The sequence below is a fragment of the Peromyscus eremicus genome, chromosome X, assembly GCF_949786415.1.
Source record: "Peromyscus eremicus chromosome X, PerEre_H2_v1, whole genome shotgun sequence".
Classification (NCBI taxonomy): Eukaryota; Metazoa; Chordata; class Mammalia; order Rodentia; family Cricetidae; genus Peromyscus; species Peromyscus eremicus.
Genome location: NC_081439.1, coordinates 88617545 through 88761723, shown reverse-complemented (window position 1 = coordinate 88761723; position 144179 = coordinate 88617545). Strand labels below are relative to the sequence as shown.

At 43.4% G+C, this 144179-nt stretch overlaps 1 protein-coding gene and 1 pseudogene across 5 annotated transcripts; one reads left to right on the top strand and one right to left on the bottom strand.

Annotated features, from left to right (window-relative positions):
• Window positions 1-36964: 36964 nt before the first annotated feature.
• On the bottom strand, window positions 36965-37483 carry LOC131900135 (histone H3.3A-like; annotated as a pseudogene).
• Window positions 37484-54281: 16798 nt separating this feature from the next.
• Tsc22d3 (TSC22 domain family member 3) lies at window positions 54282-117339 on the top strand. Of its 5 annotated transcripts, none has more exons than XM_059250184.1 (4): window positions 54282-54410; window positions 56198-56617; window positions 114606-114657; window positions 115741-117339. In XM_059250184.1, exons 2-4 carry the CDS (start codon window positions 56304-56306, stop codon window positions 115969-115971), a joined length of 597 nt encoding a protein of 198 aa, XP_059106167.1. In that variant the 5' UTR covers window positions 54282-54410; window positions 56198-56303; the 3' UTR covers window positions 115972-117339. The 5 variants fall into 5 exon arrangements, with proteins under 5 accessions (XP_059106167.1, XP_059106169.1, XP_059106168.1 ...); XM_059250186.1 differs by lacking the exon at window positions 54282-54410 and adding an exon at window positions 55393-55471; XM_059250185.1 differs by lacking the exon at window positions 54282-54410 and adding an exon at window positions 55723-55839.
• Window positions 117340-144179: the final 26840 nt, after the last annotated feature.

Below are 144179 nucleotides of genomic sequence, written 5' to 3'. Positions count from 1 at the left end.
GTCTGCAGATCCAGTTTCAGGACAGCCAGGCTTAGGCAGTGAAGGAAACCATGGGTATCAGAAAGCTGATGAAGATGCAACTGAACAAGGGGGCCATGTTCCAACCCCAGTAAGCAGTAGAATTTGGCAGCTTCAGCCACATGGTCCTGGTTATAAGAATAGAAGAAAGGGGTTATGGAATATTCCTCTGTGACTAAGAAAAGCTGCTGAGGCCAGGCATATGTCAGGGGTGTCCCTGAATGTAGGCCTAGAGAGGCCATTGTGTGAAGCTGTGAAAGTGAAGCTTGGATTGCCTTGGAGACCCCAAGATGTTAAAGATGCAAGAGCCATGGGATGCCTGCTGATGAAAGCTGCTAACAGAGAGTGGAACCAGCCAAAGAGAAAGAACTTTATTACAGTCAACAAAGCTGAAAGTGGTTGGAGATCTGAAGAGCATTTTGACATCAGACATAGAGATGCCGAGTTTGAAGTTTGCCCAGCTGGTTTTCAGTCTTGCTTTGGTCCAGTATTTCCTCATTGTGTTCCCTTACCTACATTTTATAATGGTAATGTATATCCTGTGCCATTGTATGTTGGAAATATGTGATTTTTTTTATTTTCATTTTATAGGGGATTACAGTTAAGAGATTACATGAATCTCAGAAGAGACTTTGAACTTTGGACTTTTAAATATTGTTGAGACTGTGATAGACTATGAGGACTTTTGAAGTTGGACTAAATGCACTTTGCATTATGATATTGTTACAAGCTTATGGGAGCCAGGGAATAGAATGTGGTAGTTTGAAAGTAATTGCTTCCATAAGCTCATAGGGAGTGGCACTATTATGAGGTGCAGCTTTGTTGGAGTAGGTAGTGTCTTGTTGAAGAAAGTGTGTCACTGTGGAGGCTGACTTTGAGGTCTCATACATGCTCAAGTCTCACTCAGTGTCTCAGTTCACTTCCTGTTGCTTTCAGATCAAGATGTAGGAATCTCAGCTACTTCTCCAGCACCACGTTTGCCTGCACACCACCATGTCCCACCATGATGACAATGGACTAAACCTCTGAACTATAAGCCACTCCAATTAAATGTTTTCCTTTAGAAGAGCTGTCCTGGTTATGGTGTCTCTTCACAGCAATAGAAATCCTAACAAAGACCATTTCCTATTGCTAAATAACCATATTGTGGCTGAAAACAACACAAACTTATTACCTTATACTTTTGAGGATGAGGCATCTAAAGTTAGTCTTTCCAAGCTAAAGTTAAGGTCTCAAAATGTCTGATTCCTTCTGGAGGCTCTAAGAAGGAATACATTTCTTTTTTTTTTTTAAAGATTTATTTATTTATTATGTATACAGTATTCTGCCTACATGTGTCCCAGAAGAAGGCACCAGATCTCATTATAGGTGGTTGTGAGCCACCATGTGGTTGCTGGGAATTGAACTCAGGACCTTTGGAAGAGCAGTCAGTGCTCTTAACCTCTGAGCCATCTCTCCAGCCCCGGAATACATTTCTTTATCCTTTTCAGTGTCTAGAGATCCTCTACATTCCTTGGTTCATGGATTCTTCCTCTATCTTAAAACCAGTAGCAGTATCAGCACTTCACTATCACTATATTTAAGATCACATTCTCTTCTATATCTGCTCTGCTGCCCCATTCTCAGAATGACCCTTGTTAGTACATTAAGTCCACTAAATAAGCCAGGATAATCTTTCTGTCTCAAGATCTTTAATTACACCTGTAAAGTCTATTCTTTCATGTAAAACAATGTATTAAAAAATTCCAGTGTTGTGAACACAGCCATCTTTGAATGGTGTTATTTTGTTTACTGCGCTAAGGAAGTGGAGACTTTCAAAAAGGGGGAGACTCAATAGAGTCCAACACAGAAGTCAAAGGAAATCAGGATCAAAGTGGCCTTTGGAATTAGCAGATATTAAAAAAAATTGTTATCTCAGCAAGAATTGTTAGGACTATAACTACAGAATAGTAAATTAAAAGACAAATATAATATGTCATGTGTAATGGAATTCTAATCTTTCACCACTATATGAACCAATATAGAACAGAGAAATAACAAAATGAATCCTATGATGCTTAATTGGAATTCAAAGATTAGTACAAAGCAATTGTTTTTAATATAGATATAGATCAATATAGATAATACAATTTAGATATACAGAAATATATGTGCATTAATGTTTACACACCTCTACCAATATGAATGCAAACACATACATATGTAGACACACACACACATATATATATGTATAAATACAATCTATTTTGTAGCTCATTCCACCAAAAGATATTACAAACAAATAAGAACAGTAGGTATCTTAGCTTCTAAACCTGGAAATCAGAAAATCAGAACAGAACAAATCTGAACAGAAATCAGAAAATTAAAAAGAAACCATTGAGGGCGGAAATAGAGAGAGAAATAACAGGGTACAGTGATCTGCTCAGAGAAATGGGAAAAATGGGGAAGGGCTCTAATTAGGGAAGAAGGAAGGAGATAAATACAAAAAAAATGATATGGGAGGATAAAATAATAGTAATAATGAATTAAAAGTCATAAAGAATCATACTTTTAACTTTCTATCTAAAAACAACTGTAAGTTAGTGTATAAATATATACATGTAGTTTAAATGAAATTTTCCCATCTAGGTTGATGTTACTTTCTCCAAGAGCTAAAGATCATCTCACAAAAACCTTAAAACCAGGCATGAGAAGTACTTTTTTGAGTTTTTGGTTAGGGTAGTCTAAGAGACTCCCAAAACACTAGGCTAGTGCAATTGACTTTGGTTGCTCCTTAAAGGTAGAAGTTAAGTCTCAATTGCTGAATAAACTATGTGTTTTGGACACAGGGTACTGAGGACCCTCAAGCTGTAGTATATCTGAAAGCCTCCTCACTAAGTACTAGCTTTCATGGTACAAGAAGTTGTCATGCAAGCTTCCAAAAGAAGAGAAGCAACCAATAGTCATACCTAGCAATGATACCTATGAACCACAACAATGACTAGCATGGCACAATAATCCTAAGGATGCACCAGTGGCACACATACCTTGGCAGTAACCAATTGGACTTAAGACCCACTCAACAAGAGGGAAATCATGCCTGGTAATGGAAACCTAGACAACTACCCAAAGCTAGTGAAGTCATGGATCTTGGAGGAGAACCTATGGCCACCACTTTACTAAGCCAAAATAATCCCTAACTACATTCTAAATATTTGTCCTTATATACACAGGTAAGTGGAGTCCTTACTCCTCAAGGAAACTTCCCAGAGACCATTACGAAAACCACAACCAATCGAAATGCAGAGTTGTGGGGCCCAGTCCCTACTGACACAATGCAACTCTCTTACCTAAGGCTCAGAGAGCATTGCAGACAAGGGACTGGAGAATTGTAGGCGCCACAGGAACAAGAGGTTTGCCATGAGACTTCATCTCCTAGGAATATCAGAAGATACACTCATGAAGTCTCACCAACATAGCTGCCTAAATATCACCTGATATGATACTTAGCAATACTTCATGCTAATGTGGATGGGGAAAATCTCATAAGACCTCAACTCTACACAAAGATGATAGGCAATTAAGGAATTCTGAAGATATAGTCTTCCCCAGGGAAGAAAAGTGCTTCAATTGGTTATTCAATACCAAATGGTCATACAGACTGAGAAGATTGTATTTATATATTTAGGAATGTGTGTGTGTATGTGTGCATATGCATGTAAAAACAACAATTAAAGAAAAAGGGGCTGTAGTGGTTTGAATAAGAATGGCTCCCATATGCTCCCATATTTGAATGCTTAGTCATCAGGGAGTAGCACTACTTAGAGGGATTAGGAGGTGTGGCCTTGTTGGAGTAGGTGTGGCCTTATTGAAGGAAGTCTATCACAGTGGGTGGGCTTTGAGGTTACAGAAGCCCAGGCCAGGCCCAGTGGCTCTTGTCTTCCTACAGCCTTCACATTCAGATATAGAACTCAGCTATCATTTCTGTCTACCTGCCACCATGCTCCCTGCCATGAGGATAATGGGCTAAACCTCCGAAACTATAAGCAAGCCCCCAATTAAATGCTTTCTTTTTATAAGAGTCTCCATGGTCATGGTGTCTCTTCACAGCAATAGAACACTGACTAAGACAGAAGCCATAAATTTAAAAGAAAGCAGGGTGGTACATGAGAGGGTTTGGAGGGAGAAAAAGGAAGGGGAAATACTGGAATTATATTATAATCTCGAAAAGGAAAAAAATACGCATCTAATTCTTGGGCTCTAAAGGCCACTCAACACTAAAAAGAACATGACTGGTTCTGAGACCAGGGTTGCACCATAATAATTGAATCAAAACAACACTGAACAATCTCAGCAGCTGGCATTTATAAATTTACACACACACACACACACACACACACACACACACACACACACACACCTAACAATTCTTATTTCAAATAAAAGACCATGAATTTGAGGAGTGGGAGGGACACTGGAAGAACTGAAGGAGATGGGAATAATGTAAATAGAATGCTCATGAATAAACTTCTCAAAAAGTCAATAAAATTTAAAACATAATTCAATTACAGAATAATCACCACTGAATGCTAAAACTGGTGGATGAAAGTCTGAGGAGTAATGAGATATTTGTATCTTCTCAAAGTATCTTAAGCAAGTGGTCAAACTTAATATGGCCATTAAAGGAACAAATACTCATCACATGCCTACCAAGGGCACAGCACTTCTATGATATTCCTTTTTAACGTGCATAAAGTTAATGTAATAATGAATAATGAGGAGAATTCCTGTACACGCTGTAGTGATTTGAATAGGTATGGCCCATGTATCTGAATGCTTGGTCAGGGAATGTCACTATTAGAAGGTATGGCTTTTTTGGAGTAGGTGTGGCCTTGTTGGAGGAAGTGTGCCACTATGGAGGTGGGCTTTGAAGTCTCATATATGCTGGATCCATGCTCAGTGAGACAGACTAACTCCTGTTGCCTGCTGGATCAAGATGTAGAACTCTCAGTTCTTTCTCTGGCACCATGTCTGTCTGCATGCCATCATGCCCCCTGCCATGGTGATAATGGATTAAACCTCTGAAACTGTAAGCCAGCCCCAATTTAATGCTTTCCTTTAAAAGTTGTAGACATGGTGTCTCTTCACAGCAATAGACATCCTAATTAAGACACAAACATCCTAAGGGATGTTCTACAAAATGGCTGGACTGTACTCTTCTGAGTTGTCAATGTCATGAAACATATCCAGATTAAAAAACACATGAAAATTGAATACAGCTCAACTAAGATTTTCTTCTTCTTTTAGGGACATTATTGGGACAAGAAATGGAGTAAAATCTGAATTAGACATGTACATTAGCTAATTATTGTTAGTTTCCTGATTTTGAGTAGCTACACCTGGGTTGCTTAAGAAAGCATCATTTATCTTAAATATGTTGGTAATAGGATTCAAGAGTCAGTGGTATTGTTTCAGCAATGCACTATAAGAGCAGAAGAGAAGAGGTGTGTATGACTGGGTAGCTGTGTGTACACTTGTAGAGAGGGAGGGAGAGAGGAGGAGGGAGAGAGAAGGAGCAAGGGAGTTAGAATTATGGTAAATATGGTACATATTTACATTTGAAAAATCTAGGGGAGGGTAAATGAGTTTTTTCCTTCTACTCAGTGCAACTTGCCCATAAATCTGAAATTACATCAAAATAATTAGGTAAAATAAATTATTATGAAGTGAAGAAGTGAAGAGAGCAACTCATTTTCAACCAATCTTATTTTCTAACTTCATCAAGTTTGACTAAAGGGACATTCTGTGGTCGTATTGGTGGCAGCTGCTGCTTTTGTACTGATGAGAGTGATTCTTGCCTGTTTATAGTCTCTAGGAAAACATGAAATGGCGATAGTGTAACAATGAGGGAGAGATCAGGCAATATTGACATCAGGAACATTGATAAGGCATAGCCTTGGGTAGGAGAATGGACAGATTCCCTGCTCATGAAAGCTTAGAAGTGTGCCTATGCAGGCAAATATGTAGAATGTTGGTAGGAGAGCCTTCCCTCCCACTAGGGCAGGCATCCTTATCCTGTGGGTTGAGACCCCTTTGGGGGTCACACAACCCTTTCACAGGGTCATATAAGGCCATCTGCATATCAGAACTTTACATTACAAGTCATAACAGCAGCAAAATTATAGTTATGAAGTAGCAATGCAAATAATTGTATGGTTGGGGGTCATCACAACATGAGGAATTGTATTAAGGGGTCACAGCATTAGGAGGGTTGAGAAGCTCTGCACTATAGTATTTATGGAGTCTTAGCAAGTGTATCTAAGAAGTGTAAGGAGAGTAGTGATAAAGTGCCCTATTTGGAAAGTGGTTTTACAATCAAAATAGCTGTTCTGAGGAATGGGAGAGGGAAAAAAGAGTAAATGCTGAATTATCTAGCATTGTTTAGGATACAGCTTAGGCTCAAGGGAGTTAAAATCCAATTATAAAAAAATGACTCGTGTAGACGAATTTCTAAATAGTCTTATTAAAATAAAAAACATGGAGCCAAATTAAGGGGTGGAAGCCTTAGATCAGGGAAATAGTGAGAGCCACCAGCCAACCTTATCTCACCAACTCTGCAGCTTCAAGTTACTTCCAGTCTATCCACGCCTTCATTGCCTTGCTATTCTGCCCTTTCATTGGCTATCTTAGCGCAGCTACCTCACTTTCTCTTCCTACACAGCTCTGTCACCATCTGTCTGTCTGTACAGACCTCCAGTCTTTATGGTTGGTACTGGGATTAAAGGCATGTGTCACCACTCTTGACTCTCTTCCCTAGTGTGGCCTTGAACACACAGAGATCCTGCCTGCTAAGAGATTAAAGGTGTGTGCTGCCTGACTTCTTGTTTACTTAAAATGGTTGGCCTTTTCCCCCTGATCTCCAGGCAAGCTTTATTTATTAACATACAAAAAAAAAATCACATTTCAGCACAAATAAAATATCACCACAGACTTGAAACTGGTTGTATGGTCAACAATCAGGAGGTGTGAGAGAACCTAGAGTTCAAGGTCATCTACAATAGTGAGTTCAAGGCCAGCCTGGGCCGCATGGCATGTTTGCAAAAGAGTAAACACATTTGTTGACTCACTCTATATAATGGTTTTACCTCCTACTCCACAAAGTTTGTACTTCAGTATTCACGTGGGTGAAACACAAGATTTCCAGTCCCTTTACCTGTTTGTCTCCCATGATCTTTATCTTAACTCTAATAACTCAGCCACTTACTTCCATGCTAATACTCCGGACCTGACCATCATAAAAATTATAGCACTTCTGCCATTTTTATTTGAAATACCCAATCCTCTACCATCCATCACTGACAACCCACATTCCCTCACATCCTCATAGCCTCTATAAGATCTCAAATCTACTATTTATTGCCACTCTAAATATTCGTCGGCCTGCCTCCTGACTTCATTCCTTAGCCAGTCCTGTATGAATGTTTCATCCTTACAAATACATTCAACTTCCTTGGCCATTTACTCCTCAGCCCACTGACAAAACCCTAACCCCAAATGCACACTACCATTTGCTTTCTTGGAGTCTGACCTAAGCTACTGAAGAGTGCAGGAGAATATCACACAACTGATCTGACAGGCAGGTCTTGCTTCAGAATTATGAAATTAGACCTCACAAAGTAACTCAGTCCCTCTCCTGTACTTTGAATCACATCCTATTAGTCTCAAAGTATCTCTTCCTTTATAACTTTTCTCTTTTTCTTTTATAACATCAATCTGTTCCTCTCCCTTGGACCATTTCCATCAGATTTCATTCATGCCCCAATACTCCTTAACAACTAAATAATCTTCACTGACCATATATCCAACTCCAATCTTTCATACTATTCATCTAGTCCACTTTATCATCAATTTCTCATATATGGAGTTGTCTACATCTGCTTTCTCCATTTCCCGCCTTTGTACTCAATTCCCAGTTCATTATAATCAGACCTCCCCACCAAAATAGCTGTTGTCATCAATAACCTGGACGTTACCAAATCTAATGGGTACTCATATGTCCTCATTTTACTCATCTTGTCAGCAGATTCAGCACTGCTGAACACTCCTTCCATTTTGAAATACACATTGCTGTTGCCTTTTGGACTCTGTAGTTTCATGGTTCTTTTCTTAACTATTCAGCTATTCCTCCTCCTCGGACATCTGATCTTCCTTTAACCTTCAAAAGCACTGGTATTCTGAAGCAATCTGTCCTATCCACTATTCTCTTTTCATTCTATATTCTTTTGGTTGGTGAATTTATCCACTACTGTGGAGCTTATTTGCAGCGGTCCAAAAAGACAGCTCACATGAATTGCTGGTCACTCTCACCCTACCTGTCTTCAGATTCGACTCCTTCACCAGTTTCACCTCAAAAGTCTCACCTTTGCAGATACATTCAATTCCCTTATCCATTTCCTCCTTTCTGGTGTCATACCTAAGAAACCACTGCCTGGTCCAAACTCTTCAAAAGTTATACTTACGTTTTCTTCCAATAATTGCAGACTCTTTGCTCTTAAATTTGTGATTTTGATTCATTTCAGACTGATTTTTGTCAGTGGTGTTAAGTGAGGGTCTAGTTCCATTCTTTTGATTCTTTTGCATGAATATATCCAGCTGTACATCATTTGTTTAAAAGTCTTTTCTCAGTCAGATGTGATGATGCATACTTCTTCTAGTTCCAGGTACTTCAAAGACTGAGGCAGAAGGATCGCTTTCACTCAGATGTTCCAGGCAAGGTTGGGCAAGGTGACAACATCCTGTCTCAAAAACAAAATAAAATTTTCTTAATTGGATGGTCTTGTCAAAACCTTGTCAAAAGTCAGTTATCAGGGACTAGAGAGATGGTTTATTAGTTAAGAGAACAAGTTTATCTTCAAGAGGACCCAGAGTTGATTCCCAGCACCTACATGGTGGCTGGAAATGATTGATAACTCCAGTCCCAGAGGATCTGGTATCTTCTTCTGGCCTCCACAGACACTAGACACACAAGTGGTACAGACATACATGCAGGTAAAACACCCGCACATACTAGAAACCCCATCCAACTACTGAGGGATCTGGATGCAGAGATCCATGGCTAGGCCCCAGGTGGATCTCTGGGAGTCCAATTAGCGAGAATGAGGAGGGTTTATATGAGCGAGAATTGTTGAGACCAAGGTTGGATAAAGCACAGGGACAAATAGCCAAACGAATGGAAACACATGAACTATGAACCAATGGCTGAGGGGTCCCCAACTGGATCAGGCCCTCTGAGTGGGTGAGACAGTTGATTGGCCTGATCTGTTTGGGAGGCACCCAGGCAGTGGCACTGGGTCCTGTGCTCATTGCATGAGTCGGCTGTTTGAAACCTGGGGCCTATGCAGGGTCGCTTGGCTCGGCCTGGGAGGAGGGGACTGGACCTACCTGGACTGAGTCTACCAGGTTGATCTCAGCCAGCGGGGGGAGGCTTTGCCCTGGAGAAGGTGGGAATGGGGGGTGGGCTGGGGGGAAGGTGAGGGGGGGCAGGAGGGGGGAGAACAAGGGAATCCGTGGCTGATATGTAGAACTGAATTGTATTGCAAAATAAAAATAAAAAAATTAAAAAAAAATTAATAAAATATATTAAAAAAAACACCCGCACATATAAAATAGAAATATAAATAACAAATAAACAAACAAAAAACACTATGGGCCATTCTCTTCACTACTTTTCTGCTGTTAATTACCTGAGGGCTTTGTTCCATCATTTTCCTCATTCTAGGGCCCAACTTAGTGGTATAACCACTCTCCGGCAACATTATATATGATATATACATACATACATACACACATTATATATATATTTATATATACATATATATGATGGCAACAGAGGGCAAAAAAGTAGCAAACCATGTGACAGCTCTTCACATTCCCATCTCTAAATGACACTGTTGCTAAAATTTCAGTCCTCGAGCCATGTTGCCAAAACCAACTTCTGAGAGGGTGGAGAAATATCTGTAGGAAGAGGCCTTGAATACAGGTAGTATTCTTCAAACCTCTCATGAAAATCTTAAATGAAAGTCCCCCACCGTTGTTCCCACAATCCTACCTGTTCTTATGCTTCTGTCTAGACTGGTTACTCTCATACAGCGCTTCTTAACTTTGCACTATTGATCTTTGGGCCAGATGATTCTTTCTTGTGAGGGGCTGCTCTGTACACCATAGGGTGTTTTACAGCACTCTCAGCCTCATACCTATACCAATTGTACACAGTCATTACGTTTTTGCACAACCGCATACACAGACACACACTCATACTCCAAATTACAATGCCCAAAATGTCTCCAGTCATTACCAATTGCTCCTGGGAAGCTAATACAGAGGCAAAGCTGGTTGACAATTAGTGCCTTTCTTTAGGTAATAGTTGTCATACAGGTATTTTTTATTAGTATAGTCTTGGCTATTATTGACAGTTTTATCCTATACCTGTTTCATTTATTTTCACTTTCTGTGATGGTCTTTCAAGGGAAATTTCCAATCTAGAGATTTGTGTCCTATTTGGAGTAAATTTATATTATATTATTTATATCTATAATTTCTTCCTCTACCTTTTCTCTGTTGTACGTATGATCTCTGTTAGATAGTGGGCATCTTGGATTAAATCTCTAATTTCCATGGACATGACTTGTGTAAATTAGCTACAATTTTCCTCTGGCTGGTGATCAGTTTAGGAACACAGGCACAAGACAATCAGAGTTTGTAATCTTGTGATGACAGTTACTCATAAGTTCAAGATGGGCAATAACTAATGAGGATCCCAGAGAGACTGAAATAAAATTTGCCTTATTCTTGGAGGAGAGACATGTAATGGGAGCAAGCATATATATAGTGATTACAGCAAGCTGGGCATGGTGGTACACACTTTAAATCCCAGCACTCTGGAGAGGCAAGCAGATCTCTGTGAGTTTGAGGCCAGCCTGGTCTACAGAGTGAATTCCGGGACAGTCAGAACTACATACATAGTGAGACCCTGTCTCAAAAAAGCAAAACAAACAAAAAGTATTTGCTACAAATAACTTTCTTATAAACAAGAAAAACGAGGCCTAGAATGACTGGGGTACTTTAGATGGAAACAAGAGGGACCAAAAATCTTGTGTCCTTTTTGAAATTATCTAGCTGATGAATTAAAAAATCCTGTCGCACACAGTATGTCTGGATGTGCGTTATGTTAGCTAATACATTATACTCCATTGTTGTTGTTGTTGCTATTTAAAATATTTTTATCATTCATAAACTTCATTATAAAAAGTGATAACTAAAAACACACACAGTGAAATTAACTAGCCCCAACCATCTGTAGATCTCAGTGAACTATACAGCTAGATGGCTATTTAGAATGGAAGCTGTGTAGTTTCACATTGGATTTTACACTTTCACTGTGAAATATATTTCTTACACACTTATCCACCACCGGCCCCCAAAAAAATCCATGACAGAGTTAGAACTAGGAAAACAAGTAGCTTTATATCAGCTTTCATATGTAAAAATGCACATTTGGGTACCATGTCACATGTAGGAAAGAGAGTAAAAAGGCGAAATGTTAGGGGATAAGGAAGGACTGAATGCAGGTAATGGGCATGAGTTATGAAAGATAATATACTTCATTATTTAAAGTTGCATGTGGCAGGATTTTCTGTTGTCATTAGCACCCTGATAGTAAACTTTCTACATTTCACCTTTAATTTTACCCTTCTGTTTTGTTTCATTTTTGAGACAGCGTTTCATGTAGCCCCAGGTAGCCTTGAACTCACTGTATAGTCAAAGACAACCTTCAACTCCTGCTGCTTCTGTTTCCCATGTGCTGAGATCGCAGTTGTATTACAGTTGTGCATTAATATGTCTGAAAAATTTTATTCTTACATAAAGGAATTAAATCAATCCTTCATGAATTCAAGCATATGTATTCAGGGTTCATGATCTTTCAACAGGAAAGTTGGATAAAATTACTTTCTTAGTGCTAACTCCAACTTGTGACCTGAAGTCATTGTCTCTGATCAATATCACTCTTTGCTGAATCAGGGAAAAAAGGAATATCCGTCTGAACTTTTAAGAATTATTATTGTGTGCACGTGGGCTTGTGTGTGCCACAACATTCATATGGCAGTGAGAGGGCAATTCTGTGTAGTTGGTTCTCTCTTTCCACCTTTACTTGTGTGCCAGATATCAGACCCAGGTCATCAGGCTTTCGAGGGAAGGCCTTTACCCACTGAACCCTCTCGCCAGCCTCAAACATACCTTTTAAAAGAATGATTACTGTGTACTAGTACTTAGTGTTAAAGCACAATTTCATTTCATTTTTAACAGCTCTGTGCTTATTGCAATAGACTAAAAAGAGAGAGAGAAACCAACCCTGAAGGCTGGGAAGGTAAAATACTTAAGATCATCAACTAGTAAGTGGCAGACTTGGTATTCCAACCACAAGAATTTATTTTAAAGTTGGTACCCTTAAATTGGGGACATTATCCTATCATTCCCTTTCCTTTACTCAGGTTGCTAGAAGTAAACTTCTGAAATTCTTTTTTCCCAGAGAATCAAGCAACGCTGGCTACTTCAGAGTGGAACTCTCTCTTTCCTGCAAGTAAATGTCTCAAGTATGTTCTTATTGATAAAATTATTAAGGCCACTCCACGTAGTTAAAAGGAGATTTATTTAATGGCGTAACTTAAAAATTAAGGGATAGATGGGTCGCAGGGTCTGGGGAAGGTGTCAGTCCAGCGGTGTTCTCTGGAGCTCTGCTCGGTCCACCTCCACCGTTCAGGATCCCGGAACAGAGAGAACGCTGGCCCATCCAGATCTCGGGTCTCCAGGCGCCTCCCTTGGCCCCGCCTTGTAGGCGTGACAGTTGCCGAAGCCTCAATGGGGGTTGGAACTTCCAGATCAAAGCTGGAATGGCTACCCACTACATGTTCTCCTTTCTGGCTTGGCTTCTAGGATCTCTGAGACTCCACATCTCCTGCCATCCAGCCATACTTATCCTCTCTTTTGGGGAGAAAGAGTACCATCTGTCAGGATTTTCTGGCCAATTTAGAGTATTCTACATTCACCAATGGAGTTTACTAATTTTTTTTTCAGTATCTCCCTCCAGCACTTCTTTAAAACAGTAAAATGATTTTTAAGTTACAGAATTAAAGGATTTTTTCACAAGGTGTTTCTAGATGGGTTATTTGGGGGGTATCTCTCAAACTCTCCCTCTAGTGGCTTCCTGCAAAATTGTACCTAAGTGTGTCTTCCTAGGTTCAGAAAATCCTTTGACAAGGTCTTGTGAAGGATAATTTTGGATAAGTTAAGGAACTTTCTCACTGTGTGGCTAGAAGACTCCTCTAGCAGTTCTCACAATGTACTCTTCAAACTCATGCTGAGTACATCAATGGAATAAAGGATAAAAACCACATGATCATCTCAACAGACTCAGAAAAAGCATTTGAAAAAATTCAATACCCCTTTTCCTGATGAAAACCTCTCAGCAAACTATAAATAGAACAGAACTTTTTCACCATGATTAAGGGCATCTCTGAAAGTCCCACACGTACTATCATCAATAGTGAAGATTGAAAACTTTGCTCTGAGATCAGGGACAAGATGTTGTATACAACATTGTACTGGAGGTTCCAATCAGGGCAGTTGGCAAGTTAGTGAAATAAAAAGAATTCAGATTGGAAAATAATAAATGCAATTGTCTCTGTTCACAAGTGCCATGAACGTGTGTGTGTGTATGTGTGTGTGTGTGTGTGTGTGTGTGTGTGTGTCCCTAAGGAGTCCACAAAAAGGACTATGAGGATTAATAAGTTAGCAAAACTGCAGAATAAAAGGTCAATACCCATAGTTGTATATTTAAACACTAATGCTAAAATAATTCAAGATAAAGTTAAGGAAGCAACTATGAGGGGGCTTTAAATGGGGAAAGGGGGAGGAGGGTAACACAAAAGGAGGGGAAGAGAGGTGAGATAAATAACACTAATGATGCTTGAAAAAGACATGGGGCATCATCATTTTATATTTACCTGAAATTACATTTAAGTATATATGTATATATTACACTTATATATATTTAAATGAAGTTGTGTCGTTTGGGGTGATATATACTTCCCCAAGAGCCATAAACCACCTAATAAAAACTCCAGTACCAGGCATGAAAAAATGTTTTTATGAGTTGTTCGGAGGAGACCAAGAGAATGCCAAAGCAATATAGACTATTGCTATTGTCCGTGGTTGTCTTCTAGAAGTTGAAGGTAAGTCTCTATTGCTGAAGATATCACACACTTTGGACATAGAACTTCAGAGATTTGACCCCAAAAACATCCTCCCTGAGTACTAACTTTATGGTACCAGAAGGTGATAGGCAAGCTGTTAAAAGAGGAAAGCAACCGGCAGTCCTAGCCAACCGGGATGCAGTTGTGTGACAAGACGTTTTCTAGGGAGATGCCACACTTATGTCTACTCAGATATAAAGTCCACAATGGACCAAAGTACTTATAGCACCAAAGTTCAACTTGATGAACAAATGAGTTTTATTGGGTCACTTACAGGAGCAGAAACGACTCAAAGACAGCTGTATCACCACAGCCTTCCTCAACTGAGTGACAGTTCACCAAGGCTAGGAACTTGGAATGCACTGCACAGCTCAACAAGATGGAGAATGTCCTTTCCAAGTGACTCAGTTGGTCTAAACCTCTTCCAGGAAGCTCTGCTGGTTTCCGTCTTTTTGCAACTTGCCTGTACTGGAATGACACAGCAACTTGGCCTGTTTACTCTTAAGAAGAAGGAGCCTAGTGAATCTGTTCAATTTCAGGGACTTTCTGAATCTATTTTTTAGTTGTTTATCCTCCTGCCTAAAATGCTTTCCTGCAGGATGGAATGATTCAGTATTAGAGGAAACTGTTACACAACTATGAACCACAACTATAACCAGTACAGCAAGATATACCTAAAGGTGCAATAGTGGCATTTGTATCTTGGTGGTAACCAACAGCTGATTGATTGGACTCGAGGCCTTCTTGCAGGAGGAAAATCATGCCAGCTACTATAAACCTAACCAACAACATATTGCTAGTCATGGATGAGAACCTACCACTGCCACATTCCTAAACCAGTATACTTCCTAATCACATTCTAAATGCTTATCTTTGTATATACAGGTAAGTGTAGCTCTCCTCCTTTATCAAATAAGTGTGTTTTTGCAGTAGATGGAGATCATCACAGAAAACCACAACTGGTCAAATGCAGAGAACAACTGACATGGGGTATCTGGTCCTAACTGCTAACATCTACAACACAACTCCAATACACAAGGCTCAGGAAACATGGGAGAGGCAAAGGACAGATTGTAAGAGTCAGAGGACCAGAAAGTCTTGCTGTGAGATTTTACCATCTAGCTATGATGGGGAAACTATAACCATGAACTCTCCACAGTATGCCTGCCCAAAGAAAATCTGAAAAATTCCAATACCAAATGACATCCCAATGTAGATGAGGAAAATCTCATGTGGCTCCACACCTAGATGAAGAGCTACAAGAATTAACAATATCTGAGAGAAAGAGAATTAGTTTTCCCCAGAGATGAGGTACCTGATTTGTTACTCAGTACTAAGTGGTCAGCTCTAGAAGCATATACATTCAGGCAATACTGAATGGATTCAGCAAATTGTATCTATGTGTTTATTCACTTATGTGTATATGTTTTTATGTATATGTTTTAACAATGGTTAAAAGAGAGAGGGGATAGAGAGAGAACCGTGAATTTGAGAGGGAACAGGAAGGGAGGAGGACATGGGAAAGGGAAGAGGAAGAAGGATAAAATGATATAATTATGTTTTAACAAAATTAATTTTGTTAAAGAAAGCAACTTTGTTCACAATAACATCATGGCTATCCAAAACCAAATCATTAGCCTTAAAACTTAAGCAGCATTACACAGACTCAGTGGGCTGTATTTATATATTTACTCATATAAATGTAACAATAATAATTGAAGAAAAAGGCCACAAAGTTTGAGAAGGAAGCATTGAAAGGGTTGGTAGGAGAGGTGAAATTATGTAATTATATTTTAATTAAATAAAAAACTCAATACTTAATTTAAAATGTTGAGGACAGTATCATTCACATTGAACTATAGGTTTGAAGAAATTCCTATAAGAATTCAAATTTGTTTTTTTTAAAGAAGAAATTGACAAAATGATCTTAAAACTTACGTGAAAATGCAATGGAATCACCAAAAAAAATTTGAAAAGAAAATGTTGGAGGTTTCACACTTCCACATTACAAATGAGATATAATTAACAACCCAGAAGTAACTTTCATATTTGTAGACAACTGATCTTTTAATTGATTTTTAAATTGCACTTATTCATTTTATTTTATGGATCTTTCCAGCCCCAGCCTAGAGTATTGTTAAGCAACTGGTGTTTTGAAGATTGTGACAGAGACCATGAAACAACAGAAAACAAAATGTTTCAACCATACTGAGAGAATGAAGAGTACAGAAGTGCAAACAGGAACATTATGTAAGCAAATTCTTCCTTTATGAAGGGACAAAGTCAATAGCAATATTTCAAATTAAAATAAACAGTCATGTTATTTAGAGGTAAGATATAAACTCCCTACAACTAAAAATGATTTGAAATTAAATTATTGTGTGGGGGCAGGCATAGGATAGGAAGGTGTGAGGCCAAAGGATTTCTTCATTCATCATAATCTCTTCTGGACATTTTATGATCCAAATCAGTGTTTTCATGTTCCTTTGATGACTACTGAAAATTTCCATTTATTCAACTTTATTTTACACAAGCTCTTAAAAAGAGATCATTTCGGTTCCCAGGAATACAGGCATAGAACCCAAATGAAGGCTTCCTAAAAGGAAGTTGTGCTTTGGAAGACAAATCTTACATACCTAATTCATTCCTGAAGAACATTTCACTTTGATCCCCTAATGTTCTAACTGGTAATCTGGCAACTGGCTTCAAAATTAAGATGACAACAAAGGAATTTTATTTTTGTTGATTGTTTAATAGCTTTTCAGAAAGAAAAGGACATCAAAAGGATTTCTGCTCGGTAAGGAATGCAATTTACAGTTGTTGAAGGATGGACTATTGGCAGACCCAGCATTGCTATGTAATAGACTTTTTAAGAAGGGTGTGCTGCAGGAAGATTTCTCTGGTGGATTCCTTTCCTACTGTGGTTGCAAACTTGATTGCAAAGCATCCTCTACCAGTGCCAAAATCGTTGTGAAAGTCTTTTACCTCTCCTCTCGATTGGCACTAGATGTGCTGTCTACCTTCCCTAACACTTAAATTCCAATCTGTGCTGATGGCATGGCTGTCTAGGCAGGTCTCAATAAGGAACTGCATGACATTTTCTGCACTTTCTGCATGGTATTGTGTGAAACAGAAAAGATCTAGTGTTTTTTTCTAATTATTATTCTATCTAATCCATAAATACATTCTTTTTGTTTTTCATAATCATTATTATTTTATTTTTCTTTTTGAGACAGGACAACACTATGTAGCCCAAGTTGTCTTGGGACTCACTAAGCCCAAACAGGCCTCCAATTTATATTGCTACTGTCCTAACTTTTTGAGTACTAGAATTGCAAACATGGGCCACTGTGCCCAGGTACTCATAACTACACTCTTGCTATCTCAAATCTATTAAAGAGATCATATAAAGGGTAAGCTTGCTCATACACCATGTAGAGATTTCTTTCAGTATATTTTCATGCTCATTGTTCTCTCCATGAAAGAACTCACAACACACAATCCTCAAGTCACTGGATGTGATGTGGAATAGGGTATCAAGCAGACATCTTCTCTAGGTCTGGTTTGGAAACATGACCACGGAAACCTTCAATTAAGTTTAAAATACAGAAAGAAGCTACAGGAAGGGGGAAAGTACACACTTGGGGATATTTTAGAGATTTGTGTCCAGCTGCAAGGACAACCTCAGTTGTTCTAAGCAAAAAACATGATCATAACACCTGACCTTTAAAGTCTTTCCAGGAAAAAAACAAGCCTCATTGTTTAATTTTGGTTGACTCCGATTTTATTTCCTAACTATTCCACAGAGGACACTTTTTTCCCCTGTGGTTAGGATGGAACCCAAGGCCTCGCACATGTTTGGCAAATGCTTTACCACTGATCCTCATCTCCGGCCAAAGAACACTTTTGTAATAGTGTACACTTAGGAAAATATGGCATAAAACTGTTGAATGTATCAAATGCTCTCAGAGAGTGAGCCCTATCACTGATCAAGAGTGGGTATCAGGGCCTTCACGATGGCTCAGTGCATAAAGGCATCTTCCTCTAAGCCAGATGACTATAGATAAAACTGACTTCTGAAAGTTGTCCTCTGACGTCCACATCCTGACACACATGTGCCTCACACATATGTGCACATGCACACAGAAATAAATCAATAAAAATATAATTAAAAATTGAAAGAGTAGGTTATCAGATAAATCACATATATGATCAGTATGAATGTACAAATACTTTGGGGACATACTCTAGTCATTTACAGTTCACATCTATAATATGAAGATCAATATATTGTGTTGTTAGGTTACACAAAGAGTTCCTATATATGCTGTTCCTTTCTTTTTCCTATTTTGTAGTGATTCCCGAATTCTTGTATAAAAGAAATGCCTGTTGAACTCGATTGAAATGCAGATTCATGCAACCTACTTTTAAGATATTCTCAGTAGATTTACAGTTCGAAGTCTCAAATATGGGGATCAATATATTATATTGTTAAATCACACAAAGGATCCCTATGTACTAGATATAAAGTGTTCAAGCAGCTCTGTAAAAATGAGAACTCTCTGGTATTATAAATTTGACCTGAATTAAGATAAGATTTTATTAGCAATAATTCTACTTGTCATCTTAGACTTTAGAGACAGTTTCGTCTAATTACTTTAATATTCAAAGTCTATTTTAGAAAACTTCATAGAGAATTTTAAATAATTCTCCTTCTCTAAATTTTCTAACAGGAGTGAAAGCCACTAAAATGATTTATTTGGAGTTGGTGGCACATGCCTATAATCTCAGCACATGGGAAGCAGAGACAGTAGGAGTGCAAGTTCAAGGCCAGCCTGAATTATATACTCAAACTGTATCTCAAGGAAACAAAGATTCAATGTTGTTAGCCATGCTTTTCAGAAAAGGCATTATCTCCTTTCCCTCTCTTGTTTTCAGTGACCCTAATAAATATCAAGACTAGGGCAAGGGCTTAAAAAATAAGTAAAAACTGCACATGCAAGGGGTAAGCTAGGCCTGCCTAAAAATCATCCAGTGAGGGAGTCTTGGGACCATGAGTTAACATTTCACTCAAGCTGGAGAATATACAGATAATATGTAGAGGGTTCATAAGTTTATTTTCAAAAAGTGGATGCCATGTTTTTATGCGTGACATGATAGTATTTCCTTGAATTGTATTTAAAAGAATGGAAGATTCATATTCTTGAGCTGTATCTGAAGATTGTATTTATTATGATTTTTATATTTTGTGTAGGTTTTAGTAAATTATAAGATGTCAAAAGAAAAAATCTGCAATGAAAGAAATACATAGAGAACTAAATATAAGTGTGGATTGTTGCAACACACCTTTAAGAAACTCTGACTGTAGATGTGGAGAGGGACACGAGAACTGATGCTGTAATGTGCACCTCTCCTTGATCCAGCTGCAAGTGGTGCAAGAAACACAGTTTGAGAAACGTGGCTGAGGAGTGGCACTCCCTTAACAAATACTAAATAAACACTCCATTTTCTAGGAGTTTATGATAGACAATATGAGTACAATAATTAAAAGACTCAGTGAATGGAAATATTTTAGCAGTCATCTCAGGTACCTACATGATATGACTTGCACACACAGTAGACATACAATAAATATCTGTTGAATGAACAAATGAATAGATGAATGAATGAGTTCCCAGATGAGGTCAGAAAAGAAAAACATAATATAGCATTATTAATACTATTTTAGAGGTATTTATGAAAGAAAAGAGAAAGAAGGTAGCATTTGTTTCGGATATACTTTGTGGCAGGCACTGTGTCAACTTTCTACTGCCAGGAGCAGAAGCAGTTAACTCAGCTTAGGGACAACAGAGAATGTGTCTAAAAGAAAAGCTGCATCCATTGATTCTCAGAGAACCAAGAATGTATGTAAGGAGTCAGAGGGACTGGCTATTAGCCCTTAGAGGGATGTAGGAATTTGGAAAATTAGCCAGGCAGAGGAAATATATCAAAACACAGAGACATAGCATAGAAATGCAATCATAGAAAACTGGAGTGAAAGCCTGAAGGTCCCAGGTGTTTTAGTTACCCACTATAAGAAAGCACTTAATTTAGGGGCTCACAATTTCAGAGCACAGTAGAGTCCATGACCATCATGACAGAGAGTATGGCAGCAGGCCGGCACACATGGTGCTGGAGCAGCAGCTGAGACAACATTGAAGGAAGAGAGAGAGAGAGAGAGAGAGAGAGAGAGAGAGAGTTAACTGGAAGTGATGTGGGCCTTTGAAACTTTAAAGCCTACCCTCAGTGGCACACTTCCTCCAACAAAGCCACACTTCTTAATCCCTCCCAAGTAGTTCTACCAACTGGGCACAAAGCATTCAAACACATAAACCTGGGGGTGGGGGAATTCTCATTTAAACAACCACACCAAGTGTCAACAACAGCATAATTTATATATTTAATTTAAATTTAATTTAATTAATTTAAATGTGATGTATAATTTAAATGTGATGCCCTGCCTTTTTAGATGCCATTTGGTAAAGCAGTAGAAGTCCACTGGACAAGGATATATATATATATATATATATATATATATATATATATATATATATATATATATATGTGTGTGTGTGTGTGTGTGTGTGTGTATGACAGGTTATTAATGATGTCTGAAAATATGGCACTGGAAATTTATTGCTTTCAGTCACTGATAAATGGCCCTGTGAAAACACAAATATTCCTTTTAGATTTTATGTCCTTTTGCTATTCCTGGATTAGCAAATCAGATCATGTGATAGTTATAGATTTCATTTCACCCAGACACTGGACATGGTTTCCAATAGTTTCCTTGAAGATGAGATGGTAAAAATATAAGTCGGATGCTTAAGCTGTTTGTCAAGATAATCCTGTAACTAGTTGAATAACTATAGTCAAAGAAGTGAAAGAATAATTTGGTCAGACTGGAAAGGAAGTTCTAATAGAAAACCAAAAGCCTCTTCAATCATCTTCTTTGGCTAAGTGATAATTTTGGATCACTATAATAAGAGCTTTGAAGATGCTTAGAGAAGTCCAAAGATGGAATGCCTACCTTGAGAAGTAATGAGCACTGCACACCACGGGATTCAAGCCAACCATAGAGAGCCTATTGTCTTGTAGCCAAATAGTAGGCGTGGCCCTTTCAATTAGTGTGGCATTTCAAATCAAGCATAAACTTGCATAAAAAAAAAATCGCAGCTCAAGGATAAACATGATGAAGCATGCCTGAAATCCTTGTCCTAAGGAGGCTGAAGAAGGAGGATTGCTAGGAATCTAAGGACACCCTGGGCTACATAGCAAGTACTAGACCATCCTACCACAAACAAGCAAACACAAGAGACTTAGGTCACATTTCAGTTTCACTATTTACTGAAAATAGGACTCTGAGCAGGGTGTGTAACTAAAATAGTGATAGTTTCCTCACCTATAAGGGAGGGATCAAAATACTTAGCCTGCAGCAAATACTTTAATAACCTTATATAAAAACACAAAACACAAGGCTTGGAACATTGTTGGGATTTAGTAAACGGGACATCTTGTACCAATTACTTTTGTTCAGTGACTCAGAGGACATGCAAATACATCTCAAATCTACCTAGGACATAAAGATGGGAGAGACCTTGAATTGAATTGATCAATCTTAGATTACCTCTCCCCCATATTTAAAGGCCCAAGAAATGGATTATTAGGTAAAGGTGCTTGCCACCAAGTCTGGTGATCTGAGTTTGAACCCCAGGCCCCAAATGGTGGAGAAAACCAACTCCTAAAAGTTGTTCTCTGACTTCCACATGCACACTGTAGTACCTACCATCACCACCCAAAATAAGCAAATAAAATGTATTAGATTATGCCATGCATAATCTGACAACATGATGAATAATACTTAACAAGAATACGTGTAGAGAATCATTTTTAGAAGCAACATATAGTTAAAGGACAGAGTATAGGCGAACTGACAGGATCACAGGCTTGCTTACAAGCTCTGTTTAGAAAGAATGTGTTTGTTTCCACTAATTTCTTCATTTGTACAATAAATATTTGTCAAACATTCTACTAGATCCTAGGGAAGCCATACAAAGTAATATGCTTGGGATGGAGAGATGGTTATGTGGCTAAGAGCACCTACTGTTCTCCCAAAGGGCCCAGGTTTGATTACCTGTACCCATGTGGCAGCCCACATTACCTTCTGTTACTCGAGTCCAGGATCTGATGCCCTCTTCTGGCCTCCGTAGGCACTGCATGCATACAGTGTACAGACACTCATGCAGGAAAAACATCCATATACATAAAAACAAAATTTTGAAAATTGAAAGCAATAGTATTTTCCCCTTTCTTCAAGGAGCTCACAATCTGGGACAATAATACAGTGTGATTATTCTAATTATAGATGCATGTGGAGGTTTAGAGGAAAAACACTGAAGGGAGTACAAAAGTATAGCATGGAAGGTTAAAGGGGCAACGACTTTCTTTTTTATTTTTTGTTTTTTTTTTCATCTAACTCGTTTATTCGTCTGCCACTATGATTCTTTTTGGTTCTCTTGGGGACAGTCTATATCTCTCCAAAAACAGCAACAACCTTCATGTTTACAATACAACACAAGAATTACAAGATCCCCACCAGAAGCTTCCTGGTTAACTTCATTTGCAACCCAAAGGGGGAGTGAATAAAGGTGGAGTTAGATAGGAGCTGGAATAAATCAGAAAAGGAATTTATGTGCTAGAAATATATTCTCATCTGTGGTGAGGTGAAAACATTACTAGTCTATCATAAATGTGCTCAAACTACAAACTTACAGGTGATAGGGTAAATAAATCCATAGGTCACAAAAATAAAACTGCCTCTATCTTCCTATGCTGCCAGTTTTCTGACAGGGCTGGGGAGGGCTACTGACAGCCAGTCAATCTGCATTGCAGCTTGAAGCACCTGGTGAGAAGAAAACTTTTTGCTCTGGGGCAATGAGAAGAGGGGAGAAATCTGAACTTGATTTGTACAAGAAGCAAAGCTATGCACTTAGGAGCCAGGCACTTGGCCTAGGAGCCAGGTTGTCTCTGAAAGCATGTTTTACCTTAGTTCAGGGGCCTTGGATGCTTTATTTGGAGCTGGCCCTATCTTTGGATGTAGCTAAAGGGGATGTTTGCAAAAGGCAGATACCCAATTCAAATGCTAAAAATGGAACAGGGAGTCCAGAGGCAGAAGGCCCTGCCTATGTGACCTTATCCAAGTACTTTGAGTGTATATGCCTGAGGAGGTTCACACACACCGTTCTTGGGGAATTATGAGCACAAGAAATTCATAGCAAGAAACAGCTGAATATTACAAAGCTGAATAACACCAATTATTCCATGATAAATGGCTTTCTCTTGAAGGACTCCTTGGTCAATCAAGGTATAGCTTATTATATACAGCTGGACTTGACAATTAACCCAAAAATTTTCTTTTCAGGATCCCCTAAAGATGTCTTCGCCCCTAGAAAGCAGGAAGTAATTTTTAAGAAAACGAAACCCACATTCCCAAAGTGTGGAATGGGAGGTTTTAGTTGTTTAATGAGTTATGGATATTGTCATTGTTTATGATGGTTGATTACAAGTTGTTAATTGTTAATGGTCAAGAAAAAAGCTGAACAAGGAGATTAGATTCAGAGTTTTTGTTTGAAAAAAAAAGAAAAAGAAAAAAGAGAATATAGATATGAGGTAGATCATTGAATCTACTCTGAGAAAAAGATAAAGAAATAATAGGATAAGTGGGTAGATCACTGAATCTACTCTAAAAAGAAAAAGAGGAAAATATAAAAATGACAAAAAGTAGATTATTGAATCTATTATGAAAAGAAAAAAGAGAGACTATGGATATGATAAGATAAAAAGGGAGATTATTGAATCTACTTTTAAAAAGGAACTACTTGTTTTACATAGGATACATAAAGAAATTTTTTTGTCTGAGTTTATCAAATGTTACTAGACTGGACATTGTTATATATTAATGGAGTTTTTCATCTGAATCTGTCAAATGTTAATGGACTAGACACTGTTAATATAATTCTTGACTGTATTTATTATATATACTTATTGGATACAGTTTTTCTTGTATTAGTTATAAGCTTTTTTTGATTTTAGACAAAAAAAGGGGGAATGTGGTGGTATTGTGTTCCCCAAAATATTATGCACTCTAATAAACTTATCTGGGGTCAGAGAACAGAACAGCCACAACATTAAACATAGAGGTTAGGCAATGGTAGCACACATGCCTTTAATCCTAGCATTCTAGAGGCAGAGATCCATCTGGATCTCTGTGAGTTCAAGGCCACACTGGAAACAGCCAAGCATGGTCACTCACACTATTAATCCCAGGAAGTGATGGCATAAAGCAGAAAGGCATATAAGGCGTGAGGACCAGGAACTAGACTGGTTAAGCTTTTAGGCTTTTGAGCAGCACAGTTCAGCTGAGATCCATTTGGATGAGAACTGAGAGGCATCCAGTCTGAGGAAACAGGATCAGCTGAGGAAATGGCAAGGTGAGGTAGCTGTGGCTTGTTCTGCTTCTCTGACCTTCCAGCATTCACCCCAATAACTGGCATTAGGTTTGTTTTTATTAATAAGATCTTTTAAGATTTGTGCTACAATGGTCATGTGGTTTCTGTCCTTTAAACTGTTCATGCGGTAGATTAAGTTTATTGACTTACATATGTTATACTACTCTTACATCTGTGAGATGAACCCAACTTGATCATGGTATATAATCTTTGTGATGTGTTCTTGAATTTGATTTGCAGATAGTTAATTGAGAATTCTTGTATCTATGTTCATAAGGGATACTGATCTATAATTTTCTCTTTTTTGTTGAGTCTTTGTGTGATTTTTTTATCAGTGTAATAGTGGCTTCATTTAAAGAATTTGGAAATGTTCCTTCTGTTTATATATTGCAGAATAATTTTAAGCTAATTGGCACTAGTTCTTATTTTTAAGGTCAGGTATAATTCTGCACTTAATCAGTCTAGTTAAGGGCTTTTTTAATTGAGAGAGTTTTGATTACTGTTTCTATTTCACTAGTGGTTATGGGTCTGCTTAAGTTGTTTATTTAATCTATATTTAACATTAGTAGGTCATATATATCAAGAAATTTATCCATAATTTTAGATTTTCCAGTTTCATGGAATACAGATTTTTGAAGCATGTCCATATGATTCTCTGAATTTCCTCAGTGTCTGTTATAATGTCTCTCCTTTCATCTCTAATTTTATTTATTTATGAAATTGTCTTGTTGTGGAATATTAGTTAAAGATATATTACATTCTTTTATGCTGTGGAATATTTGTTAATTAATGATAAAAAGATATGTTGCATTTTTTTATGTTGCATTTGTTTAACTCTGTGAAGCTGTGTTACTTTGCTTGTATAAAACACCTGATTGGTCTAATAAAGAGCTGAATGACCAATAGCAAGGTAGAAGAGAGAAACAGGTGGGGTGCTGTGGATATCGCTCTGTATAAATAAACACTGATTGACCAATAGCCAGACAGGAAGTATAGGCAGAACTAACAGAGAGGAGAATTGAGGAAACAGGAAGGGAAGGGGAGTTTGGCCTGGAGCCGGCGCCAGGACAAGGAAGATGTAAGGTACCGATAAGCCACAAGCCATGTGGCAAAGTATAGATTAATAAAAATGGGCTAAATATAAGAGTAAGAGCTAGGCCTGAGCTAATGGCCAAGCAGTTTAAATAATGTAAGAGTCTATGCGTTTATTTTATAAGTGGGCTCCGGGACTGGTGGGACTTGGCCGGAGCTGGAGAGAAATTCTCCAGCTACAAATGGTGCCCAACGTGGGGCAAGAGTTTCCACCTAAAACCTGAGTATAAAGATTCTAAAACATAACTAAAATCAGTTCCTAGTTGTCTCTTTCAAGTTAGCGGCAGCCTGCGTGTTTGAGCTACTATCTACTATGGTGGGTTCCTGGCGTGCATGCTTGACCTGCAGTATGGCGGGAATGAGGCCTCTGCAAGTGGCACATTAAGCTGCGTGGTGGATTTAGCCTTCACTAGTACAAAACAAAAAGAGGTTTCTGGGCTACACACTGCTTTGATAGAAACATAGACCCACTATTTCTGAGAGTTGATGGCTCCCAGAGCTGGTGGAAAATGTACCACCGCCATGTTGGGAAGCTAAAGTGAGTGGAGCCAGCAGCCACAGCTCCGTTTCAGTCTTAGAATGCTGCAGTTTAAAACAATAGGTTCACAATAAGACTGATTCAGATGAAATAGTTTACAATGTATGTAAAAATGTACGTGGCTTGAAAAAAATATATACAGTTATATAAACAAATAGTTTTTAAAAATAAAGTCTTTAAAGAGACAGTAAAATAAAAAAAATAAGCCACATAAAGACAGCTATCACACAGAGAATCTGGATTATGTTCTCTTTGATATTAGTAACTGAAGAAAAACATTTGATGGTAAAAGCTGTTCAGTTATGCCAAAATGTAAATTTTAAAGGTACCTTGACTTCAAAATTTGGATGTAAGGATATGTTGCTTTGGAAAGGAGGCTCTCCTTTTGTTTCCACAAAAAGCCAGAGACTATGGATTTGTTCCAGATTAAAAGATACATCACGTTTGACCAGCCAAGACCACCTAAAAGGTCTCTGATGACACCATGGCCCAAATGATCCAACATCCAGAACCATTTCAAGGCGACTGGATCAGACGATACACCCTCATGGACTACTCCATGATCCTAAAATTTTCTTTGTGTCCCCATAAGATACAGCGCCCCCTCCAGCAGGAAGTAGTAAAAAACTCTATGCCCAAATTCCCAAATATACCAAGCTGGCTTTGGAGATAAAATGGGCTCACTCCCTCTCTAAACCCAGGCATATTACTAAAATAAAAGGTTAAGAGATTCTTATATCCAAAATCAGAAGAACCCTCTAGTGTGGGACAGAGAAAAACCAATATTTTTATTTAAAACAGGTTGATTATAAATACAATCTCTTTCTAAAGAAGAAAAGGGGATATGATATAGATATGATAAGATAAAAGGGTAAATTGCTAAACCTATTTTTAAAGAGTAACAACTTGTTTAAAATGTTTTACATTGGTATAGATTTTAGTTTATTGATACAAGTTTAAACTTAATTTCGTTATACTGTATATATATTTCTATTCTTGTTTAAGGTATTATGTTTACGTAACTCATTTAGATTAGAATGGATAATTAAATAGATTAATAATTAGTCATCTATGATAATCATACTTATGGCCATGTTAGTTAAGTCTTCTAGGTATATGTAGATATATTTCAGATAGATAAGTAATCTTCAAATACTTCAAAGACCTACAAAATATGACATTTAAAATATTTTTAAAAATTTAGACTTTATGGACAGTGAGACATGTCTGCTCCTGGCAGCACCGGATTTACTTCAGAGAGGAGAATGAGCATCGAAGACACTCCATATGGAGTTTATCTTTACCTTGGCAAAGATAGCCATTTGGGCAAGAAACTGTTCTTGCCTGGACTGCTTGATTGACTGGACATACAGGAACCATGGAAGGATGACCACTGAACTTTGCTTGACAAGATGGTCCTTCAGGTTCCTGCTTCGCAGAGGAGACTGCCAGGCATTCTATAGAACACTTAAAGGAATGACCGAGAGACTCTAGCCCCGTAGGCTAAAGAAGGGTGCCCCAACTTTACAAAGGAACATGAGGTGACTGTCCAGACTGTCAGCTGTCTCTGTCTACCCTGCAAGACTCCCGAAAGTTGTTTGCATCCTTCTCCCATTTCTCAGGTAATATTATATCCTTCTGAGGTCTTTGATGTAGCTGAAGCTAGACAGTTACAATTTTCATTAGTTATGATAAAAGATAAGTTAGATATAAAACCTTAAACTCACAAATATAAGATAGATAGGATATCTTCTTTAATATTGTAACTGTAATTCATTCTTGCTCGATAATTGTTTTGTTATTTGTAATTTCACTGTTAAAATTAAAACCTTCATTTTTGAAAAAGAAGAAAAGGGGAAGTGCTGTGGATATCACTCTGTATAAATAAACACTGATTGACCAATAGCCAGACAGGAAGTATAGGCAGAACTAACAGAGAGGAGAATTGAGGAAACAGGAAGGGAAGGGGAGTTTGGCCTGGAGCTGGCGCCAGGACAAGGAAGATGTAAGATACTGATAAGCCACAAGCCACATGGCAAAGTATAGATTAATAAAAATGGGCTAAATATAAGAGTAAGAGCTAGACAATGATAGGCCTGAGCTAATGGCCAAGCAGTTTAAATAATGTAAGTGTCTGTGTGTTTATTTTATAAGTGGGCTCCGGGACTGGTGGGACTTGGCGGGAGCTGGAGAGAAATTCTCCAGTTACAGTGGGGCTGCCAGAAAAGAGAATAAATAGGAGAGAAGAAGGGAAGGAGCCAGAAAAGGAGAGAGGACATCAGGGGCCAGCCACACAGCCACACAACCAGCTACAGAGTAAGAAGTAAAGAAATGTATGCAGAATATAGAAAGGTAAAAGCACAGATGAAAAAGGTAGACAGGGATAATTTAAGTTAAGAAAAGTTGGCTAGAAATAAGCCAAGCTAAGGCCAGGCATTCATAAGTAAGAATAAGTCTTCGTGTATTTATTTGTGAGCTGAGTGGTGGGTCCCCCAAAGAGCAAAGAGTAAAAAGGAAAAAAAAAATTACATTTTCTTCTATGACTTTGTGTAAAAATATTTTCTATGCCCTTAACCTGGATTTATTCTTCTTTTTCTCTAACTACTCATATGTTTGGTCTTTTCATAGTATCCCAAGTTTCCTAGATGTTTTGTTCCTGCTAAGTCTAGGGGTATCACATGGAGACTGGGAGGAAGGGCTAGGGTGGAGGCACCATATCTAAGAGTACAGTAGGGAGACCAGAATGGAGGAGGATAAAGAGTATGACCTTATTCTTTTTAAAAGTTGTATTTATTTTTAAATAACTTAAATTTATAGTACAAAAATGCACAAAAGGATAAGCAAAGTAATTCTTCCACTTATTCCTGTGTCCTACCCACTCAGTTCTCTACAGAAGAAAATCAGTTAATAGTTTCTTGTGACATACTCAGGATCCAATCTTGAAAATAGAATAAGGGTTTGACTGGAAGACAAGAAATTATCTTAGACAGAAAGAAGAGTGTGTGCAGAGGTGAAGAGACATGATGGTGTGTTCAAGGTGACATTACTTGGACAAAGAAGATAAAAAAAATGGTAAGGAACAAGATTGGAAAGCAAGGTCAGGTTGTAAAGGGTATTGTGGGGCATGTGAAGCATCTTGGACTCTAGTAGTGGGAAGCCATGGTAAGGCTTTAATTAGAAGTGGTGGGACTTCATTTACATTAGAGACAATCCATTCATGGAACCAATGTGGTTAAGAGAGTAAGTGAAGAAAAGGGAAAACAGTTATTTAAATAATTCAGAAAAGACATGATGGGGAACCAGTTCAGTTAATGATATAGCACCACAAACAATAGGTGTATCCGATACTTAGCAGATAGACTTAATAGGTCATGGTGACTGACTGAAGGAATTATGATGACTCTAAAGTTTCAGGGCTGGACAACTGTGAAGATAGACTTGAGTCACCAAATTGGTGGCAGTGAAATGGATAAGAAGGATGAGTAGAGAAGCAGGAGGTATGGGTTTGTGTATGGAAGATTAAGTTAAGACACACTGTTTTGTCTATAGGTATCTGTGAGATATATTGTGATCTACATGGTATCAGTTGAGTATGTACAGTTTGAAGCTCAAAGAGAAAGGTCTGATGATACAGGTAGGGATTTTAGCTCAATAAAGCAATCGGAGTAGATGAGGTGGGTGATTAATTAGAATGATATAAATTGAGAAAGATCGGCCTTTAAGAGATGCAAAGGAAGAGTCCACAAAGTAACATGAGAGGAATGAGGAGAATCGGGAAAGAAATATCACCATAAAACTAAAGGAGTAGGCAGTTCCAAGAGAGGCATAAAACTAGAAGTAGGGTAAGAGTGAACAATTACAGTCCATGTAGCAAAGAGACTTTAATTTGTTCACTGGGTTTGGCAAAGAGGAAGCCATTAATCTTTCTTTTAACAGAAGCAGTAATGGTGTTATTCTGTGAACAGAGAAGCAAGGTTGGAAACTGAGGTAGTTTTGGTTTGGTTTTGTTTGGTTTTTGAAAGCAGGATTTCTCTGTGTAACAGTCCTGTCTGTCCCGGAACATGCTTTATAGACAAACTGGCCTCAAACTCACAGAAATTCACCTGCTTCTGCCTCCCAAATGCTAGGATTAAAGCAGTGCACCACCACTGCCCAGCTAGGAACTGAGTTTTTAAAGGAGGTAAGGAAATGGAGCAAGCTTCTGCACTTAAGAAAAGCATCCATGGTGTTTGGGATTTAGCTCAGTGGTAGAGCGCTTGCCTAGCAAGTGCAAGGCCCTGGGTTCGGTCCTCAGCTCTGAAACTAGACATCAAAATACTGAACAATCCAATTAAAAAATGGGCTACAGAGCTAAACAGAGAATTCTCAAAAGAAGAATATCAAATGGCTGAAAGACGTTTAAGGAAATGCTCAACATCCTCAGTCATCAGAGAAATGCAAATAAAAATGACTCTGAGATACCATCTTACACCTGTCAGAATGGCTAGGATCAAAAACATTAATGACAGTCTATGTTGAAGAGGATGCGGAGCAAGGTGAACACTCCACTGTTGGTGGGAGTGCAAACTTGTACAACCACTGTGGAAATCAGTATATCAGTTTCTCAGAAAATTGATACTCGATCTACCTCAAGACCCAGCCATACCACTCTTGGGCATATACCCAAAGAATGCTCAATCATACCACAAAGATACATGCTCAACTATGTTCATAACATCATTATTCATAATAGCCAAAACCTGGAAACAACCTAGATGCCTGTCAACTGAAGAATGGATTAAGAAAATGTTGTACATATACACAATGGAGTACTACTCAGCAGAGAAAAAAATGACATCATGAAATTTACAGGCAAAAGGATGGAACTAGAAAATATCATCCTGAGTGAGGTAACCCAGACTCAGAAGGGCAAACATGGTATGTACTCACTCATAAGTGGATACTAGATATAAAGCAAAGGATAACCAGACTGCAACTCACTACTCCAGGGAGGCTACCTAGCAGGGGGACCCTAGGATGACTCTGGCTTATAATAAGTTTTAGTTTTACCCAATCACTGTGCAAGCTTTAGTGAAACATTTCACTATTAGGATAAGAATCTGTACTGTATCAAGCTGATGAAAGAAAATGCTGGCCGTACTTTCAGGAGGGGAGGCTAAAATCTTTTTAGATTATGGATTAGCCTATAGAAAAATGTCTGGCATAAATCAAACAGTGAAGGGGAAGATGAAAAGGAATCACACACAACTTAAGTAAAACCTAGCTCTCTGAACAGATAAAGATAGGTTTCTTCTGTATCCAAGAATCTAATCAGTATTTATATGTATAATTCAGTTATTACTTGGCTTAAATGGCCTTATTGGGAAATGTTATCATTTTTACTATTTTCTACAGAGAAAATATTTTACTGTTTAAAACAACCCTGGACTTTTGAATTATAACCTAGTTTTATGTTCAAGAAAGAAAGAAAGAAAGGAAGAAAGAAAGAAAGAGAGAAAGAAAAGCATCCATTTGTAGGAGCCAGAGGGGTTAAGGACGCCACAAGTAAACTCACAGAATCAACTAACCTGGGCTCACAGAGACTGAACCGACAACCTGGGAGCTTACATGGGACTGACCTAGGCCCGCTGCACACATGTGACAGTTGTGTAGCTTGGTCTTCATGTGGGACTCCTAACAGTAGATGCAGGGGCTGTCTCTGACCCTTTTGCCAGCTTTTGGGACCCTTTCCCTCCCACTGGGTTGCCTCATCTAGTCTTAATACAAGGGGAGGTGCCTAGGCTTGCTGCAACTTGAAATGCCATGTTTGGTTGATATGCATGGGTGGCCCTTTTCTGAAGAGAAACCAAGGAGGGGTGGATTAGAAGAAAGAGAGGGGAGGTGGGGGGCGGACTGGGAAGAGATGAAGGAAGGGAAATTGTGGTCAGGAAAAAAAAATAAGAAAATATTTCTCAAAAAAAATTATATAAAAAAAAGAAAATCATCCATGACAATGGAAGAAAAAATTCAAGGTAAGTGCCACTTGGCATTATAGTTGGAGGAAAGCTGTGTTTCTTTCTTTTTAAGGGAGTGAAAGTTAAGCATATTTAGGGGACCAATGATATGACTCAACTGGTAAAGGCGCTTGCTGCCAGGCCTGATAACCTGAGTTTTATCCCTGGTAACCACATAATAGAAGGAGAGAACCAACTTCTACCAAGCATGTGTGTGGGTACACACATACACACAAACACACACACACACATACACACAATAAATCAATCAACAAATGTATATATATATATATATATATATATATATATATATATATATATATATATATATATGTTATAAAAATCTTAATTGAGTCAGATGTGTGGTGGATCACAGGAAAAAAAGAAAGTTGAACATATCTAAATGATAATGGGAAGAGTCCAGTAAAAGGAGTAGTTGCAGGAGATCAGATGCCCTCTTTTGGCCTAATTGGGTACTGCATCCCCACAGTACACAGATGCACGTGCAGGCAAAATGTCCATGCACACAAAATAAAAACAAATCAGTACTCAAGATCCCTGGATATATTCTTTTTTAAAAAAGAAAGAAAACATTTTCCATGGAATTGAGAGGCCATGGGCTCCAAAGCACTTAGGTGGGTGGATTACATTTGAACTAGAGAATTCAGGGCTTTTCTTTTTTTTTTTTTTTTCAAGATAAAGGGTTTTTCAGGAAAATAGAAGACTTGGAGATGAAATTGTATGACAGTGTGAGGAGAAAACATGAAAATCAACATTCTCATCTGATTACCTAGATGTTCATAATATAATAAGAGGTGCTGTATTCTGCTTAGAATAAAGTAAATTATGAAAATAAGCTGGGGAATTGAAGTGGGTGTGAAAATAATTGAAAGGATGAAGGTTAACTCTGTATAGTAACCATAATTGGTATATAAAGGAAAGTTATAAGTGAGAGAAGAAGTAGAGAGTAGATAACAGTAGAAAGGATCAGAAAAGAAAGACCATACTGTCTCCTGGCCTTGTGAGATAAGAAAGAGCCTCTAAACATTGATCATTTGGGGAGGTTGGTTTCTTGGTAGATGTTAGGAATCTGACTAAAGTTGGTGCCCAATGAATATGAAGTGACTCACTCTTATTTAAGCTCCTGTGATCATAAAACTGTATCTGAAGATCACAGGCAGTGACAGTTCCAATGTACCCAGCATTGGATAAAACACAGAGAGCACCGCATGCGTTCCTGAAGGCTTTATTTTACAGTGGGATATTTACAGCACATGGTGTATCCAGAAAACAGCCAACAAATCCCTAAGGAGTGATAGAGCACTTGCTTAGCGTGTGAAAGGCTCTGGGTTTGATCAGAAGTACTGCAGAAATATAGAGACAGAGAGATGATGGGGGTGGGGGGAGGGCTAGAGGGAGCCAAGAACTGACATAGGAAGTGAATATGCCTGGTTACAGGGGGATGCGACAGCTATTGTGGGACACTTGAAGAGCTATTCCTGTTCCATATGGTAGAAGTAAGATTGCTACATAAAAGTTAGAGGAAGATTGCAAGTCGTTTTTCTAACAGTGATGAAATGTGAACTTGCCTCATTTTTTTTTTTAGTAAACACAAAATAAACAGCTACCTTCCAAGAATGTTAGAAAGGCTACCCTCCAAGACTAACCTCCCAAAATGTTAAAGATAAAAGAGAAATGTTGTTAAGGGCCACAGACCATCAAGTGGATTTGTAGACATTTATGAAGGATTCTTTCCTCCCTACAGTGTATAGCTTGGCTGGAGTAGAAGGGCCTTTCTCTGACTCATGCTATTGGGGAAGAGTTAGTCATAGCCTCTAAAAATAGAAGGGAACTTGAAGAACAGTTCAAAAACGATCACATTCAAAATCCTAAAGGGAGGAAGGTGGCAAGAAAAACCAAATAACCTTCCAGGAAACAAATTTTACTGGGCTTCTGGAATTGCTGAGAGGGCTTTGCAAAGAATCTTTCCAGTGACTGCCTTCAACTAATACTTGGTATTGTTTCAACTATGTGAAATGAATACGGATTTGAACTCTTTAAAAGGGTATGCTGTTTCCTGCTGCAGATGAAGGCAGTGGCTCTGAGAAAGGAAATTTGAAAGAGCTTTACCTTTATAAGACTGCTGGGGGGAAGGGCTAAAGGATGCTGTGAGCAGCTGTTGAGGCCTGAAACCCTGTGGCCAGCAATCTAGCTTGTGCTAAGAAAAACCAATGCCCAATTGAGATGACTTGGAGCTCACGATGGGAGAATATGCTTATATATATTTAACACCTGTATTTAAATGAACAGTTAAACATAAGCTGAAACAGACTGGCCGATCCAAAGCAGAGACAATGGCCTTGAGCAGCTTGCAGAAGAGAATAAGTGACTATAGTGTAGAAGGTTATTTCAAGAAACTTAGTAAGAAACAGACATTAATGGATGTTTGTCATTTGTACTATATGGCCTTGCTCTTCAAAGTGTTGTCCTTGGACCCAGAGACACAGCATCAGCAGAGAGTTTGTTAGAAAGGCAAGATCTCAGGCTCCTTCCCAGACCTGCTGAACAGTTATCTGCCTTTTCATAAACACCAGGATATTTGCATGCACAGCACTGTTTGAGAAGTACTGTTGTAGGGATCTTCTTTGTTAATGCATTTGAAAACATAGATCACTATAGGCTTTTCTTCATAATGTTGTGAAGATGAAATGGGGGAATTCTATAGGCTGCCTACTAAGTACAATGCCTGGCATGCAGTAGGTGCTCGCTGTATGGTAGTCATTATTGTTAAAAAAAAAAACCACCAGTTTTGAAGCAAAATTCGAAATGGAAAAGAACTAGGCTAAGGTCCTATTCAGCCTGTCAGAATCCTTGTCTTTCTGGACATCTTTGGGAGCTTTGTCTGCCTGCCTCCTTGACCACAATGCCAGAGTTGAGCTAAAGTATTTTTTGTTCCATTGGGTTGTCTTCTGAGTTTCGTGGAATTACCAAGATTTCCTACTTTTTCATTGCAAATGGCCCATGTTTCTAGTGTGTTGGAGCTTTAAAAAATTCTTCTGTGGGCTGGCCTGGAAATGTAATTCCATTTATCACATTTTTTCCTTCTATGGAAAAATGCATGTCACCTTCCAAACAATTGATTTCAGAATGAACTTGGAGAACTTAGCCTGCCTATAGGGTAGAGGCTGCCCGTAGGTTAATGGATAAAGTGGCCACAAAGGATTATATAAACCAAATCTAGAATGTCAGAGATGCCTGTGAGGTAAATAAGAAATACTAAAAGGAGGGCTAAAGAGACCTCTCAATTGGTAAAGTGCTTGCTATGCAAGCATGAGGATCTGTGTTTGATATCCAGCCTCTATATAATAGCCAGATGGACTAACAGGTGCTTATAATCACAGCACTGGGAAGACAGAGATAGGCAGATCTTTGGGGCCGGCCAGACTAGCCTAATCTGTGACTCTTGGGTCCCAGTTACCCTCTCTCAAAAATCAAGGTGGACTTTCATCTCTCTCTCTCTCTCTCTCTCTCTCTCTCTCTCTCTCTCTCTCTCTCTCTCTCTCTCTCTCTCTCTCCATCCCTCCCCTGATCTCTCATGATCCCTCCTGTTCCCATCACCACTTGCCCCCAGCCCACCTGCAAAAATCTATTCTATTTCTCCTTCCCAGGGAGATCCAAGCATCCCCACTTGAGCCCTCCTTGTTACTTAGCTTCTTTCGGTCTATGGATTGTGGCATGATTGTCCTTTACTTCACAGCTAATATCCACTTATAAGTGAGTACATACCATGTTTGTCTTTCTAGATCTAGGTTACCTCACTCAGGATGATTTTTTTTCTAGTTCCTTCCATTTGCCTTCAAATTTCCTGGTGTCCTTTTTTTTTTTTTTTAAACAGCTGAGTAATACTCCATTGTGTAAATGTATCACATTTTCTTCATCAAGTCTTTGGTCGAGGGACATCTAGGTTGTTTCCAGTTTCTGGCTATTATGAATAAAGCTGCTATGAACATAGTTGAGCAATTGTTGTGGTAAGATGGAAATTCCTTTGAGTATATGCCCAAAAGTGTTATAGATGGGTCTTGAGGTAGATCAATTCCCAATTTTAAATGACAGTCAAGGAGCCTGAATAGGTCTCTGCTAGGTCCTCTACATATATTTTATGGTTGTGTAGCTTGGTGTTCTTATGGGACTCCTAACAATAGGAGTTGGGCTATCTCTAATTCTTTTTTTTTTCAAGTCATAACCAGTTTTATTGCAAAAGGACCCTGTACACATTTATCAATTCTAGTACCTTAATAGCTACCCAACAAGTCATTAACATACAGAAATATGCATCATGAGAAGCAAGTAGTATCACCCATCCCTTCTGCATATTAGCAACTTGTCACTCCTGAGCCACAGTGCTCATATCACTGAGGTCTGTGAACAGCCACTCTTCCCATTCATCCTGAGTGAAAGATGGAATGACTTAAGTACAAATGCAACATACTATAAACAACTTCTTACAAAAAAGTCACAAATTAAACCAAAGTACTTTACAGAATTTACTACAAAATGCCATAAAAACCGCCTCAACTTAAGCTCTCTCCCCCGTATCCGGCGAGCCAACTGGATGTCTTTGGGCATGATGGTGACTCTCTTGGGGTGGATGGCACACAGATTGGTAGCTTCAAACAACCCCACCAGGTACGCTTCTTTGGCCTCCTGAAGGGCACCAATAGCTGCACTTTGAAACCTCAAGTAGGTTTTGAAATCATAGGCGATCTCCCTCACCAACCTCTGGAAAGGCAGCTTCCGGATGAGAAGCTAGGTCGATTTCTGGTAATGACGAATCTCTTAGAGTCACAGTCCCGGGCCTGTAGCGATAAGGTTTCTTCACCCTGCCAGTAGAGGGCACGCTTTTCCTGGCTGCCTTGATGGCCAGCTGTTTACGGTGGTGGTGGTGGTGGCAGCGGGGGAGCTTTCCCCATGGGTGGACTTCCGAGCGGTTGGCTTGGTTCGGGCCATTTTCTCTCACCCAAAGCCGAGGTCTGAGGCCCTTGCTGGGACCGCCATGCCGCTGTTAGTGCTCAAACGGAAGCCGCAATCGCTGAACAGAACGGAAGATCTTCCTCCAACGAACGACCGAACCGCTCTGTCCCTGTCTCTAATTATTTTGCCTGCTCTTAGGCTCCTTCTCCTCCTACTGGGCTGTCTCACCCAGCCTTGATATGAGAGTTGGTGCCTAGTCTTATTGTAACTTGGTATGCTGTGTTTGGTTGATAGCCCTGGGAGACCTGCTCTTTTCTGAAGGGAAACAGAGAAGCAGTGAATATGGGGGGAAAGGAGAGGTGGGGGAACTGGGAGGAGTGGAGGGAGGGGAAACTTCGGTTGAGATGTAATGTATTAGAGAAGAATAAATAGATAGATGAATAGATAGATAGATAGATAGATAGATAGATAGATAGATAGATAGATAGATCAAGGTGAGTGACTCTGTGGAACAAAGGTCACCTGATGTTGACCTTTGGCCTCCATATGAGTGCTCACACACAAATGGACCCAGACACACTAGAACAGGGACACAAGCACACACAAACACAAAAATGTGCTATTAATAGAAGTGGAACATAAGGCAAACAGATCGATCTGAGTTCACAGTATGAAGATTCAAAGAGCTAATAGGAAGGGAGTTATAGCTCAGGAGGGATGTTTTTAAAAACAGCAACAATGACAAACAAAGCATTTTCTATTATATTGGGTAAAGGACCACTAGTCAGTATCTCAGGTTTTCAAACAGTACTAGAGGCTTCGCAAGTTAAATCTCCAAAGTAGTCACCCTCTTCCTGCCATACAATTAGCAGCCATTTTGGGCAGTTGCCCCCAGTCCTATTTACCTCCACACTCTGGCGTCCAGCCTTCCAGTTAATTCAACTTCCTTCTGCCCTTAGCCCGTCTCTTTATGGCACAGGGAAAGGCCACTATAGCTGTTCCGTACAAAAAGGAATAAGACTCCTATATTGGGTAAAATGAGCTGGCCAATAAAAATGTGGTCCCAGGATGACAAGAATTGGAAAGCTAGTAATGAAAGGCCATGAAAAAGAGAAGGAATTCCATATCTTCTCACCAAAATTGGCAGCAGTAAAATGAATTGTATCCAAAGGAGCTCTGGGTTAATGTGGCAGCAAGCTAGCGGTGTCTAATGACCACTATTTATGAATGCCCTTTAAAATAGGCATGACGTTCTGGAAAGACGCTAAGGATTTGTACTAGCTTAAGAAACATGGGTAAAGTAAGCACCACAGTGAGGACAGAATTTCTGCCTGCTGTTGTAAGGAGATAGGGTTGGATTGAAGAACATAGTTCTGGCCTACTTAGATTCTACCATCTGATCAGAACATCAAAAAGTACTCAAGAAAAATAAAGAAAGCTTTTGATCCACTTCTATCGATCGGCTTTCTTCAGCTTTGTGATGCAAAAAATGTGCTGACGAGAAAACCTAAGTCATGTCTTTACTCTACAGAAAATATTCTTGAAGGCAACCAGAGTTCTGTTCCACATCTTCCATTATCAACGTCTCTGTTTTCTATATGCATTTTTAGAAACTGCTATTTGAGCATTCCATATGGCTGGTATCAGTGGTGTGGGCCAGAAGTTGTTACCAAGAAAAGCTCTAACTATAAGCACACTTGAAGGCATCACATCTAAAATAATATAACATGACAAACTGCACAGTCAGGCAACCCAGATCAAAGAGGAAATCCCATCTCAATTTAGGAGAACCTAAAAATAACAATACTGTTAATTGCCACCACTGGGTGTATAATTGTCATACTCTAGATATCAAATTAAATACTTTACACACTATAATGATCTTATTTATTTCTCATATCAATTAGAAGTTGTCACGAAATTTCTTTGAAATTTTCAGGTAGTTATAATGACATCTACCATTTATTGAACACTAACTATGCTGTGGGCACTAAGTTTTATACACTTACTAGCTCATTACATGAATGTTTAAGAGGGATTATAAAATGGGCTGAAAATCCAGAAATAGTGATAAATACCTGTAATCCCAGTCACTTGGGACACAGGAAAAGAAAGACTTCAAGTTCAAGGCCAGTTTGAACAACTTAGTGAGGTTCTATCTTTAAAAAAAAAAAAGACTGCCAATAATTAACAAATGGATCTATGTAGAATTTAAAAGTTTCTGTGCAGCAAAGCAAACTATTGGCAGAGTGAACAGACAGCCTATAGAACAGGAGAAAATCTTGGCAAGCTATACCTCAGGTTAATATCTATAATATATGAAGACTGACAAAAATTATACACGCACACACACACACACACACACACACACACACACAAAATTTGCCAATCAACAAATTTACTAATGAAATGAATAGACAGCTTTCAAAACAAGAAACACACAGTAAGTATTTTTTTAAAGTGTTCAACATCATTAGCTATCAGGGAAATGCAAATTAAAACTACTTTCGGGGCTGGAGAGATGGCTCAGAGGTTAAGAACACTGCTTGTTCTTCCAAAGGTCCTGAGTTCAATTCCCAGCAACCACATGGTGGCTCACAACCATCTGTAATGAGATCTGGTGCCCTCTTCTGGCTTGCAGGGATATGTGCAGACAGAACATTGTATACATAATAAACAAACAAATCAAAAAAAAAAACTACTTTCAAATTTCATTTCACCCAGTCGGAATGATTATTATCAATAAAAGTAAAAACAAGTGCTGGTGAGGATGTGGGCAAGGAAGAACCTTTATTGGTTGCTAGTGGTGGTATAACCTAGTACAGTCGTTGTCATAGATCTATCATATGACCCAGCTATACCATTCCTTGACAAATACCCAAAAGACTCTCTATCCTACCACAGAGATACTTGCACATCCACGTTTATTGCTACATTATTCACAACAGAAAGACAATATTACTATCATAGATGTCTATCAAGAGAAGAATGAATGAATAATGAACATGTGGTATTGATACATAATGGCATTTTATTCTGTTGTAAAGAAAAAGGAAATCGTCAAAACACACAGAGAAACCACACGTTCTCTCTCATATGTGCATCCTAATTTCTAATGTGTGTATGCGTGTAAGTCAGCGGGAGAATGAGTGGGAGTAGAGACAATGAAAGCAGAAGGGAGACTACAAGAGAGGAGAAAGGTGTTGAGGAAGCAGGGAGGGAAGGGCAATAGGATACAAGTGACCCCAGGCGTGACGAAGTGCTGGAGGACTCCCAGTGGGTTAGGAGGGGGGATCACTGAAGAGAATCGACAAAAAAAAATGGTTTGAAAATGTGTTATTAGCTGGGTGGTGCTGTTGCACACTTCTTTTTTTTTTTTTTTTTTTTTTTTTGGTTTTTCAAGACAAGGTTTCTCTGTGTAGCTTTGTGCCTTTCCTGGAACTCGCTTTGGAGACCAGGCTGGCCTCAAACTCACAGAGATCCGTCTGCCTCTGCCTCCGCCTCCCAAGTGCTGGGACTAAAGGCGTGCGCCACCACCGCCCGGGCTGCTGCACACTTTTAATCCCAGCACTTGGGAGGCAGAGGCAGGTGGATTTCTGTGAGTTCCAGGCCAGCTTGGTCTACAGAGTTCTAGGACAACCAGAGCTACACAGAGAAACCCTGTCTCACAAACAAACAAACAAACAAACAAAAAAACCCAAGATATGAAAGAAAGAAAAGAAAAAGAAGGTGCCATAATTAAACCTAATATTGCACATGCACGTGCTAATTAAAATCTTAGAAAAATCAGAGGGTTGGGAACATAGCTCGGGGATACAAAACTTGCACCTGGCTTTGAGTACCAGGTTGAGGATATAGCTAACTTGGTAGAGTGCTTGCTCAGGGTACATGAAACTCTAAGTTCAATACCCAGCACCACATAAAAGCAGGTATGAGGAGATAGGAGACAGCAAGATAAAAGGTCATCCCCAGCTACTTAGTGAGTTGGAGGCCAGTCTGAGTGACATGAGAGTCTCTTGGGAGAGGGGAGAGGAAGGAAAGAAGAAAGAAAGAAAATAGATTCAAAACTACTTTAATCTTCCCAATTCATTATTTGATGTTCCATTCAACATGTCCCTTCCAGAAAGCCATCCTTCAATCTTCCTATGTAAATTAGGTATGCCCACGTTGTATCGCTTCTACCAACACCTGTGTGTCTTTCTTTCACAACCTTTATTAAATATATGCTGTAAATGGCTCTTTGCTTGCCGTTGTTCCCACCCTGAACACACACACACACACACACACACACACACACACACATACACACACACACCAGGATGCAATAACAGATAACCTCTGCAAAACAGATCTATAGAGAGCATGATAGATATGTTAATTTGCTTCATTGAAGAAAATAATTTCACGTTTTGTAAGTATAACAAAACAACATCACTTTGTATACTGTACATGCTTTTTTGTCAGCTGTACCGAAATAAGGCATAGGAAAATAAATAGAAGCAACCGTGAAAAGGGAAAAAACACACAAAACAGGTTTCCTGATTCCTGTCTTACAGACTCAGAATTATGAGCTCTGAACCCACGGGGGACACAGATGTCCTAAGTGTCCAAGCGTGTGGGCTGCTTTCTTCCAGCGGCTGACTCTCATGCCCTGCATTTGTGTCTCTGTAGTCCTCACCATGAAAAGGATGTGCACACTCCCAGGTACCCACCCTGTACTTAATAAAAGGCAGAAGCCTCAGATATTCGAGCTAAAGATCAGGGGTGACCCGAGTATACTGACGTACAGGTGGAGCCTCAGCGAGGGGGCTTTGTCATCAAAGCATTTGCTTCTTCACAACGTCTGGAGACGGGAAAAAAGAGCTGTGAGCAGAGGTACTGAGGTGTCAACAATAGCTGCCCGGGGTGGGAGTCAATGTTCTCTGCGCTATTAAGTTTGTGTCGTGAAAATGCACAGATAGAAAGGGAAAGCTGAGAGAAAACTTGCTCTTGGATGGCAAAGTTGTGGGTGAGCTGTGAGAATTCATCATACCATCCTACGCCATCAGTTTTCTAAAATCATCTTGTATTGCCGTTACAATAAAACATTTATTTTATACAGCCAAACCATGATAACTCTGGCAAATGAGAAAACTGGAGAATCTCCCTCCTTTCATTCCTTTCCCCTGACACCCAATTTCCGCTCTAGAGGTAAGCACTGTCAACACTTTTGTTGGAAGCCTTCCACAGATGATCTATGTTAACTTAAGCAACAGAAAAACATGTGTGGATTCTGAGTGGTGCAAACCTTACCTGTGATCAAAGGTTTGAAAACCAACTTTAGAGTAAAAGACAGGAAAGAGTATTTCAAGAAGATCCAACTTGCTGGCTGTAAGGGAGCTGACTTCTCTGAGATGCTCTGACTCCTCTGATGTCTGCTGTCCTGAGAAGAGCAAAAGGAGGAGGGGGAGGGAAGGGTTAAAAAAAAAAAAGTAGAAATTCTTGGTAGTTTGGTTTTGTTTTTTGGCTTTTGAGATGGGATTTATCTGTGTACCCCTGGCTATCCTGGAACTCACTTGGTAGCCCAGGCTGGCCTCAAACTCACAGAGATCTGCCTGCCTCTGCCTCCCAAGTGCTGGGATTAAAGGCATGTTACCATCAAGCCCAGCAAAAGTAGAAATTCTTAAGGACAAGAATTATTACACTCTGACTACTGTTAATACTTCTACTTTTATGATTTTAAACTATCATAATGGTAGCCATTTGCTTCACTCAATGAGGAAAGGGAAAGCAACCCTCAATAGAAAACAAAAAACCTGATACACGTGTACATTTACACACTTTTTCATACAATTCCTTCTCACAGCCATATGCTAATGTCATTCCCCACAGACACAATACCAACAAATGCATATCAGAAATAGGTGAGACATTTCATAGAAATGTATCCACAATCACAATAACGCCAATGTTCTGAATATATTGAATTTTACCATTCTTAGGGTTTTTTTTTTCTTCACGTTATTTGTTTTGCTGTGTGTGAGAGAAAGTGTGTGAGAGGGAGAGAGAGGAAAGAGAGAGAGATGTGTCAAAGTCACATGTTTGTGTGTAGGTCAACCTCAAGTGTCACTTGTCAGCATCCACCTTGTCTGAGGCAGGGGCTTGCGGTTCACGGCTGCATTACCAGGCTAGCTGGCTTGTAGGCTCCTGGGGCTTCTCTAGCATGTGACTGTCTTAGGGTTCTTGTTGATGGGATTTTTTTAAAAGCAGCTTGAGGAGGAAAGAGTTTATCTAACACTTCAGGTAACAGTTCATCATGAAGTGAAGTCAGAGCAGGGACTCAGTGAAAGAGCCTGGAGGCAGGAACTGAAGCAGAAGTCAGGAAAGAGTGCTGCTTCCTGGTTTGCTGCGTTTATTTTTTCACACACCCGTGATGCTTTCAACAGGACTGGCCCCCAAAGGCTCAGATGTTTCAATGCTTGGCCCCCAGCTGGTAGAATTGTTTGGGAAGGGTTAGAACATGTGGCCTGATTGGAGGAGGTATGCCACTGGTGTGGGTGGGCTTTGAGGTTTCAGAAGCCCTAGTTAGCGCTCTCTCTCCCTCTCCCCTCTCCCTCTCCTCCCTCTCCCCTCTCCCTCTCCCTCTCCTCCCTTTCCCTCTCCCTCTCCTCCCTCTCCCTCTCCCTCTCCCCTCTCCCTCTCCCCTCTCCCTCTCCCTCTCCCTCCCTCCCTCCCTCCTCCCCCCCTCCTTTGTGCTTGTGGATCAGATGTGAGCTCTCAGCTACTGTTCTGGTGCCATACCTGCCTGCTGCCATACTCCCTGCCATAGTGGTCATGGGTCCTAACACTCTAAAATTGTAAGAAGCTTAGCCCCAAGTTAAACACTTTCTTTTGTAAGTTTACTTGGTCATAGTGTCTGTTCACAGAAATAGAACATCCTAAGGACCACCGACCCAATAGCTAAGAATATCCTAGGACCACCTACCTAGGGTAACACCACCCACAATGGGCTAGGCCCTCCCACATCAATCATTAATCAACAAATGCCCAACGAACTTGCCTTATAGAAGCATTTTATCAGTTGAATTCCCCCTTCAGATGACTTTAGCTTGTCTCAAGCTGACAAAAACAAAAAACTCTCACTAGCATAGACTCTCATCTTCCTGTAGGACATAGGAATAGCAGAAGATTGCAGTTCTGTGTTAGGCTTTTCGTGTGTTCTGGGGATCCGAACTTTCTCAGTCAGACTTGTGCGAACAGTGCTTTCCCAACTCCCCAACCCCTCTATTCCTTTAAAAGCATCTTCTTGGCTCGGCCCTTTCCAGGCCTGAGCCAGTGGAGGACACAGATAGCTTCCCCCAGACTTCTTGGTCTTGGGACACAATCAACCAGGATCCCGGGCGCCAGGCGGTCAGGCACCATCATACCAAGTGCCACCTAAGGTTTCTAGGCCTGGGCACTCAAGAGAAGAAAAACGGCAGCTCTGTGCCATGCCTTGAGGCTGGGGCTGGCAGGACTCAACCAAGAACCAGCCTGCCTGGCACCATTATAGTGAGTGAGTACAAGGTGGGGAAATGAAAGAAAGAGAGGCAGAAGGGATCATGGACTAGGGAGAGAGGCAGATCTGAAGAGGTGAGGGTGGCAAGGAACAAGCTGAGGTGAATGGCCAGTGGGCCACCAAGTCCAAGGTGATACCCAGGCCTGGGCTATTACCAAGGGCCAGGTCTTGGTCCAAGACCCTGAAGCAGCCGAGGGGGCCTTGTTGATACCTGTGGCTCCTATCACCAGTGAGGGCCATGCAGAGGCCTGTAGTCTGGGCCGCCACCTGGGGCCATGGTAGTATCCAAGGGCCAATCTGAGTGGCCTGTGCTGCCACCTGAGGTCATTGTGACATCCTGGCCCTGGCTGCTTCCGAGGACCATGTCTGAGTCCGTGGTCCTACCACAGCCAGTATCTATGTTGATGTCCCAAGCCCATGTTGCCACCAAAGGCCAAATGGATACCCAGGGTGTAGGCCACAACCTGTGGCCATGAGGGTGTCTGAGAGGAAGAGAGAGGCATAAGGAGTTAGTACATAGAAAGATAGTGGAGATGAGACAGACAGAAACCCAGGATAGCTTCGGAGGACCTGGATCAAAATCCACCAGCCCCTTCAATCTCTTCAAAGGGGCTTTTTATAGGAATGCCAAGGGGCGGGGCAAAAGGCCTCCCCTTGCTAGATCAAAGCGTAGTACACAGCCAAGTACAGACCCTTCCAATCATCTGGTAACCACGAACGTGGTCAGTCCATCCTCTTATGCAGCCCTGCTGGGTAAAGCAAGCTCAGATCTCACTAGAAAACCTCGATGGGCTCCCACAGGCCATGGGGATGACTGGGGTCTGGTCAGCCACCTGAGACCACGTTAGTGTTTGAGGACCATTCTGCTGCTATCCAGGCCATACTGATCTGAGTAGCCTGTGCTGCCACTGGGGCCATAGTGATGTCAGGGCCCAAGCTGATGCTGAGGGCCAGGGCTGCAGCTGCAGCTGGAGTCTGTGATTATGCCCATGGCCTGTGTTAGCAGAAGGGATCATGGAACCATGCTGTGCTGAGTCGGGCCCACCCTTCACCGGGATAGCCAACCTGCCCCTCACTGGATACTGTAGCAGGAGTTGGCCCCCTGCACTCAGGAAAGGTGGCCCCATCCCTCACCACAGGTGTGCACTTCACCTGAGTAGTACACTGGAGTGGACCCTGTGGTCAGGGACGCAGATGAGACGACCCTGAGGAGAGTGAGAGCAGGAGAGCTGCCCCTTCCCACTCCCCACATTCCCCCTACAGCAATCAGGAGAGAGGGCCCTCCACTTCACCTGGAAAAAACAGGAGAGCTGGCCCTAGTGGTGTGAGTGTGGGGGACCCGAATCTGAGGGCCTGAGAGCAGGAGAACTGACCCCACTAGCCAAGGCAGTGCTGGAGAGCTTGCCCAGGTAGTGGCAATGAGGGAAAGCTGGCGGGCTGACCAACCCAGCAATACCCAGGCCCAGAACCAGGGCTATGAGTTAGCCCACCCAACATCCCCCTCATCTATGGTCTGCAGGAGCAGGTGAAGAGGCCGAACCTGCAGATCCAAAGCTGCAGGATCTCCATGACACAGGATTTTCAAGAGGAGCCCCAGTGAGAGCTCAGTATCGGTGGTGTAGCAGAAACCAGAGGCCTCGAGCCAGACCAATGACTCAAGGCAATGAACCCTTGCAAGTAAAGATGAACAGACTACAGGGTAAACTATGTGATTCAACGGGCCACACTGCGGCTTCCATTCTTTTCTGTTTTGTTTTATTTATTTTTTTTTGTTTGGTTTGGTTTGGTTTTTCTTTTAAATTTGGTTTCCTTTTGGGGGGGAGATTGCAAGGGCAGAGGGCAGATTCGAGAGGATGGGGAGATAAGTGGGATCAGAATGCATGATGTGAAATCCACAAAGAATCAATCAATTTTTTTTAAAAGCAGCTCCTTATGTTCACTATTTTTTTTATTAATTTTGGCAATTTCCTACATGTATGTATGCAGTGTATTGTTTCTCCTGCATTTATGTCTGTGGACCACGTGTGTACAGTGCCCTCAGAGGCCAGGAGAGGGCATCAGATTCCCTGGGACTGGAATCACTGATGGTTGCTCACAGCCTTGTGGTTGCTGAGAATCAAACCCCTGTCCTCTGGACGAGCAGCCAGTGCTCTTAACCACTGAGCCATCTCTCCAACATCCTATTACTCTCTCATTTCTCTGTCCTTTCCTCTTAACGCATGCACGTATGTTGTACCTTTTAAATTTTTACATAGAAAATGTCTAAAACAGGGATTTTTAGAAATCTTCAGAGTAAATGTATTTAGATGAAAAAATATTAAATCATTTTCATCAGTCTCCAACTTAAATTTATATTTTTTCACTACAAAGGCAAAGAACAAGTCATAGTACTACCAGTGTTTGGGGGGTTTCTTTTTCTTTTCTTTTTTTTTTTCTTTTTGGTTTTTCAAGACAAAGTTTCTCTGTGTAACAGTCCTGGCTGTCCTGGAAATCACTTTGTACACCAGGCTGGCCTCAAATTCACAGAGATCCACCTGCCTCTGCCTCCCGAGTGCTGAGATTAAAGGCATGTGCCACCACTGCCTGATGGTTTTTCATCAATAGAAATCAATAATAGTTTTGTGTGTATAACCCATGTATGTGTAGTGTATTGTGTAAATGTGTGCTCCTGTGTGTGTGTGTGCACGTGTGTGTGTGTGTGTGTGTGTGTGTGTGTAGAGGCCAGAGTTGTTTTTGAGATCACTTACCACCTTATCTCTGGATACAAGGTTCCCTTACTGAACACGTGCCTAGAATGGCTAACCAGAAGCTCTGGGAATCCACCCTCAGTGCCCCCAACATACACACCTGGGTGATTACCTCCAGACTCCACTCACCTTCTGCCTAGGATTACACTCTTGTGCTACTATGCCCATTTTTTCCCTTAAACATGGGCACTACCATGTTTGGCTTTTATTATTATTATATTTTAATTTTAATTTTTTAATTTATGTATATTTTAATTTTAATTCTTCAACATATTGCATCCCAACTGCAATTTTTCCTCCATCTCTCTGTTGTTTTATCTCCGGCACAGTGGCTGCACCTTCCTCTACTGCTATTTCAGGCAGCAATTGAGACTCTGCAGTTACTGGCCGGCTTCTCGGCAGGGGCCTGACCTCTGTCTCAGAGAGTGAGAATTCTGTTCCCGCAGGCACTGGCTCGGCCACTGCAGCTAAACAGAGCTTTAACTAAATCTCTATTGTTATACTTATAAATAAAACTCAAGACTCAAAGTTTGGGTGAAAACCTGCTAGCTCAGAGAGGTTGAGTAGCACCTAGCTAAGCTCTCCTTGCTGCTGTCTCCCAAAAGCCTGTCCTTAAACTCCACCAAAACTGAAAAGGCCACTCAAAACCCTCCCTACTACTTCCGGTGTGTCTCCATCGCTTCTAGATGCCCTCTGATGCTCTATGATTACTTTCTGTCAACTCATTGCTAACTCAGCCTCCTGACCCAAGTTAATTTTATTTAATTACTACAAATGCAAACAGTGTAATCGAATATCCCCCAACATTTCTCTCCTCCCAGTCTTTCCCTTCACCTCCCCTCTCCCTCAGATCCACCCTCCCTCTGTTTCCGCTCGGAAAAGAGCAGGCCTCCCTGGGACATCAACCAAATACGGCATAATATGCTACTATAAGATCAGGTGCCGGGCGGTGGTGGTGGTGGTGGTGGTGGTGGTGGTGGTGGTGGTGGTGGCGCACGCTTTTAATCCCAGCACTCAGGAGGCAGAGGCAGGCAGTTCTTTGTGAGTTCGAGGCCAGCCTGGTCTACAGAGCGAGATCCAGGAAAGGCGCAAAGCTACACGGAGAAACCCTGTTTCGAAAAACAAAACAAAAAGATCAGGCACAAGGCCGGGCGGTGGTGGCGCACGCCTTTAATCCCAGCACTCGGGAGGCAGAGCCAGGCGGATCTCTGTGAGTTCGAGGCCAGCCTGGGCTACCAAGTGAGTCCCAGGAAAGGCGCAAAGCTACACAGAGAAACCCTGTCTCGAAAAAACCAAAAAAAAAAAAAAAAAAAGATCAGGCACATACCATCAAATCAAGGCTGGATGAGGCAACCCAGTAGGAGGAGAAGGGTCACACAAGTAGGCAAAAGAGTCAGCGTCTGCCACACACACCCTAACACACACACACACACACACACACACACACCCACACACACACACTGTTAGGAATCTTACAAGAACACCAAGCTACTCAGCCATAACATATATGCAGAGGACCTAGGTCATTCCCCTACAGGCTCCCTGATCTTTGCGAGCCCCATGAGTCCTAGTCAGTTGTTTCTGAGGGCCCTGTTCTCATGGTGTCTCTGACCCCTCTGGTTCCTCTAATCCTTCCTCCCTCTCCTCTTCAGGACTCCCCTCGCTCCGCCTAGTGTGTGGCTGTGGGACTCTGCATCTGCTCCCATCAGTTGCTGGATAAAGGCCCTCTGGTCTCTTTGATGACGAGTCTGCCAGGCTCAGGTCCCAGAACACTCTGCAGACAGGACAAAGTGTAGGTCGAAGGTTTTGTGGCTGGGTTGGTGTCCCAATCCCTCCACTAGAATCCTTGCCTGGTTACAGAAGATGGCCGGTTCGGTATCCCCATCACTAGGAGTAGCTTCCATGGAGCTTCCATTGCACTAGGTTTCCATCTTGCCCCTGAAATGCCCCCAATTCCAATCATTTCTCCCTCCCGTTCCCAATCCCACATGCCCTCAGTCCACCCACAAAATATATTTTATTTTTATGTGGGTGCTGGAGATCTGAACTCTGGTCCTCATGTAGTAGGCACATTACTGATTGAGGCATCCTCCTGCCCCAAAAGTAATTAACAGTTTTATGTCACTGTTATTTGGGGTATCTTTAAATGTATTCACAGCCATTATACTGAAGTTATCATGGTTATCAAAACTGCATCGAGAATCTTGCTTTTACTGTATTAGCAAACACATATAATTTTCTATTTTATATTTTTGAAATCTTCACTTCAGTACAATTGATTTTCTTTGTAAGCCTGTGTGTTATCTAAAAAACACTATTTTGAGAAGTGGTTCACAAGCTTCCCTACTGTCATAAGGATGTGTGGCACAAAATAGAAAAAAAAAGTCTATGAACACCCTGATCTAGATTTACCATTACCAGCTTTTACAAATCTGTGATAGGAAAGTGTGTGAGTTTTAATGAATCTGATTCCCTCTGTGAGGAGACGTTAACAAAATTGAGTATTGATGATATGAAATGAACTTGCCTACAGCTCCCTTGGGTATATTGATTCGAACCTAACTAGGCTATACATGCTTAAAGGGTAGGTACTTACAATCCAGGTGTGCTAGGTCTCCTCTTGTAGCTCAGCTTCCTAATCTATTGAATGAGAATGATGGTAGCATCTAACTCAGGTTGTCGGGATAATTAATTTATATGATGGCATATAAAGTACTTAACATAATGCCTGGCTCATGATGGCCCTTCAGAAATTCAGCTATTATGATATTACACTAGGGCCATCAATTTCCTTCTTGGTACTCTACAGTTTAAATAAAAATCTTTCAATATATTAGTCAGTAAATCATTGGATGCATATGTGCGTCTGTGAATGTACAATCTTCTTTAAACAGATGTTACACTTTGTAAATATTTGATAAGCCTTCATTTAAAAAATTACCTGATGGATAAGAACACAAGCTCTGAAGTTAGGAAATTATAAGTTCAAACCCTGGCTCCATCGTATATTCCTTGTATAACCTGAGAGCTTCTTTAACTTACCCAAGTTCACATCATCACTGAAATCATACCTACTTCACAGGATTATTGTGACAAGTAAATAAGAGTGTGTGTGTGTGTATGATATGTGCATTTGTGGCACATAGTAAGGACTCAAATGATATTTATCTCTTCTGAATAATTCTCTAAAGCAAGACAAATCTGTGAAGTGGATAGATTTGTGGTTGGTTGATTTTTAGCAGGCATCTTTTTTTGTTTGTTTTTGTTTTTCAAGACAAGGTTTCTCTGTGTAGTTATGGTGCCTGTCCTGGATCTCGCTCTGTAGACCAGGCTGTCCTCGAACTCACAGAGATCTGCCTGGCTCTGCCTCCCTAGTGCTGGGATTAAAGGCGTGTGCCACTGTCACCCGGCTAGCAAGCATCTTTTATGTAGCCCAGAGTTACCTTGAGTGCTGGGATTACAGGTGTAAATCACCACACTAGGCTCAGAGCACAATTTTTTTTAATGCTTTATACTGGGTCCCTTATGAGCTCTGAGTCCCTTTCCAACTCTCAACTTCTGCCTTTTCCATTTTATCCTCTAGTAACACAAAACTCTTTGCAATTCACACAAGATCCAAACATACCCACTATTCTCACTCATAGGCCTCTCTCCATTGGTCCCTAATTGTCAATGATTCTACTTACAAATTTCGTGTTTTATGGTGGTGCAAATATCAATGTGTATTCAGTAGAAACTCTGCTTCAAACATAGGATATGAATGATGGGCAGCTCCCAGTAAGCCACAAGACTATGAAGGTCGTATGGCCTGCTGTGTTTGCTAAGCTACAGTACTCAGTGGACTAAGTGGAGCAAGTCCATTTTTTTATTTATGGTATTTTCAGTTCATGGTGGATTCACTGGGATGTATCCTTACTATAAATCAACCAAGGAACATGTATGGATTGCCCTTCCACCCCAAAGTAAAACCTGCTCCACCTTCTCCAGAATATGCTGCTGCCTGCCCACAAATCACCAAGTGCCTATCATTCCCCACTTGTAGTGGTAGCCTTGGGTTTTGTTTCTTGTTTTCTTTTCTTTATTTTTTTTAAGGTGCTGGGGATTGAACCTAGAGCCTTATATGTTAGACAAATACTCCACCTCTGAGCTATATCCTCAACCCTTAACACACATGCTTGTGCACACATATGAGAGAGAGAGAGAGAGAGAGAGAGAGAGAGAGAGAGAGAGAGAGAGATATTGATTTAGTAAGTTGTCCAAGCTGGCCTTGAACTTGTGACCCTTCTGCCTTAGCCACAAAAAAAAAAAAAAAAAAAAAAAAAAAATCAAGGTTTCAGGCCAGTAACACCAGGTATTTTGCCTGTCTGTAAATCTGGTTTTCCAGCTAGACCAGGAATTCTTCTGGGGAGCTTTGGAGTGATCTTATTCACCTCTGAATCTTCATTAATGCTGTACCTGCAACAAGGCAGGCACACAGTAAATGGCTGTTGAATGACTCCATCCAAGAAATAGGTGTTTCTTCTACTCCCTTTCGGCTCTACCCAAAAAGCCACCGTCCTTGTCTGCTAGAGCCCCAGACTCCTGCTTTCTGAGTTTATGCAAGAACGTTTGTTTGGAATCTCTCCACCTGACTGTATGTCAGTAAAGCAAGACTTCACAGAGGAGAGCCGAGGGGGCCCTGTCCAGTAGGCCTTCCCTCACAGAGGTATGCAGTCTGTCAACACGAGCTGGGCTTGTGTGCACACAAATGCCGGCTCTCTGAACTCTATCTCTGTACTATCTAGATTTTTCTCTATCTCAACTCTATTTGCTCTTGATCAGCCTTGATACGGTGTGCCAAGCTGTACTGAATTATTAATAATACTTCTCGAGAACAAGGGCTACAACAGGGAAATGTCAAGGGGACAAAAATCTTGAAGTTAATAGTGCCAAATGCCATGAAGGAAATACTTCCACCAGGGCCTCATCCCAAGGTTATACACAAAGATAAGAGCATTCAGACAAACATAGAAGCAAAAGGCCTAGCTGTTCCCAAAATGCAAATAAACATTTCTGGAACTAGTAATATATTTTATTATAGCATTTAACATAAAATAATTATAAACAAGAAGGAAAATAATAAACACTGTAATTAAAAAACAATTCAGTAGGCTATAAGTCTACACAATGCAGATGAAATTTTATATTCTACTACCTCCTCTGGCTTTTATCCAAGAAGATTAAAAAAAAAAAAAAAAAAAAAAAACAGAAGAAAGGTGGGCGGCAGTGGCTCAAGCCTTTAATCCCAGCGCTCAGGAAGCAGAGCCAGGCGGATCTCTGTGAGTTCAAGGCCAGCCTGGACTACAGAGTGAGTTCCAGGACAGGCTCCAAAACTACACAGAGAAACCCTGTCTCGAAAAACAAACAAAAAAAACAAAAAAAGAAAGAAAAGAAAAAAGAAAAAGAAAAGAGAGAGAAGAAAGAAGAAGGAAATGCAGTAAAACGACATGATGGGCTTTTAAGGGGAAAATGGACATTTCTTAGTCTGTGAAGATGCAGGGCTTTTCTCTCCGTTATACTGCTTTATGTCACAGCCACCATGGCCTCTTTTATCCTGGGGCTCGGGATCCTCTCAGGAGCCAGAAGTACAGCAAGGTTAGCATTTTCTAGTCACTACAGCTCAGAGTAACACCTTCCCCAATTACTCACATTTTGGACCCCATGTAACAGCCACAAGGACTGGGGAACACGAATTAGTTGGCTGCACTTCGCTCCTAATTAATTACAGGTCTCGCTCGAGGGTTGGTTTTATATGGGGTGGGTTTTGGTTTTTGTTGTTGTTTTGTGTTTGGTTTTTTTGTTTGGTTTGGTTGGGTTGGGTTGGGTTGGGTTTTGTTAGTTTTTTTTTTTATTTTTGTTGTTTTGTTTTGTTTTGTTTTGGACAGTCTCACTATTTAGTTCAGGCAGGCCTGGAAGTAGCAAGCCTCCTGCTTCTGCTTCGCAAGTAGCTGGGACTTCAGATGTGCTCCATCACGATAGGCTAGGAAAATCTCAAATGTATTTAACTCAAGTCTACCAGGGTTCAGGCAACTGGAACTTCACTTTTATTGAAATAGAGGGACTCTTGCCTTGACTTGGAGTCCCTCCCAATGGATTCTTCCACCAGGAGGCACCTGTAGTGTCTCCCAGCGCCAAAACTTAGTCCCAGACAGAAAATAGTTCTGGTTTTGGGCAGAAGATGGCAGTATATACTGCTCTATTTCAAATGTCCTGGGTTCATGAATGAAGCGAATAAAGGGGGCGGAGGGGGGGATTGTAAGGGAGTAGGGCTGAATAAAAATTTATTTGAGTTTTATACAAAAAGTGAATATTTTGGATGTTTTCTCAATTTTTCCAAGAATCAATAATTGCTCAATCTTTCACGTTCAACATAGTCTAACTTCTCAGACACCCTCAAAGCCGTCCTGCTTGATCACCTAGCACGTCCCTGAAGCTCCCGTAGACAGCAGGGGCATTAACCCAGGGCACTAGACTGACCCCTCTCTCTGCCCTTTTGCTATACCTCCGCTCGGGGTTTATTCTCCCAGATCCCTCCGCCGCCATTACGGGACGCATCACTCCTCTTCTGACTCTGCTTGCGGGCGGTTGAGCGCAGAAGTCTCTCGAAGGAGCGAAGGAGCCAGAGCACCTGAAGCAGCAGGTAGCGGGGCTCTGAAAGGCGGGAGAAGAAGTTTCCAAGGGAAAAAAAAAAGCAAACCAGGAAAGACGAGTGAGGCGAAAGAGGGAATGCCGACGTGAGGAGAGGAGAGGGGGGTCAAAGGAAGGAATTAAGAGGGGAGGGGGTCAAAGGAGGCGCCGAGAAAAAGGAGAGAGCGGCGGCCAGAAATTAGAGGGGAGGAAAGAAATACAAGAAAGGGCCAAGCGGGGAGTGACGAGAAGACGGGAGGAAGAGGAAAGAAACTTGGAGAAAGCCGAGACGGTCCGTGACCGAGCTAGCGGAAAGAGCGGGAGAAGGAACGGGCGGGCGGGCGAGCGGGCGAGCCGCGCGGCGGCGGCGGGGGAGCAGGGGCAGGCCCCGGGGAAGCTCGCCGGCCAGACGGCGGAACCCGACGGAGATGGCGTCGAGTGGGGCGCGGGCGGGCGGGCGGGCGGCGGCGGGACGGGGCGCAAGACGGGGTGACAAGGGAGGAGACACGGGCGCGGAGAGGCCGGCCGCCGTGTGCCTGCGAGTTTGGAGTCGTTGGGGGGGGGGGCTTTCTGAGGTCCTCGTGCGGTGGTTTTCGAGCACTTTCTTGGAGTCGCTTGCCGAGGGGAGGCCGGGGCCCTTCGCTCCCTTAGCACTTAGAAAAGAAAAAAAAAAAAAAAAGAAGAAGCCGGGCTGCGTGGCGCGGCCGTTTAAAGGCCCCGGGCGCGTCTGGCCGTCCTGGCAAGAGGAGCTCCTCGGCGCCGAGGACTGGCACCGTTGGCCGTCCCAGCGAGCGGGAGACCTGTGCGGCCCCGGGCGGCTGGCTCGCCCCCCCTCCCGCCCCCCCTCTCCCCCCACTCTCCCCCCCCTCGCCCTCGCTCTCTCCCTCTCGCGCCGGGGAGAGCGGCGCGCGCGCTCCTGGAGCTCTGGACGTTAGCGCGGTGAGCACCGAAGCCACCGGGTGCTGAGGCGCGCGCCAGCGAGCCAGCGAGCGAGGGAGCGAGCGAGCAAAACCGCTGAGGCGGGCTCCGCAGGAGCGCGGGCGAGGGAGCGACGGTGCGAGCCGGCGAGCGACGGTGCGAGCGGGCGAGCGAGCAAACGAGCGAGCGACCGCGTGGGCGCTGAGGGGAGGGGAGGGGGCGACTCAGCGCGCCGGGGGGGAGGGCTCCCCCCCCCACCTTGGAGCCCAAGCGGGGAAGCGGCGGCGGCGGGGGCGGCGGCGGCGGGGCGTCCTCCGCCTGCCCCCCCGGGGCTCATTTACATGCTGTCACGGCCCGGTGCGGACTCCCGGGGCTCGCCCTCGCGCGCGGCTCGCACACTCGCGCTGGGGGGCTCCTGCCACCGCTCAGTCAGCCGGAGCCCCGCCGGGAGCCAGACCTGAGAGAAGCCCGTGAGGGCGCGCCGGGGCTCTCCCCTCTCTGGCCGCCCTTCCTGCTGACTGCAGGTCCGCCCGGAGCCATGCTCACACTTGGGAAACTTAGGACAGCGCTGCGGGGCGTGGGGGGGGGGGACGACGCGTGTGGCTCCTCCGGGGAAGGAGGGGAGAGGTGGCGGCGGGGGCGGGGGCGGGGGGGGGTGGAGGGTGGCTAGAGGGGGAGCGGCCCGGGCTTCCAGACCAAGGCGGGGGAGGAGGAGGAGGAAGTGAGCCCAAGGGATCCGCTGGGAGCTGTTTGTCCAGCTGTTTCTCTTCGCACCCTGAGCGCTCCAGCCAGAAGGGGGCCCCGAACTGAAGGTGTCCCGGCCTTTCTTTTTTTTTTTTTTTTTTTTTTTTTGAGGCGCTAATTTCCAACTCTTTCTCGCAGCTTGTCATTTCCAGGCACCCTGGAGTCCCAAAAGGCCAGCTCGGCGGGCGCGCACCTGCCAGCCGCCCCTGACCTCGCCGATCAGGCAGCCGCCAAGCCGGAGAAGATGGCCCAGTCCAAGAGCGACTGCCGCTCACCTGTCGGTCTCGACTGCTGCAACTGCTGCCTGGATCTGGCCAGCCGGAGCAGCCTCCAGAAGGACGGCAGCGGGGACAACCCGGGCAGCCCCACCGTGAGCAACTTTCGGCAGCTGCAGGAGAAGCTCATCTTCGAGAACCTCAACACTGACAAGCTCAACAGCATAATGCGGCAGGATTCGCTGGAGCCCGTGCTGCGGGACCCCTGCTACCTGATCAACGAGGGCATCTGCAACCGCAACATCGACCAGACCATGCTCTCCATTCTGCTCTTCTTCCACAGGTGGGTAGCTGGCCAGAAGGGGTGGGAACACGGCTCTGCTGGCACCAGCCTTTGCTGGGTCTTCACCTCTGACGAGGGGGCAAACCAAGAAGTTCCCGAGGGGCGGTGGGTGGGGGAGTGTCGGCTTCGTAGGCTACCATGACTGAACCTTTCGGCTGGCTACAGCCCCACAGAGCTCAGGGAATTTTAGCAGGTGCAAGAGTAGTTTGAATGGTGCCTGGAAAGGCTGGAAAACTAGGGCCCAGAAGATGGGATGACTCCATATGCGTTGGAAGGAGTTGTAGGTGCCCCCCTCTTGGAATTTCAATAGTCCTTCAGACAATTCGGCTGTGAGGTTCTCTTGGAATTTGAGTTCCACCCTACTCAGTGGAGCTGAAACTGGAAGGACTTTTAAATTACTGAGTGGCATTGACAATGAGGACAAGCGAAGTGTCATTAACAAATTGGGCTTCTGATGGGGGAAGATCAAGGGTGAGGGATGGGGAAAAGTAGAAGCCTCTGAGAAGTTTTGAGACTCAGGATGGGGAGGACTGGCCCACTCTGTAGATTATAGCTTCCATTCTGAATGCAAGTGAAAAGCAACCCCAGAAAAAAAATGGCTTAGGATTATCACTTTAAGTGCTTCAAGACCTGTATGGCAGGAGGGGGGATGAATCCACCTCCATGTAGACCTGTGTCTGGGTGTGTATCAGATTTTCTAGAAAACCTGAAGGCAAGAATGGACGAAGGGAGGAGATAAACACAATGGGAGTGCCCAGGGCATCTGCTATCCCCAACAACGAGATACTCTGGTAGTAATAACTTATAACTCAGATAGGTATCAATAACTTTAAAACTCAGAGAATTTAGAGGCAGGAACTTCAGGAAACCCTTCTATAAGTTTTGTGTTCTTAGAGATATTGTGTGTACATGTGTGTGTGTGTGAATGCACACATGCATGTGTGTGCATGTGCACACTGGGGTGGATTTTATTCTTGCTCAATGACACAGGTTAGGTAAGAGCAACATTCCCTGCTGTGGGAGACCTGGGTGGTAGTGCAAGTTATGCTTCTACCTTTTTGTATGAGCCTGAGCAAGTTATCTGACCTCCCTACTCTCTGTATGGCACTTTCTATCTTTGGGCAGATAGTGTGCCCAACGTGACGAAATGCCCAAAGAAATGCTGAACACTCATGCATTACTTGCATGGTAGTGAAACTCAAATAAGACATCTTAAAAGCTACCAAGAAATGTAGGAGGTACTCCTATTAACCGCTAAGAATGTGTTTACCTCCTTCGTCCCAATACATAACCACTATCTCCTCACTCTAGCCCCAGTGGTTTCTGGTGGGGACAAGCAAGGCTGATGTCTTAACATTGTTATATCAAGTTGTTTTTCTGAGGCTTTTTCAATGCCATTGAATAATTTTCTCATTTCACATTAGGCATCAAATTATTTATTCCATGGTCTAAAATAAAGCCAAGGTATAGACAGAATAGTTTCAAGGGAATCTTCATTTCTGATGAACTACTACTGCAAGTGTGTTGAGCCCACAGACACTGAAATTCTGTAGAGCACAACGCTTACCTGGCTTCTAAGGGTCATAATGGTCTGCTTACTGGCATAGCTCAGTTCGAGAATGGCAAAGGTGAGGGAGTGGGGGAGAAACCTGGAGAGAGCACTTGCATTTGCTTCAACTGGGAAAGCAAGAGCTCCTCTAGGTCTTTGGTGAAGTGAGAGGGTGATTTCTGTTTCTAGGCCTTAGGAGGGTCTGACCTGGGTGAGTGAAGTGTGAGGCTGACATTTACAAAGATTTGCTGAGATTTGCAGAGAGTTCACTTTCTGTCACACCTCTGTAGTGTCTGTCCTGATTGCTTGGGTTTCTCGAAAGACCTCTTTTGTCATCTACTTCACTAACACCAGTTTTTGGTACTTGGTTCTTAACGAATAGGGATATTAAAGGCACTGTATAAGGAAAAGAACAAACTAGGGGGATATACACCTGACCACAATGTCTTCTGGGACTAGAGCCATTCAGTCAGTGTCCTATGCTGCTATCTCAGAAAAAGCCAGAAGGCTACCAGGCTTTTTGAAGCTCAATAGTGAGTAACAGAATCCTTTGGTAAGAACCTAATAATTAAAGCAGGATAAATCACTCTTTCCTTAATGATTGGTATTGGAGATCCCAGGTTCAGTTGGGGCTTTGCACAGAATGACATGTTCTTTGCAAACTAGAAGAAAGTTACTGCTGGTCATGGGCCTTCTCCAATGTCTAGGCTGGACAGCCTGCTCTATGAACATTTCCTTTCCTGATTCATTTGATTCCCTGGGTTTCTACCTGTATAATCCATCCTTAATTTTAACTCCTGTTCCAATTCACAATAAGACATTTCATGTCCCTGTTTGAGTGCGTTTTCCACTATCATTTTTCTTATCTTTTGGTTTTTTTTCGAGACAGGGTTTCTCTGTGTAGTTTTGGTGCCTGTCCTGGATTTCGTAGACCAGACTGACCTTGAATTCACAGAGCTCTGCCTGGCTCTGCCTCCCTAGTGCTGGGATTAAAGGCGTGCTTCCACTATCATTTTTCAAGGCAAGGCCGCATCTCCTACTGAAGAAGCCAATCTCTGCCCCTTATTTTGTAGCGAATTCTGCTATTTCAAGGCCTCCAACAGTCTTGGGAAGAAGACATGGTACATTCTTGATATATATCTGGTTCATTGGGTTTGATCTGTCCTAACTCCCAGTTTAGGCCTTGATTTTCTTGGAACAAAGAGTGTAAACAATCTGAGGGTAGGGCTGTGTTTTACTTGCTTGATTTCTCCTTGGCTTCTACTTATGCAGCCAGTACTCAGTACAGGTGTTTTGTTCTAGTAATTATGGATAACTACTTAATTGTTGGTGTACTCTGAGGTAAAGATTTCACTACTTTAACCTATTTTAAAAAGGTTTTTAATTTTTTTTATTGATGGTGTGTGTGTGTGTGTGTGTGTGTGTGTGTGTGCGCGTGCATGCAGGTACCCATGAAAGCCAAGAGTATCAGAACCCCTGGAGCTGGAGTTACAGGTGGTTGTGAACTACCTGATGTGGGTGCTAGGAACCAAACTTTGTTCCTCTGCAAGAGCACCAAGCATTCTTAACCACTGAACAATCTCTCCAACCCCACAACTAATCATGTGCTAGAAAATCCTTATGAAGGTGTTTAAATATGGATTTTTCTTTTTCAGTTTTAATCACGTGTTAACTAATAGTATGGTAGAAGTTCTGATGGAGTGTTTGTACTTATCGGAATCAGTGAGAATGAGTATGCAGCCTTTTGGTATATAAATGGTACCTCTAGACTAGTAGCTAGAAGAAATGTATTTTAAACACCATCCCTTAAATCTTGTGTAATGTAATTAATAACTATAGAGGATTAATAGCTAACAATTATTGTTCATTTATAATGCATACCAAGAATAGCATCTGCATAATCTCATTTAGTTTTTATACCAACCCAATGAAACTGGTATTATTAGCACCGATTTTCACTTTTACAAAAAGGCAATTGATGCTTGATTAAGTAAGTTGCCCTATGTCACACAATGAAGAGCAATGCCAAAACTCCCAACTGAGATCATGGATTCTGGAGTCTACTGAATGACTAAAAAAACAGACTAAAATGACTAAAGAAAAAACACTAACACTAAAGAGGTGCTTAGAACACTACAATTTTTCTCTATGCAGCAAAGAAAAATGTTATTCCAGAACCTTTCCCAGTGATCATATGTCCAGCTATCCTAATCTTACATGGGACGCAGGACTCTGATGGTCAAACTGGGACAGTCTCAGGGAAACTGATTGATGACTTGTCAGACTATTATTAGACTTCACTTTATCATTTGACTATGCTTCTGAATACTAGAAAGTTTAGGAAGAAGATAGAGTACACTGAACAATTAGCTGAATTTTCCAGTTTAAATGCAGTATTTCAAACAAACAAAAGCTTCTTAAATGAAAACTTTGAATGAATTTAATTGCCTAACTTGTTAGGTGTAGCTAACTGACAAGGTAACTGGCAATATACTGTTTTATGATTGCTGTTTTTATAACCTCAAATTTATTTCTAAGATACTTTTTGAGATAGTGTCTCACATACAGCCCAAGACGGCTTATAACTCACACTGATCTTGGCTGGCCTGGAACTCAGCATACCCCAGGTTTGTCTTGAACTATATACAATCCTTCTGACTCTGCTTCTCAGGGGCTGAAATTACAGGTATGAACCACCACACCTGGCTAAATCAACCATATACTGCCTTTGGTCCCAGAGCATACCTGCTCAGTGTCATCCCAAATACTCTGAATCTTAAATCTTTTCAGCTCCAAAATTCCTAGGAGTCTACCTGTAAGCTGACCTGCTACCAATGGGTTCTCGTACACAAATCTCAGGAAATAGTATCAAATATTTCTGATTGCTTGTTGAGCCGGAGGAAGAGTTAGATTTAGAGATCAGTTTTTTTTCCAAGAAAATTTTCATATTATTTAGGATTCAACTCTGTCCTTGTACCATCTGAAACTCCTATAGCATCAGTGGTATGTAGACCACACCGTGAGAAAGCCTGTACTAGAGACTGCAATCCTTTGTCAATTAATTTACCATTTGATTTCAAGGACAGGATTCTTTGTCATAGAGAGGTTTTGAGTTTCTATGTGGTTAAGCCTGTCATTCTTTGCCTTTGTGATTTTTGCTTTTGGTATCGGGCTTCGAAAGTCCTTCCTTGGCCCAAAGTAATTTAAAATAACTATTTCCTGAGTGTCTAGTAGTCTGACACAAAATAGGCACTCTTGGATTAAGGGACAGCCTCCATTAAAAATACAAATGCATTTGCAAACTTAACATTAAGGGTTTGGATACCTCATGAGAACCCTACCATGTAAGAATTTGTCATTTTGCCAAGGCACAGCTGTGAATTGCATGTACTGGCAGGCTAGTACATGGAAGCCAGTCCATATGCTGATGAGTAAGCTCACTGCCCTACTACCACCCACTATTACATGAGTATCTCTGTGTCGTATATATGTGTGCGTATACATTATATATCTTATGTGTTTAGTGGTTCAGTATTTGCAATGTAAATTTTGACATTTTCACCACTGTACTCACTTAAGTGGTAACATACCCAGTCTCTCCTCTCCCCTGTCCCTGGTAACCTGGTACTTTCTGTGTCTGTAGATTTGCCTATTCTTGTTATTTCATGTAAGTGGAATTGTGCAGTATATGATCCTTTGTGTTTGGCTTCTTTCACTCATGATGTTTTCAAGATTTATCCATGTTGAAACATGTAACACTTCTTTTCATGACTGAATAATATCCCATTTTATTGCTGTAACACATTTTGTTTATGCATTCATTTGTCAACAGACACATGGATTGTTTCTACTTTGTGTGACCATTTTGAGGAATTCTGCTATTAACACTATACAAGTATGTGCTCCAGTAGCGGTTTGCAGTTATTTGGGGCATATACCTGGGAATGGCATTGTTCACCTATTTTTCATCAAAAATTTTGACTACTTATTTGTAGCCATACTTGCCATTTACTTCCTTGTGTGGAATTGTTTCTCATCTGAGGACAGGGTGACAGCTCATAGGAAGTAAAATTCAATGTGAATGGGACATGGAAAAGCCAAGTTTAGAGAACAGAAGTGGAGAGAGGGTGCAGGATCATGAAAGGCCAGGTTGGGTGGGCTGTTACAGTGTGAGGCACCGAGAAACAAGAGAGCACAAGAAGTCTCCCTGGAAGGTTCAGCTCTTAAAGAGGGTCAGAATGGGGCATTAATTTTATCTTCTTGTCAGCTTAGCCCAGAGAGGACCTATGTGAGCCCATACCTTAGAAAATAACTCTTTCCAGGGTGACCTTATTTTCCCTCCCTGAATGAAGTTAACACCCTTGCTTATATTTGTACTTCCAGATAAACTGGCAGGCTCTCAATTCCAGGTAGTGTTGGCTTTTTTCCAGACTCACTCCTGAAGGCCAAGACGTCTAGATAAACGGAGATGGATATGTCTGGCCAAAGTTTCCAGGGTCTCTGGGCACCCTTAATGATGGAGCACAACAGAATACTAGCCCCAGCTGTGAGTTTCTTGAGAGGGATGAGGTTGGCTCTGTCTGTACATGATGGCAGCCATTGCACTGTGTTTGCTCGTCGTGAGTCTGCTCCTACCTGAACTTTCTCCTCTTATGTAAGGCATCCCTCAAGATAACTGCAAAGCTGTAATCTGCCATGGCTGGCTGAGTTTACATAACAAATTGGTTGGTGTCATGCAATAGTCTTTTGAGCCCTTGAGAAACCAGTGTGCTGAAAGAAGCCAAAGCTTGGGCTCATTTTGAGGGGCACTGTGTGTGCTCAGTGTACTCAAGGGAGAGCATTCCATGACCACAAGGGTCAGAAAGATGAAATTTCCTTTTTAGATGAAGAGAGTAATGATGACTCAGGACATAGTGTGCTGTTCCAATGCCTGCAATAATGGGGCAAGGGTTAGGGCTTCATTTTATGCCAGAGCTTTGGCAGACAAGGCTTTCCATGGAATCGTCTAGGTTAGTGGGAGCCCTGTAAAGGACTGAAGGTTAAACCTCACCTTTAGCAACCTTCATCCAGTGAGGGGTCAGCCTGGGGAAAATGGCTTCTGGAAGTTACTGCCTTCCATGCTAAAATCCAGCTTAATTGAGGAGTTGGAATAGGGATAAACTAGGAGCAGAAAGCAAGCTTTCTCTAAATGCTGTGCTAGGAAGGAGATGATTTTATCAGCAAGCAAGGTAAATTCACTTGTACCTTCTGGCTAGGAATTTTCTTCAAAGTAGCTATTGAACTTTTGGAAATGCTGTAAGAGTTGTAAGATCCCAACCAACACATGAGACTGAATGAGAAGCTCCCCAGTGTGCAGACTCTAGTCCAAGAGAAAACAGGGGCTGGAAGCAGGTTCAGTGATGACCAGAGCATGTTATTGCCTTCCTTTCTTGGGAGTAACATTTCTTAGATAAATCAAGCCTGAAATCAGTCCCCTGCTTATGAAAGCATCACAGTGACCTTCCTCAAAGGAAGAATTTACTCACAAAATAGCCTTGAGTATTCAACCTACTTTCTTTGGTCTTCTCTTCGGAGGAGATAGAGAGCAGCTGCTTACAGTGTAGGAGTCTGGTAGGGATTCCCACTTCTCTGAGCTGTGTATGCCAGAAATTGGCTCCAGCTATCCCTGAGGAAAAGAGAGTGAGAGGTGAGTGGAGGGAAGTGGATCCAGTGGCCGCATTCTAGCTTAGCCCCTTAGCACCTCTCCTACACTGCTGTTTAGCCTCACTTTCCAAACTAGGCTGGGCCTATGCCAGCCTCAGGGCCCTGACTCATATCTCATGCAGTGCCTTATGTAATAGTGCCAGGTTACTGAGACATCAAGCTTCTGCTTGCTCAGTGGTGGGCTTTCCCCAAGGCCAGGCACTCAGAAGCCTGCTTCAGGTTTAAATGGAGCTCATACTTTCCAAGGAAAAGCTTGCTATTCCTTATGTGAGGCAAACAGTTGGCTCAGAGGTAAATGCCAGACTTCAAGGTGTGAGTCGCTTTAGTCCCACATTTAGAAGTAGATGTAAACAGACAGGCAAGCTGGAATGGATTTGGTTGGACTGAAGTCATTTTGCAGGGGTACCGCTACTTTTTCCTAATAGTGCCCTACTGAAGGGGTGGTGTGTGACGGGGCTTCAGAACAGGTCTCAGAAAGTCCCTCTTCCTTTTTTTTATCTGATTGTCAGGTCAGGAACTTTTCTGGATACCCTAGTTTGATAGACATTAGGCAGAGAGATGTACCTGAAGCTAGAAGAACCACTTAAAGAAAATCACTTCACATGCCAATCCCTAGTCCATTTCCCATGAAGTCTCATAGTTTCCAGGCCTCCCTAAATTCACAATGATTTTTAGGTTTGTTTGTTTTGTTTTGTTTGGGGGTTTTCTTTTTGCCTATTCAGAAAATTACATTACCAGCTTGGTACAACTGAGCTCTAGTAAAGTGAGGGTTGCTAGATTCTGGAATTCTTCTTTAATAAACAAGTCCATATGCGATACACATATCCCTATCAATCTAATGTTCCATTGACTCAAAGTTTGTGACTAAGTCAGTAGCTCCTCCTCTTCTCCTCCCTTGTGTTTGCCCCGGCCTGTTCCACCGTGTTGCCACCAGGTAAGTGACTTGCAGGCTGAGGTTAGCTGAGGAGACTGACTGCTCTCTGGTCCAAGAAAAAGAGAGAGAAGCAGGAAACAAATTTTTTAAAAGCGGCTTGGAAATTACTAGCAGACATAGTCTGCGTCCAGGGAGCGTACTCATGAGTTCTTAGACAAGCCCATGACCATTATCTCAGGACTCAAAAAAAGCTGGGCATTCCAAGTTCTGAAGGCACATTACAACCAGAATCAAGGGAAACTGTAAACCCCACCATGACATTTGCACTTAATTTGTCACTCTTCCCTCTCCCCTGGTTCGTAGTTGGAGGGGGGAAAGGAAAGAGATGAAAAAGAAAAAGGGAAGCATAAGAACTGCTCAGTTTTCAGAGTACTTAATCTGCCTGCTCAGGTGCACAGAGAAATGAATAATGGCAGCATCTCGTTCAGCCTTATTCTGAACCACCAAACATTTCAATTAATCAATCCATTATTTATTGACCAAAGGCCTGCTACTTATTGACCTCTGACTGTGGATTTATTGAATGTCTACCTTTCTTCCAAGGTACTGTAAAGGACACAGGGCTATCAGAGGCCAAGGCCAGTGTCTGAAGAGTTGAAGGTGTGGCCCTGGGGAGTAGAGCAGCTGCCACCAAGGACTAGGGGCAAGGAAGTGTTGCAGGCTGCAGGCCTCTAAAAGCTATGCTCCTTGAGAGAAAGGTCTTGAGCTTAGTGGAGCTTGGGTTGTGCCAAAGCAAACTAGGAAGGGAGAGTCTCTTTATGGCGGCAGCTTCCAGCAGAGCCTTAACGAATGGGTTGGCTTTGGCAGGTGTTTAGTGACTGGCTGGCTAGCTACAAGATTTTCTGGTTGGGAGAGGAGAGGAGAAGCTTGCCAGCCCCGCAGGGATCCTGGTAGGAAGGGGCTGGCCTGGAGTGGGAACACTTTTTATTCTTCCTGGGCTGGAACCCAGAGTTACCAAGCTTCAGGAGCAGGAGAGAAAGGCTTACTTTAACACTGTCCCTTTTTGACTCAGAACAAGCTAGCCCCTGATATCCTCTCAGGACCCTGGGCTTATCCCTTCATAGAGACAGGCATCTAGAGAATGGGAGCAGAAAGATACCTCTGTCTTATGACCACTTTGGAAGCAAGAAGATTGAGCTTAGGTATACAGTAGAGGGTAAGCCCCAGAAGAGCCTGGGGTGTGGCTTCATATCTGGATCTCAGCTTCCGTCTCTACAAGGACCCTTTAGAAGTAGGTAATAGAAGCAGAAGGAGAGTAGTATCAGGGTGCTACCGTGCGTGTGCATGTGTGTGTGTGTGTGTGTGTGTGTGTGTGTGCGCGCGCGCGCGCGCGCGCGCGTGTGCACACACACACGCGCATCTTTGTAAAATTTGCTCATTCTTTCTGGGAGAAACACTGGTGGCTCTCTAGGATGTCATTTTAGGCTTGTTTACACAGCAGAAAACTCTTTCTCAGATGCTCTCTAAGTGAAGGTCTTTAGGTAGGGTTAAGAAAGGTGGGAAGCCTCAAGTTGGCAGGAAGGGAGAGGGAACTAGAATAGCAAAAGAACCAGCCTCAGGTCAACTGAGCAAGGAAGGTATTGTTTAAGGTAAATATTCCATCTTTATTTTCTAGTGTTCTCTACCCCAATCAATGTCCTGACACCTGTGCCCACAATCCTTTCTTAAAAGTGGTCTGAAGAATTCACATTTAAGTTCATGAACTGATTCAGTCGACAAGAAATGTTCATTGCACATCTTTCATGTTCTAGGCTCCATGTCAGACACTGAGGGTACAATGGGAAATGCACAAAAGGCATGATCTTATCTGAGAGAGTCAGGTAGAAACCAGATGGTGATGGTAATGAATATATAAATTCCAAACTACCAAGAGGGAAGAGTATAGCAAAGAGACTTCCTAAGGAATGGTAACTGTGCTAAAGAAATGAATCTCTAGTATTGAAATTCTAATTATCAGACACAGGCCAAAAGAAGACATGTCCAGACAAAAAGGCTTTCTAGGAAACCTTCAAATAATACCATGCAGGTAGTTTTCACACCCCTAGAAATATGTCTAGGCCGTGAGTAGCCAGCAGGTCCAAAGCAGGAGGAATAACAACATTCTGACAAGTGGAAGAGATAAGTTTGAAGCCCATGAGGCAGTTAGCATTTACTGTCATCCTTTGCTAAAAATAGTCCCTGACAGTATGGAAATGTGTAAAGGCCAGCCCTGGGAATCAGTGATAAAGTGGGTATAGCCTGTGGGGGAGGAAAATTTGGTTTTGTAAATTACTTACTGAATAGCAACAAAACAAAACAAACAAAAAACAACTGAGGGGAGGGCTCTTTGGGGTTTTTTTCTCCTTTGAGATTTTTCTTGTGAGCTATGAATGATTCTTATTGTAGAGGCAACTGGGCACAGCACTGTAGGTTTTACTCCATTCTAGGGCCCACGGTAATGTCAGATATTTGCCTGGGCTGAAAAAAATAACCTGGATATAGAAGAGAAGGGGGACTACACCATTGAGGAGAGTACGAAAATTGATCAAAGGGCCCAACGTAGCTTTCCTTTGAGAAAGGCAGGTGACAGTTGAAAGCTCAATGGGATCCAAAGGAAATCAGATTGTGAAGGGTCAGGACTGGGATACAGGGCTTTCAGAGCCAACAAGAGGTGAACCTTGGACTGGGGATACCTGTTTGTCAAAACTAAGGAGCTAAGATCATTGGTTTAACAAGAGTTTAAGTGTGGGAAAGTGGAGGGTAATCAAGAGACAGAAGTTGGTTTTCAAATATAAGAAAAGTCACAGCTGAGATATGTTGACTAGCTGTTTCCCAAACACACTAGGGACAGAATAAGAGAAAACAGGCCTATACTATAGCATGAACAACTGAGATCAGATAGCAGAGAGAACTTGTTGTCTATAAGCATCCAGTATGGGACAGGTGTGGTGCTATCAACGGATAGCTGCATAAACGAGTGAGAGTGCTGATTTAATAAAGGCCATGGCAGAAGGGGACAGACAGTTGAGGAAAGCAGTGGGTAAGGAACAAGAACTTAGAAAGAAAAGGAAAGCACATGATACGAGATGAAAATGTATAGCAATTTTATAATAAGAATGTCACGTATGGGGCTGGAGTGGTGGTTTGACATTTAAATGCTTGTGCTGCTCTTGTAGAGGACCCAGTTCAGTTCCCAGCACCCATGTTGGGCAGCTTACAATGTCCTGTATCTCCAGTTTCAGGGGGATATGACACCTCTGGGCTCCACAGGCCCCTGCACTCACACACATACACATAATTACATAATTAAAAATAGTAAAAATAAATCTTTGAAAGAGTATCAATTAAATTTCCGCTAGACACAAGTCATTACAGCTAGCATACGTTCTTGTATGACCGAGTGGTGTGTGGAAATGAACTAAGAAACTGTTAAGGCCACTTCCAGCATCCTCCAGCTTTCTTGTCTCTTAGCTAAGTTAGTATCAATGGGGCACTCCCATCCCCTACACTTAACGATTTGGAAGTTCACTCTATTCTGGAGACTGGAATAAGATTGCCTATCCCTAGGTGCTTATGGGAAGAAAGACTTCTTCCTCATGCACATGACGAAGATTAGATGCAGGGGATAGAGCAAACCATGCCAGATTTCCTGCCCCAGGAAAGTTAAAATTTACTAATATGGACAGATATCAAATAATAATTACACAAATTAAGATATTGGTTCACTTGATCATAGAAAAGGGGCAGGAAGCTGGAGAACACAGGATAAGAGAGGCATCACCTAGGACTAGAGAATCTGCAAAAGAAAATGCCTTCTTAAAACCTTAGGAATTGCCTGTGACTCACAGTGAGTGTGTTTTGCCCAAAATCAGTAGCAAGAAAATTTTTTTAAAATGAGCCTACTCCGGGCGGTGGTGGCGCACGCCTTTAATCCCAGCACTGGGAGGCAGAGACAGGCGGATCTCTGTGAGTTCGAGGCCAGCCTGGTCTACAGCGCGAGATCCAGGAAAGGCGCAAAGCTACACAGAGAAACCCTGTCTCGAAAAACCAAAAAAAAAAAAAGAAAAATTGATCCTAAAATGAGCCTACTCACCATTAATGCCCTCAAAAGTGGATTTTGAATCTCCTGAAGCTCACTGAAGCCTTGTCAAACAAGAGCAACTCACCCCAAGGAAATTTTCTCACTGCTGAGATCACATAGCCTTGATCAAGGGAGAGTGATTCTCTAGGTGTCACAGTGGCCTGTCAACTGAAAAATCTGTGTCTTAAAGACTTTGAAGAGTTCATTAGCTGCCAGATGAACAGGATGGAGGTCAATGAAGTGAATACAGGACTGACATGATGAAAGATATACCAAAGGGCTGGTCATGGTGGTACATGCCTATAATTCCAGCACTTGGGAGGTGGAGGCCTGAAGATCAGAAGTTCAAGGTCATGCTCATCTATCTATATAGTAGATTCAAGGACAGCTTGGATTTCATGAGACACTATCTCAAAATAAAATAAAAGGAAATTACACTTGAAACTGACCCCCCCCCCCACACACACACACCAGAAATAGTCACATCTCCAAAAATGCTATGCCCTCATTTTACTCTTTAAATGTGAGAAGCTTTTCTAAGATTACCTTGTTTGGGCTGCAGGTTAGGTCCAGTGCTGAAGAGCAAGTAGCTTGGTCCTGGGAATCTAAGGTCCCAGAGAGATAGTACCCCATTTTGCTGTTCTTTCATCTCTTTCTCAGAAAACTGATTGATTCTGGCCCTTCTGAGAAACTAGTGGACTGCTCAACCTTCAAAAGTGGACTACCAAGTGGCTCAGAGGTCATCAGGCATTGTGTGTTCATGAGACATAGGCATTTCCCATTCAATGGACAATCATCTAACATACTGTGAGCTTCTCAGTTTTTCTAGCAGACCTTGGTGTCATCATTTAGAAATTATGATTAAGAAAATTAAGAGAGAGGACACTCCTAGAAAGCACCAGTATCTCAGTATCCTTTCATTAGCATTAGACACATCTTATGTGGCACAAGAACAAACCATTATCTGTCTATCCTTGCCACCTTTCTCCCTAAATCCTTCTCTGCCTGACTCCTCCCCATCTGCTGTCAATCACAAACCCTCTCCTGCCCAGAACCACAACTGAAATCCAATCTGGCAGCCCTTCTCTGTAACTAGGCTAGCTCTCTCTGCCTTCATTCACCTTTAGGTATAAAGGACTAAGAATACTTGTGGTGTCCCTCCTGCTGATGGTGGTGTGGGGTTGGGAGTGGGTGAGCCATGGCTTCGACATTTATATCAGAAATTGAAACATACATAAGCACAGGGTTGCCTTCCTGTGATTACTAGCCAATTTATGAAGGAGTTCAGAGCACTGTGCCGCTGGGGATAGCATCTTTGAGACCTATACTTCCTTCCCAAGATTGGCTGCTATTATCTTCTGTACCTTGAACAGAACATAGAGGTTTAGAAATGTAGATACACTCTCAATAATCTGGTCTGACCCCTCCCATTACCATGGAGAAAACTGAGGCCTCAAGTGGGGTGGGTACCCGCCCCAAACTGAACAGCCAATTAGTGAGCAGCTGGACATAGAAATCATGTCTCCTGATTCTCTGATCCAATGATCTTCCAACTTTTCATCTCTAGATGGCTGTGCACATACCATCCCAGTAGGTACACAACATCTCCATGCCAGGAGACCAGCTTCAGGCCCACCAAATGCCAAAAACGTGTTTTTAAAATTTGATTTTATTTAATGGAATTGACCAGTGGTTTGGGTGTTAGGGAGCCCCAGCCCTAGAATCCTACTTCTGTTCAGGCTGGGGCTGCATGCCACAGCCACAGTCATGCAAGGGGGACAGAAAAGCTTGCTGTTCGGGTTGGAAAAGAAATCAGTTGCTGAAACATTGGTCTTTTTGAAAGTTCCAACCACAGGGGCTGGCTGGCAGAGCCTCTGTCTGGGTTCCCCGGGAGGATCCGGCCCTCCCCTTTAGTCTGGGAGTTAGTTTAGGAAGCTGGCCCAGCCTCCGCAGAAGATCCTGAGGGCAGCACTTGCCTCAGGAGCTCCAGTCTTCCCTCAGAGCCCAAGAGCCCCCAAAGGCAATCAGGACTCAGGGCAGGGAGCATCTTCCTACCTCCACAGCAGAGCCAGCCTAGGCTGGCCCTGAGGCTCCTTGGGCACTTTTTCTTTGGAGTTTGTTAGAGTTTCCAGTTGCTCCTGCCCTAGCCAGGAAGCTACAGGGAGACAGTGAGAGGAGAAAGAAGAAAAAGAGGAGACACAGGAAAAAAAACAACTCTAGCCAGGCAACCAAAGTTTCCCTCTGCATCTGGGAAATGAAGGTGGAAAGGCTGGAGGAACCCCAGCTCATGGAGGAGCCCCAGCTCGGGGAGAACCCAGAGCCTGGGGAGGAGGCACAGTTCCTGGAGGAGTTACAGCTCGAGGTGGTAGAGAGTGGGTCAGATTTGGATCCAGAAGATCTGGGTTCGAGTTCAGACTTTGCCACCAATCTGATGCTTGAGCTTGAGTAAGTAACTCTTCCCTTCTCTGGGCTGCTTTCCCTCATTATACAATGGGGAGGGAGAGATAAAATGGTCTCTAGTGTTTCTTCCAGTTCAGATATTTGGGAAGAATATGTCTGAAAATTTGTCTGTGTGTAAGGTTGGGTTGCAGAAAAAGCTGAATCAGTTGTTGCACACCTTAATGTCAGAATGATGTTTAAGGGGCACAAGAGATTCACATTAGTAAGACAAAAAAGATGGTGAATGTGGGAGTTATGGCCCCCAAAATACAGGCTTACCAGAATATTAGCTTTGATTTTTTTTTTTAAACTCAAAGAGATTAGGCTTTGGAGCAAGCTTATAAGTAATGGGAAAAAGGGCGTTTGGGATCTTGTTGATGTATAGTTGCTAAAAAAATCCCTCAACCAAATGTCTCCCAGTAGAACCATCCATCCTAAAATGCAGATACTGACCCCAGATTGTGTTTATTGTGTTTTTCATGTGTAGCTTTAGAGAAATTCTCAATTGAACAGGAGGGAGGTAACATCAGATATCTGTTCACATCCAGAACTCCTGGAAAACCACAACTCCCACCAGAATCACTGCTGCATGACTCAAAGCAATTCCTTTAGAAAATCTGAAGATCTCTCTAAATATGCTTCCTCCCATCTATAACATATAGACGAGCTGGCAACACCTTATCTACTTTAAGTGTGCTAGTGTTTGGGACATACATAAAGATTCCTTCAATACTGGCCATCCTTCCCTGGGTTATATGGTAAGTGTCTACAGGCCGTAGGAGGAGGCATTTATCTAGCAATCAAAGAGCTCCTCATCATGACTGGCATGATATCTTGAAGTTTCTCATATGGCAAGTTATTTACATTGTCATCTGCTATCCTTAGGCCTACCAGCATCTGTACTGCTGAGGAAACTGCAGTGGAGGCAGTGATTAGAAAGGGAGCCTCCCTCAACTTGCCCAGATACTTGCCCACATCCCTAGAACCATTAATCACACATTCTTTGCCCTCACCCTCACCTTTACACTTGCTCATAATTCTGCCTGTCTCGGCTGAATTCATTTCTTCAATAATTTCTTGTCTGATTTCTGGCCACTTAGATTAATCTTAATAGATTTCTAAGCTTGGAAAGGATCTTCTTATTTCCACAGAACAATGGGTTTTTTTGAGTGGCTGCAAGATGTAAAATCCTTTCTGGCAACTTAGGGACTGTAGGAAGGAGAGGAAAAGAAAGGGAGGAGATTTTTGAGGGGAGGAGAAATGAATTTAAGGGAGAGAAGGGGAGAAGGAAAATTGGGAACAAATAGAAGAGAGGTAGATTGTGTTACCACTACGTAAGTAAAGATTATACTTCTAAATAAAGTCACAAATAAGAATCTACACGTGTCTTTAATGCTTGTAGGGCTTTGGACTGTTTTTCTTTGCCAAAGGAATTTCAGGCTCCCTACATGGTAGAGGTACCAAAAGGGTGGTACATTTAGGCAGCTCTGGGAGGCAGGGGAACCGTGTGGCCAGAGCTCTCAGCCTCCTGTAGAGCAGCTCTTCTCCTCTAAGGACCTTGCATCCGGAGACCCTGAAAGTTTTTAGGTTAGATTAGGGGATAGGAGAGGGATGGAAGGTGATTATTGTTTAGTAACCACAAAGAGGCTTGTAAGCCACTGAAGGACCTTAACTCTCCAACCAAAAAAGAATCTCTTACAAATAAATCATCTATAAGAGGTGGAGATACTGCCCGGACTTAGGCAACCAGCACTAGCACAGGCCATTTCTCTTGTTGATCAGACCGGCTTGTTAGACAGCCTATCTATTTAATCCAAATCAAATGAGCATACATCCTTCTTGAAGCAGAACAGTTTGGACTTCCAGTAGCGTTCCTGCTGCGGGCCTCCTTTGTTTCTTTACCACCCAGGTAGCAGGCTAGTGGCCAGAGGTGTTGCTGGCTGCAGTGTTCACAACTAGGGCATCTTGTGCTTCATGGGACCTCGATAAGCACCACATATGGCACATGGGTGGGCAGGTTAGCCACTGATGTGGGCTTGAGGCACTCCAGCCCGTACAGCCCCTGGGGCTAAGGTGGAGGAAGTGCACTCCACAGAGTGTACTGGTTAAGTGAAGTCTAGTGTGGCATTCTGGGCAGGGGAAATAGCTCGAGGGAAGGAACACTTGACCAGGAATAAGGGCCCTGTGTTCTGTAGCAAAGTCCAGCTTTGGCTAGGCTGTCACCTGAAAGGAGAAAAATAATAACTGGCTCTGAGAGGAAGGAGGGAGGCGCAGCCAGGCTCAGGATGGCAGCCTGGCCATTTGAGGCAGTCTAAAGCCCCAGCCAGCAGCTTTACGTTTGGAGAAAGGAATAAAGCAGTGCTTGTTGGCTATGGGAACCATCTGTGTGCATGATACAGAAAGCACTGTTTCTCCAAGTGTGGTAAACATATGCTGGTGGTGTGCAAGATGACTTTAGGTGGTATAAGGACTAACTTTGTTTTTCTATTTTTATAGCTATTTATTGATTTAACGTGTACTAGGAGTAGATTGGGTAGCACATACACTCTGATTTCAGAAATATTTCTTAAGGATGAGGCATTTTTAAAAGGATTATGCTTAAAGTTAATTTTGAGAAAATTTCTTGACAGTAGACAGTTAAGTCAAAGACATAGGACTACCACACTGTGTCTCTAACAGAGGCATGGCAAGAAAACCCAGGGGAAAACAGGAGCCATACAGTAAGGCCTGAGGTCTTCTTTTTCATGTGAACCTGGCTGGAAATCATCATCTGACAACCTTATTCCAAACATAAGATCAACCTGCTATTTTTATATCTTTGGTGTCCTGTTCTGCCCCATGACACTCAGCACTCCAGATTAGCGGTAGGTCTTTCACTCATGGTGAGCACTGTCTTGACCACACTTTGGTAAACATCAGCTAATAAGTGTTAGAGAGCTGGTGGGGCTGTCCCCACCTGCCTCCATTGATTTCCTCTCAGCATTGTCCATTGGCTCATTCAACTCTAAGGTAGGTGTCTCCAGGAAGCAAGACGAGAGATTAGTCTTTCTGTGAATGTTCAAAACTACAGAAGGACAGGAACTGTCACTGAGACAATTTTGCATGGATTATTTGCACTGATCTTTGAATAGATTAGAACAAGATTTCATGGGAAATGTGCATAAAATCAAACTGAACAAGACACTTCTCACTTCCGTTGGGATTCCATAATGGGCTCTGTGTATGTAAGTTTAGTTCATTTCTTCCTTCCATTAACCTGAGACAGATAACATGATGCTTATAGAACCTGATGTTTAATCCTGCTTTCTCCCAGAGTCCTGCCTAGCAGAGTATGAGGGTGATCCCTGAGCAGAAGCAATGAAAGTCGTGGGTTTGGTATATATTTCCTTATAGCTAGGTAGTATTCAGGAGAATTGTATGACTTTGCTGTGTGTCTAGTCTCTTGAACTAGCTCAAGTAGAGTTGACTGATCTTCAAACACCTCCAAGCAAGGAAATGCTACTGTTTTCTTTGATCATACATTCTAGTGGTTAACTACCCCTGTTCTGAAATTATTACCCCTAGTTCTAGAGTTTTTTTTCAATTTTCTTATATGTCACTTTATTTTTAAATCATACTTACGTTCTTTGTTAGCTTTCTTTCACAAATTTGTGAAATATATTTCCCATATTTTAAATTAATTCTTTGAGAATTTCATTCAATGTACTTTCATCATATTCACCCCAACTCCTCCCCTTCACTTCCCCCAGATCCACCTCACCTTCTTACCCTCTCCTCATATTTGTGTCCTTAAAAAAAACAAACTTATCCACTCCAGTTTGTACTGCTACCTATATACTCCCAGGGTGGGGCCATCTTCTGGAGTTTGGTTCACCTACTAGGAGTCACAAACTTAAAGAAGACTGACCCTCCTAATCCCAGAAGGCATCAACTGTCAATAGCTACTCTGTTATGGGTAGGAAGTAATGAACCCACTCCCACCCTATACTAGAATATCGACTGGCTTGATCTTGTGCAGGTCTTGTGCAGGCCACCACAGCTGCTGTGAGTTCATAAGTGCAGTGGTCCTGTCATGTTCAGATGACACTGAGTCTAGTCATCTCTGACCTCTGGCTCTTGCAAGTCTTTCTGCCCCCCTCTTCCACAATGATCAATAAGCCTTGGAGAGGGGGTGTGATATGCGTGTCCTATTTGTGGCTGAGTACTCCATGTTTTCTGCACTTTGACCAGTTATGAGTTTCTGTGTTTGCCACCATCCATTGCACAAAGAAACACTGATGAAGTCTGAGAGCTGCACTAATCTACAGATAGAGAAAGATTAGTTTAGATGGCAGCTTGATACGTCCACTTAGCCAAATAATAGTAATGGGTTCTCCCCTGGAGCTATGAGCTCCCAAGCATGGGTTCTTGGCCAGATTTATAGTATGAAATCTATTTTTGTAATTAAAAAAAATTTAGCTGGGTGTGGTGGCACATGCCTTTAATCTCAGCACTCCGGAGGCAGAGACAGGTGGATATCTGTATGTTCGAGGTCAGCCTAGTCTACAAAGCGAATTCCAGGACAGCCAGAGCTGTCATATAGATAAACCTTGTCTCAAAATACCAAAAATAAATAAATAAATTTGAACCAGCTTGTATTTCTTCACCCATTATATAGTTTCCATATTTTCCAATCGAGATTTCGTTCTATCTTTTATTTTTGGTTTGTTTTTTGAGACACAGTTTCTCTGTGTAACATTCCTGGCTGTCCTGGAACTCGCTTTGTAGACCAGGCTGGCCTCAAACTCACTGAGATCTGCCTGCTTCTGCCTCCCAAGTGCTGGGATTAAAGGTATGTGCCACCACTGCCGGCTTTATTCTATTTTTTAAAAAAGGCTTGAGATTATAGCATGAATGCCTTTACTTTTAGCTAGTCGCCTCAATCCCACTTTGATCAATGACTTACATTTATAGGATGCCAGGTTTGGAAAGGATCAAAAGTAGCTGGACTGTGGAAGGCCCAGTCACCTGCCCTTAGCCCTTTAGCTAGCTGTCGTTCTGGAAACTGGAGCTGTATAGGATTTTATTGGTAGCTTAATGACCATGGAATAGAAAAGGAAAATGACCTCAAAAGAGTCTACATACTGCTTTCACATTCATATCATCCAGGATCATGCTCTTTTCTTTAATAATACTAAATCACATAGCAGCAATTTATTGTAGCCTCTGCCTTTAGCTACCCACCTGTATGGTCCCATTTTGTATATGAGTAGAGCCACAATGTACTATCTCTGTTTTTATTCATTTTGTGAATTATCCATAGCAATCCCAAAATCTCATGTGGCCCACTTCCATACTGTCTAGCTAGTTTCTGGGAACTTAGGGGTGCTTTAATACCAGTCCAAGCAGATTAAGAAGGATTTTGGAAAAAAAAAAAGTACCTACTCAAACTTGAATTCCATACTGAAGCATGGTTGAATTTCCCATCACAGGATCACTAAGGTAGGATGTGTGACAAAGGATTAACATGGAAGAAAAGGGTATATAGCAAACTTTAAAGATGCACTGTGGGTCACATATATTTTAGTAGCTGTGCCTTTATGCTTATTTAGGCTGATGTGAAAATGAGTTTGCATCCTTGGAATGCATAAACACTAGAAGAACCTGGATGTAGGGAGAAACTAAGCTGAGACAAAGTATTTGCCACAAAGTGGATAGACCACCAAAAAACACTTGAGAGTTGATTTTCTGACACACAGAAATAATTTCTGCTTGTCTTTGGAATGTGTTATATGGCCATTTACCCCATGGATTTGTCCAGAAAGATCTAAGGGAGCTGCCTACTGGGACTTAGTTTGCCTTGGGGAGATAGAATCAAGCGGTTCTCAGGAAACTGATAGTCTCCTTCACCATCCTCATCATAGCCCAATGACTCTATTCCTGTGCCTGGCCTGTTCATTTGACCTGTACAAGTCTGCAAAAGGTGGTGTGATCCATCTGAGGAAAATCACATCAGAGACAGGAAGGGGCACGGCAGCCTCTTTGGCCAGGGATTTATGTATCTGTCATGGGAGGGAAGTGTGAGCTGAGAAATGACTCCCAGAAGTGCAAGAATTGGCGAAGGCAGCACTGCTACTTTTAGCAGTCAGTGGTACATTCATTGGAAATCAGTGGTACTTCAGAAAGCCAGCATACTGACTCTTCCTTCCTTGAGTCCATTCTCCCTGCTCCTTTACTCCATGCTTTCTTCCCTCTTGCTCAGCACAGACTGAAGAAAGCAACTAAACTGGCTAAGTGAACCCTGCCAGTGGCCAAGCAGTGGATGAAGAAAGGATAGTAAGGCCTTGGACTGCTTTTTGTGTGGCAATTAGAGGATGTGGGGACAGACACAAGATGCTTGGGTCAGCCACAGCAGGTTTGCAGCTGGTGCCATGTCACCGTGGCTGGCACTAATGGCAACTAATGGGGTCCTGACAGTCCCCACAGCCTACAGAAACCAGCCAGTCGCTCAGTTGGACTCTATCTAGTCTTAATTCTTGCTGTCTTTGTGAATTGGTTTCTGCATTTTCACCAGCCATGCATATCATTGCTTTGGGCTCTCTGCTGAGCCTGGGACTAAGTCTTTGCTTTACATACCTTCCCCTGCTGTGAGCCTGCCAGACTGGCTCCCTTGGCAACCTCATTAGGCATTAGTGGTGTCCATGGGAATCTAAGCTGGGCAGCAGGACTCATCTTTAGTGCTCTTATCCTCCCTAATGGCTTGTAACATCCCCAACGCAAAGGGGTCCCAGCTGAAACGTCATATCCAGCTATCTTGAGAAACATCCACTCTGCTCACAACTCAGCCTAGCGCTTGCTAAGACAGACTAGAGAAATCCCAGACCTCTAGATGCAGCTATTTGTTTAACTCTTCCTTATTCTTTGTTTCCTAATGACTGTTGGCATTTCCTTCTCTCAAGAAGCATGGGGTGAACCTTGACAAGCCTTGAATCTCGGTAAGAAAAATAGATGCCGCCCAGACTCGAGACCTACTCCCTTCTCTGCGGCGCATGTTCCCTGTATTACCTGGGAAGAGATGAAGGAACATGATTTGAGGGAAAATTCCTCTGTGTGAAAGGAGATTTTACTTACCTCTTTGATGCTATATAGAAAACATTTTCACTTTCAAAAATTAGCAAATGATATAGGATTTGGTTTTAACACCATCCTTTCTCCCCATTTTTTCCTTCTAGCAAATGATTCCTCAAACAATCAGCAGCTGCTCAGAGTTGTCAACAATAGGGTTATAGCTCATGTTATAGAACTCTAATCTCCTGGCCTCTTAACCATCCGTTGCTCTCTACATCTTGCTGTCTGCCAGTATTCATGTGATACAATGATGTCAGGTAAGCTGTAAACAGCAAACATGCAGTCCTATGCAGGTCCCAGTTCTATTAAGCCTGGCCCTTCAAAGGGAGTGAGCCAAGTAAGAGATGGCAGGAGGCAGGTAAACTGAGCTTTGGGGGATATTGTCCAATCTATATCCTCTCAAATCAAACTATGCAGGCAGCCACCCCCTCCATTTGTGTATGAGGCCATCCCTGGCCATGGCCTTACAAAGCCATAGTGGTTTGCTCTAGCAGAAGGAGCTGGGAAAATCTTGACTAGGTAAACTCCCACTTAAGCCTGTAAAATTCTGCCTAGGTCTCTAGTCTCTCTTCCCACCAGTCAGGCAGGCACTTAAAAGAGATGCAGACAAGAAACTGCAACTCTTCCTCCCAGTGTACCTGTTTTAGTTGACTTTTTAAATAGCTGAGAATGCAAGCGTGAGGCAGTTGCTTGAAATGGCAGACCCACCTTTGCTGGAGGGAGGCGCTCTTACCACTTAGAGTAAGGGTTATAGTCCTTCAGAAGGGTCTGCTACACAGCTATTTTTGGCTCATTTGCTCTTCTTTCCTCTTTGAGTTCTGTTCCCTTTTAGGCCCCTCAAGAGAGCCTCTCTCTTCACCTCCTTCTCAATGTCTGTGCTCACACAGCTTACGCAGGGGAAGTAACCCCTAGCCAAGTGATTCCCTCATCCAACTCATTTTCCGAGATGGTCCCACTGGTCCTTCTAGAAGAGCAGGGACAAAGACTGTCTGGGTCAACATAATGACCTCTTCCCCTCCGCCCAAGCACACCGGAATTCCAAATGTTCTCGTTTCCTTCAAGCTCAAATGGTTTTTGCTGCTGATCCTTTGCTCTGGGTTACCCATTTCCTGCTCAACCCTGGCACAGCAAATGTGTCTCTGTAGCAGCTACCTCAGGGTAATTTGAGAAGCAGCTCTAGGCCACCACATGTGGAAAAGGAATCAGGGGAAGACACATGTGGAATAAGAATCTCCTAAAGAAAGATGCTGGGCCTTTACAAACAGCTTTAATAATGTACAAATACCAGCACCGGATGTTTCTAGAATGCCAGCATAATTTACTCTAAGGTGACTTTTTAAATGATTATTATATCCTTCCCTAGGTTTAGTGACTTTACCAAAATCTTTGACACTCTTCCATCTGCCTGGGGGAATCAGCTACTTCCCATCTTCTGGCTGTGTGAACATCTTGGGCACACATGCCCCTATCCTTCTTAGAGCCTCTAACTTGTTCCTGCAGTATCTGATCATTTTCTGCCTAGTCAGTCAGATATGCCCTGTTGCTGAGCCTGTTTGGGTGGGGAGGGTGGGAAAATGGAACAAGCATTCTAGGAGGAAGCTGTTCTCAGTTTCCCCACCCCCACTTTCCAGGTCTCTAAACTTGTTCTGTGTCTCCTGTTTCTGAGCCCCCATTCTGATCAGACCCAATTCCCTTGCTTGTGACACTGGGCTTGCAGTTTTGTTCAATATATTACTTAGTGTTTCCACCACTCTTCTTTGGCTCAGCTCCTAGGGCTGGTTGCAGATATCTGCCTGCCTGACCACTGAGCCCACCTAAAGATACTCTCTTGGTTTTTCCTCTTCACCATGGCAGGATTGTTCATTTGCGGTAGGGCCACAAGTTGGAAGCTGCTTTTTCAACAGACTTATCCTAGAAAACAGATATGCAACCCTTATCCACCTGGGCCCTTGGTTTTTTAGGAAAAAAATCCATTTGGGGATCTACATTATTAATAGACTTTTTGCATGGATTTCCAAAGCTGTAGCTCCATTCTAGAATGATGGAAAATTTATGATTGGGATCTAGAAAAAGCTACTGACTAAACAAAAGATGTTGCACTCAGCTCTGCCTTTCTGTAGCATTCTCTCACCCATCTTGCCCATGTCCCGCCTTCCAACTCCTCCAGTACTCACCCTGTCCCCTGAATGCCTGGAAGAACCATGTGCTAAGCAATATTTCCTGCTATACTGTCAATTGGCAGAGTACTGCTTTGGAGCCTGAGGCATAGGGATCCACTGGAAGGATCTCAGGGACAAGTTAGTCTAGCCAGTGAAGCCACATACCCCTCCCCCTAGCTCCAACCCAAGTAGTCCTGTTTTTGTCTCTTTTATAAATAGGGCTTTACGTATGAGGCTATGTTTGAAAGAAGTGGTTCACTTTTTTTTTTTTAAATCATTGCTCTAGGCCATTCTTCATGCCAAAGTTAACCTATGTCTTGCCTTCTTCCCTCTGACTCTGAACTCTGCTAGCAGACGGGGAAAGGGATGTAGTGCTAATCAAATAATGATCCCTAAGATGTGATCCTTGGCTCAAGCGTGCTAGAAATGCCAGTTCCTTCACCCAGTTAAAGTGGTGAGGAGAACAGACAGGTTGACACTCTGCTTTTCACTTCATGTAACTGCCTCCCATCATTAATAATAATCTCTCATATTTGCATAGTGCTTGACAATTTCCAAAGTACTTTCACAGACTTTATCTTATTTGATCCTCTAGAAGGCCTATGAGTGCTGCCAGAGTAGGGGCTATTATTTATATTTTACAGACTAGGAGGCTTGAGACCATTTAATTGACCTCACTGAAGAGCTTGCTAAAGGGTATTAGTCAGGGTGATATGAAGGGATAGATAAAGGGAACAAGAGTTGGAACAGGGGTTATGAAAGGAATGGCAAACAAGAGATGAGGCAGAAGGGATGAAAATCTATAGTATTCCAGATCCATCATCCCTGTTTGGGAATCATCTCAAAAGCAGTGTGGAACTTTGGGATTGGCCCACCTAAGGAAACAGAGATATCCCCTTCTCCATGATGGTAGCTCCCAAGGCTAGTGAGCCACCGTCTCACCTTGTCTCAATTCTGCTCCAAAAAGCTGATGTTGTCACATGACTTTCTTGAAACTCCTGGAGCCATAGTCAAGTCCTAGAACTGGAAAGGTCCAGCCCCTCATTTTTCCAGGAGAGGAAACAGAATCCCAGAGACAGAAAAAGTTTTAGTCAAAGTCACACAAAGAAGGTGAAACAAATATGTTGAAATGTGTGGGGTGGGGTGGGGGAGTATGAAGAAGGACTGTGAACAGTGCTGGGAATACTTGTCTGGTGAATTGCTGTGGCCTGGACCTTGTACACATATGCACTGACTGAGGTTAAAGCCATTTATAGGGCCTGGGGTATGACAGGGTGTGAGAAAGACAGGGTTCAGGGTTTCTCTCCCAAGGGGATTCACCCATATAAACTGCTCCAGGTAATTAAGATCCCAGAAGAATTGGCAGCTGCTTGCTGAACAAATTAGGCTCTGCCTTTATGGGCATGTTCTGTGCTGGAGATCAGAGGGCCCTCCCTGATGTTTGGTTCATTAGTCATTGTTCCCTGTCAGAGCAAGCACTCAGAAAATTGGATGTCTGGCAACAGTCTGTATTCAGAAATTCAATAGCAGGAGCGGCAACAGCAACAGCCGAGTGTCTGGGACAGTGCTCCATGCACAGTAGGTGCTTGAAAAATGCTTGTTAGCTAACTAATGAACTGAGCAAGGAAAGCCTTTAGTCTTCTGTGCTATTCAGAATGAAACAGTGTCAATAACAGATCTGATTGCTTTTCAGCAGAGGCACAGTTGAACTTTTTAACAGGCAGGCTGATGGAACTTGGGGAGGGGGGGACTCACTGGAGGTTGATTTCCTATGCTGACTACACTTCATGGATCACAGTGCCCACCACTTAGATGTTGTACTACATTGTTTGGATTGCATAAACTCACTGATCCCTCTAAACTAGCTTGTGATTTTCTTCTATTTGAATCCAAAACATTTTTTCCTAGTTCTAGGCTTCTTTGGCCAGAACAGACTATGCTTGGCAGAGAACAAAATAAGGCCTGAGTGCATGTATGAGGAGAGAGAAGTGAGCAATCGCCAAGTGACATATAGGGCCAGTGAGATTTAAAATCAGTTCTTCCTTCATCACTGGCTTGCCATAGGCCAGGCCTGCCAGGCTAGTTTAGTCAGGCAGTTTGATATTGTTCTTAAATGTCAGGGAAGGATTTCTGTTTTTGTTTTGCTTTGTTTTATACTAAATGTTCCTAGTTCAAAATACCCAGGATTCCTTGCAAAGGTCAACTAGCATAGCAGGACCAAGAGAATCTTAGAAGCTTTTGGCAGTCACTAAAGGTTACCACTAGTGTCTTGTCTATAGGCCAAGGGAGTAAACTCTGTGAGGGATTTCAAATGTCCTTGATGGACTTTTCCACCATGCTAATAAACTATCAGGAAAAATACTTCTTCAATTCACCTAGCGTCAAGTCACTGTTTTAAATCTTATTCATCAAAGAAGAAAGCACGAAGAATTTATTTAACACAGACTCTTTTAGACTTTGTTGGGGAGGAGGAGTGTGTGTGTGTGTGTCTGTGTGTGTGTGTGTGTGTGTGTTGTGTACTTGAGTTTGTGAGAATGGCTTTGGTAATAATTTAGATGTATATAAAGAATCTGTTTATACCATATGCATAAAAGGTACAGAAAATAGGTGGTGGGTATGTTTATGTGAGAGAGTACTTATGTTTGATAAAGGACAGCTGCAAGTTTAGCACCTGCTAGGGTTTATGTTCCTATGTGTGTAACTTCTGTAATTCCACTCGAGTCTCCTTTTGAATATGGGACTCAAGAGTCTTGATGACGAGGGCATATGTGAAGAGGGTATGTGTGTCTTCCTGTGTAGGTATATGCATAAGCCTCCTGTGTGTGCATGCATGTGTGCATGTGGGGGAGGGGCGCACACTCGTGCACATGCCCAGTGAGGTTGTGTATGTCTGAACAAACCTCAAGTCTTCTGCTTTGAGGAGAACTATCTTGGCTCCTCTTCCTTTTTCTGTTACGCACCCCCAGGCCTCCTTTCTCTGCTTCTTACTTCTTAGGGAGATGTTTCCTACCATGGAGTCTCTCCATTCCACATTTCTGTTTTTACCCCTCTCGCAGGCTACTGCAGTCTTCTAACAAAGTGGGGGGTGAGTCTACCAGTAAGAAAGACAGCATTCAATGATTGAGAAACAACCTCCAAGCCAATGAAATGTCTGCCTAAAGATTGTTCTTGGATCAATTGAAATCCTGTGGGTCACCCTTGGACTGACTAACATTGTCAAGAAATGTAATATAGATATTCAATCCTTGAGTTTTGGTGAATTAATTAAAGCCTTGTTTTTAGTTCTATTGAGAAGGAAAATCATTTATTATCTTTAGTCTGACCTGTGCCTTCAAGAGAACTCTCATTCCATGAAAATAAAGGCTGAGGTAGGCAATTCACACATACTTGTGAAATCTAAGCACATTATCTCACCAGTGGCTATAACTGTAATAAACTAGAGTGACCTCAGTTTAAGTAAACAAATGTTTGGAGCTGGCAATTGAAGTGCAAACATGACCCTAATTAATGGTTTGGTTAATAGAGAATAGTTCTGTCTTTAGAGATAGTAAAAAAAAAAAAAATCTCAGTCTTTAGTTATAACATGGGTCTTTAGACTACTCTTAGATTCTTCCTGTTAGAAACTAAAAATGTCCATCCATTTAATCTATTTTACTCTCCTGCTTCTGAAGCAGGTGATAAGTAAAGCTCAGCTCTCTTCTGAAGCATGTTTTAGGAAAAGTATTCCTAAACACTCAGCTTTCATATGTAGGGTCATCAAAACCAGTCCCACATGTAAATTCAAAACTATATCTTATTAAGCATTATTATACCTAATTTCAAATGGTTTTCCTATCTGTAACTCACTCTTCAGCCAATATAGTCACATTGGTAGATTTAAAGGAACTACAAGTTCTAGAAAGCAACCTAAAACTTTGTTGTCCAAGAGATAGATGCAACAGAGTAGATAGAGGATGCTAGGAAGTGGAATGTCTACCAGCTCCTGGGCTTAATGGCTGCTTGGTGTGAGGTAATCTACCCTTATCCCAATTGCTTATTTGTTATTTCATGAAGATGTGATGGGGAGGGCCTGGTTAAGTCAACTGAAATGCTGGCTTGGGGTGTCAAGAATAGCTCTTTCTTTGCTGCAAGGGATACATCCAGCTGCAGCTTTCTGTCATCACTGGACACACTTGCAGATGAATTCAGAAATTATACTGGCCTCCCCAGTTGTTGCTGAGTTGAACAATTACTATTGAGGCCATCCTCTAACCCATGCCACTGTACTGGGTGCCACAAGAGGAGGGGGAGGGGAGAAAACTACAGAAGGCTTGCTTCCCACCCCTCAGGAGCTTTAGATTAGGTTGGGAAGATGAGATACACAGGCAGATCTCTCAGGAACAATAACAAGTATATATTGTCCATGGATACAAAATAGTGCAAACCAAAATGATGTCTATGTCATCAGGTGAAATTAGGTGACAGTTACTATCTGCAGCCTTGATGAAGATCATCCTGTTAGTGTAAGGTCAAAGAGGACTTTGTTCTGGTGCATGTGTGCCACTGAACCTACTATAGCGTATGATCCACGATATGTGTTTAAGTGTTCAGAGTAGTAGGCATGATTATCTTCCAAGCTGAGTTCTTTATTTTAATGGAGCTTATAGGAGATACCCAAATTATCTTACCTCAGAACACAATGTGTACTGTTTTTCCACTGGTCACAACGAAGGACTGGCAGCTTACAAGAGTGGAAAGTTGGTCATACCACAGAGGACAGGGCAGGGAGTGACCTCTACTTCAGCCCCTGCTCATAGCTTGAACACAGACCTGTTTGATTATAATGTTGACCTAGGCACACTGGAGTCAACATTGTGAACCTTTCTATCTGCCTGTAATCTGACCCCAGAACTTGCTCAAAGTTTAGAAAATTCCCTGAAGCTAGGAGGTACTCCCACCTATCTACTTCTGCTATGCTCCATTTCAGGCCACACACACAGGCTTCAACTAGAGTATATGTAGGGTGGGAATGCACAAATTGAGTCTGAATCCCAAAAACCTGATAAGTGGTACATAACTGGGTTGGCTCCACATTGCCCCTACCCAATCAATGAAAAGAACAGATCTGGCATTATACCTCTGTCCAGAGCTTGAGCCCTGGATAGAAAGAATAGTCCAGAAGGAATAAAAGAAGGAAGTTTTTTACCATTCAGGTTTGATTTTGAGTCCCAAATATGCTTCTCATCTGACCCAACAGTGTTACCAAGCATGCCAATTGACAAAGGGGTCTAGAGTACTCCAGCCCCACAATACCATTCTGGCTAGCTTCAGTTCACACTAGGTTGCCCTGTCCACCTAAGCTCTGTAGATGGGTCTAGTGCTTCTGGGTCCTGATATTCCTACTTGTTCTTGAGTTGCTATATCTTCTTCTAGCTTTTCTGATAACTAGCAGAAATCTCATTTCCACTGTGGGCCTTATTGGACAACATTATCCCTAAGGTGGCCTTCTGGCTCTGACGTCTGTCCTGTTTGTTTACATGCCCTCTTTGTTTTCCTGGGGTAAACATTTCAAGGGGGGCAAGGGATGTTTGAGAACTTCCAGTTTGGAAGCTGGGGCAAAGTTCCAAGGCTGGATTTGTTTTGTGTCATGTTTGCTTCTTCCTAACTGGTTTTTCCCACTTCTAAGGACCAAGGGCCACTCTGGCTTGGGCTGCAGGTGGGCGAGGTAGGGCAGCAGGTCCACCAGGTCAGTGGTTCAGGGCCACTCTGGGAGCATGGGCTGGTAGAAAAATACTCTCACCTCTGCTGAGATCAGCTGCCGGAGCAGAGCCCCTTATCTTAGAATCGTTGCTGCTGACCTGTGAGGTGACCTGAAGTCTCTGATGAACAGGCAGACAGCATTGTGGGGTCAGCCACATTTGGAACAGGAGCTGTTTTCAGGCATCCTGAGAAGTGAGGATTTCTCTAGATGTGAAGATCCCATGCTGAGCTCAGAAATATCCCAGGATGGGATCAGATTCATGTCAAGAATCTGGGAAACTTGCATGGAGGCCCTGAGGGAACCAAACTATGGGCCTGGGGAAGAGTGTTGCCAGTAGACTATAAATGGGAGTGGGCAGGGGCCGTGCAACATTATACACTCTGTTTTCTCCAAGGGACTTCGAAACCAGGCCTTCCAACCTGGATTTTCAGTTTGGGGAGTTGAGGGAAGGGAGGAAGGGAGGCCTTCATAAAGCCAGACCAGGGGTTGAAGGGAGGGAGGATTTGTTCTGTGCTATCATGTGGTGACACTAGGACTCCCCTTATTTCATAGTCCCTTTGAGGGAAGCATTAAGAAATTGGAAAGAAACTAGGCAGGGAGAACAGTGATAACGTGCCACACAGAAAGCAGTGTCATCTACAACAAATAAGCACAGCCTCCCAAACAAATGTGTCTTATTTACAAGCACCTTCTTACTATATGTATACATGCACACACTTAAATACACGTGCCAACAAATATATACAGAGGCCTCACTGCATACTCATCCCAGACCCTGAACATGGTTCCATCACACTAATTTTCTGTGAAGATGCCAGGGACCCAGGCAACATTAACTATAGGTAGAATTCTCTTTGGACAGGTGTTAAGGAGGGACAAGCTCCTTGGGAGGGGAAGGACATTTTCCAATACTTAAAAAAAAAGTAAGGAAGAAAGAAAAGAAAACAAAGAAAGGCTGAAGTCCTCCCACAGGCAGGCTCGTGCTCCGGGTGTGCTTTCGCAGGCCAGAAACTACAGAACTGGGAGTACTGCCAAGTGCTTTATCAAAGGAAACAGCCTGCCCAACAGCTGGAGATGGGCTTCTGCCAGCTGTGTGTGCCTCTTGGTCTCCTTCTTTTTGTTCATCTCCTATCTCCATCTATTCATCTCCTACAGCCTTGCACTTTGCATTGGGAAAGGCCATATACAGACATCCTTGGACCAGAGAGAAATCTTCATGCTAAGTAACTTAAGCAGATCACAACCCCAGCTGGTCTAGAAGAGGCTGTCTTGAGAGGGAATGTGTTGCCCAAAAGCTTGTCTCCAGAAATTGAGCAATGGGTGTGCACTATAGGAGCTTTTTGCTACACCTAGAGTCTTGGGGAGATACAATCCAGTGCCTCCCTGTCAACTCACAGTGGGAGGTAGGTGCCTAGCCAGACTGTGTGTGCTGGCAGCAACAGGGTGTTTTCCAGCAACCTCAGCAACTTTACCATCCGTATTAATTAATTAGTTAATTACTTGGATTCACTTCTCTGGGCTTTAGGCTTCCCATCAAGAAAAGAGACAACAATGTTGGGCAGAGGGAGAGCTCAGAAGAAAGGTGTTCTCTTTCTGGGGGTGGCAGAACTACTGCCATACACTAAGAAGGGTCAGTGGGGACCTCCTGTGGCTTTGCTTCCTTTCCCAGCCTGCATCCACTTCAGATTTCTGGTTTTTCAGCTGAAGTGGCTAGCACCAAAAGTTATACATTGAGATGCATATGTGGAAATAACTTCATGAAGATGAAATCCACTGGGGCTGCTAAGTTCAAAGACAGTACTGATCTCTATGTGCTGAAGGCAACAGTCATATCTTCGGGGAGGCCTAGAGGATTTATTCTATTCTCTGATCACACAACCTGCACATCTTGCCCCAGTTGACCCTGGAAAAGCCTGATACCCACCCCAGAAACCTGGAAACACCCCAAGAGCAGGATCCCTGTTATGTATCTCTTGTATCCCCAGTGTTTGCCATATGCTGCCTGCTTAAGCAATTGATGACCTGAATGCTGGAGAAATTCACTTTAAAGCTTGGGTCTGACTTGGTGGGAATCAATAACTTGGTCTGTGTGTATTGCCCAAAGTTACTGTATTGGGCTTCTTTGTTCTACTGAGTACTAATGAACAAAAAAAATGTAGATGATCTTAGCTCTTGCATCTCATAGGCATTCTGCTGCCCATCACCCCTGTCTTTCACTTAACATTGTGGTTCTTCTACCCTGGCCAAGATCTTGACTCTTCCTTCTCAGTCTTCACTCTCTCCTTCCATGAAGCTTCTTCTACAAATGAGAGCACTCTTATGCTTAATCACAAATGGCTCTAAAGCATTAGCATACACTTTAGTGCTAGACCTAAATCCTTAGTCTCTTCCTGACTTTTGAGTTAGTTATTCGCTTCTCTGAACCTCAGCTTTTCTCTGTGTGAAAATGGTACCAATAATACTATCCCCATGACTTTGGGGAAGTCTGATTGTGTTTACATGTATATTATATGTGAAGTGCTTTGGACATTATTTGGCACAAAGTAGGCACTCAATGATTGTTAGCTGCTGATTTTTATTACTATTCCTCAGTATTTCTGTGAGGATGAAGAGTGTTTGTCCCACACAGATGGGCTCATAGAGCTAACTTTATGAAAAACCAGAGACCCTGGCTGGGACACTCTGAAGACCTTTCATCAGTTCTGTTTGTCCAGCCCCGGCAACTACAGTCTTGAATGGAGCTAGGTACAAAAGACAAGGGCCTAAGGCTCAGTTCAACACCTGCCTGATTATGTCTGTCCCAAGTAATTTCCCCTTGGGCCGCATAGACTACACTAGCTCCTGAGTTAGGGGCAAAATGTCTTCTGGGAAGTTCTGCCTCCCCACAACATCTCTAATCTGACTTCTTTTCTTCCCCCATTTGGGATCGCATCTCTTTCATCTCTCCATCCTTGGCCTATATGCTAATAATATACATCCCTTGACACATATTTTTCAGCAAGTGGTCAAGCTGAAGTACACATCTAAAAGCACCAGACTAGGACTCTAAAGGACTACTACTTCTATTACAACCTGTTTATTACTATCTCCCCGAGGGTGTGTACACAACCTTAGAGTGCCAGTTCCTCTGCATGGTAAACTTTGTGACAGCAAGATTTCTTGTCCTAATCCAAGTAATAATTGTTCAACCCGATATTAGCAGTGGCTTCTGAAGTGCTGGACAGTCAGAAGGAGGCTGACATAGTGCTGACATGATTTGTCATCTAGGTCTTCACAAATGGAGGCTTGAGGGGCTTGCCTCTTCCAGTTACCTCAAAGAGTACTTCCAATGGTTGGCACCAGCAGTATGTCAGCTGTGGGGAGCAAGTGGCAAGAGGGGAGAGAGTCTAGGTCTGCCTTGGCTACCACTGATTCTTTATTTCCTCTCCTTTCCTAGTTTGAGAGCATTTGTTGCTGTCTGAAGGGCTGGGCAGTGCCAGCACCACAATAAACAGCTTGTCCAGTACACACAAGCTCTTTGGACCCTGAAATGTCAGCTGGCCAACTGGCTCACAGCTAGACCCTGCTGCGTGCTGTTTGTATCCGGCCCCAACAATGCCACTCAGCACTTGTAGAGCCATGTGTCATAGCAACAAGGCTGGGAGTAGGGTATCCACAGGGACCTGGCCCTAGCTCTGGGAAGCCAAGCTCAGGGACCACACTTAGGGCCCCAGATAAAAATAACTGCCTTAAAGATCCAGATCTTCTGGTCTTAGACCAGCAATGTAGCTGGTCCTTCTCCATCCTGTCCCAGGCTTGGCTCCATGGGTAGCAGCCAGACAGACTCCCTATGCCCCATATGGCTGGACTGCTGACTGGTGTTGGACAGAAATATCCCACCCAGTGAAAGCTTGTGGGATGTGGAATATGTGCCTCCAGGGGGTGCAGATTGAGCATAAAGGGCAAGAGAGGAAAGAGAACAGCAATGGGGTCTGGTGGCAACAGCGCTAGGCCAGGATCCAGAAAGCCTGGGCTGTGCTCCCAGCCTCTGCCATCAACTCCCTTGGTGTCCTTGAGCAAGATCACCCAGAGGGCAGGGTTGGGGGAATAGGCACAGGGCCAAGGCCGTGCCCAGGAGAAGATGAGCTGCAAAGTCTTGTTCATACATATGGGAGGTGGAGATTGGGTGTCTAATCAGGAAGATTTTTCCGGCTACTTCATTACCTTTAAGTAGCTTGGATTCATTTTGACCACTAACACAACCAATCTCAGGTGCCCAGAGGACATATCGGAAAAGATAGGGTAGCTTCTTTCTAAATGCTTGTCCTTTGGTTTCCTTTGGAAGTCAACAGGCAGAGATCCATGCTGCCAGAACTTAGGGCAGAGGGTATAGTTGTTCCTTAGCTATACAAATCCTTGATATTGTCCTAACTTCTGCACCTCACAACCATACAGGATAGCGTCTCTGGGACAAGAGTTTGTATAAAAGGAGCATCTCCTACCTCACCACTTCAGGTGACTCTGTCCCAAACAAAACTCAGGGATCCATCCATAGCCACATACTTAGTCTCAGGGCCCACTTTACATCTCATCTCTTGAGTTTCCTCTCAAGCACACACAGATGCTACTTATCAAGTCCTGTGGGTGTTCAGTGGTGATGAACTCATGGGGTGCTCTAGTATTCAAATGTACAAAATGCATTTGACAGAAGCTACCAGTGTCTGTCACTCAGTAGGTGTTAAACACATATTTGTCAAGTGAGTACAGTCTGGAATAAATGTATAAAACTCTCATATAGAAAGGTTGCATCTATTGATATACATATCAGTCAGACAGGCTTCTTTCCATGGCAGGACCAGTTCAGCGGGGAGGGCAGAAAGAAGAATCCTGCCAGAAAATAGTATGGAGGCAGCCACCCCACTGTGTATATGTGTGTGTGTGTGTGTGTGTGTGTGTGTGTGTGTAGTACGGTGGGAATGTCTAGGCAAAGGACTCATTGCAATCTGAGAAACAGTGAAACTTTGTATCACAGGAAGGCCACCGTGGTGGTGTCTAACTGGGTTTTGGGCTCTCAGTGATTTGAAGTCCCAGTGTGACAAAGCTATGTCAAAGCTGAGATTTTAAGTCAACTCATTATTACTATTCCCAACCAGATGCAGTGGCCAAGAAGTGCCTTGGAGTTAGGAACCACTTCTCGGGGGAATAAGAAAGGTTTAGATCAGGATCTTCAGCAGTTACTGATAGCTCAACATAGCCCTGGTCTTCACTGCTGCAAAAACTCTGAGAGCTGTGTTTTGGCATTTGCAGCTTCTTTTTTATTTATTTATTTTATATGCGTTGGTGTTTTGCCGGCATGCATGTCTGTGTGAGGGTGTCGGGTCCCCTGGAACTGGAGTTACAGACAGTTGTGAGCTGCCATGTGAGTGCTGGGAATTGAATCCAGGTCCTCTGGAAGAGCAGCCAGTGCTCTTAACCTCTGAGCCATCTCTCCAGCCCCAGGTATTTGCAGCTTATGTCAGATTTCTGTGCTGTCCATACCTCCACACATGATTGGTGAGAAAGAGTGACCCAAAAGGAAAAACAAACAAACAGAAGAAAGGTCTCCAGGTCTTTTGACGTTATAAGTGCTATTGATTTTATAAGCTTTTTTCCATTGGGAGGACAGTGAACTGATCTCATTTTGTAGCCAACTTAGGCGTTGACACCACTGTCTAGGCCATAAACTGAGAATCACAGAGGCTGTGCCTTTATTTCAACACAGTTGATAGTCACCACTCTGCAAGGCCAAGCTGGACCTCCCGTGGTGGGATATAGTATGTATGTGATTCCAGGCATTCCCCACTCCTTCCTATTTCCCCAGAGATGTCATATGAACCTAGGCCCACATGCTCTAAGCTCTTATCAGTGAAAGGAGGCTTTTCTAGTTTGAAGGAACAGAAAAAAAAATGATATTGAGGAGCAGAAGGATGTCTGAAAAGAGGGACTTGTGACCCTACTATGCCACAGAATTAACCATCTGAATTTAAGAAGACAGGTTCTCCTCTCCTTGTCTGTTCTTTTTGTTCATTTGTTTAATTTGTTGTTTTTTGATTTTTTAAAATCGATTAATAAATAGGTAAAGAGATTCTTCCTATCTCTAAAATCCTGTAGGCTTGTGAAAAGAAAAACAGCATCAAAAAGGAAAAAAAGTATAAAGAAGAGAAAATGGGATTCAGATTGAAAAATTCTAGGATGGTACAAAAAGGGGGAAAATGGGGAAGAAAGAGAGGTGTTGTGGTGTATCGGGAGTGGTCCTGAATGGAAACACCATGGCTTAGATTCTGTTCTCAATTATATCACTAATGAGCTATATGACAATAAGCAGCTCACCTCCTGGTTTTGTATTTTGTATCTTCAGCCTGTGGTCCTCTACTACCCAGGCTATTTTGTTGTTAAGGGGAAAAAAGAGATATATACATAAAAACATTTAAGAAATAGAATCAGTGCTCAGTGGTGTGCATTTTCAAAGATGGGAGGCACTGTTGATGATGGATGGCAGGAGAAAACAGGAAAAGAGCAGTGGCTCTAGAATCAGGCAGACCTGGATGGAGGCTTTTTTTTCCTATCTGGCTTTGTGACTCTGAGCAAGTCATTTTCTCTACCAAAATTTAAATTTCTTCACCATAAATGGAGGAAATTAATCTAGTTGACCTTGAAGGCTCCTTTAATCTCCGAATATGTAAGAAAACAAAACATAATAAAGAGAAGCCAGAAGATGCCAAGTAAGCCAAAGGCCAGCATTGCGCATTCAAGGAAGCAGTCAGCCACTGGATCATTTATGTCAGGAGTTTAAAAAAAATGGCATTTTCAAAGCAAAAGTTGGAGGAGGAGGAAGACAAGGCAAGGTCGTGTCAAAGGAATTGTTGGAAAAGATATTACCACATGTTTAGTGAGAGAAGACTTCATTGGAAGACATTCTGGTGAGGAGCCACCAACTGGCATAGAGATCTGAAATGGGTTCCAGAAAAAGATGTTGAAGAGGGTGGTAAGTGCTACAGCAGACTCACCAAAAAATGAACCTCAAATGGAAAGTAGGGAAGATGGAACACTTTCAAATTGGCAGGCTTTCTTCCATGGCAGGGTGAGGGAGTGCAGAACTTGGTCAAGGGCCCTTCATCAAGTATTTGACACTCTTGGATTTTATTCTCCTTCTTATTCATCTATTTATTTGGTTGGTTGGGTTTGGTTTTGATATTTTGAGACAGGGTCTCGTGAAGATGACCCTAAACTTCTTTTTAATCCTCCTGCTTCCACATCCCATTTATGCAGTGTTGGGGGTTGAAGCCAGGGCTTCATGCATTGTAGGCAAGCATTATACAAGTAAGCTACATCATCAGCCCACTCTTAGATTTTATCCCTGTAGAGACAGTCTATGTGGCTATGGATTCAACCTATCAAGGACCCTGTATCAATTTCATGGCAGAACCAGGAGCAAAAAAAAAGTTGTTGGAGTATTCTTGTTATTCCTTTTCCATTATCTGGGTTTTCTTAAACAAACTTCAAGCTGAAATGTTAGCCTATTAGAGAAAAAAAAAACATAAAGGAAAACCAATTTCAGGTAACTGGTCTCTTAGGGCCTTAAGAGGCCAATCTCCAAAGGCTGGAACTTGATGGGGTTTTTTTGTTTGTTTGTTTGTTTGTTTGTTTGCAAAACCTGAGCCTGGCACAGGCGGTAAGGGCTAGATGAGGGGGGGAAGAATATGAGTCTACAGTTAACTGGATCTTCAAACCTAAGCTGTCTGTGTAATCTTAGGCTAGTTACAACCTCTCTGGATTTCTGCTTCCTTATCTATCATCTATAATGTTTTTTCATTGGGTTATTATAAACAAATGAAATAATGCATGAAAAGCATTTAGCATACATTACAAATTTTCAGTAGTGGTAGCTATCATCATCATCATCCTTTTTTATGATTACTACTACTACCACGACTGGCAGTAATTATGACAGTTTAGTATCTACCTTGCCAACATCCCACTAACCTCATCCCTTGCTTTCTTTGGAGTTCTGTCCTGCCATACAGGTCCAACAGTCAAGCCCTGTTTTTTCAAGACTACCTTCTTAACTCCATTATGACACCAGCATTCCCAGGCAATTTCTCCAGACCTCCTCCCAACCTGCCTATCCATGTAAGCCCCAGAAGAAGAAGGTCAAAGTGGGAGACAGGTGGCAGGGGACAACCAAATGAGGCCATGCATTGCCATCCTGTCATCAGTTTTCTGGCAAGGCCTAGCAAGGTCACCTTTTGCTTCTAATTTCCGGCTTTGGGGAGAGGAAGGTTGAAATGCAGCCCAGAGGGAGACTAGATAAAAGCAAGGGCTTTGTCCCCACAAGGGAGGAAAAGAGTGGCAGCAACTCTCTCCATTATTTTCCAGTCCAAGAGACAATCCAGACCAAGGCAATGCCATCACCTTGGATAGGAGCAGAACTGTCATGTCTCTGTTCTGCTGTCATGAGACTCATTCCCCTACCTACCCCTGGGTTTTCAAAACCTAGGAACTCTTAATGCTAGGTGAGGGGTCCAGATTGCTCCAGATGAGAAAGATTTGTGAGTGTGATCATACAGAGGGAGCTGATTGCTTGTGCTGAGGAAACTCAAAAGTGTGCTCCATGCTTCCTCAGTCTCTCAGATCCCTGGGGGAAAGGTGAGGTCACCAGAGAAACTCAGTGGCACTAGACCAGAGAGAACTGAAAGCACATTGTAGCATGCAGCTCTTGGAAATTAAGTAAATTGTTCTATTCTCCCGGTTGAGAACTGAAGGGGAAGATAGGTGGGAAGAACAGACGGGCAGGAATGTAATGGTGGAGAATGCAGTTGTCTATGGCTGGCAAGATTTCACTGGAACCAAAGCAGACTCCACCAAAATATCTCCCTCAGCCTATGTAACCAAACAATGATATGTTTCTTGAGCACATGCTGGGTGTTCCCCATTGTGCTAAGCCTTTGTAGCTGATTTTCCAGTCTAGTCTAGTCATTACCCCCTAGAGTCCCTTCCTCTTTAATGCTTTGATGGGGAAAGCCTTAGATCAGTGCTAGGAAAGCAGGGCCACAGACAAAGTGGAGAGGTAGAGAGCATGGCAAGAGGCTCTTGTATGGTGAAGGAAGGTCTAAAGGGACATGATAGGTGGTAAGGTGGATGAGGGTTGGGCAGGAGATGCTCTTAAATAGAGTCCAGGCCTAAAAGGGAGAGAAGAGTTAAGAGAGGGAAGAAAACAAGCCTAGGACATGTGGGTGGATTTTGGGTGTTTTGTTTATTTGTTTGTTTAAGATACTATCATGGACCATGGGCAAGGGGAAGCAGCTTAACATCTAATAACCATCCAAGTCCTTGCCCTTTAGAAAATCTCTTGTTCTTTGGCTGGTCTGTGTCTGTCTCTCTCTCTCTCTCTCTCTCTCTCTCTCTCTCTCTCTCTCTCTCTCTCTCTCTCTCTCTGTGTGTGTGTCTCTCTGTCTCTCTCTCTCTCTCTCACACACACACACACACACACACACACACACACACGCACACACACACACATCTTAATTTTCATTACAGCCCTGCCAAAGCTGATAGAACAGAGATAACTATCTCCATTTCACAGATGAGAAAACTGAGACACAGGTTAAAACACAGAGATTACACAGGCCATTTTAATGTCAGAGATGGGACCACAACTTTCGTCAAAGCAAAGGTCAGAATTAGTCCAATGAGTGGCCTCCTTCACAGTATTGTTTCAGTAATTCTGGGAAGGGCATCTACCCAATCAAAATCAATCAACCTCCCCTCTCTCCCTCCCTCCCTCCCTCCCTCTCCCTCTCTCTTCTCTCCCTCTTTCTTTGAAGATACCTTAATTTCACTCTTCTAGTTGTTCCTTCTGTTTGGATTTAAACTGTAGCCCATTCGAAATAAAAGAGGCTACTGAAAGCAAGAGTAGGGAGGGCAAGGAGAATGTCTCAGCACCTCAGAATCTGGGGATGTTCCTAGTGGACTTGAGCCATGGTTCCTGTGGAGTAGGGCAGGGAGTATATTGGGAGGGAAGGAACCCAGTAGTGGCTGGCAAGCCTCCTCCACCATTTGCATAAGCAGTGGAGAAGGAGCTGTGTCTGAGTAAATGCAGGCAATACTGGGAGGGAGCAAACCTGTCCAAAAGCAAGGCTGGTCTCAGACAGCTCTAAAGGGTGACTGCACCAACCAGCTAAGTCCTTGGAAAGAGGTTTGGGGAAGACATTCATGTAGCCTTTGTGTCGAGAAGGGAAAAAAAAAAACCCTGGCAGTAGCTAGAGAAGGAAGCAGATTGGCCTAAGAAGCTGGAATTGTGGAGGGGCAGAGTCGGGGAGCTATTCAGGGAGCTGGCCTGGAGCCACGGGCCAGTCCCAAGGGGGTGAGCAGAGGCTTGAGAGCTCCGGGACCAGGTCCAACTCCTGACCTTGAGTCACCATGCGACTCGGCACTTTTCCTACCTCAGCCCAGACACCCATCAGGTCTCTGTTATTTTGGCTTCCTGTTTTACAGAAAACTATATAGAAGTTACTCCTCTGGCTTCTCCTCCTGACTGACCCCAACTTTCCTACAACCCTCATACCACCCCTTCCACCTAATCCAGCATCCTGCAAACTTCTTGGGCCTCTATAAGTTCATTTTGCTCCTTTGGTTCCCAGAAATTATCCCTGCACGGTACCGACTATTCGTGAACCAAATGGTACAGCTATAACCTAGTCCTGTAAGCAAGGGCCTGACAATCTCACCTGGTTTGGGGCCTCTTGACTCAAAAGTATACCTCAAAATTGTGGTAATACTGTGTTCCCCAATATATTGTGCACCCTAATAAAATTATCTGGGGTCAGAGAACAGAACAGCCACTGGATTAGACATAGAGGCCAGAAAATGGTGGCACACACGCCTTTAATTCTAGCATTCCAGAGGCAGAGATCTGTCTGGATCTCTGTGAGTTCAAAGCCACACTGGAAACAGCCAGGCATGGTGACACATGCCTTTAATCCCAGGAAGTGATGGCAGAAAGCAGAAAGGTATATAGGGCGTGAGGATCAGGAACTAGAGCCTTTTTAAGCGTTTAGCTTTTAGCAGCAGTTCAGCTGAGATCCATTTGGATGAGGACTCAGAGGCTTCCAGTTTGAGGAAACAAGATCAGCTGAGGAATTGGCAAGGTGAGGTTGGATGTGGCTTGTTCTGTTTCTCTGATCTTCCAGTGTTCACCCCAATACCTGTCTTCAGGGTTTTTTTTTTTTATTAATAAGACCTTTTAAGATTCATGCTACAGAAAATCACTGCATCTGAGACCAGGGCAGAAAGTGTTAGAGCTGGTGTCAAATATAAAAGTCACTTTTGCTATTTATTCAGTCACTCTGTTTGTTGAGCATATACTATGTGCCAGATGCTGCTGTGGGTACTGAAGATATTCTGCTGGAGTTTATGGATCTCAGTCTACATAGGTGTGTCATTTATGAAAGAATCACCCATAAATTTGTAGCCCTGGCCCTCTCATCTTAGTTTAAGGGAATTTGGTCTCGAAATGGTTATAGGACTTTTCAAAGTTGTTTTGGTAGCAAGAGACAACCAGACTCAAACTCAGCTTTCCTCGCTACTATTCCAGCACATTTGTGCTATGTTCTGAAAAGAATATAGTAAAACTGTAAGAGAATAGTGTTATTTATCCCTATACATATACTCAAACTTACCTTCTGTGAGAGTACAGCGTGGTCTTCTTGGCAGTATTTAAAAATTGCTGATATGCATTTTCTTCCACCTTTGCCACCCTCATCTGAAATTATACTATTGTCTTACCTCTTTGGAGTAAAGCACCTGTGATCTGACCAGGGAAAACACAAACAAATTTCTGTAATTTGTCCTTTAGGGCTAGCCTAAATGCTAGCTACACTTGGTTTATGGAAGGCAGACCTGGAGTTTTCCTGAAAGCAGCATTGCAGTGGAGAGGCCAATGCCCAACCAACCCTGAAACTCCCAGGCAGTGGGAGGTCAAGGACACAGGTCACTTGAGGATAAAAGCAAGAGGAAGGTACCTGAAAAAGAAGCAGGAAAGTTCTAAACACAGGCTCCTACTTGAGTTTAGCCTGGGGGACCAACCCTGCAAAGACACTGTGATGGGTGACAGTTTGTTTCAAAGTACATGTTTACCTTTGCTCTTTCCTTATACTGTATTACATTCAGTCTTTTGTCCCTTCTACCTGGCCTCCTGGGTAGTTTGCACCTGTTTGCCATTTCCAAATGGCCAGTCACTGTATTAAAATGCAGAGCTATTCCATCCTAGAGGGGCTCACTTATTCTGGGATTCCTTCCTGTTCTTGATAAGGACCTCTTCCCAGTTCCCATGCAGCTGTGATGAAAGGAATTCCCCAAAAAGTGACATTGGGTATAAGTTACAGTCACTGCCAAGAACACTCCTCAAAGAAAGATACAAGGGACTGGAGGTATAATAGGTTAGTGACATAGTGCTTTACTGCAAACAAGCCACCACTAAAACTCACAGTGCACAGTTAGAGACAAGCCAGTGCTTTGGAATAGAATACCAAAGATTCTTATCTGGCCTATGCCACCAGTGCTCTGCAATTCCAGGAAAGTCATTCAGTGGTTTAACATCTCTGATTCTCATCCATACAATAGTCCTAAGATCATATAGTACCCAGCTACTAAGACTGTTGACAAGATTCAAAATGCTGAGGGGATAAACCAAAACCAAAAGTAGATACTGCTCTTAGGATAGGTAATCTGGACTTGAGAGCTGTTGCTTTTATGGTTTGGACCAGGTGAGGCTTTGGGGATCTCCCATTAGATGAAGAAGGCCTTCAGATCTTTTTACTCCTATGCTTTTCTTATATCCATTTTGCTTTAAACAAGGCCCACCTGCAGGGCATCCCTTTGCTGGTGATTCAGGGGTGAGAAACATTCCACTCACCTATTTTAAGCTGTTCTACATTTTCTACCCCTGAGGTAGATGTGTTTATGCAGGGGAGGACAGTCCCAGTCAAAACAAGATGAAAATACACTGCTGGCTGGGAGCCCCAGGCTAACTGGTTTCAGGTCCTCTCCCAGCTGTCAACACCTCACAACAGTGCCCTAGGGGTGGGAGGACACCCAAACTACTCCCTTGCCTCCTTCTGGGGGTCCATCTGGGTCTGATGTATTCTGAGTTATCTCCAAGTTGCCCTCAAAGACCATAAAGTTCATTGCCTTTATACTGCCCCTCACACATAGTTTGGTTTCTTGACAACTAGTCTTGAATACCTTGGCTCACTCTGCATGTCCTAGGCCACCAGATAAGCAGTATTCTTTCCAACTCAGACCAAGCTAAGATCATCACCTTCCTTCCTTGAGAAAAACTATAAGGGTTTTCTCTCTGAAAGGCCTTTCATTTTAACAGAATGCTTGAAGGTTTCAAAACCAAGGATGACATTGACAGAGAGAATTGCCTTTATCTTAGTGGATGTTAGGATATTTTTATCTAGATGGGTTTTCTCTCTCCCTCCCATTCCATCATTCAAGTTATACCACTGTCACTCAGGCCTGCTAGCCCTAAATCCCTCTTTGATATTGGTGCCAGTTGAGATTTGGCTGCCCTGCTCCTGGACTTTTATCACCCTCTACTGCTCCCTGTGGATGACCTGTTTCCAACTGACTCAGCCCCTTTAGCTAAAGATGGAAACTGACTGAGAACCAAGAGTACATACTCAGGCGAACTGCCCCTTTTATTTATTTAAGTAGTTGGGCCTTGCTTACAAGTTATTAGTGGCCGCTTACTCAGTTAAACTGTATTTTTGTTTGCAAAGAATGTTTGATTTTCAAGGGTTTTTCATGTATTAACTGTAGAATTATCTCAGACAATGAGGATTACAAAGTTTAAGTGTTAATGAAAGGCTGATACATTAATTTGCCTGTAGTTCTTCCTCACTGAAGCTATTAGCAATATTCTAATTTTGAATCTCTATGCAGTTAGAATAGGCATTTGGAAGTGAAGCTGTGGGGCTTCACATTAAATTTTACACTTTCAGTATTAAGTATGTATATTTTATGTACTTATACACCAACAGAAACAAACAAACAAATCCATGGCAGAATTAGAACTAGGAAAACAGCTTTATATACTCTTTCATAACTTGGATATTACTTTTCATAATGGACATTACCTACATTTAGTCCTTCGTCACCCCCTTGTTCTTAGTCTTTCTTGTTCTCTTTTCTTCATGTTATGTTGTTCTCACATGGACATTTATTTACATAGATACGTATATTGTTGGCTAGGTTCTGCATGTGAGAGAGAACATACTTTTTTTTTCTTTCTGAGATTTTGTGGCCTTGGTTAATATTATGCATCCTAATGTACGTATTGATGCCATTTTCATATCAATTCCTCAAACTATCTTCCTCTACATAATTGGTGTAAATAACTTCTGAAGCCATGAGAACAAAAATATAAACCGGAAAGAAAGTTTGAAACACTACCAAAAGACTTGCATAATTAGAGAGCCATTTTTTTCTAGCCATTCTTTAGGATCATGGAATATATCACAGTCACTGAAAAGTTCCCTTTTCAGTCTCCAACAAATTAAGGAATGTGACCACCTACAGGTTTTCAATAAAGTCTAGAAATACAATACATATACACATACATATATTATATATATAATCATCTAGAACATCTTTGTTCTCTTAAAAATAAAGTGAAATTATCTGTTTCCAGACCTTAAGGTGTCCATAACATGTACACCCTGTGAGGCATTATATGAGAGGAAGAACATAGTTCCATTTTTATGGATGAGGATCTAACAACATGGGGTGTTTAGAACTCATCTGTGCTGTTTTCCAGCTGGCCAGTAGCCAACGTGGAAAAAAATACTTTGGTCTCCTGACATAATTTTCTTCTTGCTTGACAAAGTTTATTTAGGACAAATGTTAGAGTATCTCTCAAAAGAAAGTACATTAGGGGAATACCTCTCCACTCTTCTGTCATTACCATCCGTCTGAGGGACCAGTATCTGTATGTGGGCCAAACCCATTTTTGTAGCTGCCTTTAGAGGAATCACTGGCAACATAACAGATTCCTTTTGAAAATGTATCTCCTAACAGTACTCAGGCCCTTGTTTCCCAGGAAGTCAAAGGAGTACCTTTAAAAATCCCTTCTTAGCCATAGAGGTAATAACTGCCTATACTTGGCTATTCCTCAGTTTCCATATTTACTTTAGTTCTCTTGCAACTCTGTCAACAAACCCCACAGTATTATTAGTTTCAATAAATAACAGGATGTCAGAACTGTTGACCAGGATTCATTAGGTTGCTATTAGAGCTCTATTCCAGGATAGTGGGGCTAGTGTTCATCTTATTTTCAAGGTGTATGAACTTTGGCAAGAAGTTTTTCCTGGTTAGGCCCACAAACTCTGTTGTCTGTGGGTCTTAAAGGTTTCTTATGCTCACAAAACCTCCACCCACCATGACCCAGGCACTCCTGTCTTTGCTTATTGGCACAAAGATAAAACTATAAGTTGTTTTTTTTTAAAAAAAAATCTATGCTGGCACTTTGAATTTTTCACTTCTGTGCTTTATCCTTCACTTCTATGCTTTATCCTTACAGTCTTCTTGTGGCCTTTAAAAGAGGTCTGTACTTGAAAAGGTAACTTCACTACTTCACATGCATGTTGTCAGTAAGGGCTGAGAGCTGTTTATAATAGTAATACTTTTCATCACTATCTAACAAAATACCTCAGAGAACAACTACAAGGCCATTGTCTTTGGTTTCGTTGATTCTGGACCTATGGTTAGTCAGAACAACAATGGTGGAAGGAGCATGTGGCAGAGGCTACTCACCTAGTGGTAGACAGAAAACAGTGAAAGAAAGGGATGGTGGGGGCTGGAGAGATGGCTCAGAGGTTAAGAACACTGGCTGTTCTTCCAGAGGTCCTGAGTTCAATTCCCAGCAACCACATGGTGGCTCACAGCCATCTGTAATGAGATCTGGCTCCCTCTTCTGGCCTGCAGGGACACATGCAAACAGAACACTGTATACATAATAAGTAAATAAATCTTTAAAAAAAAAGTTTGAAGGGCTGTGGAGATGGCTCAGCAGTTAAGAGAGACTGCTACTCTTCCAGAGGACCTGAGTTCAGTTCCCAGCACCCACTTTAGGCAGTTCACAACTGCCTGTAGCAGTTTCCAGAAGATCTAATGGCCTCTTCCAGCCTCTGAGGGCACTCTTCCGTAATGGGACACATACACATGCGCGCGCATGCACTAAATCCTTTAAAAGAAAAAAAAAAAAGAAAGAAAGGGATGGTAAATGGTTATACTCTTCCAAGGGCAGGCTAACAATTACCTCTTTCTTTCCAGCTAGACCCCAACTCCTGAAATAGTGCCACCAGTTGGGGACCAAGCATTCAGCACATGAGTCTGTTGGGGGTAATTTCATAGTCAAACCACAATAACTAGTGTTTTAGGCTGGCACTAAGATTTTCCAGGTTTTTGACACCAAGTATGTCTCTTTTAAAGCCTCACCTACTACACTGTCTCAAGGAGCAACAGAAGAGAAAAAGTTAAAAAGATCATTCTGTTGATGGAAGGCAACAAGAAACTCCAAGCCTTGGGGAAAAGCATAGCCTTTGCTTATTTGTAAGCCCCAGAATATAGCAGTATAAAATAAAGATAAAAATAAATATAATGCCCAACAACAGGTCACAGATCAGATGCATAACACAGAGAGCAGTGAATTCCCCTCCTGTTACCCTCAAGGAGCGGGGAGTTGGTGAGCAGTGGAGGCAGCCTCCTGACCAAGGACAGACTCATAAATCATAACATAGGCTGATAGTGATAGTAAAAGTAGGTAAGTTTCAGCTGTGGATCAGGGTAGGGATGGGCCTGTGTGCAGCAAATAGTCCCTAACTAGTCTTTTGTAGTCAGTTCTAGCAAGTTACTGATGGGGAATGAGTCACATCCCTCTGGCAAACCTAGGAAATAGCCCAACCCACATTTGACTGGGTAAGATGGCAAGCATGGACCTTCAGTAGAGTTAGCATCTGTAAATGGAGTTAAGGTCTGTTCATTGACCGGAATAATACTCAGAAAAGTCAGACCCTTCCTATTCTCTGGTCTGAGTTCTCTGTTCCCCAGTGTGATGTCCCATTGCCAAGCCTCTTGAGCTTCACAGGCTGAGAAATCCCAAGACAGCTGTGAAGTACCTTAGAAAGAATCTATTTCTCATAACAGAGGCAAAGTTTTCCAATATTTAGATATAAATCAAAGTACTTCAGAAAGGCTGGCCATGTGGCACACACCTGTAATCCCAGCACTCAGAAGGCTGAGGCAGGATGAACTCTGCAGGTTCAAGGTCAACGTGGGCTACAAAGCAGGATCCAGGCCAGTCAAGACTGTATAGCAAGAAGCTGTCTCAATACCTCTCCTCCCTAAAAAAAAAAAAGACATTAAAAAAAGAGTAGGTTTGGGATTATCCCCCTAATAATAGCTCTCTTGTGGTCTGATCAAGTTTCTAAGAGTGAGAAACATGGAAAATTAGGTAGCTGGAATATGTTGAAGTGCATCATACAAAATAGATCTCATTATCTATCTATGGTACCACAGGAGCTATTTAGATAGGCCTTTTCTTGGCTCTCACCTTTAAGCCATGATTCGAGCAGTGACTTGATTTCAAGTGCTCTGTATTGCTATATTGCCACATACTGTGGCCTCATTACCTTACTGAGAGTCATAGGAAAGCTGGCAACCAAGGAGAAAGGTAGATGAGGCCCCTCTTGCCTGCCTATCTTTAGGAATCAGACTATGTGAAAGGCTGGAGAAGGAGGTGTTTGCATAAATGTATGTGTGTGTGCTTTGTGCTTCTCTTTCTTTCTGATAAGATGTGTACATTCTTTGTCAGCAGCCCTTAAAAACAGTGGAGAAGAGTTGCATCCAAATCACCTAAGAATAACCTTTCCCTTCTCATGACAAGAGCCAGAGAAACTCACTGGAGTGGCCCATCACTTTCCCTCCACGGCCACTATCAAGATTTATTTTCTGTGAGTCTAAATTGTGTTCTAACTTAGATTGGCCATTGACTACAGAAAGTACTTTGAACTCTTAGTGGCTGCATGTGGCACCTCTTTAGGGTTGCTTTGCATTGGCAAGGGAATGTTTCTAGTTCCTCAAAGTACGACTCCAGAAGATATCACTGAAACCCAGAGTCATGTTGGTAATGGTGGTCTTTATAGGCACCACAGTTGAAGGTCTGGAAAATAACCAAGATGAAATTTTTTTTTGTTTTTGTTTTTTTGTTTTTTTCGAGACAGGGTTTCTCTGTGTAGCTTTGCGCCTTTCCTGGAACTCACTTGGTAGTCCAGGCTGGCCTCGAACTCACAGAGATCCGCCTGGCTCTGCCTCTCGAGTGCTGGGATTAAAGGCGTGCGCCACCACCGCCCGGCTCAAGATGAAATTTTTTTTTTCCTCTGCCCTTCAAATCACACTCAAAGGTAGCCAATCACAGAAAGCACTTAAGCCAGGACTGGCCCTAATTAGAACTGTCCTCAGGAAGAACCTGTGGGAGTCATTCCTTAGGCATCCCATATGATTGATTGTGTACAAATGTTGCCTGTCTCTATTTCACCTTTATTTAAAAGACTCTCTCATAACGTATAATTGACAACTTTGAAAACTGTAATCCTGGCAGTGCCAAGGATTTCCTATTCCCAGCATGCAGTTCAGTGCTTAAAGCTGGTTTCTCTAGTGACCATCTGAATGCCACTCCAAGTTTCTTCTAAGATCCTGTCACTTGTGACTTCTTATACAACACATAGCTGGCTCTGAATGTCAGAATAGAGGCCATAACTTTTGACGCTGACTTAAACTCTAGAGTTTATGTTGTCTTGTCATATCTTGTCATCTTGCTACCCTTTGAGAACATAAGGAAGCTGGAAACAGCCAAGGAAGAGCAGAGGGATGGAGGGAGAGGGAGGCTGTGGAAGGAATGGCCTTCTTTCCCTGACTGTCTCCGGGAATCAGACTGTAAGAAAGGTTGAGAAAGGTGTTTGCATGGGTTAGGATATGAGAATGTGTGTTTTTCCTCTTTATTCCTGAGAAGGTGTGTGTATTCCTTGTCAGCATTTCTTAAACGTGTTGAGAAGCCTTCCTTAACCACTCCCATCACTCCTTTCAGTGTTCTCTGGCACTGTTCCCATGGTTAGGGGGCCCTGCCCAAGGAATAATTCGACCTATTTCTCTGCTTTCTGTTTTTTTTTTTTTTTTTTTTTTTTTTTTGTTTTTGTTTTTGTTTTTGTTTTTCGAGACAGGGTTTCTCTGTGTAGCTTTGCGCCTTTCCTGGAACTCACTTGGTAGCCCAGGCTGGCCTCGAACTCACAGAGATCCACCTGGCTCTGCCTCCCGAGTGCTGGGATTAAAGGCGTGCGCCACCACCGCCCGGCCTGCTTTCCGTTTTAAGAGCAGTGTACCCCCCTACTTCCCCACCAATTTCTGTATCCCCGCCACAGCCTCCCACTCCGTCTGGGCTGCCTTCTCACCATCCAGGAAGCCCCAGGGTAGGGTGTGGACAGACAAGACCCTTTGAAACCTGTGGAGCCTCTCTCCACAAGTTATAGAGTCCCACAAAAGAGGCCCAAGGATCCACCTCCAGTGACTGTTTGGTGAATAACTCTGCTGTGATGTAAAGGGGGCTTTACTGAGCACAATGTAAGACCCATTGTGGCTTTAGGAGCCGAAAGCCCTGAAGAGGCTGACATTATTAACCATCCTTATATTCCTTAGAGAACTTGTATCACTTCAAAGGTCACCTGTTCTATTGTGGGGCACACAATGGAGCCAGGTGTTCCACCTTAGAGCCTATGCCCTCTTTGCAAATCCCTTGCCTGCTAGCTGTGCCTCCCTGACAAGGTCCTCTGCCTTATTAGCAAGCCCCTTGTCCGTGTCTCTGCCACCCTAACATAGTCCTCTTGTTTTTTTTTGTTTTTTTTTTTTTTTTTTTTTTTTTTTTTGTCTCCTAAGCATTTTCAGTAGCCTCAAGTCATTGATGTACCAATCAAAGTAACCTTGGCAACTGCTAGAAAAAATGATTTGGAATTTTGGCTCTCAGGATGGCTTCACAGAGCAAAGTAGGTGAGAAGGCCCTGCTAGTGTCTCCTTGACCTGTATAAGCTGGGGCAGATCAACAAACACGGTTATCTGCTGTATTATACTCTTATTTTCCCCAGCCTCTGTAAGGCTACAGTGCACCGAGATTTTCAGAAAGCAGTTACTTGCCTTTGTGAATGTGTCTCTTGGCCTGGGGTTAGGGGTCCAAACAACCCCAGTACCTGCTTCATAAAGGATATGGAATGAGACTAAGACTGAGCTGGCCAAGGGAGAAAGGTCAACCATATGGCAGGGAGAAGTGAACCCCATTACAACCTTTCTTGGCACTGTCAGTCTCGGTGTCAGAGAAAACATAGATCCTACAAAAACTCTATATTTTGTGGCTGCTGTATTACCAGCTCCAGGAGGCAATGGCAAAAGAGAGGAGAGGATGGAAATAAGGAAACTTTACTCTTCACTTGGAAATCGTGCTGCCCAGAGGTGGGAGTGGTATGGTTCTCGTGAACTCCAAGCTACACTCCTGTGCCAAACCCTACTTCTTTGTTTTGTTTTGTTTTCTTTACATAAACCTTTCACCAAGGTCTAACAGTAGGGAGAACTTCTGAACATGCCACAAACTTAAGATACTCTAGAAGGAAGTCTAATTTATGTCTTGTATTGCTTTTTACCTGGGTTAATTTTACAAGCCTCTTTTTCAGGAAATTTACAGATACATTGGTAAGGGTGAAAATGAGAAGAAGGTTTGGAAAAATTATGGAGGTTGATTGCGCCTGCCACAAGGCTTACAAGGAAAGGAGACAGGCATAAATAGTGACACAAGGTTCATGAAATTCGAGATCCACTGGGGTTAACCTGCATTCCTGAATAAGTCATCAATATTTTCAGTCCTGTTGAGACTCCAATACAAGACCTCCCCATAGTTAGCCATCAGAGTTGGGGTAATGAAGGTGATTTAACAAGAGCACTGTTTACTTCTGTGAATGAGGGCAGCGGGGGATGAGGGCAGAATGCCTTGTTTAAATGGAGTTCAGTTCTGCCTCCTATCCCTATGTCACTCAGAGATTGTTTGTGAAGCTCACATGGGACCCTGTCCAGGAGGGAGCTGAAAGGCACAATTCATTGCTCTTGCCATCATCCAGTGCCAGGGTGTGCCCCAAATCATTTGCTAGAGCTGCTTCTCCAAGAGAGTATCCATCTTTCTACCAGGAGTCTCCTTGCTCCCCCCCAACACCACTGCCTTCTGCATTTGCATCTACATCCTCCCCACTTTCCTGCCCAACAAAGTTAAGGGTCTGGGTTCTGGCCATGCAAGGCAATTCACATGATCTACAGAGAACAAGGCACTTTCACTGTCACCGTCTTTTCTTCTTGCTTCCCTCCTTCTGCACTTTGGGGATTTTCCATGAAGTCAAAATAACTATGTAAGTGGCAGTGGCCTTCCTGTCTATAGTCTCCCACATTGGAGTGGAACCAGAGGGGAAGAGAGAAGATAAGAAAGAAACAAGAACAGATTATACCATGGCATTTCAGCCTCCTTATTCCCCCAGCCTCTTCAGAAAATGGGACAAGTAAGTAACCAGAACTAGGTAGAGCCTCCCACAGAAGGGGCTCTGGTGGAAGATTAAGTGGGGAGGGATGGTTTTTGACCCGTCCCATTAACACTGTACTAATGCTCAGGCGCTCAATATCCTTTTTGTATTTCCCTTTCTAGCTCCTAACCCAGTGTTTATTTTGTGGCTGGTCCCACACCTCTCGCATCATGTCCTTTTCCGCTTCTCCTGACATAGGACCCTGTGTTTTGCTAGTAATATTGCTGAATCCTTGGGTGGAACATTCCCTGTAGAAAATACGGAAGACTTGCCTATAAATAATTTCCTTCTGGCTGTGTGGTACACAATGCTTCAAGTGTGACAAAAAGGGAAGTAAGATGTTCCCCCTCACTGCCTCCTCCAACCTACCACACCCACCCGAGCCTGCTCTCCACCCTTTTGCAGCATGCTGAGATCCCATGTGAGGCTTCTGCTGCTAGGATTTTCCCCAGTTACCTATCTACTGTCCTGTGGGAACCCAAAGTAGCAGGGGCACTTGTCCTGATGACTTTGGCTTTTAAAGTAAAACAGACCAATGGGAATGTGAACATATTCTTCCAGCTCAAACAATAAACTACCTTACAGGGCCTCCTGAAATGAGGAGAGTTGACCTATCCTTATTACAACACCCTCCTTTAGGAAGTCACCCCTGAAGGAGGTAGGGCCATTTATATCTGCTTCATTGCAACGTACTATGGCATTAGGGCTAAAAGTAAAAGCCAGTGAAGGCCCTAGCTCATTAGCAGGTACTGCTGGTGTGCTAACTCCAGATCTAGGCTATATTTATAAGTTGTGGGATATAAAGAAGAGGCTTAGAAATATTTCTGAATGTTGATGTTGCTGGACTGTTGAAGCCTTGAGTTGCTAGTCCCTGTATGGAGTCCATTTGTGCAAGACAAAAGGATAAGATCAGCATTTTCCTCAGAAGTATTAGACTAGATAATGGATATAATGTACTGTGCAATCTTTCACCCACTCAAGAGTTAGTGCAACTGTTTTGAACAGAAGAGTTTTCTAGCATGCTGAGGGTTAACCAGAAAACTAACCATTTAGTCTCAACCCCCTCCCCCAATCTCCTTTGTCCTTGTTATTAGAAAATCTTTGTATAGAGACATTTACATCAGGTTTTTTTTCTGTATCTAACCCTGAGATCCAGTCATTTCTGGAAACTGAGATAAAGCCTACTTCTCACATAACAGAACTATGGGCATATAGCAGAAGAGAGATTGGTCTAAGTGTAGGCTGAATCCAAAGGATAGTGGGACAGTCAGAAAAAACAAAAATACAGCCAAGTTCTTGGTATAAACTTGTCCTTCCCTCCTTCCCTCCCTCCTTTCCTTTCCTTTCCTTTTTCCTTTCCTTTTTCCCTTCCTTTTTCCTTTCCTTTCCTTTCCTTTGACAAAGGTTCACTGTGTAGCCCTGGCTAACCTGGAACTCTCTATGTACACCAGGCTGGCCTTGAACTCACAGAAATCTGTCTGCCTCTGCTTCTGCCTCTGCCTCTGCTTCTGCCTCTTGGGATTAAAAGCATGTGCCACAATGCCTAGCTAATCCTATTTTCTAACTGACCTCAGTATAAAGACTAAAGCAAGAATAAGAAAAAAAATGGGGAGGTTTAACTAAGGAAGTCAGTAAGTGGGGGCCCAAAAACTTGAGGTTTGACTAGATTGTGATTGTTATTCTAAGACCACACGGTTTATTTGGAATAGTGTGTGCTCTGGAACTATATATTCATTCCTTTCTGGAACTACCAGTTTAGATTAGTAGCTCCCATTTCTTAGATTGACATGACTTTGAAGACTTCTCAACTGTATTTTGAACTGATCTAAATGAACATGGCCCTCTTCTAAAGCTCTTAGGGACAGTTTGAATGTTTTTCCAATCTCCAAGTGTCAGAAAAGCTGACTATGCTTAAAACTCAAAGTTTGGGGCTGGAGAGAGAGCTCAGAGGTTAAGAGCACTGGCTGTTCTTCCAGAGGTCCTGAGTTCAATTCCCAGCAACTACATGGTGGCTAACAACCATTTGTAATGAGATCTGGTGCCCGCTTCTGGCCTGCAGGGATACATGCAGGCAGAACACTGTATACATAATAAATAGATAGATAGATAGATAGATAGATAGATAGATAGATAGATAGATAGATAAATAACCTCCAAGTTGGCCTTAGAACCCCTTGTGTACCACCAATGTTGCAGAAATAGGACTCTAGTACAAATCTACTGACCTAGAAACACAGTTTGTTTTGTTTTTTTACTATACCAGCTAATGGATAATTGTGGGTCAGGAAGTAGATTTACTGAAAGAGCAGAGATTACTGAAGTTGGAGGAATGAATTGGAGGAGTCAGAGAAGGGTAAGGAGGAAAGAAAGGGTGAAGGGGAAATTCCTGTAGGATGCCAGCAACATTGGGCAAGGTAGCCAGACCTTCAGTTTCTTCATTTGTAAATGATAGTGATAGCGCCCAAAATGCAAGGTTTGTGTTATAGCCAGCACAGTGTCGGCCCATAACTGGTGCTCCATTAATGGTAGCTATTACAGTCAGTGAATCTCAAACTCAGCTTTTTTTTTATTTGAAGTATAATTAGTTAGCAATTCAATTCAACCTTGTGAGCAGCCCCCATTTCCTCTTTTCTCTTCTCCCCTCAAAGTACCTGGATATCTCTGTTACTGTTTCCAAATGAGGAAATACGCACTAAAATGGTTGTTTTACTTCTCTTGTACCCATTTTCCTGGTGATATTTTGCCCCTGCCAACCTGTCTTATCTCTACCTCCCACTGCCTTCTCACCATCTCCTTAGGAATCTTGGGATAAGTAGCAGTAGTTTAGGAAAAAATAACAAAACAATAAAAAAAAATCAACTCAGAAGTTCTTTCAGACTAAGAAAGCCCTAGGTGGCAGAGGGAAGATTCATAAATCAGGGAACTCCAAGAGCAGGTAAGCTGCTAATGTAAAAGGTTTCTTTCCTCTTTAGATAACATTCTTGATGACCTATAAATACTATCTATACTTTGTTCTCTCTGCCGCACACCACTTAGTGCAAACACCACATTCAGAGAGCCTGAAGTTAACAATGTCCTGAGGTTGGCATTATCTCCTACCTAAAATGGTATAAAATGGGCTGTGCAAAAGATTTGCTTGCATTTATTGGTCAGCTCTTTGCAACTGCAGTGGGCATTGAATTTGTTAGCATTGAAATCTACCAGTGCAGCCCTATTCTATAGCTGAAAACAGTGACTGTTTAGTGGCATAAATGCACTAAAAGCCAGGAGGAAGTCAAGGTCTTCAGATTGGACTTGGCTGGGGCCTTAGCCAGGGTGTCAGTACCAGGTACCTATCTAAGAAATATCCTGAAGCAAATAATTACCTCCTTTGCTGATAAGAGGTCCCAGTACTTTTCCAATAGAATGATTGCACTAGGTTATTTCATTGGACCATAGCTTGTGGAGCACTGATTTATGTGTACTTGCCTTAACACCATGCAAACTATGGTATATGTTGGTGGAACCTAATGTTCCTCTAGTCCTGGGTTGGTGTAAACAGTATTGGTGATTGCATCACTTACTCCTTTCTCTGCCCACGTTGTTTCTTATGTTTGCAGTTCTAATTTTGTCCACCAGGTGGCCTCTCATAGGAGGAGCAAGAAGAAAGAACCTCAAGGCTTAGGTGCCACCTCCTTTTTCATTCTTTTTCTTTTCTTCCTTTCTTTCTTTTTAATACCCAAAAGAATGAAAATATATTTTGATGCAAACATGTGTAATTAGACAACAGAAACCTCATTTTCTTATGGCATCATTAAGTACTCTTCAATGGTATATGTATAGTTGGACCCATTGCTACTGGACACTTAGGTCTACAACGTACCAGCTTAGTTTCCTGTAGTCTAAAGCAAACAGAAGTGGGTAAATAAAGGTGCATTTATTTATAGTTTGGCCAAATCCCCCCCCCCCCGATGGAGTTTCTCTTTGGATTTCTTGTATCTTTCATTAGTTCATATTTTATAGGAATGGTAAAACAAAAGTTGAAAAAAAAACAGGAACTATGCACATGTAGATGGAACTGTTATCAACACTTTGAGATTCCCAGGATGGGGTTGGAGATTTAGCTCAGTGATAGAGCATTTGCCTAGCAAGAACAAGGCACTGGGTTCGGTCCTCAGCTCCACCAAAAAAAAAAAAAAAAAAAAAAAGATTCCTGGGAGGCAAGTTCCTCTTGGTGTCAGTTCTTCAGGGTTCTCAGCTTGGGAACACCTGGAGAAATCCTAAATCTTCCTTTCCTCAGGGCTCCTGTTTACACTGTTACGTCATCACAGGGAGCTATTTTCCTGAGGCAGTTTATATGTAACTTTGATTTGTAGTTTTCTTCTTCAGCTTGCTGTTTATAAGAAAGATTAAGAAATGTTTTTTAAAACTAGTTAGCCAAGTCATGTTGGTACAGCCTATAATCTCAGCATTTGGGAGAATTGTGATTGGATGCCAGCTTGAGCTACATATACAAACCCAGCCTGTAAGTAAGTAAGTAAAAACAGGGCTGGAGAGATGGCTCAGCAGTAAGAGAACTGGCTACTCTTCCAGGGGACCCAGTCAATTGCCAGCACCCACATGGTTGCTCAAATCTTCTGTAACTCCAGTCCCAGAAGATCCCGTGCCTTTTTCTGGCCTCAGACACCAGGCACTCCTGTGGTACACAGACATACATACCAGCAAAAAAAACCCATACACATCAAATAAAAATAAATAGGGACATGAGCTCTCAGGTAATAGTGTTGAATGTATTTTCTTTGCAGAGTAGGGTGTAGAGACCAAAGAGAAAACGATTGACATCTGTGGTCAGTCCATTGCCAACTCCACTATGCTGTCTTCTTTCCACATCGTCTACCACCCACCTACTTCTCCCTAGTGTGTGCCCATCCCATCAGTTCTTGGGCACCCTTTCCCACATACACATACACTCACAGATTAGTGCAGACCTGTGAGTGTATCACATGCAGACCACCCATTATTCCCATACGTGTACTTCTCAAGGAAGAGATGAGTTAAGCAGGTTCTGGAGTTTGGACCAGGCTGGGTAAGCATCTGGCTGATGCTTTGCTGGACAGCTGCATTGCTGAGAGAGTGAACATACAGATGGAAAGTCTGTGTCCAAGGAAAGAGACTGACTGAGGGGGCAGTAAGCTGGAGAAAGTGAGACTCCCAATGGTGGGGGTGGGCATTCAGAGAGTGACAGAAGAGCATTGCAAAGCCAGTTAGAGCACATTGACTGGCACCGGGAAAGCTTTTAAATGCAGTACCGCCCTCTACTGAATGCTTTCTACCTCCTGCTAGAGCATTTCTTCTTTCTCTAGAAATGAGCTTCAGTTTGTTTTTTACCAGCCTCCAAAGTCCTCTTTGGAGATGCCAATTGGCACAAGAAAGTGCTGAACTGTTTACACTCCCTGACTAAGGTTCACGGAGGGGGATGTGGTTTAACTGGGCCACAAAGCCCAGTACAGGACTCATTTGCATGGCCCCTGACGCCATGTGACGCAGCCGGCTCCTCCTATATAAAGAAGTGGGAGCCGAAATTATCTCTGAGTCTGGGTTGGACTGGCGGCTGTGGAGTTTGTGACACACTTGGTGACACCCCTTGAGCCACTTCCCTTCAACTTCAGCTTGGAAGTGCCTGACTTGCTCAGGTTCTGCACTGCAGCCTTCCTCCTACGCCTAGCTCCAGGGCCGGACTGCGGCTCCAGAGCCTATCCCACAGCAGCGCGCCAGCAGCCGCCCAAACCAGCCACAGCTCCCGGGCAAATTGAATCATGAACACCGAAATGTATCAGACCCCCATGGAGGTGGCGGTCTATCAGCTGCACAATTTCTCCATCTCCTTCTTCTCTTCTCTGCTTGGAGGGGATGTGGTTTCCGTTAAACTGGATAACAGGTAACCACTAGCCCGAGCTCTCATGCTGAATTGAGGCGCGGAGCCGACAGGGGCTGGGCACCAAGGTGGATCTCAGAGCTCGCTAGCCTTGCTCTGGTCCCTGTTCCCCGCGGTGTAGCATCCTGGGAAGGGGCGGGAGTAGGGGACGCGGGGGGTGGGGGGGGGGTCACCTCCGTGCTGGGATCCGCCGGCGGAGCGTCCCTGCGGCTGCTGCGCGGTGAGAGCCAGCAGCTGCCTTGGTGAAGGCAAAAGGGAGGCGAGCTAGGCAGGGCTGGGGCTGGCTGTGCACAGTCTGGGAGAAGGCCGCAAGCTTCTGAATCGAGAAGGAATTCTTAGCTAGGTTCGGAGATCGGTAGGTTTGCCTGGGACCTTTGGGGCCCGCAGCAGGGGGGGTTCCCTCGGGCGCGCGCTCTATTGTTTGCAAATCGCCCTAAAGCAGGCCTCTGAGGCCCGGGCGCCTCAGAAACCGCGCGGGGCTCCAATCCGTTGGAACTCAGGGCGGCGCCCGAGCAAGGCTAGCGGGGTTAGAGAAGTGCAGCTTCCTGCAGGGGCTGGAGAGGGACCTAAAGACTAAAGTGCCTGGAACTCAGGCCAGGGAGGCTGGAGAGAGGAAGACCCTAGGCAGATGGAGGACTTCGGCCACAGCTGCCTTGGACTTAGAGTGAGTAATGGGTGGCTTTGCTTTTTGTCTTGGCAGTGCCTCCGGAGCCAGCGTGGTGGCCCTAGACAACAAGATTGAGCAGGCCATGGTGAGTGACATCACTGCGTCATTACCGTCCCCTGACTTAGCTGCAGCTTATGTAACTCTGGACAGGTCTGAGGGGGTGGATGCAAAAGCGTTTAGCCAGGACCCTAAGGAAAATAACTGCCAGCTTCCCATCCTCACTGGAGACCTTAGTACAATTAGCAGGATGCCTTTTAGGACATTCCCAGACTGCCCTTGCTACACCACCTCCCTTTTAACTCCTCCTCCATCCCAGGACTTTGCAGCAGCCTCTGGCTCCCTCCTGAGTGGTGCAAGGTGAGAGCTGCGACTCTTGGATTTGTCTGTCTCCTGCAGTTGGCAGGGGCCAGAGCTCATTGGATGCAGTTGCACTGCAGTGCCTCTGCAGATCCTGGGCTGGGGTCAGGAGTTGGGAGGAAACAGAAAGCAAAGCACCCCACCCTTTTGCTGGCCTGCTTCTTACTAGGTAGAGATCACACTCCACCAAACAGCAAAAATGCTGCAGAGGCTTGGGACTTCTTGCAGTGATAAGCTACTCAACTGTGCTGTGGAGCTTAATGTCACAGTTCCCTGTCCCTCAGTAAATTCAAAGGGTGTGGAAAATTCTGCCCCTTCCCCAGAGCAAGGTTCATGTATCCTATTTGAGTCTGCGAGACAACTGTGACTCGATGTACTGCGTTATGTGCAGGGGAGAAAATGCCAAAATAGATGGCATTTTTAGACCATCACAATTTCATATTATTGGTGAATGTTTATAAAGCAGATCAACAATGTGGGGGTGCACTGTAGGCTTCCCCCAGATTTGTGCCAGCAGCAGGACAAACTAAGAAAGGTCTTAACCTAGTCGGACTTGAAAGTCATTAGTAATTTGGAGGGTCTGGAACAAAGTTAGACTCCCAACCCTGGCATGGCCCAAATCTTGCACCTCTCCTAAACAAGAGTCTTAAGTGTGTCAGAGAAGAGGGCATGAAGACTTGAGCTTCAGGCACAATATGCTGTGTGAGGGTTGCATGGTGGTGGCATAAAGGTCAGTGCAGCAGATTGATAGCAGGGTGATAGTGCTGCGGAGGGGCCATGATGGCTAACAAATAGCTTTGTTCCGTGGCAGGATCTAGTGAAGAATCATCTGATGTATGCTGTGAGAGAGGAGGTGGAGATCCTGAAGGAGCAGATCCGTGAGCTGGTGGAGAAGAACTCCCAGCTGGAGCGTGAGAACACCCTCCTGAAGACCCTGGCAAGCCCAGAGCAGCTGGAAAAGTTCCAGTCCCGGCTGAGTCCTGAAGAGCCAGCACCTGAAGCCCCAGAAACCGCAGAAGCCCCTGGTGGTTCTGCGGTGTAAGTGGCTCTGTCCTCAGGGTGGGCAGAGCCACAACTTGTTCTACCTAGTTCTTTCCAGTTTGTTTTTTGGCTCCCCAAGCGTCATCTCATGTGGAGAACTTTACACCTAACATAGCTGGTGCCAAGAGATGTCCCAAGGACATGGCCATCTGGGTCCACTTCAGTGACAGACCCCTGACAAAGAGCAGGTCTCTGGAGACTGAGTTGCATGGGGCCTAGTAACCCCAAGCCAGTGAGCCTCTCATGCTACCGGGCCCCAGGGGCTTCCAGGGCCTGGGCAACTTAGTTACAGCTGGCAAAGGAGAAAGTAGTTTGAGATGTAATGCCAGTGTGCTCCAGAAAGTATAAGGGGTCTGTTTCTCATTTCCATGGACATCTTCCACAGCTTCATCTGACAACGACTGTTCCTATGAAGAAGCCACTTGTGTTTTAAGCAGAGGCAACCTCTCTCTTTTCCTCTGTCTTGCCCAGTCAGGGGCAGAGATGGGAGAGATTGAGCCAAGTCAGCCTTCTGTTGGTTAATATGGTATAATGCATGGCTTTGTGCACAGCCCAGTGTGGGATTACAGCTTTGGGATGACCGCTTACAAAGTTCTGTTTGGTTAGTATTGGCATAGTTTTTCTATATAGCCATAAATGCATATATATACCCATAGGGCTAGATATATCTTAGTGTAGTGATGTATACATATACACATACACCTACATGTTGAAGGGCCTAATCAGCTTTGGGAGTACTGACTGGTCCCTTATCTCTTAAAGCTAAATTTTGGACTGTGCTAATTTACCAAATTGATCCACTTTGTCCTTTAGATTAACTAAGTCTCAAGATATAACGAAGGGAGAGGGGGACCAGCCTCACAACGCAGCCACAGATGCCTTGCTGCTGCAGCCCTCCCCACCTGTCCACTGAAGACACGTGAAGTCCTCTTTTGAATGCCAAACCCACCATTCATTGGTGCTGACTACATAGAATGGGGTTGAGAGAAGATCAGTTTGGACTTCACATTTTTGTTTGAGAAGGTTTTTTTTAAATTGTTTTTGTTTTTGTTGTTGGTTTTGTTTTGATGTTGTTTTGGGTTTTTTTTTGTTTTTAGGGAGTGTTTTTGTTTTTTGTTTTTTTGTTCTTGTGGGAAACTTTGGGATTAATCAAAGGATGGAGTCCTGTGGTGGATAAGAGGAGGATAGTTTTGATCCCTTGGGGGGCTGGGAGATATACCCAGGAAGTTTGTGTAAGGAGGTTCTGTGACAGTGAACACTTTCCACTTTCTGACACCTTATCCTGCTGTATGTCTTCAGGATTTGGATTTTGATTTTTCAGATGTAGCTTGAAATTTCAATAAACTTTGCTCTTTTTTCTAAAAATAAACTCGGTGTCTGACTGTATACATAGACTGGGTGGGCACTTGCTAGAGGGAAAGTGTTTTGCTAGTCTGTCCAATGTTTGTTGAGCACCCGGGAAGGGTCAGACCTATGCTGCGTCCATGATGGTGTGTCATCCACATAGTCTCTACATAAAGAACATGCTTGTGCTCTTAGGCCTCTCCGTCCACATAAGGAAGCTGAGACTCAGCAATTTTAAGTAACTTGTCCAAAGTCACAGTTCTTAGGAAAATTTAGACTCAACATAGCCCTCCTAATCCGCCCTGCTCTATTATATGAGAGCTACAGAATGAGTGACTATTAATACCCAACTTTAGCTTGAGGGAAAATCTGGAAAAATACCCCCAAGAGCGCCCCAAAGAAACAGGTATAGTATACTTCTGAAGGAACAAGAGAGGAGCCCAGTTAACGTAGCTGAGCCTCTTTCTGCTTCTGAAACTCAATCACATAGTGCATTCTAATAATCCACTTGGAACCCTTGAACTTGACAAAGTAAAAGTGTTTGGGTGAGAAAAAGGAGACTGTGTGAGGTGGCAAAGCTATGTTCTTTTAGTCTGCTTTCCCACCCCACCTAGGAAAAGGTGCCTTCAATTCCTGCCTCTCCACTAGTTCTGAGAGTTCTCTCACAACATCCACCAGTGGTGTGGGCAAAGTCTATTGCACCTTCCCTCTGCACCTCGTAAGGGCTACTACTGCCCTTTCCTATCCACACTTCTCTGCAGTTACTGTGACTAACTATTGAAGAACATTGTGTCTCTTCTGCCACACCCTTGATTGGACTTAATTCTGGTCCAATTCTGAGCCTACTGTGTTCCCAAGGGAGTCACCCCTATGTCAGTTATTTCATTTAATCTGGGCTTCCTGTAGAACACACAGCTATTATTTAGACGCATGTAGTTGAACAGAATTTTATTTTTTCTTAAGTCATAAGCCTCAAGGTGACCAAGATGACTTGGCCCAATTCTGACCCAAATTAAATCAAAATGACATGCTTCCTTCTCCGTCACATTCACATATATTGGCCTGTTCTTTTCCAATTGTCAGAACTTTCCCCTAACACTACACATCTCTGCTTGCTGGCCTCCTGAGCCCTAATTTCCCTACCTAATTTCAGCTTGCTACTCAGGATACCAAATTCACTGTGTACACCTGTCAGTTTGGTCATGGTGTGCAGAATACACAGCTGTTGGCGTGGATACAAACTGAGGGCTATTGCCACATCCTCTCCCAAGCAGCCCTCATCTGATCTGGCTTTCTCAATCCTCATTCCCAAACCCCTTTCCCTGTAAAACAAGCTGAGGGAGTGTTAGACTATTCAGTACACCTATAGACTTCACACCTCTGCTTTCTAGCTGAAAAATAACAGATTAGAATAAAGAACGTTTGATCCATGTGCTATAGATTGGGGCTGGGGGCAGGTGGGTGAAGTGAGTGTGGTACATGTCTGTTATAATCTCAGCACCTGAGAGGTGGAGGCAGGCAGATAAGTTCAAAGACAGCCAGGGCTGCATGAGACCTTGTCTCAAAAAGGGAGGGGGCAGGAGAGGAAGAGGTCTGAGGGGGAGGGGGAATGAGGAGGGGCAGAAAGTCCATCAAACTCTCTGGTCAACAAGTACTTTCTGTACAAGAAAGGGGAAAAAAAACTTGCCCCACAGTCACTTAGTGGTAAAGAGAACAACTTTGTTCCCTAGGCAACCCCGCCTAAACAGAGACAAACAACTGCAGCCTTGGAGGCCACAGCGGTTACTAGACCAGATAAGAGGAACTTCAGGGGTTTGTTATTCACACACAGGAGCAACTCTGTTATTGTTGCTCCATATAAAACTAACCAGGGTGGAGAAGGGCTGAAAAACATTGCTCCTGGCCTTTCACAGCTTTTGAAGTTCTAGGCTCAGCTGGTCCCATCAGACTCAGAACAAGGAAACAAAAAACAAAAAACAAAAAAACGAGAGCTGAAGCCATAATCCTTCGGTTCTGGGCATGCCAACTTGCTGGGTGACCTCTGATCTACTGTCTCATCGATCCTCCTGGCAGTCCTCCTGGTATGATCACAAGAGCCCTGCTCTGTAACCTTCCTGAAGACAAAGCTGTGTTTACTGCCGGATAACAAGGCAGCTATGGGTTAGCTCTATTAAACAGACCAGAAAACTGAGAAGCAGAGGACTCTGTATAGCTCCCAGAGTTCCCACAGGCCTCAGGAGACAGCAGTTTCCCCTTGAAATGTCAAAAATACTCTCAGACCTTCAAATCCATAGTAGTTGAACTTTGAATCTTTACTGAGAGGAAGAGGGAAAAGGAGATGATGAAGGAGAAAGCAAAGAACAGAATTGTTGAATTCAATGTGGCCTTTTAAAGAATTGCTTGTATTTATCCATGAAAGCAGAGACATCCATTTGAATACTAAAACAGTAATGCATATGCTAGCTAGCTAGGTTTAGACACACACACACACACACACACACACACACACACACGCTCGCGCACACTCACGCACACGTGCGCGCGCGCACACACACAGTGGGACTAGATGATTTACACAAGGGGCTGCCTTGGGTACAAGGAGCAAGGCCCCCAGGCTCGGGACAAGCACAGAAGAAGCTACTTGGGAGGGAGGCCTCCTGGAGAGCCAGTGGGGACTGAGTGGAGGGAGAGGCAGGGCCACTTGCACCTGGAGTATAGAAAGAAAAATAGGAGAAAGCAGGCAGGAAAGAAAGTGCAGGGCCCACTGGCTCCTGGGCTGTTTTCAAGTTGTACTAACATAATCATCCTTATTCGGGGAAACTCTTGCCTTCAAATCTTATCTTTTCTCCTCCTAGCAGGCCAATTACAGCTTGAGAAAAAGCCCAGTCCCTGGGAGAGGGATGCAGAGAAACCCACTCAGATACAAACACTGAGCATTTAAATTCCCCCACTCCTGGATCAGTCAAGGCCTTACCAGGGACTCTATCAGTTCAATATTCCAAGAAGAAACAGTTTCTAGAAAGGAGCTGGCTGGAAGAGGCAATGATCGAAATCATATCATCACTTACATGACAGTTTATGTCACATACCATTATAATCCATTTTATTGACTTTTAAAATCATCTCCATGAGCCTATGAGGTATGTCCTATTAAGATCCCTGTGTAAGCCGGGCGGTGGTGGCACACGCCTTTAATCCCAGGCACTCGGGAGGCAGAGCCAGGCGGATCTCTGTGAGTTCGAGGCCAGCCTGGGCTACAGAGCAAGTTCCAGGAGAGGCGCAAAGCTACACAGAGAAACCCTGTCTCGAAAAACCAAAAAAAAAAAAAAAAAAAAATCCCTGTTTAGACACAGTGTAGCTCAGTGGTTGAGAGCACACCCAGTACAAATAAGGCCCTGTGTTTAATCTCTAGCCAAAAACCACCAATAATAAACATTCCATGAGAAAATGGGAACACTAAGTAAGGTACAGAGAAGCTAGGTCCCTTGGCCAAAGTCATGCAGCTAGCAAAAGGCAAACCGTGCATGTGAAGGAGGCAGGATAGATGCCTGAAGAAATGGGATAAACAGCCTCAATAGTTTTCTTGATTTCTCTCCTGTAGTATAATGTTTCCTGTTTCAATGATGGGTACATCATGGAGAGTTGGAAAGGAAAGGGAAAGGCGATCAGCCCAAACTGGCAGAGGCTACCATATTTAAAAAAAAAAAAAAAAAAAAAAGGACCAGTGAGACGGGGAAGGATGGGAGTGCACAAAGAAGGAGAGGGGAGGGCTGGAAGCTGGCTTGGCTGGCCACAAGCCAAATGCCTTTAGATAGCATCTAAGAGGTCTCAGGAAAGCTTCTGACTAGGGAAGTGATGTGAGGCAAGAATTATTTGTAGACGATGAATTCTGGCAGCTGGGGAGCCTGGAACAGGCAAGGGCTAATGGTGGGCCAGCTGCTGTTCTCATCCAGGTGTGGGGTGATGAGGGCCAGCCCAGGGAAGGATGAGCACACAGGGCCCAGAAAGGAAAGGACAAAGCCAAGACAAGGCAGTTATTTCTCAAGTGTGGTTTGTAAACACCCCATCAGGATTCCCCGGAAGTTCAAAACGCAGATTGCAGCTCCACACAGGCTGTAGAGCCTGCGTATTTCACAAGTCCATGCTGCTGGTGATGTTATACTATGGGAAAACTTGGAGGATCTTCTACCGGGTGAAAAGTCAGTATGACTTGGTAGCAAAATGAGTCAGGTAGAGAGGAGGTAGTAAAGTAGTCTAGCTCAAAGATGGCATGGATATTGATATGGGGTGATTTTTATATATGAGGTTTTTCTGCGTAACAGCTTTGGCTCTCCTGGATCTCACTCTGTAGACCCAGCTGGCCTCAAACTCACAGAGATCCACCTGCCTCTGCCTCCACAGTGCTGGGATCAAAGGTGTGCACCTTTACCACTGCTGCAGGACTTCAACCAATTTTTTTAACTATATAACTTGAGATCACCAAGAAATCAAGATGTGCTGCCTCTGCTTTCTGAATGCTTAGATCACAGATATGCAACACCAAATCCAAATTTAACCAATTAAAAATCATTTCTTCCTTTCATGTGTATGGATATTTTGCCTGCATGTACGTCTGTGTTCCACATGCATTCTTTGTCCCCAAGGAGGCAAGAAGGGTGCATTGGGTTCTGTGGAACTGGAGTTACAGACACCCGTGAGCTACAATGTGAATACTACGAATTGAACCTGGGTCCTCTGGAAGAGCAGCTGGTATTCTTGCTCCTGTGCCATCTCTCCAGCTTTGTAACCAACACTTTTCCTTTTAGACGAGGATTTTCCTGATAGTCCTGGACTCAACTAATTCTCCTGCCTCAGATTCTAAAGCAGCTGAGACTACAGGTTTAAGCCACCAGGTTTTTCTTCATTTTAACCAATGCGGAGGCTACTGATCATTGGTGCTAAGAACATTCAGATTGGCATGCAATCACCCCCAGAATGTAGTCAGTATCCTAAGTTGGTATTGTGTCCCCAGGAAACACTTACTCCACCTTACTCCCACCCCTACCGTGAAAGTGTTGTCTGGTAGATTGGAAGGGCTTTTCAGAAAGAAGGTGAATTCTACTTTGCATTTCCAGCTGAGCTAAGAATATTTGCATACGGAAAGAGCCTCTGTGAACTGTGTAGACAGAGAACTGTGAAGGCCAGGGCTGGAGTACGTGATGTGTCCATGTCTGCATGTCATCAGAGCTGAAATGCTGAAGTCATGTGAATAGACATGAGCCACCACCCCAGGGAGAAATGGCCACAGAGAAGGATAAACAGAAGGCACAAAGGCCAGGAGGGAACTAGGCTGGCTGTGACGCAAGAGCTGGGGAACACAGTTTGTGGACCATCTCTCAAGTTTCCCATTTGGTCCATTCTTTCTGACCTTCCTCCCTCCCTCTCCCTCTTTTCCTCCCTCCCTCCCTCCCTTCCTCCCTTTCTTCTTCTTGCTTTCTTTCTTCCTGTTTGTTTGTTTGTTTGTTTAACCTCAGGTTATGGAACAGAGGACAACCCTGAAATTCTGATCCTCCTGTCTCTACCTCGAGAATGCTGGAATTAAAAGTGTGATTCACCATGCCTCGTTTATGTTGTGCTAGGGATCAAAGCCAAGGTTTCATGCATCCTTGGACTACTTCCCTAGCTCCGCACTGTATTTTCTAATGGCAGACATGACAATTCTCTGAGCAATTGTTAATGCCTAGAGATGCCTCAACATGGTGGGTAGATTAACTTTGTACTTGAATCAACTAGGTTCTAGACGACAAGGATCAGTGAAGACTATTTTGAGAAGAGTTCAGGATTAAATATACTTTAAAGACCTACACATTAGCCAGCAGACTGGTGCACATCTGTAATCCTAGGACTTGGGGGGGGGGTGCTGAGATAGGAGGGCAGTCTATGAAAGGCAAGTGTGGGTTACAAAGTAAGCTTTAAACTAGCCTGGGTTATACAACCAGACTCTGTCTCAAAACTGAACAAACAATAACAAAAAGACTGTTACATGGCTCCGCCTCGGCCTCCTGAGTGCTAGGGTTGAAGGCATGTGCCACCACGCCCAGCTGCTATTCTCGGGGTCATTAGTGCTATTACCCTGTCTGTGCCTCCAAAATCTCTCTGTCTAGTTTCAAGAATTTCCCTGAGCTTTTGGACACAGGTCTCCGAAGCTTTCCTTCTCAGTCCCTTTCATAAGGACATTGCATTGCTATCTATAAGACCAGAATCAAAGTCTCGACTCTCACCCGCACAGTTGTGGATCCCCGACTGTTCAAGCTCTGTCCTAGCCCCAGCACTCATCTGACTGCATATATGGAGTGGGGAGAGAGGCACCATAGCCTAAGTCACCCTCACACAGCTTCACACATCCTCACACACTGGGGCTCCCTGCTTCCATGCTGGACCCTGTCCATCCCACGTAGCAGCTATAGCGAGCGGCCTTATCAATGCCAAATCAAATCACAGCGTTCCCTTGCCTTAAGCCTATCAATGGCTTATCATCACATTTAGACTAAAGTCCAAATTCCTTCCCAGGGCACACAGGCACTGCATGATCTAGCCTCCACTGACCTCTCTAGCCTCTCCATATGCCACTTTGCTGCTCTAGCCAAACTTCAGCCCCACAGAACTCCCTATTTCCTCTACTCCACACACTTCAGATATGTGCGTCTCCGTGAAAAACCATCCAGCAGCTTGTCAGCCCACTCTGCTTGCCACAAACTTACTTGGTCCTGTCTCTTCTCTCTCTCTCTCTCTCTCTCTCTCTCTCTCTCTCTCTCTCTCTCTCTCTCTCTCTCATCTTAGCTCACTTCTCTCTCCAAAGAAATGTCCCCCATTGTCATTTCCTTCACGGCACTTATCCCAATTGCATCATTCACTGCTTTGTTTGTGCCTCATGACTCTGGAAGTTTCCCTAGATCAGGGCACTTCATCTTGAGAGCTTAGCACAGTATCGGACACGTGCTGATCAATAAAGAAATTGCTCCGTGTTTTGGATGCTGTAGCCAGTGATGGAAGGTTGAGCAAAAAGCTTTTTGATGGAGGTGGGATGGGGGAATATGTCCCAAAGCCTTTCAACTAGCACGAGTAAACTGGTCTTTTGATCACATCAGTTATAAAAACAATGAACTGTTTGTTCTGTCAACAACTTTTAATTGAGCTGGTTCTGTGTGTCTCTCAGGCAGCAGGCTCAGCACTGGCAATACGCTGTCATAAACCTAAGAGATATGATGCAGGCTTCTAAATGGGTTACTGCAAAGGGAGACTGTAGATGTCCCCACTGTTATCCTTTAAGATACTCTAAATGTCTGCTTTTCGCCATCTCCAGGTTTTAACCTGGAAGACTTCTGCTAACTGTGTTTGCTCAAGCCATGTCTCTCTTGAAGAAATGGCCATAGTTACCAGGGTTGGCTCTTCCTGTTATAACAAAAACACCAGCAGCAATTGCCTTTAAATGACAGTTTAGTTATCCCTCTCATAATAGAAGTCTGAAGATAGGCAGTCTAGATGCGTGGATACAACACTTCTATAAAGTCACCAGTGACTCAAAGTCCTCCCAAGTTGCTACTCACCATAGTTAGCTAATTGTTTCATTGTCCCAAAGGGCTGTGTTCGTGTGGGGGCAAATCTGTCCACATCAAAAGCAGCAGAAAGGGTAAGGAAAATCACTTCTGGCTTCTGAGAACTCTTCCTAGAAATAATGTACAACACTTTTGCTTACATCTCACTGGCTAGAACGTGATCTGTCCACCCCTCTTTCTAAGAAAGGCTTCCTTTAACTGATTACACTATGACCACTGAACAAATTCACATTTGCCCCAGAGAACACAGACACTGGAGAGGCTACAAGCATTTCGACCCTCAGGAATTTAGATATACCAAGACATGATGAAGGAAGGGAGAAGGAAAAGGAAGAGAACATAGAAAAGAGCTTCACAGAAAGGTCTGGAAACAGTGACTCCCACAGTGCCTCCATTAGTGGGCCACGGGGCTGGCTGTGAGGCATGGCTGAATGCGAATGCCTGAGCAGCAGAGTAAGCACCATGGACTCCTGGGAGGAGTGGTGTCTCTCCTGCTGTGGGATAGTTTTCCAAGAACGGCTTGAGTAAGGGGGCTCCAGAAGGTGATCAGAGGAACTCTAGAGACAGGGAGCCCAGACTATCCTATTAAATGTTTCTGTAGCCATCTTTAAAATAGTCGGCTCTTGCCGGGCGGTGGTGGCGCACGCCTTTAATCCCATCACTCGGGAGGCAGAGCCAGGTGGATCTCTGTGAGTCTGAGGCCAGCAGCCTGCCCTTCAGAGTGAATTCTAGGATAGGCAGAGATACACAGAGAAACCCTGTCTCCAAAACAAAAAAATAATCAGCTCTCAGCCCAAAGCTGATTATTCAAAGTGAGGGTTCCAGGAAAAAAAAAAAAAAGCCTCTTCATTTTAAGGCTGAGAAAGTCCTGGAGAGTCGAAGTCATACCCTATCTCTTCCCACCCCTCACACCTTTCCATCGCAACCCTCTTCAGGCCACATGGGTTGTGCGGACATGTTTTTTTCTGGGCAATGTTTTCCCTGGGAATGTAGCCCGTGTATGTTTGTGCATTGATTTTTGAGATGGGATGTTACTATGGAGCCCAGACTGTCTTTGAACTTAACCTTCTCTTTCTCCACTCTGTCAGGTGTTGAGAGTACAGGAAAGGCCACCACACCAGGCACATGCCCTGAAGGAATGCAGCTTTCTTTCGGGTCTTAAGGATTTCCTCCGGGTGTGGATGAAATTATTACGCAATAACACCCAGTTCCCCAAACCGAGGAGTGCAGATTCAACAGTCTTCCACCTCGCCGAAGAGCAGTCAATACCATACCGAGGAGGACATAGAAAACGGCGTGTTATGGAAGGCCTGATGGTCTCCTACAATTCCCTACCTCAGAAGCGTCAAGCCTGCAAGAGACGTAGAGACATGCTTCTTTCACCTTTAGAAAAAGGCAAGGGGCTGCGTGTGATGGTGCACAACTGTCTCCCCAGTCCTTGGGAAGCTGAGGCAGGAGAGCCATGGTGGCCCTGAGCTGGGGCTACATGCTGAGTTTTAGGCCTGCTTGGGCTATGTAGTGAGACCTTGTCCCAGAAAAGGAGAGGGAGAAAGAAGGAAGAAAGGGCAAAGGTCAGGCACAGTGATGAAAGCCTGGGATATTGATCGGCACTCTAGAAGGTGAAGCAGGTTGATGGTGGATTGCAGGCCAACGCGTGTGTGTGTGTGTGTGTGTGTGTGTGTGTGTGTGTGTGTGTGTGTGTGTCTGTCTGTCTGTCTTGAGCTAACAGGTCAGAGGCTCTTTAGTATTTAGTCTCAAGGGCTCCTTATCTACCTCTTCACCTCCAATTTCCCCTGCAGGGCCTACAGCTTAGACCTGTCTAACATTCCGGTACAGCCTAGGAAATGGGATACCAGGGCAATGTTACAAAGGGCTGGAGAAACTAGGATTTCAAGAAGGCATTCGCTCTGCCTCTGGGCAGGGCCCTTTCTAGTGCCAGGCTGAGCTATGGAAGTCTGTCACCTGACCCCATCTTTCCACGGAGCAAGAATTACTCAGGCAGAACCCAACTCCCGCCCCTCCCTTGAATGCTGAACATTCTGTTTTTTGCCCTTAGGAAGGAACTGGTAAATAACTACATTCTCTTCTCCCAGTCGTACCCCCCTCCCCCGCCTTCTTTACAAAATCAAGGAACTGGGTCACGTTACATAAGTCTGTGTGGTTTTGACGGGCTGAACATCAAGCTTCAAACTGTTGTCCCACACACATGTTGGAGCAGAGCCCCTGTTCTCCCAGATAACGTGAAGGGAAGCTGCTGCGTTCCAAAGCTTGGGGAGTTGTTTTTCCATACACTTCAGGCCAGTTTAACCCATGTGGCCTATTTGTGCTCTTCTCCTAGAAGGGCATTAAGCCCTTTAAAGTAGTTACACTTGCCTAGACAGGCACCCTGTGGTGGGATGGACAGGGGAACTTCCCAGAATCTGCCATCAAAGCATCAAGGCCCAAACCCTCCTCCTGTAGCCAGCCATCCCAGCATGCATTTGTTCAGTGGACAAATCCTTAGAGAGAACCTCTTACACACATGGCTGACGGACAGATAAGACTCCTGAACTCATGGGGCTTGATCCTAGTGGAGGGAGGGAGGCACACAAAAGCAGAAACAAGACCAGCATCAGGCGTTAAGGAAACCAAGGCTGTGAGGGAGGAAGAGGCCGCCCCTAGATCATAGATCCTTGTGATGGCCAATATCTTTTTTTTTTTTTTTTGCACTGAACATATACTGTGTATTGAACATTTAGCACCAGGCCCTGAAGACAGAAAGTGAGTAATAAAGAATCAGGTATAGTGGTACACAGCTGTAATTACGACACAGAAAAGGCTGAGGCAGGAAGATTGGAGTGCCCAGGCTACAGAGTGAGACCCTGTTTTTCAAAAAGATAAATATTTCTGTTCTTGCAAAACTAATCAAGGAGGCAAACTGAATAAACACACACACACACACACACACACACACACACAGAGGGGGTTCTGGTCTGGCATGGGAGGAGGTTAGATGGCTCAGTGGGTAAGTGCACTTGCTACACAAGTGGGAGAACATGAGTTTGGGTCCCCAGAACTCATATAAAAAAGCAGGACATGGCCATATGCCTTCCTGTAAGCCCAGACCTGTGGGGTGCAGAGACAGGAGAATCTTTGGTACTTGCTGGCTAGCCAGTCTCATGAAAACAAAACAAAACAAAACAGCAAGCTCCAGGTTCAATGAGAGACTCTGTCTCCAGGGAGCCAGTCAGAGGGTGCTAGAGCCAGACATCTGAGTTCCCCTCTGGTTTCTGTAGGTGCATGCATGTGTGCGCACACCCCACCGTGCCCCTCCTCCGCAATATGAACACACAGTCTCCATGTAGTCCTAACAAGTGAAAGGCTATGAAAACTAAAACTTTAATACACACACTCCTCCTCCTCCTCCTCCTCCTCTTCTCCTTCCTCCTCCTCCTCCTCCTCCTCCTCCTCCTCCTCCTCCTCCTCCTCCTCCTCCTCCTCCTCCTCCTCCTCCTCTTCTTCCTTTGTGTTTGGAGACAGGGTCCCCTGCACACCTCAGGCCAGACACGAACTCTGTTTGTAGCTGAAGATAACCTTAAACTCCTGATCTCTCTGTGACTAGTAGTATTACAGACATGTGTCAGCAACCGAGTTAGTCAACAATACTTTAAAAATTCACAGGGAAGACTACCTGCAAAGTTATAAACAATGACAACTTCCCAGAACAACAACAACAAAACACTTTGCAGAGGCCAGTGCCAGGTCAGAACCCCCCCCCCCCGGACTGTAATTGACTAAGTGCTGGAGGCTGTGGACAAGCTTGAGAGTTACAAATTCCCAGTGAAGCTCTGCTCCGAGTAGCAGCAGGCATTTGTTTTACCTCCCGGAGCTCCACCAGCTCACAGCCAATATCAGAACCGCCCCACCCCGGCTTCTGGAAGGGGGGAGTAGAAAAGAAAACATTCTGAAATATGCCAGAGCATTCTGTTCTTCTTTTAAAGGCCTCAGGAAAAACCATTTTACTAGAACTTAACCTGCTGACGTGACATCAGAGCCTAACCAACCTCGGGGAACGACATGCTCAACTCTGGCTCTCTGCGACCTCCCACGTAGCTATGGGGAATGTATTCGGGAAGGATGTGGGTGGGTAGGAAGAATGGAGGTGGGAGAGTTAGCCAGCTCCAGCCTCCTCCAGCCACTCTGACCTGCCAAAAGGGCACAGGGATTGAGAGACACTGGGGAAAGTCACAGTTGTGGAGCCCAGTCCCAGCTGATACACCCCACAGCACAACACCTGCACCTAAGGTCAAGGAGTATTGCAAAAGAGAGAGCAAAAAGATTGTAAGAGCCAGAGGAACAGGGAGTTCGCTACCAGATTGTATTTCTTGCTAATGTCAGGAGTTGCATTCGTGAAGTCTCATTCAACATGGCTGCCTAAACATGAGCTGTACAAGGGTGACACCAACAGAAATGCCCAAGTGGGTGGGGGAAGCTCCCAAGGCCTCATTCCTACACAAAGTACAGGCAACTAAGGAATGCTGAGAGCAGGCGAAACAGTCTTCCCCAGGGAAGAGGGCAGCAACTGGTTATCCAATACCACATGGTCAGTCAGCCCCGAAGTGTAACATTATACAGACGGAGTAGGTTATGTTTAGGAATAGACGTGTGTGTACATATACATATATGTAGGCAAGAACAATTAATGAAAAAAAAAAGAGGCCATGAGTTTGAGTGCGAGAAAGGGGGCTAGGCTACATGGGAGGGACTGGAGGGAGGAAAGGAAGTGAGGAGCAAGTCTATGACCCCCGAGTTTAACGAATTAGATATGATCTGCCAAGGAGAAGTGAGACTCTTCATTCCGCTAATAAATTCAAATGTCTGAGAGAGTTGTTATCATGAAAAAATGAATCTGGACATACACCTTACAACCATCACGAAAATAGCTCAAATACAAACTACAAAAACCTGTAGGGTAATATATGAGAACACTTTCATGGTGTATCCAGTCTCTTGACACTGTGACAACATGTTATCCACAGAGTTCACAGTCAAGAACTGTACAATAGGGTTACATAACTAGTGACAAAATAATCTCATTTTGCTTTAAGTAATATCATGACTTTTGGGTTGGGCTGGAGCCATCACTACATGCACAGAATTGGGTGTGGTGATGCCTTTTCAAGTGTAACACCAAACACATGATCTGTGAAAGAAATAATTGATAAACTAAACTTCATTCAAATGAAAAACTTCCAGGCATGATGATGCATGTCTGTCTCCCCAGAACTGGAAAGAGTGAGGCAGAAGGATCTCAAATTCAAAGCCAGCCTAGAATTCAGAGTGAGTTCCAGGTCAATTTCATTTGCACAGTGAAAACTTGTCTCTGTAGGGTGAAGGGAGGAAGGAAGAGAAGGAGGGAGAGGTGGGGAAGGATACTGAGAGAGAGAAGAGAGAGAGAGAAAAGAGAGAGAAATAGAGAATATGAGCACAAGGAAAGAGAGAGAACACCAAAAAAAAATACAGAACACCGTGCATTCTTGGGGAATTGCAAATTAAAAAAAAAAATGAGATACCTAGTATTGCGGCCCTAATCTAGAACATTCACAAATATCGGAAGCTGGTAAACATGGAGCTACAGGAACTTGATTCTTCGTTGGCTGGGAATGCAAAATGGTACAATGACGTTGGAAGAGCTGTGAAACGGAATTTATCACATGACCCAACAATAATACTCTTTAGTATTTGCCTAGATGACCTGAAAACTTAGACCCATACAAAAAGACCTTGTACATGCTTGTAACAGCTTTATTGATCAGTGCCCAAGTCTGGAAGCAACCAAAAGGTCCTCGAGTCGATGAATGGACAAAGAAGTGGTGGAGAGTTGTTAGTGGATTTTTTTTTTTCAGGTCTAAAAAGAAGCTGTTGAAACCACGAGAAGACAGCAGCAGTTCTCAACCTGTGGGTCATGACCCCTTTGGGAATGAAATGACTTTTGCACAGGGGTCACATATCAGATATCCTGCATATTAAATATTTACATTATGATCCATAACAGTAGCAAAATTACAGCTATGAAGTAGCAATAAAAATAATTTTATTATGGTTGGGGGGTCAGCACAACATGAGGAACTGTACTAAAGGGTCGCAGCATTAGGAAGATGGAGAAGCACTGGCCTAGAGGAACTTTAAGTGCACTATGCAGAAGAAGCCAAAGTAAGAAGGCCACAAACTATATAATCCGAATTATGGGACACTATGGCTACCTCAGAACTTCAGAGCTGGTGAAAATGTCTAGGATTGCTAGGAGTTGGTTGAAAGGAGAGAGAATAGGTATGATACAGAGGATTTGAGGGACAATGAAACTATTCAGTGTAATACTGCCGTGGAACACTCATAGCTCAACATTTGCTGATACCCATAGGATATGCACACACCAAGTTTGAACCCGAAGGCAAGCTGTGGCCTTTGGGTAATGAGAGTGCATCGGTTCAGGCTCATCAATTTTAATGCATTCCACTCTGGTAGGGAATGTCAACAGTCAGTCATGGAGAGAGGAGGCTACGAAAGCGTGAGGATAGGCTAGACGACGACTTCCCTCCCGTACTCTCTAATCAACTTTGCGTGAACCTGACGCTGCTGTAAAATGAAATAGAAGTTCATTAACTTTTGGGAAATGTGGAAAGTTGGCATTTTCAGGCACCTACAGATCATATGCCTAACACTTATTTGGCAGCTAGAGTGTTGAGGCTCGGCAAATAGAAGGAGCTTGCTCAGAACAAATACAGCAAGTTCAATGCAGAGCCAGGGTTAAAATCACATCATACTGCCTCTCTGTTCTGTATGCGTCAGACTGCCACAAATCAAGAAGCAGCTCATTGTTTTCTGTTAGATAGTGATTAGTATACGCTCTTATGAAGTAAAAAGCCAGAACAATCAATGCCAAGCTTGGTGGCACACACCTGGAATCCTAGCACTTGAAAGGTTGAGGCACAATGATCTAGGCTTCAAGGTTAGCCTCGGCTACAGAACGGAACTATCTCAAAAACAAAACAAAGCAAACCCACAAGCAAGCCACAACAACCTCCAAAATCCAAGTTGTTGGGAATGTCAGGCCTAATTTACATCTCAAGTTCTTCTAAACCTTCAGGGCCAGAGATGGCCTCAAAGGCAAGACTCAGGAAACAGGCCTAAGGCCTTTCTTTCCTTGAGGCCTGTTCTCAGCCCTTTTGCTCCCAACTGAAGGCCAGAGCAGGACACACATTAAGAGAACTTTTCGTATGATTGTAGTTATTCACTGTAAGTTTCAGGGTTTTTTTTTTTTTTTTTTTTTTTTTTTGTGTGTGTGTGTGTGTGTGTGTGTGTGTGTGTGTGTGTGTGTGTGTTGGGGGGGGATGTTGTTGCTGCTGCTGTTGTTATTTGTTTGTTTCAAAAAGGTTCTTGGCATAGAGACAAGCCTGGCCCTTCGACTCCTCCTGCTTCCACCTTCCAAAAGCTGTGGTTACAGATATAAGCCAATATATTCTCTCAGTTCCTAAAAACACTTTAATTAACATATAACAATTGTACACATGCGTGGAGGGCAGTGTAGCATCACAATAAATGTTAGTATATGTAGTAAATTATCAGACCATGTACTTATCATTTCACTTTGATGGGAATGTGCAAATCCTTCTCCAGGGACAGACCTGATAACACAAGAAAGGATCAACAGTTCAAGACCTGTTGGACTACAGAGTAAAATTAAAGCCACTCCAGGCAATTTATTGAGACCCTTTCTCAACTTTTTTAAACATTAAAATCTTCTCTTCTACTTATTCTGAAATCTACAATGACCCAGAACGTCTTTACTTATGTTCAAGGTGCAAGTCACCAGCCTCCCCTGTCTGACCGCAGTGGTCACAGTAGCCCCCTAGTGAACCTCTCTGCTGTTCCCTCACCCTGTGCAATCCACACCACACACTTCGAGCCCGGGGAAGTGCTGCAACATGAACTGACTTGGATCTCCCCTATGGCTTCTCATCGCCAATGAAATTCACACTCTGGATCATTGCCTTACAGAATGTCCAGGCCTCAGTCATGAATGTCCCCTCCGGTGACTCCTCTCACAAAAACCCCCTCCCACGCAATGCCCGGGTCACCTTACATGCCAAGCTGTTCCAGTTCTGGGCCTTTGCATATAACCGTTCCACCTGCCAGTAATAATCTCTCCATTAAGGTCAGCCAACCTGATGAGAGCATACTCATCTTTCAAGACAGCAATAGAAAACTTTCCCGAAACTCCTCAGCTGAATCCACGATTCCCTCTAGTATACCGTATAAATCAACACCAGAAATGTCTCTTTAATGCCTATTATGTATTGTTTTTCCCTCTTCGTGCAGGTAACCAATTCTAGTAGATTCTGGTTTATTCTTCTGTTTCTTTCTGCACAAATGAACTCTCTCTCTCTCTCTCTCTCTCTCTCTCTCTTTCTCAGCCACACTTTCTGCACTTGTCTTTGCTTTGTGATGTTAGCTCTCGAACCCTGGGCCTCACGCACATGCTAAACAAGTACTCTACCACTGAGCAACACCCCAGTCCCATACTTGTTATTTTATTAACTATGTATCCTAGCTGGATGTGGTAGTTTACACCTATAACCCAAGCACTTGAAGGGCTGAGACAGGAGGGTTGCAGGTTCTAGGTTTGGGCTACCTAGCACGAACCTATCTCAACATTAATTAATTAAACAAAGGACAAGCCTCGAAGTCACTCCCTACAAGTTCATAAGGAGTATCTCTATTCTTTTCACAGAGGTACAATACTCCACTGTGGGCAAGCTGGACTCTGTGCAGTAATAACTGTTTCATCTGTAGACAATAAGTCATTTCTTATATTGTTGGGAATGGAACCCAGGGCCTTAGGAATTCAAGGCAAGCACTCTACCAACTGAAACTACATCCCCAGCCCCTGTTTCTAACATTTTGCAATCATAAGCAACACTGCAATAGATTCCTTTGCCCATATGCATTTACAGACTATTGGAGATAGATTCCTAGAAATGGAATTGGTGAGTCAAAAGACACACGCACAGATGATTTTGTGAGATCTTGTCAACTTCCCCTCCAAAGGTCTGAATCAATTTTCTTTGCCCCCAGCACCATAGGAGAATCACCTCAGATCTTTTGAGAAGAGGTTTTCTTAGAATATCAACCAGCTCTATATCCCAGGCTGCCCTGTCTTTACAGCTGGCCTATAGGAGTGACCCAGAAAGCCTCTGTGTGTACAACCCTGCCCCTCGAGTATTTCACAAGAGCCATGGACAAAATCAAATTCTTAAATTTCTAGGAATACGTTTGCATATTTTGTCTTTTACATTCCTTTTTGGGGAAAAACAAAGAAAAAGCAAATGATATTTGCTCACTTGAAGTGAGCAAGACCATTAGCTTGGGAAACATGGAAAGAAGTACAAGGGAAATTTACTGCTTTTCCACACTCAACAAGTACCAATTTGGTTTGTTCAAAGGGCCCTCATAAGATTGAGCATCCATCTTATAAATAAATAAGCCATTCTATTGAGAAATATAATAAAGCCATTTACTGTGCTTCAAGAACTACACAGTGCTTTCACACACATATCATCTCATTTGATCCCCGCAGTGGAAACATCTACATAGGAACAATTGCATTGCGGGCCAATCTTTGATGTATATGAAATGGTTTGTGGGTTTTAAGTATCATATGTCTACCCAGACTTCAAAGGGTTAACTAACGCTGAACTGGAAACAACCTGGGCTTATTAAAGGCACACTGTTGGAGGAGCTTGGGAGCAGGAAGTGGTCAGGAAGCCAAGTGGGCCCCAGGCTCAAATTTCCCTGAGCAGGAGCCTCAGATGAATGATGGTGGGAAACCCCCAAGTGCACTGGATCCTCTCCCATTAATTTAGGCATTTCATAAACAGATTGCATCGTTCTCCAGAAATGAGGAAAGTTAATCATTTCCTTGGATTGAGAGTTCCAAGAGGCCCTTGTGGCTTTGTGTGGACCTTCAAAAGAACTTTATGTAGACAGAGTCTGTGAAACTTTTTATACTTGTCTATTAAATATTCACTAGGCTCCCCTGCCCTCGTTAATATCTTTAGAGAAGAGAACCAAAAACCCATCCAAGATGTGTCAGGCACTGAAGAACCTAAGGAGGCATTGCAGGCCACCTTTCTGCCAACTTCCCAGCTGTCCTTGCTTCTCTTTAGATGCCTACCGCCCTGCTCCCCTCCCCCCCCCGTGCCCCACCCCCTCCAGCCTGGCAGCAGATCACCACCACCAGGGGAGCTTTGAAGGAAGCCTTCTCCTGACAATTCAGCCGATGGCGTTGATGTGTCCACCTGTTTCCACTAATATGCAACTCGAGCACTCCAAAGTTTGAGACAGGCAGAGAGCAGTCATTTTCTCTGGTAGGCCCAGCTTGTCAAGACGTCAAGAATAATGTAGACGACATAAAATCTCTAAGGCTACTGCTGAGGGAAGATATTGTAACTGTAGGGGGTTCTGGATTAGACAGAAGTGAGTCCAGATCCTGCTGGTGTCTTTTATAAGCTATGTGTCCACAGGTAAATCACTTCTCACAGTTGCCTCGCCTTTACAGTATACACGAGGTATTGCTATGGGTTCTCACCTCTGTAATTCCAGCACCTGGGAGGCAGAGATGGGAGGATTGTAATGAGCGCATTGTAGGCCTGGCCTGAGCTACATAGTTATAGGCCAGTCTGGTCTACAAAGTGAGACCCTGTCTCAAAAACTAACTTCTTGTCAGTGAATCATCAACAGTAGATAACTCAAAAGAGCTGCTGTGGAGAATAAATAGGCCCTTTAAAGGTTTTTTTAAAAAAGTAAAATGTGGAATGAGGATGTAGGTCGGTGGTGGAGAAGTGATCTAGATGTCCAAGGCTCTGAGTTTGATTCCCTACTACCACAAAACAAAAAAAACTGTATAAATTTTTAGCCTGATATTGGTGTATTGACTATTAGTATGCCACTCCTAAAAGTGGCTTCAGAAAGCCGGGCGGTGGTGGCGCATGTCTTTAATCCCAGCACTTGGGAGGCAGAGGCAGGTGGATCTTTGCGAGTTTGAGGCCAGTCTGGTCTACAGAAAGCATTTACTCTGATCTTCACGGTTTTTAGATAGAGAATAGTAAAAAGATTTCCCCACCATCTGCATACAATCCACCACGTTTCTCCCTCATACCAAAGAACCGCTCTCAAAAAGCAGACGGTTGAGGCGAGGCCTGAAGTGCTGGAGCCTAGGTTGGGGCCGTGGCAATAGTCTGTTTGGCTGGGGCAGTATAAGTGGGTAGTAATGCCCACTTGAAGGTGAAGCCTCAAGCCTCATGGGAGAAATGTTCCTAAGGTCATTTGGGGGGTTATGTATAACCAAGATGATTTTAGCTAAACCTTGGTTGAAAACCCATTTGGTGTTGTTTTGTTTTTGTTTTTTCTCCCTAATTGCTCCTCAGCCTGGTCTTCCCCACTAAACACCACTCCTTCCAAGTGTCCAGAGAGGCACAGTGGTCATCCCCCTTGGGCTGCCAGCAGCGTTTGAGTGGCATCAGTCACATCTCTACAAAGGCTTTTGGATTGGGTGCAGCTGGTGAAGGGAAGAAACTTCTCTTCGGAACTCACTTAGTGGAGGGAACTTCTGTGGCGATCCCCCCGCCCCCACCACCCAGCAAAGACAAGTGAAGGAGGAACCGGGAAGAAGCAAGGAGAGTGCTGCGCCTCCGGTGGCGGGCGGGCTCCTGAAGTGGTGTGTCAAACAGCAGCCAATCCTATTGCAGCTCGGGCTCCCGGGCCCCGCCCCACTTGACCTCACGTGGCCCTGCATGAGGTTTCTGTTTGCTTGCTTTGGGACCCAGGGAGCACTGGGAGTTCTGCCCAGCTCAGCACTTCGTTAGACTCCCCAGGCAGGAAGGAACTGGCCCGCCCTTAAGAACGCAGCTCCTGTCTGAGCAACTGCCAGACTAAACAGGGTTGGGATGTAACTGAGGGCTGATGCTGGCTGGCTTCACTGCGCCCATAAGCTGTGGAAAGCCAAAGCACTTTGAAGAATGTATACCAGAGTCTCCTTTTCCTTCCCTGTCTGAGCATATCTGCTTCCAGAACTCCACATTTCCCACAATGCACTAGTAAATTCATCCTACCACAATCCACTTGACTTTCTTTGCTTAGTTCTCTGTTAACTTCTCTCCGAACAAGAGACTAGAACCAGAAGAGAGATGACCTTGGGCAAGTCACTCCCTATTTCTGGGCTTTACTTTTCTTGTCTGCAAAATGTGTGGGCTGAACCCTCAGTTCACCCCGAAACACCGGTCACCAACATAGGGTAGGTCACCATCATAACATCCTCACATATCTGTCTGCTTCTATTCTTGGCTCCTGTCAGTCCAGTACCAACCAACAGCAACAAGCTATATTGCGCTCTCCTACTCCCAATTTAAAACTCTCCCATTCTGCAGTTTGAAAACCCCAAATCCCAAGCCTGATCCACAAATTCTGGCCCCTAGCTGACTGCCTGCTTTCACCTCCTACCTCTCACTCCCTTGCAGTCAGGAGAGCTTAGGAGGGCATATCAGGCCTTGAAAGCCACTTGGAACACAAGTCATTCTCAACCAAGTGTAAAAGATTTTGGCCTCATATTTTCTTTCAGAGTGATTCAGTTCATACTGTCCAGTCACACCTTGTCTCTTCAACAAGGGTCAAGCTTGCAACTGCCTCAAGCCCTGATGGTTCTTCTTCTCTGCCTGAGATGGTCACTGGCCTATTTAACTCCTGGTCATGCCTGTGGTCTCAGCTCTAAGTCACTTCCTTAGATCCTTGGATTACCCCTTCTTGCAGTCCCTCTCTCTCTACTGCCCCAGGCAAAGCCCTCCTGTTAATTTACACTTTCACTGGACATTGCCCTTCTTTCAGGGCCCTAGTCACAACTGTAATTATTTAACATCTCTCTCTTGCTAAACTGTAAGCTCTGTTAGTGTGAGTACATGAGTCACATGTGTCTTGTTCATGTGTTTTGTCAAGGCTTGGGGGTGGGGGCGGATCTGGCCCTGAACAGGTCTCATGTAATCCAGGCTGGCCTCAAATCCATTCTATAGCCAAAACTGGCCTTAGATGCTTGATCCCTCTGCCTCCACCTTCCACAAGCTGGTAGTACAGGCATGTGTCACTGAGCCTAGCTCATTTTTCATGTATTTATCTTTTTTACCTCATGTAGTACCTAAAATGAATGGAATGGTATAGTGAATAAATTAATGAATGATGCACCTTGCCAACTGAGGTAGCCTACTGTGCCAGCCCCACAGTTGCTGCTTTGGTTGTAGCAGATCATTGTGCTCCCACGTCTCTGGGCCTATAGAGCTGTGCTGTCAGGCAAGCTCAGAGGACATACCTGGCCTTGCAAGAAACTCTAAAAGCCAAGTGCAAAGGTCCATGGTTTATGTTAGTCTCACGTTATACTGATTTTGTGAATGATTGAATTCATCCAATATCTACTGGCTATCTATGGTGGGCCTAGCTCCATCCTAAATGCTATTAGTCCGATAGCTGTAGTCTTCCCAGACTTTTGAGCATCTCAAGCATTCACATATAAACAAGCAATTCCTAAACAAGACAGACTGTGAAAAGTGCCCTGGAGGCCAGAGGAAAGAGCAGTTGAGAACTGATTGTCCTATGGAAATTTAACGGGGGAAAGAGGAGGGGCAGAAAGTTGTGCAAGAGGGTAATCTGATTAGTGGCTGGGCAGGGGTGCATTTCCTGACCGAAAGATGAGCAAGAGGGGAAGATGCCTGTGTTGGGGGAGCATTTCAGGACAAGTTTTCTGTCCACCAGCAGCCAGCAGGACCTGTGTGCCAGCATGTCAGAACCACAAGCACCCTTAATGTACCAGAACAGATCCTGCAGTACTGGACACCAGAATCACCCAGAGAGCCTCTGAAACATGTAAACACCATGCCTTCCTCTTCCCCAGATTTATATTCAGAAGTTCAGGTGTGGGGCTCACTGTCTGCATGTGTTATCTATCTCCATTCCTCATGGTTCAGAGACAAATGGCCTAAAGAGAACACGTAGAGGCCCACTGGTGGTGTGGGTTGGCAGGTGGCTGATCTATGTGGGAACCAGTGAAAGCCTAGGACTCCAGTGGGTTCAGAGAATTTCCATTGCATCACTGATTGATGCCATGTGTGGCTGAGTCTTAGGAAGGGGTGGGATTGGGGTGAGTGCAGAGTCTGTGAGAGGGTGAAGGTTAAATGGGGTAAGAGAGGAATGCTGAGCCCAAGACTGGAGTCTTTTAGATTCTGGTGACGATTCATTCTCAGGTGGCCTCCTCCATGCCTAAGCATGTATGGGATGCCAGAAACTGCACAATCAATTCACTTATCTGCTTTCTCATTTGACCTTCTACCTATCCATGGACTCCCGCTTCTTCCCTCCAACCCTTTGCTTTAGTATTAGCTGGCTAACTCTTATCCGGACTGCTGCAGAAATTTCTTGAACGCTCTCTCCACATCCAGGCTAGCCACTCTGATCTACTTCACAAACAGCAGCCACAAACTTGTTATCCATCCAACCTCTCTCTCTCATCCCTGTCTTTCTTATTTTTTGAGGCATGGCTCACTATGCATCCTAACTGACCTTGAACTCACAATCCTCCTCCTGCTTCTGCATCTTAAGAGCCGCAATTACTGGCTTTCCTTTAAAAATTTACTAGATTTATTATTTTAGTTTGCATGTGTGAGCGTTTTGCTTGCCTATATGTATATACACCACATTCATGATTGGTGCACGCAGAGGTTATAAGAGGACATTAGATCCTCCTGGAACTGGAATTGTAGATGGTTGTGAAACACCATGTGGGTTCTGGGAACAGAATCTAGGTCCTATGTAAGAGCAGAAAGTGAGCTAGACTACTGAGCCACCTTTCCAACCCCACATCTGCTTTCTTACATGTAAAGAGTTTTATTGAGGTACAGTTTACATATCATATGTAACTGATCCATTTAGGTGTAGAGTTCAATCATTTTTAGTATATTCACAAAATTGTGTAAGTATCACTTTGATTAAACTTATTTTAATTTTTAGTGTGTGTATGTGTTACATGAGTGTGTACATGTATGAATGCCTCTGTACATGTGCACACTTGTCACTTTGGAAGACAGAGAAGGGAATCTAGTGGCTTCTGTCACTCTCTGCTTTATTCCTTTAAGCCAAGGTCTCCCTGAACCTGGAATTCCAGCTAGGCTGGAAGTCAGCAAGCCCCAGTGATTCTTTTTTTTTTTTTTTTTTTAAAGATTTATTTATTTATTATGTATACAGCATGTATGACTGCAGTCCAGGAGAGGGCACCAGATCTCATTACAGATGGTTGTGAGCCACCATGTGGTTGCTGGGAATTGAACTCAGGACCTCTGGAAGAGCAGCCAGTGCTCTTAACCTCTGAGCCATCTCTCCAGCCCCCCCAGTGATTCTTATCCCCAGTTCTGGGGTTACTGGTGAGTGTAAGACCATGAGCTGTCTGTTACTTGGGTTCTGGGATCAGAACTCAGACCTTATGGTTGTGCAGCAAGCACTCTTAACCACTGAGCGATCCCTTTAGCCCTTAATTCAATGTTAAAACAATGTCAAGCTCTGTGGTAACGTCCTTGCCTAGGAGGCCTGATGCCCTAGATTTCATCTTCAGCACCACAAAATGAAACAAAACAAAACAAAAACCCATCACTCCACAGAAGCTTTTTGTTCCTACTAGAAGTCAATCTTGAGCCACCCGAAACCACTAAGCCGTGTTTTCACTCCCTGGAGCTGCCTTTTCTGGAAATTTCATATAAATGGGATTTGAAAATATGTGTTCTTTTGTATTTGACTTTCTTACTCCTTTTTAAATTCAATAACTAAGTAATTAATTTTTATGTGTGTATATATGTTTTGTCTGTGCATATGTCTGTGTATCCTGAGCATGCCTAGTGCCCACAGAGGCCAGAAGAGGGTGTCAGATCCCCGGGGACTAGAGTTATAGACAGTTGTGAGCCTCCATGTGGGTGCTGGGAATTGAACCCAGGTCTTCTGGAAAGGCAGCCAGCACTCTTAAACACTGAGCCATCTCTCCAGCCCTTGCTTTCCCATGCTTACTGCAGAATTTGCTCAGTTAAAACCCTTGAACAGCTTAATTCACCATCCAAACACCTGTTCAAGGCCCTTCCCCCTCAAGTGTGCTCTTGAACTTTCCATGACTCCTTAACATACATCATGTGCTCCTCCTTGCTCCCATGCCTGTGCCCGCCTGACTAGAATGTCTGTCTCCTCTCCACAGACAGACATCAGCCCTGCTATATATTCTCGACATCCAATTCCTCAACATCCAATTCTGCCCGCCACTTCCATGCCTCCTGAACGTGCCCTACTCCACACCCACTTCACACTACATTATAAGTATCCATACACTTTGGTGTCCTAACTAGCCTCAAACTCAGAAGACTCAGTCCAGGAACTTCCCTAAAGGAAGTCCACAGTCTTATGAGAGGGGAAACAAACTATCGAGCAAGCTACATTTACTGAAGTTCTGTTATGTAATGCCAGGAGTGGAGAATAAAAGGAGGAAGCATGGCTCCTAATCTCTTTGAACTTGCAATCTAGTCAAGAAGACACACAGACCCACAGGCTGGAATGCAAAACATTACATGATCAAATCATGTCAGGCGTCAACATTCCAGGAAAGGAAGAGCGGGAGTAACTGTCATTCAGATGGCTACGGAAAGCACCATGCAGGAGTAACTGGGGGGGTGGGGTGGGGAGAGGCAGGAGAATTTGCACAAGACTGGGAATTATATCATCCAAGACTGGCCTAAGTAGCATCTCGGGATAGAGGGAAAGATGATGTGTATGTGATGGTTAATCTTCATTGTCAATTTGACTAGATTTAGAATCACTATGAAAACACACTCTGGGTATGCTTGTGAGAGTATCTCCAAGAAGGTTTAGTTGAGAAGGAAGACCTGCCTTGAGTGTGTGGAGTCCTGAAAGAAGGAAAAAGTAATCATCTTTCTTTGTTTCCTGACTCCTGAGGACGCAATGTGACTAGTCATCTCATGTTACCACTGCCAAGCCTTCCCTGCCATGATGGTCTATATTCTCTTAAATCATGTTCCAAACTAAAGCCTCCCTTCATTAACTTGCTTCTGGTCAGGCATGCATTTGGCCACAGCAGTGACAAAAGTGACTGATACAAATTGTTTGGAAGAAAGAGAGCTTGGGGGCTCTGGAGATACTTTGGATGCCAATGATGTCATCCAATACAGGGATTGAATGTTAAGGCTTCACCAAGGTGAGGGACAGCATGGCATATAATGCAAGGGACACACTTACACTACAGAAACCTTTCTTTTTTATCTAGTATCTTCATGGTGGTAGAAAGCAAGGTCTGAATGAACTGTGAAAATTTTGAGCATTACACCCCAATGTCTACCCTGTGTCCTGGGGTGATGAGAAGTCACTGAAAGGTTTTCACTGTGGAACTGACAGGATCAAACACAGCTTTCAAACAGACGCCTTAGGTAGTATTGAGGGCACATAAAGCTTTGGGGAGGAAAGCTGGAGGCTGTGAGAATGAGGAAGAGGGTGGGAGATGGAATTATGGTAGAGGCAATGGGCATAGACAGGAGGCAGGATGCAGAGGCAATGCATCCCAAACCAGCTGAGGCTACCTTAAAGGGGATTTCATGTTAGGAGCCAAAAGAATAGAGGGGTTACCTGCTGGAAAGCAGCCCCCAAGAAGAGCTGAAGAAGCACCAAGGGACAGACCCCATGGCCTCCTGACGCCCAAAGGAAGAAGGTCAGGCTTGTGGAAGTGTTCGTGCAGCTGCCATAGCAGAACCCCTCCCAGACTTTCTCTTGGCCTGTTGGTCCTGCACACTTCCCTTTTCCCTTGGGCTCCGGCACCAGTCCAGAGCACACAGTGTTCTCCTGAGCAGATGTGAATGTTCTGGGTTGGGTGAATCACTGTCCCTGGCTAGAAGGGCTAGGCCAGATACAAGGCAATCTCAAAGAACACTCCGAAGGCCGCCTGTGGGAATCTGAAGAGAAAAGTTTGCACGGAAGAAAACAGTGGGTGTCAAAACAGCGCTGGCCTTTCATAGAGATCATTCCAGCACAGTTCGTGAACCGATGCCGTGTCTCAGGCCTGGTTGTCATGAAGGGTGCCTAGCTTACCCTTCTAGCTCAAGCTTCATTCATCGTCTTAGGGGCTATGAAAGTCAAGAAGACAGAAACGTCTTCTGTGCATTGATTTACTGAGCTCTAGCAGAGCCTTTCCAACTAGCCTCAAAACCTAGCCCATGATCCTCTGTGCTGCATAGGGCTGGATCTACACATGGATTTGGCTAAGAGAGGAGGAGGCAGAGAACAGGCAAGGTTTCTCCTCATAGGCAGCACTGGTGAGGCACAACCCTTCCCAAGACTGTTTCTGCATTTTCTAGGATCTGTTGCATGCAGTGATCTTTCTCAAGACCTGTAATAGAGTTACTAGCATCTTTTTTTGGTATCTCTGAAGCTTTGCAGGGAAGAGGCTGCCTAAGATTATGTTTTAAAGTAGTAGCTCTGAACACAAGTGGTTCACTGGGCCTCACTCTCCCTTTACTGGCTGTAGACCTTAGACAAGCTACCCAACCTCTCTGAGCCAGAACTTCCACTACCCAAGAATAACGCGATAATAATAAAGATATTTAAGAGAATTAAATGAGATCATTCGTGTTAAGCATCTGGCCATGCATCTGACACTTAGTAAGCCTTTAATAAGTGTTAGCTATTAAAATTATCCCTCCTTTAATCCTTCATTGAATTATTTTTCCCAAGGTCCCAACTCAGACCAACCCCTTTTTGGCCACTGTTGCCAGGCTACAACCTTCCCCAAAAATTCCCCTGTGAGGCTCCCAGTTCTTGCTGGACAGATGGTGGCTCTCCTGGGGCCTTTCATCCTAACTCAGAGCCACTTGCCCTGTATACCTCTGCATTTTGCCTTTTTTCTGGTGCCATTGTTTTAGAAGGAGCCAGAGCCAGAAGGCAAAGGGCAGGGGCCAAGAGCAAGCTGGCAAGGCTGGGTGGGGCAGCAGAGGTGCTGACTTTGTCCCGTCAGCGATTTCTTCCTGGTGGGAAGGCAGCTGCTGAAGGACTAGAACTTTCTGAGAATGTTCAACTCTGACCCTCCCTGTGCAAAGTTGGGCTGCTCCGGGGTCACAGTTCCTCTCCAGCAGGCTCTTTGGCCTCTTGTGTGAAAGGA

Bases quoted from the DNA above. Each gene is read 5' to 3' on its own strand.
- Tsc22d3 (XM_059250184.1), top strand. From the start codon at position 56,304: ATGGCCCAGTCCAAGAGCGACTGCCGCTCACCTGTCGGTCTCGACTGC. The intron at 56,618-114,605 runs GTGGGTAGCTGG...TTGTCTTGGCAG, and splicing joins ATTCTGCTCTTCTTCCACAG to TGCCTCCGGAGCCAGCGTGG. The intron at 114,658-115,740 runs GTGAGTGACATC...GTTCCGTGGCAG, and splicing joins ACAAGATTGAGCAGGCCATG to GATCTAGTGAAGAATCATCT.